This window comes from Trichosurus vulpecula, chromosome 2 (genome assembly GCF_011100635.1).
Source record: "Trichosurus vulpecula isolate mTriVul1 chromosome 2, mTriVul1.pri, whole genome shotgun sequence".
Lineage (NCBI taxonomy): Eukaryota > Metazoa > Chordata > Mammalia > Diprotodontia > Phalangeridae > Trichosurus > Trichosurus vulpecula.
Genome location: NC_050574.1, coordinates 346,362,062 through 346,475,604, shown reverse-complemented (window position 1 = coordinate 346,475,604; position 113,543 = coordinate 346,362,062). Strand labels below are relative to the sequence as shown.

The 113,543-nt window shown below is 38.2% G+C and overlaps 3 protein-coding genes across 6 annotated transcripts in view; 1 reads left to right on the top strand and 2 right to left on the bottom strand.

The window, feature by feature from the left end:
• USF3 (upstream transcription factor family member 3) overlaps nt 1–7,486 on the bottom strand; it is a 24,163-nt gene extending 16,677 nt beyond the window's left edge. Inside the window, exons 1-3 of the mRNA XM_036743018.1 lie at nt 7,370–7,486; nt 6,091–6,155; nt 3,695–3,723 (exon numbers count right to left, since the gene is read on the bottom strand). Of these exons, the coding sequence (XP_036598913.1) occupies nt 3,695–3,723; nt 6,091–6,155; nt 7,370–7,378 (103 nt within the window). The 5' untranslated portion in view covers nt 7,379–7,486. The remainder of the gene's footprint in view (nt 1–3,694; nt 3,724–6,090; nt 6,156–7,369) is intronic.
• Nucleotides 7,487–32,957: 25,471 nt separating this feature from the next.
• On the bottom strand, nt 32,958–59,859 carry NAA50 (N-alpha-acetyltransferase 50, NatE catalytic subunit). Of its 2 annotated transcripts, none has more exons than XM_036744948.1 (5): nt 59,450–59,859; nt 39,211–39,347; nt 38,721–38,840; nt 37,792–37,858; nt 32,958–36,117 (listed from the first exon to the last, which is right to left on the bottom strand). In XM_036744948.1, the coding sequence occupies exons 1-5, from the start codon at nt 59,455–59,457 to the stop codon at nt 35,937–35,939; spliced, it is 513 nt and encodes a 170-aa protein (XP_036600843.1). In that variant the 5' UTR covers nt 59,458–59,859; the 3' UTR covers nt 32,958–35,936. The 2 variants fall into 2 exon arrangements, with proteins under 2 accessions (XP_036600843.1, XP_036600844.1); XM_036744949.1 differs by having other exon boundaries at nt 39,211–39,344; nt 59,450–59,784.
• A 496-nt stretch (nt 59,860–60,355) lies between these two features.
• On the top strand, nt 60,356–107,844 carry ATP6V1A (ATPase H+ transporting V1 subunit A). Of its 3 annotated transcripts, none has more exons than XM_036744945.1 (15): nt 60,356–60,714; nt 83,336–83,430; nt 87,805–87,933; nt 89,651–89,865; nt 90,153–90,290; nt 90,821–90,972; nt 91,605–91,767; nt 93,300–93,408; nt 96,359–96,481; nt 96,576–96,690; nt 97,680–97,743; nt 98,366–98,569; nt 99,619–99,713; nt 101,160–101,331; nt 105,290–107,844. In XM_036744945.1, exons 2-15 carry the CDS (start codon nt 83,349–83,351, stop codon nt 105,380–105,382), a joined length of 1,854 nt encoding a protein of 617 aa, XP_036600840.1. In that variant the 5' UTR covers nt 60,356–60,714; nt 83,336–83,348; the 3' UTR covers nt 105,383–107,844. The 3 variants fall into 3 exon arrangements, with proteins under 3 accessions (XP_036600840.1, XP_036600841.1, XP_036600842.1); XM_036744946.1 differs by having other exon boundaries at nt 60,369–60,486; XM_036744947.1 differs by lacking the exon at nt 60,356–60,714 and adding an exon at nt 77,519–77,592.
• Nucleotides 107,845–113,543: the final 5,699 nt, after the last annotated feature.

The following is a 113,543-nucleotide window of genomic DNA, read 5'->3' as shown; positions in this document are numbered from 1 at the left end:
TCACATAAGAATATAGCAAAATCGTGCTTTTCAAGGTTGCAAGAAAGGAGAGGGAAATATACAAGAAGCTATAACACTTATTTCCTAAATAACAGAAATCCTGAATTTCTTTAATTGTATTAAAATTCCGAGAAGGAACTTCTCAAATATCTATCAGGTTTTTGTCAATACCTTTAATAAAATCCACCTCTTTAGCAATAATGTTTCTAAGAACTTGTTCTTTAAAACCAGAGCACGGGTGCTGTCGTCATGGCTCTAAAGCCTGCCCTCTCTTAGTTCGGGTTCAATGTAGGGATGAAATGAGGTGCTCACTGAAGAAAGGAAGTTGACTTTGTCACAGCAAGGATATTCAGCCAGGACACTGAGACATATAACTTCTCTGGATGTGGTCCCCCTTGTGTCCAGGTAAACACGTCTGGTCAGTATATCATCAGGGTATGGCAACTCATGTGGTCTTAGGCAACCAACAAGTCTGAGAGTCCCCTTTTATGCCCCCAGGCCAGAAAGCTGCACCAGGAAAGCAGGGACCAATCAGGCCACATGGGAGGAGGAAGTCAATGAACTCAGGAACACTGAGTCAAGAAAACACTGGTCCTATCACAACAGGTAACTATGCCTGTTTTATAGTGGCTACTTCTGTTGCCTCCTGATCTATAGCTGAAAACATCATTTATTAGCTGGCTTCTAATTACTTCCCCATAATAGGCTGCTGTTAGAGTCAGGCAGCTCCACCAGTAACCTCTCCAACTAGAACAAATTTACAAGGCTGGAAATCAAAGCAACACAGTATAAATGAAGCATTCCTTTGATTTTCTCCAAATTCCCTGGCAATGGATGCACAGAAGATTTTTAGGAAAATGTTTTTGATAAAGGGATAAGGATAAGGACTGGACCTATGATTTTAAGGATACAGGGAACTCCCAGTTGAGGAAAACTCCCTCTAATAATGTAGGTGACATCCAGCCCTGACCTCTCTCATCTTCCAATTTCGCATCTCCAATGCCTACTGGACATCCTGAACTAGACATCTAGTAGACTTCTTAGACCCAATTGTTGAAAACTGAACTCATTATCTTTCCCCCAAAACCCTCCCTTCTTCCAGACTTCCCTATTACTGTCAAGGGTACCACCATTCTCCCAGTCAGGTGGACTCAAAACCTGGCTTCTACCCTCAGCTCTTCACGCTCACCTCCTCATATCCCATCAGTGACCAATTTACAGTCCTGTAAATTCTCTCTTCATAGCACCCCCTCCTCTGATGCTGCCACCACACTGGCTCAGGACATCATCATCTCAGGCCTACAAGTACTGAAATAGTCTACTGACTGATCTCCTCACTTCAAGTCTATTTCCATTCCACTCCATCCTCCACTCAACTGTCAAGGTGATCTGCCAATGATGAAGCAGCTAGGTGGCACAGTGGACAGAGACCCAGACGGAGGAAGACCTGACTTCAACTCTGACCTCAGACACTTACTAGCTACGTGACCCTACACAAGTCACTTAACCTGTTTGTCTCAGCTCCCTCAGCTGTAGAATGAGGATAATAACAGGACCTCTCTCCCAGGGTTTTAGTGAGGATCAAATGAAATAATATTTGCAAACTGCTTAGCACAGCGCCTGGTACATAGCAGGTGCTATAGTTTCCAGGAAATGTCCACATAGATAATGAGGTTGATGCTCACATTTGCAGAGCCAGCTCAGTCTAAGAGGCTCCAAAAGAAAGCATGGGAGAAAAAAGGTATTAGCTGCCTATCAAACTGAAGGTCTACAGAGCCATGGTGCTCACCTCATTGTTGTTTGCCTGTGAAACCTGAGCAGTCTACCAGGACCACACCAGAAAATGACCTGTTTCCATTTGAACTGTCTTGGGAAGATTCTGAAGATCACCTGGCAGGATAAGGAATTGGATACTGGCATCCTCTCTTGAGCTGAACTGTCAAGCATTCAAACTCTATTGCAGAGAGCAAGACTGAGATGGGCTGGCCACTTAGCCCAAATGCCAAATGTACATTTACCTATTTAACAGAGAACTTGCGAAAGGCAAGCACTCACACAGAGGTCAGAAGAAGCCATACAAGGAGACTCTCAAGGTCTCTCTGAAGAACTCTGGTATCAATTGTGAGACACGGAGACACTAGCACAGGACCACTTAGCCTGCCACCACAACATCCAAGAAGGCCCTGTGCTCTATGAGCAAAGCAGAATCACAGTAGCACAAAGGACACATGAGATGTGCAAATTTAGAGACATCTCCATACCAAACGCTTATCTGTGCCCAACCTGTGGTAGGGCCTTCTGAGCTTGCACTGGACTGATCAACCACAGTGGACCACACTGTATACTGACTCCAACATCAGGATGTCACTGATGCTCTTTTAGAACAAAGGATGAACAAGTGCTATAGAAATGCGGATTCCTTTTCCCTCTTCCTAAAGTCCAGGTCTGACCCTATTTAATAGATCCCAGTGGTTCCTTAGGACCTCTAGGATCACATAGAAAATTCTCTATTTAGTGTTCATGTATCCTGTATATACATATATTGTTTGTATATAGTTATTTTAATATTACTTCCCCCACTAGAGGCAGGCGCTGTCTTTTACCTTTCTTTGTATCCCCAGTGGCACAGAGAAGGTATTCAATGAATCTTTGCTGGCTGACTGACAAGAGAGTTTCCTGAGACATAGATGTTTAGTGACTTTTCCTAAGTCACAGAACCAGGACAGCAGGATTCAGACCCAGGTTTCCTGGTTTCAAGGCTGGCTCTCTATCTACCACACATTGTCCTTCTTTTGATGAAATGAAGGAAAAAACGAGAAATGTTCATTTCTCCCCCCACCCCTTAATTTCAAACATAGCTTAAAAAAAACAATAACAGAACACATAAGTCCAAAAGCTTTAACACTAAAGATATTTTTCTGCCTGGACAGCAGTTACCTCCCACTGGGCCACTGACACATTTCCCTGCATCAATAGGGAAATGGATCAGGTTTTTCCTGGGCTTTCAATGGAATGATGAGAGGACCCTTAAGAAAAGGAAGCTTCTTCAGACTCTATACATTGATATAAATAAAAAGTTACTTAGCTTGAAGCATTAAAAGAATAAGCACAAATAATGCTGTGCTTCTTACACTGTTTTTCAGAATGGTCAAACTGAACAACTTGAAAAATACACTAAAATTACCTAATATAAATAAAATTTGAGATTTTTTTTTCCTTCTGTTAACTGATAAACTCAGAATTTTCCATTCAAGATCTGAAAGAACCTTTATGATATACATTTTGCAACACTTCTCTCCCTCCTCATATGTATGTGCCTTTCAATTACTTTGGGATTTTCTCAACTGTTTTATTAATCTAAGTCATTGGAAATGATGAATTCTGGGGCTTTGGATTTCAGCATTTAGAGAAATAGTGAGTCAGAAGCAGGTTAAGCAAAGTCTTTTTTCTTCCTTGACACTTTGGAGTCCTTTATAATAATTAAATGCTGCAAAGGGACTTCTTATGATAACTTAATATTATGAGGGGCTTATTATAGGTGCCTTGTAATAATAAAATGAAGCAAAATTGTACTTTTCCATGACTAAATGAATAATTCTTCCAGGTTTTATAAAAAAACTTGCCTTCCAAAGCCAATAACTTGATTCTGAGTGTGAGAATGCCAAACATAAAAGTTAAACTCTTATATTCTTACCTGCATTGTGTGTCTCCCGGTTTTTCTTTCTGTAACAAAATGTATAAAATAGGTTACATAAAAATAATAGGCAAAGATTTTTAGCAAATCATATAAATGAACATCTGATTGGCCAAGTAAAGGAGAAATCAAGATGAAGATCAATTTCCCTAGCAAGTCCTGTGGTCTGGAAACTCCCAATTGTAGATATTTCAATGTGAATTAGAAGCCACAATGTTGGGGGCAGGGGAAAAGAAGGGAAGAGTCACACCAAAAAAAAAATTGACATTCTTTATTCTCATGCCTCAAGAATTCACAAGAAAGGGAAAGTTTAATAGAGGGATTAGTCACAAATTCATAATGCTTGTTCTTCTGGTGAGCAATAGGCAAGAATGAGTGTATTCATGTGTGTATAAGCATTTAGCCTTGGGAGGCGGGGCTGAGGTAGGAGCGGGATGAGGAGGGAGAGGAACATGACAAGCACAGGTGATTGGAGCACAACAGCAATGCCTAGTTTATGTGTCACTCATCAAAGATCCTTGTGCCACCCCAACATGAATGTCACAAGTTGCCATTCTAGGTTTGAAGCCAAATAACTCAAGGACTAGATTCTTCCTTTTGCTACACAACACCTACTACATTAACACATATCTTGCTAGTTAATCAAAAAAGAGAAAAACGTTAGTAACATCATCTGCATTTTAATTCTAGACAGAAAAATGGCACAGGAAGCTCAAAACCAAGAAGGGTCTAAGAAAAATATTTTGTTCATATTCTAAGAAGCAAAAGCTGGCTGCAATATGATAAAATATCTATCTACATCATTCACATCAGCACATATTGCCTAAGACCTAAAAAGAAATCAGCCAGAGTCAAACAGTTCGTTGTACGCACAAGTAAAAATTTAAATAAAAATTAAACATAAGATATAGTACTGTTACACTGATGCTCACTATCATTTGATACAAAGACAAGGCTATGAATAAGAAGAAAGTGGGTAAAAATGTAGCCATCTATCCATTTCTGTTATTCCATTTGTGTTCATAAAAATTCCCCCCAAAATATGATAGTTTTCATGTCATCAAAACGAACAGGTTTCAGGTATAAAAATCAACGTCTACAAATGACAATTGTAAAATAGCAGCTAATTTACACTTCCCCTAAACTGGACCCTCTTGCTTTTCTTTCTCCCACGTGATCTCATCTGATTCTAAGGTTCAATTATAACTCATATATAGTTCAACTGCAATCTCCCTCTCAAATCCTAGTCCTGGATTACCAACTGCTTTCTAAACATCTTGACCTGAAAATTTCATTGGCATTTCAGACTCAACATGTTCAAAACCAAATCTATCATCCTCCTGAAAATTCCTTCCTTCCAATCGCCCAGGTTCATAGCCCCAGGGCCAACCCTGAGTCCTCTCTCTCCTTTATGCCCCATACCTAATACTGTTCAGTGCCGTTCGCTTTACCATCATCCCACTTGTCCTGACTGTCTGCTTTCCTTCACTCACACAGCCATCTCTAGAAGTCAGGCTCTTTGATTCCTTTGCTCGGTCTGCTCAAGTTGCTAGTGTGCTCAAAGCCCCATAGTGGCTCCCTATTTCTTTTAGGATCAAATACAAACTCTCCTGTTTGACTTCTCAGACTTTCTACAATCTAGTTCCAACCTATTTTTTTGCCCTTATTTTACATTACATCACTTCGCAAATCTAAATTCTAGTCAAATGGGACTACTCTATGTTCCCTGAACTAGACCTTCCTTCCATTTCCCACCCCCGTATATCTGCACAAGCTGTCTGTCTCCCATGATGGGAATGTGCTCCCTCCTAATCTCTATCTCTCTGAATCCTTATCTTTATTCAAGGTTTAGTTCGGGTGCAACTTGCTCTATAAAGCTTTCTCTACCACTTCTAAATGTCAGCATTCTCTATTTTAAATATTTAATGTTATTCTCCATTATTTAACATTTACTTATTCTTGCACACATTATAAACCTTCTAATAAAATGTAAGTTCCTTTAGTATGAAGACTGTCTTGTTTTTGTCTTTCTTGTCACCAGCACCTAGCACAGAGCTTTACAGAGCAAATTAAATTAATTAAATTAAAACTTAACAAATGTTTGTCAAACACCTCCCACCTCTTGGTAGGGCTGGTAGGGATGAGGGGAACTATGGAGACAGAATGTGGTCTGCACTGTCAGATACAATTACTTTGTCAGTTGGCTTTGCTTTCTTTGTTACAAGTAAAAGTTCAACAGCCCAGGGGAGGGAGAAACTAAGAAAAAATGACTAGTACATAAACAAATGACAAGAAGAAAGAAGAATTTGAAAATAAAAATAAAATAAATGCTTGCTGAAAAGAACAAAATTGTTGGCCTGACTAGTTGGTACACTGTCTCTGCACTAGTTCCTTACCGGTGCTGCTTCTTTGTAGGAGTTTCATTTTCTGTCATCTCTGGCATGGTTATAGAGAGGAGGACCTGGAAGGATATGAAAAGATACACTGACAATTAAAAACTTTCCAGAACTTCACAACACAGAAAACTGACTTGAATGGGAATAGCAGTGTTTACTGCATGCCTATTCCAGGGAAGGAACTATGCCAAGTGTTTCAAATACAGTCATAAGGCAATCTCTTTAAGGAGCTTATGGCTTAGTTGGAAAAATGGGATATAAACAGAAAAATACAAGGTAACATATGCTAAGTGGGAAATGAAAAGTAAAGGCAACAAGTACTAGAAGAGTTCAGAAGCAGAGATTTCTATGGGGTAGATCAGCTGAATAAATCTTCACAGAGAGGATGAAACTGAGCCTTGAAAGACAAGTAGGTTTAGATAAAAGAGAGACAGAGAGAGAGGACAAAGACAGAGAGAGAACCACAGAGAGAGAGAGGAGAAAGCATTATATTTCTTGTGACATTCTCCTGTGTACTATGAGAGTTAAAATGTGAGTCCCCTTCCCACTACAGCTTTACAGTTTAAATTTTCAAACATATGCTTAATAAGATAAAAATGAAAAAAAAAAACTTTGTTTTCTCTGTGAGACATTTCAAAAAGTTCTGGCTTGGATTTGTGGATAAAAGAAGAATAAAGCAAAGATGTGTTTAAAGAAGGAAAATAGTCCTAAGAGTAAAAAATGACTGAGGTCCTCTCTCCTACTTCCAGAATGAAGTATCATTATGTCCTAGAAGAATTCAGAGAAGGGAGAAATCTCTCTGAGCTTGGACACTCGAAGAAAACTTGAAGAAGCTTGAATTGAGCCCTGCCTGAAGGTTCGGGCAGCTAGCTGGGGTAGTGAATAGAGTGCTGGCCCTGGAGTCAGAAGGACCTGAGTTCAAATCCAACCTCAGACACTTACTAGCTGTGTAACTCTGGACAAGTCACTTAACCCTATTTGCCTCAGTTTCTTCATCTGTACAATGAGCTGGAGAAGGAAATGGCAAGTCATTCCAGTATCTTTGCCAAGAAAAACCCAAATGGGGCCATGAAGAGTTGTACACAACTGACAATGACTGAATGACAACAAGGTTAAATAGGTAAACCAGCCTCAGGGAGAAGGGTGTACTCAAGAACCATTTCCAGAAGCTTGTTACAACTCCAGCCAGAAACTTGTGAAGATATTAATCACCTAAAAACAATGCATTGGTAGAAAACCCAAGAATCATAATGCCTGGCATTTAAGGATACTTGATCACCTTTCTCATCCAAAGGCTCACAGAATTTCTTCACTTTGGATTCCTGGTTTCCAACTTCTTACTTCTGTTTCTGATCCATATGTATCATCTTCTGCCAGGAGATTGTCTATATATTACACTTTCTTCTTACTATCAAGAGGAAAAATAAAAGAATGTTTACAGTTCCTGGGTCTCTGACAGAAAAATATAGGATAAGGTTCTGTATACATGTGCCAAGATGGCATGCAGACTGCCATGGACTCTTTCTTACTGCCTGGGAGATGCTGATGCCCTTTGAGTAATACCATCCCAGGTCAAAGTTCTCCCCAGCTGCTTATCCTCGGGTATCCTCTCATAATATCCTTTCTATAATCCTTCCTTGAAAGGCATTCTCTCCTACCCCTTAGGTACCCAGTATCCTCAAGACTTCCTAATCCCACCCACAATTAAAACTATTTCCTCAGTGAAAATAAATTCAGGTGAAATGGTTGGAAGCAAAAAACCAGACAAACAAATCACATACTGTCCAGAGTGAAGTTTCTTGAGGGTAGGTCCACATCTTTTTTGTTTCTGCCTTGAAGACAGCTAACATACCTAGCACAGTACACACACTGTACAGAGAAGGCATTAAATAAATGGCAGTTAAAAAAAAGCTTTCCCCAGAAATATTTGCATTTCTAAAAGGCTTCTTTCAAACCCAAACAATTCTCAAATTGGTGGGATTTCAGGCAGTGTGACAAAGTGAAAAGGAGAATTACAGGCAGAGTAGTCTGGGAGACTTTCCAAAGACCACCTCCCCCCAAATCATACTACTCTGTCTAGGGCTAAAGCTGACAACAGTCAGCGCATATTCCCCTACACTTTCTGAGAACTGGTATCTGTTCACTGATAACCTGCCCAGCAAGCTGTAAGGAAAGGAGTCAGAATCTTAATATGTCATTTGTGAAAGACTGACGAACTTCAATTAAGGATGTTACAATTATGACAGGAGAAGTCCTAAGTTCTAGCTTCTGTAAAATTACAAAGTTAAACTATATGGCTGAAGGGGCCTACAGGGAAAGTGGGCACCAACACTCACTAAACACAAGAAATAGGCAAAGGGGTTGAGCTAAAGGATGAAATCACTTTGTAAACCTTAAAGTACTTAAATAAATGTGGCCACCTATTACATCATTAACCAAACATTCACCTTGAATACAGGTAAGACTGCATTTTAACCAGTACTATTTAACCTCTAGTTCAATGAGGTAAAGACAAAATGAGAAAGCACAGAGGTGTACCTCATTCTACAGAATACTTTTATATTTTAATTGATCTGTGATCATACTTGCATAGAAATTCCCTTCCCTTCAAAATACAGCTCTTAACCTCTATATTCATCACTGAGATCCCACCCAATGAACTGAGAGGCTTCCTCTAGGTCTCTTGACAATATATGCACAACAAACTATTATCTTGTTCTTGCTATATGACCAGCCAACCTTCTCTTCTGGTCATATATCTTCTTTATGCATCTTTTATGCCACTTCTTGTGAGCGATTCTCCATTGGTAATACACTGCTGCCTACTTGAGTTCACCATGTGTCTCCCAATTATCCTGTAGGTGACCCACATTATAGTATTCAATGGTTCAAAGCCATGTAAAAAAAAACACATGGTGATATACCATCATCAGGAATATTGGTGCAGCAAAGATAGCTCTTCATTTCAGAAAGAATCTCATGGTCATTAAAAGTACTATACATTAAAAGCAATTCAATCCATTCTCTAATTCCTATTAAATTCTCAGTCCAGTTCACTGTTCATCTGTAGCATCTGTTCAAGAGCTAAGTATTGATGGACCAGCCCTATGGGTCACAAGTCATTGTTTGGACAACAGGGACTCTTCATCTGATTGGTTTGTTCTTTCCTGTGAAGATAGTTAAGCCAAACTCTTTTGAGTGCTAATTTGCTTCTGAGTACCTTGGTCAAGTTTGTTTCTCTTAGGCAGATTTCTAGCACTTGGTTTTGGTGCCTTTTTGCATTTTCTCATTGTCCAATAAGAAGTGGTAAGAGCATTATTTGGAGAACTGCATTGTGAATAACTGTTAACTAAACACTGTGCTATTGTGCATTTTTTTTAAATTATGTATAAATCAATACTGGACAAATGGGGGTGAAGGAGGAAGATTTTTAATTACCAAAAGATTCTTTCCTTTACAAAAAGAGTTCATTTAGTCAATCTGTGAAGTATCTAAATACAGATCATTAACTACTACTTGATAATCAGGTGGAGATGTGGAAGACTGAGATTTAGAGTGTAGAAAATTTGAAGTTGAGAAGGACCTGAGAGTATATGAAATCCAAGAATTCTTTACCTGAGGTCCATAGACCCCTTGGAGGTCTATGGACAGATTTCAGGGAGGTTCATGAACTTGGATGGGGGGAAAAAAAGTACGTTTGTTTTCATTAACCTTTGGTTTCCTTTGTAATCCTATGTATTTCATTTCATGTACTTAAAAACATTATCTAGAAGAGTCCGTGAGCTTTACCAAACTGTTAAAAGGTTCCATGACACAAAAAAGGTTAAGAATCCTTGGTCTAGACCTCATTTTATAGATGAGCAAACTGAAATTCAAAGAGGGAAAGTATTTGCCTAAGGTCAAGAAGAGGATGAACTCCTCTACCCTTATGGTACTTTGGTTTGAGCATGTGAAAACTCTTTGCTTCCAAGACTTTCCCAAGGATCACTGCTTTGTTATCTATACTTAAGGAGTCATAGCTAGGCCCCGTTTTGTAAAGAACAAAAGTTGTACCACCTTTTGCCTGGAGATGTATATGTCAGAAGAACAATACAAATGAAAACATGGCAGACCTTTGAAATCATGGGTACAGTTCTAGATCCACTCTACCACTCACCAGCCGTGTGGCCTGGAGCAAAGCATTCCTCCTCTTGCAACTCTGTTTCCTCATTTATAAAATGAGGAAGTTGTGCCAGATGATCTTGAATGTTCCTTCCAACTTTAATACTTTGTAATTCTATGACTTTAAAAAATTAACCTGAATGTCCTTAACTGCAAGTATCTTATAGCCTCCTAATTTTACTTTACATGACTTTTTCATAGCTTAAGGAAGACTTTCTAACCTCATTATGTATAGTGATTTCTAATCTGGTGCTTATAATGACTATCTTTTGTAAAGTTTTAAATTTTCACAATTATTGGCAATAACTTTATAAAAAAGTTGATGTTACTTTAGGTTACACATATCTAACCAGTTTTCTATGTTTGCTATCTTCATTAATAAACTTTAATGTACTACCAATCCTCCCAAAATCAATGAAGCAATCAAGCATTTATTAAGGCCAACTACATTCTAGTTTTGTGGTAGGCACTAGGAATGCAGAGACAAAAGTTAAACAGTCTCTCACCTCAAGATGTTTATATTCTATTGAGGAAAACAATGTGTACACATAAGAGTATATATGAAATGGATACAAAGTCGATTACAATGTAAATTCAAGGTACTGCTCACTGAAGGATCAGGAAAGATCTGATCCAGAACCTTCAAGTATTGTTTTAAATCTCCTTAACCTGTCACACTTAGTCCATTATCAGGTGCTGACACATTTCTCTGTAACATTTTTCAGGTCAACTCTATTTCCAAAACCACAAATCCATAACTTTTCTTGATCAAGCGGGTACTGAAATTATATTATAACTAAACTCAAAATTGTGGTCTAAGTCCTATCCAATTGCAAATATGCCACTCCTTCATAGCTGACTTCCAGCCTTTCTCATCTCCAATTTGATTTTACACTTAGAAAATCATTTTTCTCAAAACATTATTTTGATCATACCATTGCTTCTCAAAAGCTCTCAAATCTAATTAAAACTCTAAATTCTTGGTTTCAAGAATTTCAATACCTGGCTGCCTTTTCCTTATGTCCTCCAGTTTCTACTACAGCCCGGTACATACCCTGTAATTTGCCTGATTTCCCCTTGTGAAATTATGGTCATTCGGTCGTTTCTCCCTCATTTAAAATACCCTCCCTGATTCATGCTGACAAATCAAATCCCTCTTCTTCTACAAAACACTGACCATTTCTATGAAACCATAACTCTGTTTGGCTTATCACAATCACTCGGGCAACCCCAACACTTCTGGATAGTTGTACTTGGTTACATGTACACTACCTCAGCAGTATTTCTCACTATAAAGCCATTCTTAAAGTCTTAGCCAGAATATTATCACAAGAGAGTCCATGAAGTTTAAAAAAAGAGCTCCCTTTCTTACACCATTTAGCACAGAGTTGAGCCACAATACAATTGGAGAAATAGAACTTAACTAAATCTGTAATTCTCTGATTCCAAATCTGCATTTAGAATCTCTCTCTTTCAAATTAGAAAACTATAATTCAAATAACATTGGATTTTACAAATTTTTGCCCCTAGCAAAGGTTTTTTGTTTGTGGAAATAACTGCAGAGAGGGTCATATATGTAAATATATACAGAACAAGAAATAAAAACTAGACCTGTGATTTTGATGGGTATAAGAACCTTTTTAAGATATTATGAATTTTAGGGGCAGCGAGGTGGGGCAGTAGATAGAGCACTGGCCCTGGAGTCAGGAGGACCTGTGTTCAAATTTGGCCTTAGACACTTGACATTTACTGGGTAAGTCACTTGACCCAGATTGCCTCTCCAAAAAAAAAAAAAAAAAAGATAACTATGAATTTTTATCAACCTTGTGAAATTTATCAACACTACAGGCTGAATGGGCAGGTAGGTGGCACAGGAGAGAGCACCAAGCCTTGAATCAGGAAGACCTGAGTTCAACTCCAGCCTCTGACATTTACTAGCTCTGTGACCCTGAGCAAGTCACTTAAACCTGTTTGCCTCCATTTCCTCATCTGTAAAATGAGGAAATGGCAAACCACTCCAGTCTCTTTGCCAAGAAACCCCCAAAAGGGGTCACAAAGAGTCAGATACGACTAAACAATAACAGGCTGAATATGATATAAATAGAAGTGAGTTGTGAACTGCACATTATAAGCACTCAATTGGGCAGCTAGGTGGCCAGTGGACTGAGTGCTGCACTTGGAGCAAGGAAAACCTAAATTCAGATCCTGCCGCATACTAGCTGTGTGACCCTGGGAAAATCATACCACCTAACTCCACTTCAGCACCCCCATCTGTAAAATGAGGGGGTTACACTCACGGTCCCCTAAGGTCCTTTGCAACTCTAAAGCTATGATCCTAGTAAATATGTCTTGATTATATTGGTTCAATATTAATCAACAAATACTTATTAAGCTCCTACTATGTTCCAGGGACTATGCTAAGCACTGGGGATACAAAGAAAGGCAAAAAACAGTCCCTACCTTCAAGGGAGATAAAACAGTCCCAGCCCTCAATGAAGATAACACATATTGGGGGGCGGAAGAAGAGGAAGGGAACACATTTTTTAAAAAGCTGAAAAGGGGGTGGGAAGAAAGTGCATCCAGCACAGGGCCATGATGAAGACCAGCAGAGGAGAGAAAAACGAAGAGGTGGCTGCACTGAGCTCCTTCCTTAAATGGAGGGTCTGCAGTGAGCTCTTCAAGGTCTACCCTCCACCCTCTCCAATCAGAAAGGGGGAGGATCCCAGGGCCAGGAGATAGTGAGGAGATGTGAGTTTTGGAGTTAATATGTTCCTACAGGAAGATGAGTTACTGTGGACAATGATGAAGACCAGGCCTTATTTTAGGTTCCATCAATCACTGTTACATTAAATATGGTCATGGTTAAAGACAAATAAGTACCAGAATTAATTTTTAAAAAGATGTGTACAGTTATCTTGCTTTTATATTCCCTTCATTTCCCAATACACCCCCTTTTCCCCCAAACAGAGTTATACCTTGTAACAAAGAATAAAAGAGAGAAAAAAGCAGTTCAGCAAAATCAACCAATGCAACAATGCAGTGTTCTACACACCTCTGCAAAGAAGGGAAGTACATTCTCATACCTCTTCTTCAGGGTCAAGCTCGGTCATTATAATTCCACAGCATTCAGTTTTAATTGTACTGCTGCTATTCTTTATTAATATTGCTGTAGTCACTGTGTCAATCATTTATTGGTTCTGCTTACTTCATTTTGTACCAAATCAAGTCTTTCTATGCCTGCCTGAATTCTTCATACTAATCATTTCTTATATCACAGAATATTTCATTACATTCATGTACCACAGTTTATTTGGCTATTCCCCAATCAATGAGCATCTTACTTTGTTTCTATTTTTTTGCTACTACACGAAATTCTGTTATGAAAATTTTTGTACATACTTGACTTTGTACATACATGACTTTCTTAGGATATATGCTTAATAGTGGGACCAACAGATCAAAAAGTCTAGATATCCTTAGTCACTTTCTTAACATAATTCCAGATTGCTTTCCAAAACAGATGGATGAATTCACAATTCTCCCCAAAGGACATCATCAGCATGCCTGTCTTTCTGTAATCCTTTCAACACTGACAATTCCCATCTTCTGTCATCTTTGCTATTTTGCTGCCCATGAAGTGAAACCTCAGAGTTGTTCTAATTTGCATTCTTCCTAATAGAGATTACAAGCAAACTTTTATATGGCTGTTAACAGCCCACTATTCTTTGTTCATATCCTCTGACCACATATACATTGTGCAACGGTTTGGGGTGTTTGAAATTTGTGTATAAATAATACAGATGGCTCCAGAGAAGAAAGTGAGGCTGATGACTTTGCACAGCCCTTCCTTACTTAAATACAATTCACTTGCAAGTCATAGCATCACCTTCCTGATGTCATGGTCCTCTTTGAAAACGAAGGACAGACAACAACAACTAACATGTATATTATTTAAATATGTATGTATAGGTATATACTGTGATAGCTACATGTATAAGCATCTTGGCATCAGCTCCTTATGAGAGATACTTGACAAAAAGATTTTGCCCCCAATTGAGCAACCAATTCTCTTCTTATCCTAGTTGTGCTAATTTTGTTAGTGCAAAACTTTTTAACTTCAATCATACATAATTTTAATTCACACACACATATCTATGTATATATTTTCCAGTTTCCTGCACACATGCAAGAACACAAGCACACACTGGTGCAAGGCAACGAGGGGGCTCAGTGGATACAGCACCAGGCCCCAAGTCAGGAAGACTCTCTTCCTAAATTCAAATCCGGCTTCAGACCCTTATTAGCTATGTGACCCTGGGCAAGTCACTTAACCCTGTCTGTCTCTGTTTCCTCACCTATAAAATGAGCTGGACAAGGAAATGGCAACCATTGCAGTATCTTTGCCAAGAAAACCCCAAATGGGGTCACAATGAGTTGTACACAACTGAAACCATTGGACAACAGACACATATGTGTGTATATATATATGTGTGTGTGTATACGTATATATGTACACATATAAATGCTGCTAAAAGTTACAAAATGAAGTAAATGTAATATTTCTCTAAAGTTTGTGAATTTGAATTAAGTACCAGTAACTTAATGCTAATTTATTTTGAAAGTCAGCAGAACCAAATTCTGTTGCAATTAATTGTAGTTTTGATTTCTTAGTTTCAACGAAAAGCCTAAAATCCCCAAAATGCATATAAAAAAATGGGCAATAAATGACAAATGTTAACAGGGCCTTAGAAGACTAGTCTCAATGTACCTCTGGAATATTTTCTTTGTAATATCTCAAGTGTACATCTTCTCCTAAATGGCATGGCTCCACAGGGGGCCTCATTACTAGAAGGCACTCCTAAGAGATATTTTCCTTGATACTCCCCTCTCTGACAATGTCATCTTTCCCAGACCCATTTAAGATGCTTTTTACCTCAACCTCTCCTATTATTTAATTTATGACATCAGTGTTTTTCTAGCTATCCTAACAGTATCACTTATAATTACATTCACCTTAACACATTTCTAATTCTACATTTATTCTCTCATCTTCTCCCTCAGTCTTAAAGGAAGAACATAACTTTTGTTCTTTAACACTAAGAGCTCTCCTCTGTAGTGACCTCCTTCCCTTACCACCACCCTCAACTGCTTAGCAGGTTGTCATGCTAGTCCCCATCCCTGGATCACCTTCACCACCCTTTTCTTCTCAGGTTCTCAACTGCTGCTAGAACTATACTGATTTAGCCAACTGTGTAATTAAGTTGTCCAACTATCAATTAGTAAGGCTGCCTGAGCATTAGCAAGGATTTGCTAATTTCATTACAGTATAGTGAAAAGAACTTTGGGCTTGGAGTCAGGAGGCTTGGGTTATAATCCTGGTTATGCAACTTATTATGTGTAGGACCATGGAGAAGTTGCAAAGTCTCTAGATCTCATATCTCTCATCTGTAAAATTAGAGCATTTGGCTAAATGATCTCTATGGTCCTTTTAAATCCCATGGCTCTCTAACTTGAGAAACTTCTTTGTAAAGCAACTGTTGTGCAGGCCTAGCAAGCTCCCTAATTTCCCTTCCTCCCCATTCTCAGCAGATGATCTTATATTTATGAGAGTCATATGCCTTCCTGTTCACTTTAACACATCTGATTCCATCTATTTTCTCATTCTTCCCTACAGTCTTAAGAGTAAGAGAATCCCTGCTACTAACACTGACCCCTCCACCTGTGCCTTTTGCCCCACATTTCTCTCTCCAATAGCTTTCTTTTGTTTTCAGAACACACAGGTTTCCCCAATGATGGACAAACCAGTACTTAACTCTATTACCTCACTGTACTGTCAGATTTCTCAAAGGCATACTTTACGTGTGTGTGTGTGTGTGTAAATATGTGTGTGTATGTGTGAGAGAGTACCTGCTCCCTCATCATTTCACTCATTGCAATTTACATACAGAATCTCTACTCAATGGAAGCAAATTCCTTAGAGATCAACAAAGACTTCCTTCTCATAAAATCTGAGGCATTTTTGTCTTATTTTCTTTTCTATAAAAACTTTCCTGATAACTCACTTTAAAAAAAAATCTCCTTTCATTTCTGTTATCTACTATACTGGTGCTTCTATATTTAACCACTCCATGATCTTGCTTTCTTCCTTCTACCTCCATACATATTCAACATTCCCCTTGGAAGCAGCACGGTGTAGGAAAAAGAGTACTAGATTTGGAGCCAAAGACCCAAGTTTGAACCCTAGTTCCTCTACTACGTGTGTGACCTTGAGTAAATATATGAAGAGGGTTGGACTCAGTGACCCACAGATCCCTTCCAGTTCTCAGTCTATAATCTAAGATCCTTCTATGAGAACATTAATTTATGACTTCAGTGATTACATGGATAGTATTTCCCTAATGCCGAGAAAGGTGCATAGCAGGGCCTTAATAAGTAAATGTTGAATATTGATGATATCTGATGGTCCCTCATTGCCTTTTTCTTTCACTGTCAAATTCTCTTTATCTACTGGTACCTTCCTCAGGGTCTCCAGGTCTCCCCAGTTTTGGAAGAAAAAAAAAACACCCAACCCTCACTTGGCACTGCCACGCCCTGGATGGGCGTGATGGCCTTGGAGTCACCAGACCTTGGTTCAAATACTGCCTCTGTCACTTGCTAGCAGTGTAACCCTGGGTAAGTTATTTAACCTTTCTGAGCCTTTGTTTCTTCATCTGCAAAATGAGGGGCCTGAACAACACCACAACCCTAACTGGAGCCCATTTGCTTGGTCAATCAAAACAACCAAACTGGTCTTCCCTGCTTCCAGCCTATCATTCCCTGTGCCATTTATCCTCTACACAACTGCTAAAATAAACTTCCTAGGACACACATCTTACCACATCATTCCTTTGCTCAAAAACCTTCCATGATTTTCCTTTGCCTCTAGGATAAAACACAAACTCCCTGGCTAGGCATCTCAGTCGTCCATAATCTGGCTCTTGGCATATCTTTCCAGTCTCTCTCCATATCAATCCCTTCTTATGCACTTTATGGTTCAAATACACTGTACTACTAACTGTTCTCTGAATTTGACTCTCCATGTCTTACTTCCATACATCTGCATGTGCTGTTCCCCATGCCTAGAATGATCTTCTTTAAATCACTTTTTGGAATCCTTGCCTTACCTCAAGGCTTAGTTGAAATGCCACCTCCTCTAAGAAAACCTTCCCTCTCTGCCAATCTATAGCTATTAGTGTTCCCTCTCTCCTCAATTTATCTTATATTACATTTGTGTACAAATTGGATCAACCCGGGAATGGTTTCATTTTTATCCTCTTCTCCCTAGAGCCTATCATGGTAGTTTTTAAATAGTATTTAAATAAATACTTGTTCAACTGAATGACATCCAAATCTATATCTCTAGTTCTGGCCTTACCCAACCTAATTCTTACACTAGTTTTGTCTTCAAAACATTTCCACTTGGACATTAAGCAACTGTTTCAAACTTAACATGTCCTAAACTGAGATTATTTTTCCTTCCTAAACCAATATCACTCTCAATTTTCCCATTTTGGTCAACAACATCACTTTCTGATTTTCCTAGGTCAGAGCTCATCTTCAATTTCTCTCTCACCAATTCCTGACAATTCTTCCTTTCCAATCTTCCTCAGGTTCATGTTTTCCATTCACTTCCATCACCTTAGTCCAAATTCTATTCATGTCATGTCTAGATTACTGAAATAGTTCATTGTCTCTGCTTCCAAAGTCTCCTCTCTTGGAAAAAAAAAAGTCCTTTACTCTAGTGCCACAGTTTTTCTAAAATACAATTTCCCATCATGTCACTACCCTTGCTAGAACAAAACAAAACAAAAAAAACAACAACAAAACCAAGCCAAAAAAAACTATTATTTTCCCCTCCTACTGCCTGTTGCATCAAACATAATGATACTCATCCTGGAAAACAAAATGCTGCATCAATTGGCCCCTTCTTCTCAATCTTACACCCACAATTTCCCACTAAGTATCCTCTTCCTCATTGAGAGCAGTATCCTTACAAACCTTTTCTATTCTTGTGTTTGTTTATGTTCCCTGATTAGAATGATCTCTCCACTGCACAGTTTATCCAGATCCTATTAAGAATCATCCCAAACTCCATCTCCTCCGCTAAGCTCTCCTTAACAACTCTAATTTATACTTCTCTATGATTTTTCTCAGCACCTCTGATACCTTACTACACAATCTGGTCACCATCCCTTACAGATACATATTGTTCTTTTACTGTTTCATGCATATCTTACCTCCACAATAAGCTTGTAAATGCCTTGAAAGACAGGCTCCCTCACGTACTTTTTTTTTCATGTCTACAGCAACTAGCAGTTCTAAGAATGTGCTCCATAAATATTTGCTGAATTGAATTTAAAACATACAATATATAGGCATTAATAGCAGCTACTTATCACAGCCTACCATTATAATTAGAAGATTAGGCCTTCTGAGGCAATGCAACTGCAACCATATGTAAAATTTAATGAGAAAAGGAATAATCATCCAACTGGACAGTTAATAGCCTTACTCTTAGGAGACATTCCACAAGCTCTTTATTGATTACAAGAGCAAACCTTTGGAACTCTGTTTGAAAGATTCAAGGTGCACATACGGGTAGAGTGGGAAAGGACAAGACAGAACTGAGGCGATCGGTCATTATCCCGCCGCTTAATCCCCTGTCATGGCACAACTGGAAGTAAGGGACATCATAAGACTATTTCATTGCAGATGGCAGCTAACACTAAGCTATCTTGCTATTCTTAACTCATGCCACAGGGCAGGAATGTGTTTTCTGAAGTACTCTTTGTACACTTAGGCCAGCAATTGCAAAATTAAATGCCGAATACTTTTTTTTTTAAAGGGAGGTCAACTAATTGTATTATCTCTGTTAGTTAAGCTATTTGAAAGCTATACATATAGAACTGACAAAAACAGCCTTAACACTGTGTCCCAAACAAAATTTATTTAGTTACCCCAAACCTGAGGGTGATTACAGAGTAGGGAGGATTCTAACTACCCACATCTCAATTCAAATATGTCTTACACTTCTATGACCTGCCAGAACCCTGGACTCCACAGATCCCTTTCCTTCAGAAGAACCAAACTGCCCTACCACTGGTATATTCCTCATCCTACAACCTACAAATCTCTCTCTCTCTCAAGGATTGATAATCAAATCAACAAGATCATCACCACCCTATTCAGTTGCACCTGGGGTACTAGGCTGCCTTGGGCAAAATTCCCTTCCTTGCCACTATTCCCCATTCCTTCGTACCCATCCATGTGGGTCTCATCCCTTCTATGTCCCAATCCCACTTTACCATTTCCTTCCACAGTGAGGTCTGACATGAACTTCCCTCTACCTCCTCACCTCCATTGTTAACAAACTATCCTCCATATTAGATATATACCCTCACCCTAGGAATTACTATGTATATATTTTGTATTCAATTTTCTCTGTACGTGTTGCTTCTGAATAGTGAGGCCTTGGGACTGCTTCATTTGGTTGTTTTGTTTTTGCTTTGCTTTTTATCTCCAGCATCTAGTACAGTGCCTAGCATTTAGAGGGCATGTGATACATCTTTTCTAAACTGAACTCCAAACTAAGTAATTACACAAAGAACTCCAAGGACACCTTAAACATACTAAGTCAAAAGTGTAATTTCAACCCAAAAAATCCCAGTAATGACAAACAGACTTAAAATGGAACAAAATCTATGTATTTGATAAAACTACTTAACCTGAACAAAATTAGAATGTCAAAAATATATTTTAACCAAATTGATTATTTCAAATAATAAAAAAACAAGGACTGTGTACCATGAGCAAAGCATGTGCTAAAAGCTGCGAAGCTAAAAAAAAAAATTATTAGATGTGTTCCTTGCTCTCTATCTACTTAGAGAATTAAGAAGTACGTACATGAAAAGTTAAATAATAATGTTCAAGAAAAGAATGGTATAGACAAGAGCTAGAGAAACATTTGTGGGCTAAAAGTCAAGAAAATTCAATTCTAGCTCCAATTCTTCCAATAACTAGCTGTGGGACACTAATAAAAAACCTTACTTCTCAGAGTTTCTGTAGCCCTATCTGCAAAATTAGGGGGTTGGTCTACATAATCTTTTAAACCCTTTTAGCTCTAAAATTCTACAATTCAGAGAGGAAATGACTGTGGACTCCAGTGATCTAGAAAGACTTCTCAACAGAGAAGGAAGGATTATAGGGATGAGCCTTTAAGAGAGGGAAAAGCATTCCAAAAAAGGGAAATGGTATAAACCAGGCTGGGAGAGCAGTTTAAACAGTAATTTATGAACAAAGTTTGAGCCTCTCTTGTTTATATTCAGTCACTACTGAAATGGTTACCCACTTATTATTATGCTAGCTTAAAACTTAGATATTTTTCTCTTGCACTAAAATAGCTTTTTCTCCTTATCCAAATTATACCGACTTTTAGTTCAGTGACAGTGTATTGGCCAAGCAACAACCTAGTTAAATTTGAAGAGGTCCATCCGTAGAGGACTGGCTACCTACCAGGTGATGAATTTTTTTTTTTTTGGTATCAACTCATATCATCTCCTAAAGGTGGGTGAAGGCTGTAATCTTTATCAGGGAAGAATCCACATAGATGAAATCACAGATCTTTGGAAATACTGAAATACAGAAAACAATGCTAAGCTCTGGGAACAGAAAAAAAAGTTGTCAATTCTTTTTACATGATTGGCTCCCTGATTGCATAGTGTAAGATTTCAGAATTGCTATTTTCAAGGCATGTTTTTGACAAGTAACAGAAAATTGCTATTTCAGAACTATGGTGAATACATTTGTCGGTGATTTTCCTATACTGTAAACAAGTATGAGTCAGACAGAACATAAAAGTCCAATTTTTAAAATGCTTCCTTTGAATACTGAGAAAATTTAGTATTCAAGAATGCATGTTCCTTGACTACAGTAAGATATGGGATCTATAAATCCATTCCAATAAACACTCAAAGTCATTCGATAGGCCTATTATTAAGAGGTGTACGGCGACTTTAAAATGCTTTTAAAGTATTTTGCAAAAATAAAGTGATACTAAAATCAATACCACAACTGGTCATCATACGTTTAGCATGACCTTTAGCTGAAAAAAATTCAACAGGATATGTCAGACAGCTGAATTTATTGTTTTAAAAATGGCCAGTTTTTCCTCTTAGAAGAAAGCTGTTGTCTGGCAGTAAGCTGTCTCATCTACGTATTTCAATACAAAATTTAAATTTATGAACTCTGTACCCTTCACCTACTATATAAAAGAACCAGCCCACTTTCTCATTCTGACTATATGTTAGCCAAGTTTGCCTTTCCTGTGTTCTATGTGGCACTTAGCGTAGATGCTTAAAGAACAAAATGGTAAATAGATAAGGATGGGCATAATGAGTTCCACAGGACAAGGAGGCACGAGGATGAGTCGAAAGGAAACATCCACATTTATGAGATCAGAGATTCATTTGAGTAATCGAGTGGAATGAATTGGAATTCAATTTTGGAATTTTTCTTGTTTTGCCTTTCTTTGTATCCCCAGAGCCTGGCGCAGTCCCTGACACATGCTAAGTGCTTCACGAATGCCTGTTGACTGACTTACACAGGAGTTCGGTTTCAGGAGCTAGATAACTCTCTGGAGGAAGGGACCCAGGGAGTAGAGGAACAAACCCTAAGCTCAAGTCTGAGCGGGAGTGGTGTGCAGGAAAGTAGGAAATCGAGGAAAGACTGCAAAGTAGGATGCCAAAGAGGCTAAGGCCGTTCGGAGCCGGTCTCAAAGCAGTCACGGCGGGGGCGGGGGGGCACCAGCCCATCCAAAACCTCTCGAAAAGAAAGGCGAGCTGGGTGCGGTAGGGCCGAGGGATGGAAGGTGGACGGGGTGGGGGTGGGGGACGTCAACAGGGTGGCTGAAATTTATGTTTCTCCCAGAAAGGAAAGCAGGGGATGGGGAGGGATGGGATGCAGAAAAAGAAGAGGGGCAGTAGGGGAAGAAAAAGGCGCCCCAATGCTCCACCCCTCCTTCTCCCCCCTCCTCCCGCAGCCCGGGGTCTCCTCCCCTGCCCCCGCCCCCGTGCCCCGGGAGGACCACACTTTGCTTCTCCCCTCCATACTCCGGCAGCGCCGGGAGGGTGACAGGGGAGGGGTGGACTGGGGACCAGAGCCACCCGGCGCTGTCCTGGGGGCGGCGGCAGCTGACAGCGGTGCTTCCCCTCGCACACTCACCGGCCGGCAGGGCGCTCCTGGCCGCAGCGGCAGCTGCCCCAGCCCCGGCCATGATCCCCAGTGGACGACGGGGTGAGGGGGTGTGTGTGTTGGGGGGGGGGGTGTCCGGCCGCTGGGATGGGTCCGTCCGTTTGTCCTTCCCTTCGTCTCGGCCTCCTCCGGGGCTGGGGGAGCGCGGGCCCCGGCCCCTCTCCCCCCGCCCCCAGCCGCCTCTTCCTGCGGCCGCTAAGAGGCCCCAAGGCCGGAGACCCCGGCGGCAGCGCGGCCTCAACTCTCCCAGCCCCCCCCTCCCCCTTTCCCCTCCCTCCTCCCCCCTCCCGCGGCAACCGCTCGGCAAGCGCGGAGCCTACCATGATGGTCGGACTTCCCGCCCCCGCCACACAGCCGGCCAACCCGCTGGCAGGGAGTCAGCTGTGCTAGCCAATAGGAGGCCGGGACACCCTGAGGAGGAGGTGGAGGGAAGGCTGAGAAGTCAACGGACCCAGACTGGCCCAATAAGTAAGGCGAAGAGGCGGAGATGTTCAAGTTGAGTTGCAGTACACAGGAAATATTCTAAAGACAGGGTGATTGGCAGGAAGCAGAGCCATCAGGCAGACGGGGAAGAGGTGGGACCAAATCCCTTAAAGGGGACACTCAAAGAATGTAGTGTAAGAAACTTCCCAGATTTCCTATCCTTTTTTTTTTAAAGCACCTTTATGCACTCCTATAGTAAGGTATTCAATAATGAAAATGGACAAGAGGACCAGGGTGCAGGTAAGGGGGAAGTTATCTTTAGGAACGAGGTGGTTGGGAATAGTGTTTTCGTGAAGTTGGTTAAGACTGAAGGCAGAGGCTGCTACCTTTCATCCCTGCCCCGAAAGGAAAAGACTGCTGGGAAAATCCCTCAGCTCTTGACACTGCTGGTGATAGCATCCAGCTGTCATCTCAGCCATTGTCCTATGTCGGCATCACTGCGGAAATTGGGTTTGAGCAATGAGACCCCCGCCGAGTTCTGATGGATCACGGGTAGCAGAGGTAGCTCATCCGCATCCCGAACCAAATAGATTGCCTCAGCAAGCGCTTGGACCAAGGCTATCCGTAGAACAGGCATGCGGAACTTTTTTTTTAATGGAAAATATATACGTACATAACGTTGTGTGTGTGTGCATCAGCAGCTACAACCAGCCATCTACCAACCCAGTAAGTATAATCAGCGTGAGCATAGGATGCAATTAATAAATGCCAGCCGGATCGAATTGGGGAGCGGGGCGTGCCTGTGTTTGGTGGCGCAGAGAGTAGAGAGCCTGGAAGACCTGGGTTCAAGTCCTGCCTCTGGCGCTTAATAGCTGGGTGACCCTTGTCAATTCACTTAATCTCTCTGTACCTTAGGCGACACTAAAGTTTTAAAATTGAAGAAAAGGTGCAGAGCTTCATAGGTTGAGTGAACTTCGCATTAAACTTTCAGGTGCTGGACAACCTTTTTGGCTCAGGTTTCAGAGGTGTCAATCGACGTTGGGAGAGGGAATTTCTTCGCCTGGAAGTTCTGTAAACCAATGAAATCACAGGCCATGGATAACACTGAGTGGATAAGGACAGACGGATGGTTTGTAGCTGGTAGGTAGAGGAAGACTGTCATAAGTTCATGGCATAGAGATTGCTTCTTTATATTTGTAACTCTACTGCCTAGATAGTAGGCGTTGAATAAATATACTAGTTGAATGGTTTAAGATTTGAAACTCCAATACTACTTGTTAGCCCAGGAGCCTGAGGCAGTTCACTAACCTCTCAGCCTTAGTTTACAAACTTCCCATCTGTAATTGGGGATCAGTACAGTACTTAATATCAAATAAAAATGCATGTACTACACATTACAAATCTCAAAAAGTACATTACAAACATATGTTCTTCTCCCTACCTCTTCTTGTAAAGCAAGGCTGTCTGGATTATAACTATCTTTGCATTCTGTACCCAAGACAGCGCATGGTATAAACTTGCACATCTCCTATTAGAGACACCCCCCACCCCGCCCCGAACCTATCAGCGTTAAACCTGAAGCCGGAGGGGTGCAGTAGGTTGGCTCACTCTCCAGCCCCAGAGCCTCTATGCCACAGATATACAGGTGCGCGAACTCCTTGAGAACAAGGAATATCCCTTTTTGCATCCAAATCTCCGTTGCCTTACATAGTTGTTGGCACACAGCATATGCTTAATGCATATTGCATGAATATATATATATATATGGATGGATGTGTGTGTGATCTCCATCCCATCTGCCCCTTAAGTCACTTTTTGCTCCATTTTGCTGTACTTCTCTTCCGACTAGTTTCTCTTGATTCTTGTGTTTGAAACTCAAATTTTCTATTCAGCTCTGGTCTTTTCACTGAGAAAGCTTGAAAGTCCTCTATTTTATTGAAAATCCTTATTTTGCCTTGGAGTATTATACTCAATTTTGCTGGGTAGGTGATTCTTGGTTTTAATCCTAGCTCTTTTGACCTCCTGAATATCATATTCCGAGCCCTTTGATCCCTTAATGTAGAAGCTGCTAGATCTTGTGTTATACTGATTGTGTTTCCACAATACTCAAATTGTTTCTTTCTGGCTGCTTACGGTATTTTCTCCTTGACCTGGAAACTCTGGAATTTGGTGAAAATATTCCTAGTTTTCTTTTGGGGATCTTTTTCAAGAGGCGATTGGTGGATTCTTTCAATATCCATTTTCCCCTCTGGTTCTAGAATATCAGGGCAGTTTTCCTTGATAATTTCTTGAAAGATGATGTCTAGGCTCTTTTTTTGATCATGGCTTTCAGATAGTTCAATAATTTTTAAATTATCTCTCCTGGATCTATTCTCCAGGTGAGTGGTTTTTCCTATCAGATATTTCACAGTCTTCCATTTTTTCATTCCTTTGGTTCTGTTTTATAATATCTTGATTTCTCATAAAGTAACTAGCTTCCACTTGCTCCAATCTAATTTTTAAAGTAGTATTTTCTTCATTGGTCTTTTGGACCTCCTTTTCCATTTGGCTAATTCTGCCTTTCAAGGCATTCTTCTCCTCATTGGCTTTTTGGAGCTCTTTTGCCATTTGGGTTAGTCTATTTTTTAAGGTGTTGTTTTCTTCAGTGTATTTTTCAGTATTTTTTTGGGTCTCCTTTAGCAAGTCATTGACTTGTTTTTCATGGTTTTCTCACATCTCTCTCATTTCTCTTCACAATTGTTCCTCTACTTCTCTAACTTGCTTTTCCAAATCCTTTTTGAGCTCTTCCATGGCCCAAGACCAATTCATATTTTTCCTGGAGGCTTTTCATGTAGGCTCTTTGACTTTTGTTTTCTTCTTTTGGCTGTATGTTTTGATCTTTGACACCAAAAAAAGAGTCTAGAGTCTGAGTCTGAGTCTGCATCCTTTTTTGCTGCCTGGCCATGTTCCCAGCCAACTACTTGACCTTTGAGTTTTTTGTCAGGGTATGACTGCTTGTAGAGTAGAGAGTACTTTGTCCCAAGCTGCTGTTTTTAGAGCTACTTCTACTCCAGAGTCTCCCCAAGCTCTGCCACAGCAGCGCTCCTCCTCCTCCAAGAACCGCCAACCAGGATTGCAACCCAGATATAAGCAGGGCAAAGCAGGCTCTGCACTTCCACTCTGGTCTGCCTTTTGATTCCTCCCACTGTGTGATCCAGGGACTCCAGAAGCAGTCAACACTGTAGGTCTAGAAGCAGCCAAAGCAGCTTCCTACTGCTGCTGTGGCCACCAATCGCACCACCTCTGCCACCCCTAGGCTTGGGCTGGACCACTTTCTAACCCAATCTAGCAGTTTTCCTACTAACCTGCTCCATGCTCTTTGGCATTTGTGGGTTGAGAAGGGTAACTGCCACAGCTCAGCGATTCATGGCCCTAAGGCCTGATCTGGGCCAACTCCCATTCTGGTCTGTCCTGGCTCAGCCCATGCTGGGCTGTGCTCCACTCCCAGCACCATGTGATAGACCCTTCCCAGTGACCATCCAGGCCATCCTGGGCTGGAGACCTGCTTCCCTCTGCTTTTTGGGGGGTTCTGCAGCTCTAGAATTTGTTCAGAGCCATTTTATGGGTGTCTGGAAGGATTTGGGGGAGAGCTTAAGCGAGTCTCTGCTTTCCAGCCTGGCTCCATCCCCGCCCCTCCCCCCAACTAGTTTCTCAAGTCGAGTCTCTCACTCCTCCAGTCTTCCATATTGCTAAGATATTACTAATCCATGGCTCCCCCTTGTTCATAGGAAAAAAGTCTTTTATACCCAGTATTCAAGGCCTGTTGCGCTTTGGATGAAACTTGCCTTTCCAGCTTTATTTCCCACTATTCCCATTGTTTCAGTCTAGTAGGTTTGGTCTTTTCCTACCCACTGCCACCTCCTATGCATTTGCATAAGCAGTAAGCCATTCCCTAGAAATTATTCCACAAATTTGAAGCTGAAAGGCACCTCAAAGGTCATTAAATCCAACTGACTTTTTTCTTTTAAAGAAATGAGGAACCAGGTCAGCGAAGTTACTTGCCACATAGATGGGGTTCACAACCAGAATTTGAATAGAATGTCATAGGAGATTCCCTCAACCAATAAAATTTCAAGTTAAATTTTTTGTAATTTTTAAAAAAGCTCTTAGAGCTATTATTCAGCACACTACTAAGTATTTAGTAGAGGATGGAAGCACTGTGGTTTACTAAAATGCTGACCTCAAGAGACAGGAAGGCAAGTGTGAATCTGGCCTCAGGTCCTCCCTGTGTAATTGTGAAAGTCACTTCATCTCAGCATCAGTATTCTGATGTATAAATGAGGATAGCTATAGTGCTAAATCTCAAGGGTTGTTAAAGTTCAAATGAGATAAGGGATACAAAGTACTTTATTCAGATATGGGGGAAGGAAGTTCAAATGAGATAAGGGATACAAAGTACTTTATTCAGATATGGGGGAAGGAACTGCAACAGTGCGCCTTTACATATGGTGTTGAGGTTTACAAAATATTTTCTGACAGTCCTGTGTATCAGTAGTACCTTTTGTATCCTCATTTTACAGCTACAATTCAATGCAGAAATAGGGACTGGCCCTATGATTTTATTGGGTGTAAGGTCAATGGGGAATAAGATCTTCCCTGCCCATCAATAGGCCTCATGTGGAGCCCATTAAGGGAAGCTTGCTTGCTTGTAGGAAGGCTTACACACCTTTTGTTAATTTCTAATTAGGCACTGAGCCTATTAGCTGAAGGAGTATATATTGTGAGAGGTGAGCTTTTGTTTTGGGGGCTCTCTTATGAGAAAGATGTTGTGATTCCCTGGTCGAGACTCTGAGTGGCCACATGTTCAGAGCTCCCCGACTCCTCAGAGGTAAAGGCTCTCTCCATGCAGTGGTGGATGTAAAGCTTTGATTCAGGCAGTAGAGCCCTGTCTGTCGGTCTTAATTTCTTCTATTTTTTCTGTTTAATTAAAGCTCATTGACCCCTTTTAAGTTGTGTTCCTCATAAAGCAGGTAAAAGAACCTGCACTAGCAGCCATCCTGGATGTGCCAGTGTGGTTGCCATCACATTGGGTTAAGGAAATTCTAGGTGAGGAAACTGCCTCTCCCAACGTAGGATAACATCAAGTGACTTGCCCAGTCACAGCCAGGATGCACCAGGGTGGAACATAAACCCAGGTCTTCCAGGATTCAAGACCAGCTCCATCCACCAATACCAATGCTGCCTTTCAGGTTCAGGTTGTTATACTATATAGATTGCCAATTTAAAAAAAAATCTTTAAAAAAAACTTTAATTTTTTTTAGCACACACTGGTAAACCTTACTGCATTTAACTGATGATGGGCAGGCCAGGTTTGTAAAGTGCCTCAGGATCATCCCTGCAGGCACCAATTATGGTTATACTGGTATGGTTCAAAGTACTAGACAATCCAGATTTCTTATTGAAATGAGAGCTATATTGATCCTGTTTTGTCCTTATTTCCTTACTTTAGTACAAACCATTATTAAGGGCAGTTGCTTCTATACAGGGCCCTTTTTGCTTTATTGCCCTGGAAGGGTTGACCAATATCTTTGCACTATTCTGAACTTCATATGAACATACATCTGATGACTGACATCTCTGCAAATTTTGTAAGACTATGAAAACATTCTCAAGAAATGTCTTTCTGAGCTTTGTCCAGAGATTACATTTTGCTGAAATCATACCCTGGCATGTAATTGGATTGAGGTGTAAAAATTATGCCCTGGTGTAAATAAGCCCCCAAGGAGACCTTGGATCCTAGTCCCAATTCTCAGCTAATGCTAGCCGTGAGGCTTCAGGAAGTCATTTCTCAGGGCCTGATTATCTTTAAAATGAAGTTGAGTCAAATTATGTATAAAGTTACTTTCACATCTAATGGGACTTTGATTCCCTTTTATTCTGAAAATTGTATCTCTTTCCTACCATCCTCCCCTCAGCTCCCCCCTTAGGGTTCCAGATAATCAGTTAACACAACTATTAGTCCTAGGTGTTTAAATCCCAGCCCCAGCCCACCCTTTTCCCCCTTGGAGCTCCCAGACAACCTACATTCTAACAAGGTTAATCATAATGCAGATATGGCAGGTCTTGCCTTTTCTATTAAGAGAATTTAATCAAATTAGGTAACCCAACAGCTCTGAATTATTTTTCATTACACAAAAGCCATCTAGGATTTGAGTAAGATTGAATCATACAATTCAACAGGAAAAAATCCAGCTATATTAATCTAAAGCAAAAAATGTTTTAAGAGATGGGTCACAAGACCCATCAACTTGGTGTCATCCAGTGTTTTAGTTGAGGTTCTCTGCCATTAGCTGTAGGATTGGTCATAAACAAGCCATAGCTTCTGATCCACTTTTTTTATCTATTGGTCTAAATCCATATTTTCTCACAATGCTAGGGATCTGTACTTAGCATATTAGACATAATAAACATTTAAACATTTATTAACTTTTCATAGTAATGTCAGGCAAAATCAGAATGTAATGGAAGTGCTACCAGTTCTTAGAAAGAAATCCATCACTTCATTGTGCAGTATTGATAATTACGGCAGCTGAGTGGCGCAGCGGATAGACCACCTGGCCTGGAATCAACAAAATCAGAGTTAAAATTTGACCTCAGATACCAGCTTTGTGACATAACCTGTTTGCCTAATCCATTGGAGAGGGAAATGGCAAACCATTTCAGTATCTTTGCCAAGAAAACCTCATATGGGGTCATAAAGAGTTGCACAAGGCTGAAAAAAACAGCAATGTTTTTGCATATTCAAATATATGTTTATGTAATATGCTCCTTCCTTGCAGCGTCATCACAGGATATCGTAACAAATTGCTAGCCAAGTTGAATTTAGCTTATGAATTAAATTCTACAAAAACGAGATCTAAGAGATCCTATGGATATCATTTTGTTCAGCTGTTGTTTAAAAATAAGCAGGCAATTAACTGGGGATTTGAGAGTGTTTTTGCTCAAGTTTTATACTCTTGGGATTTGATCTGCATTTAAGGTCTCCAAGAGAGGTTGATTGCAAGCCTTCATTTGTACATTTATCTACCAGCAAACCTAGAGGGTCAAAAATGAAGAACTGGGAATTACAGCCATGGTTTTCAACTGTGCTTTCTTTATAGTATCTTTAGTTTCCTTACACTTCAAATGTGTTTTGGGAATTAATAAAGAACAATCTCTACCACCTCCCATGTGATATATAATTAAAACATTCACATTACTTTCCCCAAAGTCAACCATAAATGTATTACTAAATCTAAGATTAAAAGGAAGCCTAGTCATAACTCAAGATTAAGGAATTCCAATCCTACGTGCTAGTGTCCCAAACCTAACAATTCAGTTTCCATCAGAAACTGATTTATGGCCATCACCTAATTCTTCGTTTTTCAGGTGCCAGCAACTTAAGTAATTCTGCATTCAAATCATTTCAGAGTGAGGTAAAATCACATCAATCACTCCAGAACTTCAAGTAAACTTTGACTTTTTATAAGGTACACGTTTCCAGGAAAAAATGCTTTCAACATATCAAGGTTTTCCTAGCCGATTTTGGTCTTTGATGTGGTTATTCTGGCCAGATGCTTTAGACTTTTAGAGCATGTCATTTTAAAAGACAGACACAAACACAGGATAAAACAGCATAGCACACATAAAGCAATCCTTTTTTTCTTTGCTAGAGGATTCAAGTACTAAGTGATAAGTTGATGAGTCAATTGTCTCATTCTTCAGTATTCTAACAGCTTCCTGTTTTACAACATCCATTATTTTCCACATGGCTACATTAATATCTCATGGAATCATAAACATGATATAATTCAAGCCTGAACTTGCATAGATAAAGCACTGGACTTCCTGACGTGATCCCAAGCAAGTCATTCAACTCCAGTGGACAACATAAAATATGGTGGTTGTGACTAGGTTGATCTCGTTGATCTCAGGTCCCTTATACCTCCATTCTGATTACCTCCAAGACCTCCACCACACCCCAATAATCTAAAATCTTTCCGACAAACTCAGTTACATGTAATAAGCACAGCTCTCATTTTACATGGACTTTCAAAAAGTCACTGGTCCAAACAAAGCATAAATTTACCCTTTTGAAAGACAAATGTAATATAGATTCCTTAGGAAACTTAAGAAATGGCAATTAGGAGAGCTAAACTTGAAGTTTTCTTTTGGGTGTAGGAAGACACTAATGGGTATCTTGCATTCTCTTCTTGTGATACAAAATGAAGTTCAGATCTTGCCTTGTAAACCTGAAAGTGAAAGTTAAATGTAGGCTATTATTCCAGCCTGATCTGTGAAATGAAGTTAGTCAACAATGTGGAATTTATCTAATCCAAATTCTGTGCTGGTGAATAAAAACTAACTTTCTACCTATTTGTTAATCAAAGCAAGGACCTAAATTGGTGAGAGCTTTTTAAGTCTTATCTCTGAGGGAAAAAAAAAATCTATTCTACAAGTCCTGGGCCAACTTCTTACATTAGCCACTATCTTACCTCTCAGCTCACACAGAAGTGCAAAAATTCTTCATAACAATGGCTCATACTTTAAAATTACCAATCCTCACTATAGTAAAATAAGGTGAATTTTTACCGATTTTGCAGTCCCCAAATCAGAATTCCTTCTTATTCCACAAAATTTCTGCAAAATACCTAAAATCACCTGGAGAATTTTGTCCATAAGAAGCGTTATGAAAGACCTAGATTATTTAAAATAAGTACTTCCCAAATTAAAAATTGGGATGGCAAGTTGATCTGCATCACTTTACTCTTGTTATCTCCTATGAGCATTTCTTAGTGAGCTCTACCTGACCAGTCTTTTGCTGTTCTTTGTATTACTAGCACTTAATACTGTGTCTAGGACACAGTAGGCACTTAATAAATTATACGAAGAGTTCCATTTTTATAAACATAGCAACAACTAACTTGTCAGAGACTATTAAATAAAAAATGAGGTAGTTCAACTAGACTGACTCCAGAACTACATTGGGTTGTGAGATTCTCCCCCAAGTTTGGTAGGGACTGTAAAATTAGGTATTTGATAAGTATTCTTTTAAAGCAGCAACAAAAATACCTTCACATTTACTAACTCAACCAGAGACCCAGCTTTATCAAGTGTGAAGTAAAATTGAAGCTGAGTTCTCTCGGGGGACTTTTTGACTTTTTTTTTAAAAGATGAATCAGATATTTTTGCTTGTCATCTTTAACTGTTTGCATTTCTATGTAAATAAAACATGACACTGATCATTAAGTACATTGAGTCCCTCTACTCTCTCCCAACCTAAACATTGTAAACATGTTCATTTTACATCCAAAGCACAACTAATTTGAATTCAATGGATCTGCAGTCCAAATGCAGCCTGAAAACCCGCTAGGTAAGGGGACACTTAAAATGCCAAGATGCTTACTAGAGTAGCTAAAACTCCACAGGCAGCATGCTAGAGCTTAAATCATGTTTCTTTCAATAGAACTACACATTAGGTATCTGCATTTCTAAAAGTGGCATATTTAAAAAGAGGGAAAATCCACACACATAGCAAAACATGCCTATCAGAGCACATTTATTCTGACCTAAGTTTTGTGGCTTGAACTCTGAAATGGCCGGGGGGGGGGGGGAGCCCAGGGTGAGCAGAGCCACCCAAAACGTGCTTGATGCAAAATTACGCAGCAGTACTTGCACATGGTAGGTGTTTAATATTTATCCAAACATTATGTTCTATGAGATGTTCCTATTTGTTATATGTACAGTCCCCACCCAACTTAAAAGTTTATATATGTATACACATATATAAATACTGTAATAAATCTGAATTAGAAATTCACAATCAAACCAGGTTCATTTAGACTAAGTAGTTTCTCTAGGTGAAATTTTAAAGGAACAAGAAAATCAGGAAACTGGTTACAAAAACACTGAATGGGCATACCTACAGAATTATAGTGTAAGATTTTCAATTTAGTTTATCAGACATCACAGGGCACTACCAGAACAAAACATCACTTAAGTTTATTTCAGATGTAACAGCAATGTCATGTTAAAATTGACAGGTTTAATCCTTAACTGCACCAAGTAAACTCAGCCACTTAAGTATTTTTAAAAAGTTATTCCCTCCCCAAAAATGAGGGAGCTTTTCTTTCCCACTGCCCCGCAGCACAGTTTCCTGGTATTTCTCTGTATGGACAACATATTCTTCATTGTTTCAACTGGTGACCAAACTGCTGGGAAAATTTGAGAACAATTTTCCCCACAGACAACCTCTATCTGGATGAATGTTATTATTTGCATAGATTTTCTTTGCATGCTCTTCCCCCTGGAAACTTTGTTGATTAAGATCCTATATAAATTTTTAACTGTTACAGCACTAATGGATATCTTCTCTTGTGGTCTTCCAATTAATGGGATTCCTCCTTTCCTAAAACACCAGAGGTAACAAAATTTTACTACATACCCAAGTAACTGTTCCATACTGGACACTTTATTTCAGTCTCCTGTTGACCTCACTGAGACATAAGAGCCATCTTCACTTTCTTTCCTCTCACATTCCCCTCTTCCTCAGTGGACAAATTTGGTATCAATACCAGTCCCATGACCATTACTGCCGTTTAAAAATTCCCTCAAAACTTGCTATTATGAGAGCTTTCACATTAAACCTCTGGGGGGAGGGGGGGGGGGAGGAAAGGGGGGAAGCAGACCTGAACTGGGTTTTTTCTTCCCCCCTATATAATATGTACTTGTGGTTCACAGTGAGATAGCTACTCTTTGATATAGTTTTTCAATAACCACTTTTAGGGGGACATTCATAGGAGTAATGATAGTTTACTGTAAATGGTTTTAGAAATGGGAAGTGATATTACAACCTATACTGAATTCTGAAAGCTTACAAAAAACCTGAAATTCTGCTATCTGAATATGTTCTTTAACTCAAAACAGTTTTCTTAATAACCATAATGTGAATTTCATCTAAATATGAAAATTAGGGCCTTTTATATATAGCTTTAAGTCGCTGTAGACAGTAGATCAGGGACTCATTTGTAGATATCCAGTGTGGTCAATGACTAGAATCATTGCACTCATTAAGGACCTCCCTTTTTGGTAGCACTTAATTATGGCACCCAAGATGATCCTAGATGAAGGAAGTTATGATTTCATACAGTATCTCTTGAAAAGTAAGATAGCTATGAAATGTGTGACAAAGGACCTGTGGAATCTGTCACCTCTTCAAAAGTGTAAAAACTTTACATAAAAGGACAAAAATATAATTCAACTGTATCCTTAAAAACAAAGGACAGACAGTTCAAACCCTATGTATTATATCTCCAAGAGTCTAAATAATAACATTTGCATTATTAGGCATCAACATTGGCAACTCAAAATTAAAATATATAGGGGGTAGGATCATAAGAGGGAAGCATGAAATCATGTGCATTTCTAACTTTCATAGACCTATTTCCTATAGCTCTTGGTTAGCACAAAACGTAATGTATTATAGTCAACCAGTCAATACCCTCTTTTTACATGCCATAAAATGGTATGGCATAAAACCAGTTCAGTGGGCAGAAGCAGTCACAGTGACATTTGCATTATTTAACACCTTCTGGAAAAACAATTTTCAAGAGTAGAAACATGTTTAACACCTCCATTCCCTAATGTCCTGTAACGAAAACAAGGCAGGCACATGGTGTAAGCAAATTTGGGATGTTTCCTGGTAGGTTATGGGTAAGCATAGGATCCCTGTGTTATAATTCTCAGAACAATAATTTGCACATATTCTTTGCCCTGCACCTCAAATCCCAGTGGTCACAGGTTTAGAAGTCTGCATCAGCTGATTTTAAGAAGGTGGGAAAAAAGCTGACAAATGTACAAATCATCATGCATAAGCCCATCTAAACCTCACTTCAGGTATTTTGAATAAAATGATGAGCAGTCCCTTAAACGCCCAAGTATCTGCAGCCAGGTCAATTTAGAAGGACTGACTTGTATAAGGGTATCCACTAAACTGCAAGACTGGGACTGACCACTAACAAGGATTCCAAAAGTAGACAAGGTGCTTGCAGAAAATAGGAGGAAAGTAAGTCACACCAAACCTTTCAGGTCAATTAAGGAACATAGTACTGGCTGGGATGTAAGGACTTCATTAACATCTTACCAGCCCACATACACCAAAAATAATGCCACTTGTAACAATCAGCAGCAGGTAGGATAAGCCTGCAAGACAACCAGTCCACTCATCAGCAAAAGCAGAGAAGCTTTAACTCAAAAATACTGAGACCAAAGGACATAACACTTTTCACCCCCTTTCAAGGATTAGGGGGAAATTTGCTTTAAAAAAAAAAAAAAGATCAAGCTTAGTATTTCTTACAGGGTTAACAATGCTCCAGACTCCTGAGAAATATCTCAGAAGGGTTGAAAGGTGGAGTGCAAGGCAATGTTTCAGGGGATTACGTATCCCACAGATTTTTTTTTTAAATCCCAAACACCACAAACACACAAAACTTGTCTGTGAATTAGAGGACAAGATATTGCTATTTTTGGGGGGTGGGGGAGGAGAAAAGAGAAATACACAAACAATTTGTTAATATCTGCCCTTCAATGTGAAAGCAGGACATAAAAATCACTCAAAAGTAAATCTGAAATTATGACATCCAATTTTTTAGGACCACCTATCCCCTCCAACTGTAAAACTAAAGAGATAAGACACCTCTTCCACCCTTTGCCCACCCCACCCTCACCAAAAAAAAAAAAAACAAACAAAAAACAAAAAAAAACCTCAAACAAAAAACCCAAACATGATTAATTTTACAGTCCTTGGAAGAAGTATTAAAATTTTGGAGGAAAAGGAGGAAGAGAAACAAGGTTAAAGAGGGGGAAAAAAGCTTCTAAAAGGGGGAGGGAAGAGAAATCAAAGGGCCTCTCTTTTATTTGGCGACAAGCAAGTGCAACAAAGTTCATTCGTAATTTGTTCAGTTGTCGGTCTTTTGCACATCTGCATTCTGGCCAAGAGAAGGAACTTTGAGGTTTTTCTGTAGCACATGAGCATCCGCCGGCTCTATCCTCTTGTAATAGTTTTTCTTCGTCTCAATGATCTCAAAGCCAAATTTCCTGTAGAAGTCAATTGCTGACTCATTGCTGATCTGGACATGCCTAAAGTAGAAAAAGATATCATGGGAAATATTTATAAGTACGGATTCCACGAACAGCCCACAGATGTCTATACAACTGTCTCAAAGTCAAACAGGTAAAAATGGAGTTGGCACTTCACCAGAATCTCACAAATTATTAACACCAACATTACACAATTACTAAGGCTTAAGTTTACTTTTTTTTTTATGACAGTGATGTTGAATCTGTACTTACCATCTTCATAGGCCTGTTGAGGTGGAGGGAGATGGGGGAGAGAGGGGAACTCAATAAAATCTCTCTATTCTGAAGTTACAAAGGTCAGGGGAATCCTTGAGGAAATTTTGGGTTAAGAAGGGGGCCTAGAATTCAAGCCTGACACCGAGTGTGCCACAAATACCAATCTATAACAGGGTAACAATGTTGCTATGAATTTGACCAACAATTGTGGAAAGGATTTTGGAGTTATAGTTTTTTAAAAAGTGCTAATGTCCCAGAGTTCCCACAGCTAGGCATATAATTGAAGGTGATCAAAAACTGAAGGGAAAAAAAGACACAATGTACGGCAAAATATCCATAGCAACACCTTTTAGTGCTGACTGGAAACAAATGAGATATCCACTGACATAGAATTGCTAAACAAACTGAGTACAGAACTGCATAGGAATATTACTGAACTGTAATTAAAGATGATGAATTCTGGGAAGATTTATGGGAACTAGTGCAGAACCAGGAAAACTGCACACTTGGTGACAATGTAACTCCAAAGAAAAAATAAAATGTATCTCTCCCTTCTTTGCAGAGGCCTTTTGAACACTGCATACACTATCAGACTTGGCCAATATTTTTTAGTTTTGCCTAGCTGCCTTTTATCCTTTAAAAAAGCTACCTTAAAAAAAATTTTTTAACAAGAGATGGCTGACATGGGATGGGAGAGGAATACATTCTGAAATAAAAGTGATATAAAAAGCTTAAAAGTAACATTTAAAAAAAACTTCATTACAAAAGAAAGGTATTGGGAAATGGTAGCATTGTTTTTCAATTTAAAAAGAAAAAAAAAGAGTACAGCCATAGAAAAGGGCAGAACGAGCTGGTTCACAAAGGCTACAACCCAACGATGAAATCTCATTAATGAGAACAACGCTAGGAGCTGGGGAAAGAAGTAAACTAAGTCCTCAAGCTCTTAAATCTTTATTATTCTTTTGGTAAACATCTATTTCTTGGGGAAAAAACCCAACTATTTCCTCTCCCTTTCCCCTACTGCATATACACTGAATATACAAAAAGCTGGAAGTGAGGAAAATTTTATGCCACAAATAGGCCATGACAGGTCTCTGGGCAAGTTCTATCTACTCTTGACTTTAATGTGTTTACAAGTAGTTCCATCCAGTCTTGACTTTCTAAAACATGATAACCATTAAAAACAAAATATGCCATAACAGCTGAATATCCTCAAATCTTTGATCATTAATACTTCAAGGTCAGTGACAACTGTCAATTAAACATAAAGTATGCCACTCTAGCAGAATATATAAAAAGCTTTTTCATTGGCTCTGTTCCCTCATCTATTGAACAGGAAGAATAAGAAATAGTATATGTAAAAGAAATTTTAAGATATGCAAATCATTACATAAAACGTAACCTATTACTTCCAACATGGCAGTTCTTTAAACAAGGATATGTAAATAATTTACTTACAGATAGATGTTGTCAAAAGTGCCATCTTTTTCACAGATGTTTAAGACATGATTCAACATTTTAGTTCCTGTAAATAAGTGAAATACATTTTAAAATCTATTTATTGAAACAAAATCACAGTTTCAACCTTTGTGTCCTACACCCTAATGCACATTAAACAGCTTCACTTTGGGCAATTAGAATTAAGACTATTATTTCTCCCAGATTTTGAGAGTTCATAGGTTTTGAGCTCCAGTCTTGACTTTCCTCCTAAATGAGTTAACTCCCTCAAAAACTAATGACATTTTAGCTAACAATCCCCAAATTCTGAACAATATTAACCTTAAGAGTTCAAGAGATCAGTAATGGTTCTCCAGTTTTTCCTACTATACAGGTAAAAAAAATGCCTTCTAATGAAATTGATAAGAGTGACACCTACATTTTTTAAGAAAAATGCCAAAGGTATTTATGTCCCAGGACCTTAGATTTGCCTCCATGGGGACCTAAGTACATTAAAGAGCTAGGATTACAGCTTTCTATAGGTCTCCCTCCTAACAGAGAACCATCAGAAAAAGAAATAAAGGAGAAAGAAGTAACATAAGCCCAACTGATGTTTGAGATATTATAGCCAATTCTCCAATAGCAAAATTTCCATTCAGAATTGAATGAAATGTGTAATCAGCTGACCAATTAAGCTACAATTTCAAATGAGATCCTGTGAATGTGAATTTTAAGAGCATAAGACAAACCATTAAGCCTTAATTAATGTTAGTACTAATTATATATTACTCTAACCTACAATACAGAGCAGTATTCTCTTTGAAAATTTGTCCAAAGGCACAGAAAAAATTTATTTATTAATTCCATCCTATCCCCATACCAAGATGTGTCAGCCAAAAGAAGGTAATATATTCAGGTTTCTTCCAGGAGAATGAAAAAAAATTTTTTACCTATTCCTAGCCTTCGGTAAGGTGCCAGACATCCTAGTGTCATGATGTAAAGTCTCTTCTGATTCTGTGAATGATCCACCCTACAGCATACTGCACCCACTGCAATATCATTGAAATAAGCTGCATGAAAGGATACAAACAAAGGTTTAAGGTTCAACAGACAATATTAAGCAAATATTATTTGGTCCCATTCCCCTATCCATAGCTCTTTGGTTTTCTTGGTTAGAACCTATGATTTCATGTCATGGAGGGAATTCCTGGGTGGGTTAAGTGACACACCCGTGATGACAGCTGGTATCATCAGAGAGGATTTAAAGCCAGGTCTTCCTAACTTTTAAGGTTCTCTTTACCTACTAAACCTTGCTGCCTCTTTGTTATCAAAGTTAAATTAACCTTTGTCATACTAAATTACAATGGATTTTATTTGTAGAAAAGTGCACAGTTCTAAGATTTCAATGTCAAAAATATCAATAAAACATAAGCCACATACCAAGTTTTGCTAGTTCGCCAACCTCCAGCACATCCTTGTAGAACTTGTCATTGTAGCTGACTGGAAAGATGACCTGGTTTAACCTCTTCAACTGCTTAATGTTGTGTGGTGTCACGTCTCCCAGCTCGATCCGGCTACTGGAACAAACCAAAATGTGCTCAATACCCCCACAAATGACAATTATTGGTACCACTTTTTTTTTTAAACATTCGTATTTTTCTCCATGAAAATTAAAAGATTCAACATAATCTTTTTGCAAGTAGTCATGGTAAATAATAAGGGCTCTACTGGAAAGCTATAATTATGTATTGCTATTATAATAAGACAAATATTGTTCAGGGCACAATTAGTTAAAATGACAGCCTAGTAATATTTTGTATTCAGTGAAACAAATTTTTCAGCCTAATTTTAAATCTAAGACAAAACAACAAAATATTCATTTACTTTACAAGGTTGCTTCTATAACAGGACAACCCATCTAAAAGAAGTGAACACAGTTGAATACAAAAGGCAGAAGTCAATGAATAAAGCTGCAACTTTCAGGTACCAAGTGAACATAAAAATCGGTAAGAGGTATTTTAATATTTTATGTATGTGTGACACATATTCTCCCAACAGTGTAGATCATAACCCCTTTACAATTCAGTAGATAGTCTTTGAGAGTTGCTGTGGCCAAAATAAATTTGTAACTTGGCAGCCAACCAGGTAATGGGCCCTAGGGAAAAGCATTGCTGAAATAGTGACTTCTGTTGCTTGTCAGTGGTTTCAGTCATGTCCAATTCTTCATGATCCTTTTTGGAGTTTTTTTAGAAGGTCCTATAGTGGTTTGCCATTTCCTTCTCTAGCTCATTTTACAATTGAGGAAACTGAAGCAAATGGTTGGTTAAGTGGCCTGCCCAGAATCACATAGCTAGTAAGTGTCTGAGAAGGGATTTGAACTCCAGTCATTCTGACTCCAGGCCCAGCACTCTAACCACTGACACCTACCTGCCCTAAAAATTGATTAAAAATACGGAAAAATACAGACACCAATAACTAATAAGCCTTTACCAAAAATGTGCTAACATAACAATTCCTTAAGAGCTTTTAGATCAGTGAGTGGACGTAAGTATCTAGAAGTACTAACGAATGGTAAATTCAGGGGTAAAAATATCAATACCATGAAAATCAGACTCACCCAACAAGGCATTGGACAAGAGATTGCTCAATTGTAATCACAAGATGTACGGACATAGGCTGTTGTAAAAAATTCTTGAATTTGGGAGTTGGGTAGGTCCTTTCCACTCACAAATTTTATAATTTTTTTGGTATCAAAAATTGCCTTTTCTACCTTCATCTAGTAGTGTCACCTTTGCTCCCAAATGCAAAAAATAACATTATAAAAAAGTGAACAGCAACATATTTCAAATATCACAACAAAATGACCTTTCAAAGGGAAACAAATTTTGGGCAACTTAAGTCTACAAAAAATTCTGAATGGATCCCAAGTGAACAGATTTTGCTTTAAAAAAATTTCCTTTCACAAAAAGCTCAATGGCCTAACACTTATGTATAACTAAGCATATCCCTCCTTCCCCCTTCTGACTTTAGTGGTACTACCAATTCACCTTATCTCCCTAAACCTTGATATCAGTATCTTCATCTTTTCCTTTTCCCTTCATAATTTAAACATTATAAAAATCTGTTTATTCTACCTTTTCAAATGTCTTATGTCCTTAAATTCTTGACAACACACTACTGTAGGCCTTCATTACAACTCTCCTGTATTATTGCAGTAACTTAAGAAGTCCTCACACTTTTATCCTCTCTTGCCTCCAATCTATCCTTTTCAGTGCCCTAACTAATCCACCTTATGCAAATTCCATCATGTCATTTCTGTGCTCATAATCCTTCAAAAGCTACCAACATTAGGTAATAATGAATAAATGGGTGGCAAAATGCAAAGTGCAGTAAAAGTGGAAGCTATCTATATGCTTAATAAACTTAGACAATTCTCTTCATGTCTGTGTCTGATTTTCCTATCAGTAAAAGACAGTTTGGATTAGATAACCTCTAAAGTCCTTTTCTAGTCTATGATCATATCTCATACAATAAATAAGACGAATTACAAAAAATACATTATAAAAAATCTAATTGTTATGTTTTCTCTTAAAATTGTTGTGTCAAACTTTAAATCTGTTTATTTTTCTCTACTCTTCACTCCCACTACCTCATCCCCAAACAAATTACCTTTTACTTGAATATAGTTATAGTTTTTGAATACTACGGATAAGGTGGAAGAGGAAAAAAAAACACACCTTTTTTGAAGTAGCAATTCCAAAAGATCAGCAAAAAGTTAGCATTTCAAAATAACAAATGATGATATGACATTAAATTCTCATTATAAGATCATTTCATGAGAGTTTATTAAGAACCTTTTAATAAGCCCCAGTATTCAAAGCTAGTTAGTTATATATTAATTTGTTGAACCCATTGTCATTGCAGAAACAGGTAACAGTTGCCCAGAATGACAGTCATTTTGTATTTTTTTTTGAGGGTACTATATGCAAAAAATAAATCATCAAATGATCAACCAACGGGTAGTCAGTCTCTCTACACCAGGATGGATTTCTAAAAACAGAAAAATTGTTGCTAGGACTATACTCAAAGTTTTTCCTGCACAGGAGATTCTTTAAGAGGATCACAAGCTCACATGCTTTCACAAACTGAGGGTCACCAAAGTAGAATGAATTTATTATGTACAGACATATCACAATAAAATGTTGTCTCATACCAATAACATGAACACACTGCCACAAAACCCTGTTGTGCTCATCTTTTTTCTACCTTCCCCCTCATAACTTTCCAGAAAAGGCAAATCTCGTCAGAAAATGGTTGCCAGGCAAGTAGTAAGGAACTCCCTTTTTCTTTCAGAAGAATAAAAGTCCCTACCCTTGTCTCTCCCCTACCTTATTTTAAGCATTTCTTCCAGTGAATTTCAAATAAAATTTGATTAATAGCACTGCTTTTATTAATCAAATACCATCTCTTGAAGTAAGCCATTCCACTTTTGAATAACTAATTTATTTATTTCTATTAAATTTCACCTTACGTCAAGATCTCACATCCTGATTTTATTACCTAATGTTAGTAATCTGGTCTCAGACACTTATTCGATATATCCCTAGGCAAGCTACTTGACCTTGTCTGCCTCAGTTTCCTAGTTATCATAAAATGAGCTATTTGTAAAACACTTTGAAAAAATTAAAAGTGATACATAAATGTGAGCTACTATTTCTAATTTTGTATCTTCTGACAATTTGATAAGTGTGTCATATCTGGCATGCACATTCTTTGAAAAACTGAGAGTCACCAAAGAAGAATGACTTTGTTACATATGGGCATGCCATACCATAATGTTGCCTCCACCAATGTTGTACTTGCTGATAAAAAGGTTAAACATGACAGAATCGGGAAGGGGAGGAAGGGGTACCCTAAAGGAAATACCTCTCTTCCAAGATGACACTGACCCATTAATGACTACTTTTTCCCCAGCTGATTTTTCACTATTTTATTAAAAAAAAATTTTTCAAAACTTACATTTACATACAGCCTTAAGACTCATAATCCTATGAGGTATCTATTTCAAGTATTTTACAGGAAGAAACAACTTCAAAGACGTTACATGACTTACTCATGATCGCAAGGCTAGGCTAGCATCTGAACCTAGGTCTCTTCTAACAAAAAATAACTGCTACATGGACTATAATTCCCATGACTTTGTTACCACTATTATGATTCAAAAGAAATAAGCAAAAGTCATAGTCCAGTTGTTAGGTTGAACACTGCACACCTAACCAGCCTTCAAGTAGATGAAATATTACAGAGAAAGCACAGACTAGCTAGTCTCCATTTTCACTGAGAGATATGGGGAATGGGAAACAGTTTATATGACAGCAAGAGTATTTTAGTTTTAGAACTTCTTGACATGCAGAGTGATTAAAAACATCAGTAACAGCTAGACAGGAAGTTGAGCAGAAAGGATAAAGTAACCCCTAAACATAGGACAATGTTTTAACTGCTGTAGAATAGATTGTTGTAGAAGGTAGACAGCATAAAGCTCTATTATCACTGGAATACAAGAGGCTGTTTAGACATGCTTATTACACAGAATCTCATCAGCAAAATTCAACCTCAAATATAGTTCCCTTAGAGTGAGGTCTGATTGAAATAGATACTTCTGTAACTGATCACTTGGCTCAAATTTAAGCTTGTGGGTATTTTAAATATAGCAGAGTAGTATCATCAACTTGTAAATATACCTTAGAAAATAGATCATGCTACATTAAAGTCACAAATCAGGAGGTAAAAGAGAAGTTTGAAAATAATTTTAGGAAAGCATTATCTGGCAATAAGCAGCCAAAAAATTTCATTGGCTATTCTTTCTAATTCAGAATTGCTAAGAATCCAGATTAATGCACAAAGCATTATAGATTATACCAGTAAATTTGTCTTTAAAATGACTCTACACAATCTTATCCTCTGAAGACATCCATGAAAAGAAAGAGAAGTAACTCTTTGGAACACTGACAATCTAGAAATAAAAATACCTAAACTTCTAGATTAGGATTACCAAATTGCATTTAAATTTACTGTAAGGGGTTAAAAGTCCAAGGAGCTGAACATGTCACTATCCCCAATGACAAGTGAATGAGAAAGATCAGAATGTGTGGGTTGCCTCCCACTGCCCCTTCTCCTCTTTCTGTTCTGCTGGAATTATGAACAGCAGATATAATCTAGTCAGAAATCTGACCCTCACACTGAAGAGTCTGTTGGATTCAGGCCCACCACTTCCCCAAAGCCATTTATTTAGCATAGGTGTAACTGTGATATCTGAATGCTTCACAAAGTCCTATTCTGATGGCTCACAGGACTGAGGTGACTAAGTTTTTCTAAGGCTATTGTAGGTCAAGTACAAGCTCTGTTGATTGAGTTCTACAATACCAGAAAGGTTTTAATACAGTCTGAGCAATTGATGATCTCCTTTTCAAGGACCAGCCTAGTTCAGAACAGAGAGGTTTATCAACACAAGGCAGGTCACTAAATAATGAATTCTTTGGCCATGACAACCCTAGCAACAAACATTAAAGAAATATAAAATGCCCTTTGGTCCTGGATTAACCCCTCATCCAATTTCTGCTGGGCTAAAGAAAAGTGGCAGGGGGTACTTAAGAATCAGTTTTTAGACCATTTATAAATATTACCTTAATTGCTGGTACTATAAACCTGCAATCTTAACCAGTGACCAAGTGAACATTTACTGAAGGAGCTGCATAATTGTGTTATTTGTGCTTTAAGAAAAAGTTAAAATTAAAAAATAAAATAAAATCCAATAAAAAGAAAAAAGGGGGCAGCTAGGTGGCACAGTGAGTAGAGAGCACTGGCTCTGGAGTCAGGAGAACCTGAGTTCAAATCTGAACTCAAACACTTGACACACTTACTAGCTGTGTGACCTTGGGCAAGTCACTTAACCTCAATTGCCCTGCCTCCCCCCACCAAAAAAAATTTTTTACATTTAAAAAAAGAAAAAGAAGTTGCAGCAAAATTGAAAGTCTGCTGATATTTCATTAAGAAACACATAAGAAGTCAGTTTGATTAGGTTTTAATCTGCTTTCAAAGGCAACGAGAAACATTTCATGAGATACTTTGCCACCTCCTACTGAAGTACTACTCAGGATGTTCACTGGTAAAAAAGACCACACCACCATGAAGATTATTCTAGTTTATGAGTAAACATTGTTACAGACATAGAACAGGTAAGAATATTGTAAAAATAATTCGTTAAGACACTCCAAGCAAAAATCCACAAATACTTTAATTCTCAGTAACTTAAATGCTATAAGTGAGCATAGGGAGAAAGAGCAAAAAATATATATAGCTTACTAAAAAAGAAAACAAAGCCCAAAGGCTTATAAATTACAAAGAAACCTCATACCTATGCTACATATGGAATATTTTCATTCTTCAAAAAGAGAGTCAGGAGAGATTCAACACAATTAGCAACAAATAACATTATAAAAAATAAAAACTGACACTATCTCAAGACAGAAGTGACTGGCTACTGATGTAAGAGGCACTTATTTAATTAACTGTGTGTATTTACACACATACACTGCTAATATGTTAAAATCAAGGTTAATGCCAAAGTAGAAGAAAAAAACCCAGATATTGCATATAATTGAACTATTTTAAATAAACTATTAGTGGAGAAAAATGGGTAAAAGAAGATACACTAACAAAGACTATTAGCATTTCCTAAAAAAGTTTAACTGATATAAATCAATAATCTGGTGAGGAGACCAAACAGAAACTTCCTGATATCAAAACACTCGATCCTTGCCAAGCATAAAGATCTGAAAGCCAGAGACAACACTGGCTTAGGATTTAAGCCTATTTGTAGAATCTCACAGAAGATAATAGTGGAAGATTGTGTTTAACATCACCTTAAAATAGTATCACTTGAAAGGATAAAATTTGTAGAAAGTTTGATTAGAGACACAATTAAGATGAGTGAGAGGACAGTAAAGAATGAGACTAGAAGGAAAAACAAACTGTCAATAACTTCCTTCCACTATCATATGTGGATTTTAACATCACAGTCCCTGAAATGCTATTGATAAATCAATAAATAGGTAAAGCACTAGGCTAAATTGCTGAGGATACAAACAGAAAAATAAGACAACTGGTCCCTACTCTCAAGGAACCCACATTCTAATGAGGGAGACAACACAAACAGAAGGTTTAAGCAGCACATTGGACAGAAAGATCCCATATATCTTAGGGTACAGTGGCAAAACAGATGGTAATGTCTCTTCTTTAATGTCATTTCCACTAATAAAATAACATCAGTGTCTGATGCCGAACCATTAAATACTGCCAAGGACTCTGGTGACAAAAACTTTCTTTTCTGAGTCCTTAGTAGCTGCGGATGGAGCACCTATAGAACAGCTGCCAGACTACATCTCCCCACGAGTTGTTTCCCAGGATGACCATTGAACTGGAAGCACTGGTATTCCCAAGTCTCAGCTTCAGGGTCTCTGTTGTCTCCATCAGGCTCCCAGAGGAGATGGTAGTTGTGGTGACCTAACTTGCTTAACACTTACTGCCTCCAGTGTCTCTCAAGGTGCCCTACGGCTTCATTGAGACTGGCTTGCCCTGTCTCAAGGGCGGCAGTTGGTGGGGATGGCTGCCCCCTTCTCCATAGGAGCTGACCCCCAGGAAGAATGACTGTGAAGGCTGGACTGGAAGCAGGACAAGTGGTTTGGGCATGCTATCACTCTTAGCTCCTGTGCCTATCTAGAAGGAAGGACAAATGGCACTCAAGAAAATCAGACAGGAAGAGCAGTAAGATTAAACCTCCTACACAGAGAGCTTTGTGCCGGAGAAGACACAACTGGGAGGCACTGAAGGATAAATTTTCAATATTTCTAAAAGAGCAAAGGATAACAGATATCTGAGGGGAATGATAATGAAACGTCATCAAAACAGAAACACAGTAACTATCAATCAATATAATGCTTCTTTTCCAATTTTTATAGAATACTGCAGACTCCTAAATGAGATCTACAATCACTTAAGAGAGGACTAAATGTACAAAGCTAGAAAGACATGGGGAGGTATTCTTGCCACACAGCAGGAAGGACCAAATTCGCTGTATAAATAACCTGTTCAGTAGCTAGAAAGATCAACACCTCTATACTCCATAAGGGGTGGGGGAAAGAATTATTTCTACCTGGAGATACCATACCATTTTACCCCATTTTCTGATAAGATAAAGTATTTTTAATTTATTTTATACTTTAGTCTCAAACTCTCTATTTCTTGGATTTATAAGATAAAACAAACATTTTCACAAAGAATCACATTGCTCCTTGAGTCTTTAAATTCCAGAACATGCTTTGGTATTTCGAAGTGTTCCAACACACTGACCACTGAGGAAAGAGAGATGGAGATTTTAAATAGGAAAAAGGAGTGGGCCTTTCAAGTACGCTGTTTATGGTTAAATGAAGAATTTAATTCATTGGCTAACAGTTATTTTTTAGTTAAGTCCTTTTCAATTTGCTCTATTCCTAACTAATAACATTCTTTCACTTAGTTTCTTTCCTGAGGAAAATTTCTGGATACAGTATTCTGTAACTACACTAAATCAGGAACCAAGAGACTTTAGTTCTAATTAAGCTCCATAATTAAACTACCCTGTGACCTTCCACAAGTCATAACACCTCTTTTTCTCAGTTTCCTTAGTATAATGGTAGATTGGAGGTGGAAAGCTATGTCAGAGCCCTCCTTTAACTCCAACATTCTATGGAGTAGGAAAAACTCGGTTACAGCAAGTGGCAGCAACAATGGTGATTTGGCTCTGACACTATAGGAATGTAGAAAGTAGCACACAAGCTAGAAATAAGCTGGATTCTGATTCGGGAATTAAGTAATACATTATACACAGGAGCAGATGCAGAAAAGGACACAAAGCTATGTAAAAAATGACTTCTTATGATTTGCAAGCTAGATTTTTCCTAAGCACTCAATTACTTAACTACTTTTTAGGTAATAAGAATCCTCAAATTTAAGAAGAGCTGAAACAGTAAAATATTACAGTTCAACCTCTGCTGGTGAATTAAACTACTACAGCCTAGCTCAATTAGCACTGGAAATTTTATGACTAGAAAAGGAATAAAATTCTGATAGTATTCCTAAGTACAGGAAAAATGAATCACAATAAAAATGTTTGAGATATTTCTAACCTAATGGGTCTCTTATTTCAAGAAATATTCAATAAAAAGAACCATAATATAGTATAAAAGTCAAGCCTTAATAAAAACTTAATTTACATATAATAATTTTATCCTTTGGCAGCCTATCAGAATTAATCCAAATGCAAGGAAGAAGTTTAAATTAGTAGTGGGTAAGAACTATATTTGGCAGAAATTTAAAGAGATCAACAGTTGTATCAGAAGATTAAATCCTTTAATTTGTCTCAAGTACTGAGAAAAAGACAATGGGATCTGTCTTATTAGAAAACTGAACTGCCTACATCTATGACCATTTCTGTCCTGAAAAACATTGTCAGCCTCAAGTGACTCTCAGAAAAACACTACACACAGAAGGTGCTGATTAACTCTTTCAATAGAGTAGAGAACCTTAAGTTTTCAACTTGTGGAGCAAGCAAGTACTAGTTTGTAATCTCAATTATTATTAGGATAATACATTTATTCAATGTCCTTAGCAGCAATAATTTAAAAGGCCACAAGATGTTGATAATATTCCATAAAAATTAAACTCTTTGACCCAGTAATACTACTACTAGGAACATATCTCAAAGAATGCAAAGAAAAAGGGACTCATATCTACAAAAGTATTTATAGAACCTCTTTTTTTGTAGTAGCAAAGAACTGCAAACTAAGAGGTGCCCATCAATTGGGGAATAGTCAAACAAATTATGGTATTATAAACATAATGGAATACTACAGTGCTGTAAGAAACGAAGACAATCCTTTCAGAGAAAATTGGAAGACTTGCATGAACTGATAGTGAAATTATCAGAACCAGGAGAACAATTTACAGTTACAAGACTGTAAGAACTAACAACTTGGGAAAGAATTCAGATGAATGCAATGACCAACCATAATTCCAGAAAACTAATGATGATACAAGCTCCCCAATTCATGACAGAAGGATGATGGACTCAATACACAGCATAAGTATATTCTTGAACACAGCCAAATGTCGGAATTTGTTTTGCTTGATTATGAATTTTTAAAATAAAGTTTCTTATTGTTTTTTCCCCAATATAAAGAGATGGGGGGGAAGCTTGTTGATGAAAAAAAAATTTCTAAAGTTTATAAAGAACTCTACGTACTTTTATTTGAGCTTCATATGAATGTTGTGAGATAAGGAATCTATCTCTAAGGTCCCTTGCAGCTCTAAATCTATGATTTGGAGAATAAAACTTAATAAAAGTAGATTTCGCCACAAAGGCAAAATTAAACTTTATCCTGGAAGTTAAAACCAGTAAGTCAAATACCAACTTACTTCTACCACCAATATATTTTCACTTAATAATCCAATCTCACCCTGCAAACATTTCCCCCTTTACTCATGTAGTTTCTCCCATCCTTGAACCCCTTTCTCCAAACTTTTTGCCTATGTGAATCCTTTCCAAATAATACCACTCTTAAGACCTTATACTACAATGTTTCAAACAGTCACATTATCCTAGATTTGCCCTCACATTGGCAGGTCTTCTTGCACACACCACTCCACGGGATTCAATAAGCACAATACTGGCTATATCCTCAGCATGCCAAACTTGATTTTCCAGCTGGAGGGAACCATTCTGACCAGAGTTGAAGGATGCACATTGAAAGTAAGGGGTGGATAAGTGCAAGAAGTCAAAATGACATGATGAAACTTGAGATTATTCACAGGCTAAGAGACACAGTTACTTTTGCCCATCTCCTTTATTTGGTGGGCACCTTTGTTATGATGGAAAGAGCACTGAATCATAAAAAAGACAAACTGGGCTCAAATTTTGACTTAGCTCTAGGACCTTGGGCAAGTCATTTAACCTTGGCCTAAGTTTCATCTGTAACATGAAGATAATATTTGCATTCTGTATCTTAGTGTTGTTACAAGGACCAAAATGCAAATGCATCTACATACACATATACATAAAGTAAATGTTATCAGTATTGTTTCTGTTATATAAGGAAACTAAGTCCCAGAGGTTAAGTAACTGGCCTAAGATCACACAAAAAATTAGAGGCACGGTGAGTAAGTAATAGAAGCGGACAGGCTGGACTGAAAAGAGCTGGGGAGAGAAGGGATGGGAATTGGGGAGGCTAACTGTAGGTTAAGTCTGAGGTGGAAAGGTCCAGTAGACAAGTGGTATCAAACTCAAATAGAAATGAGGGACACTAAACTGTACACAACGATCTGTGTGCTGCATATTGATTTAGAAAAGGAGTTACGCATTTACCTATTTCTTTTTCCTATTACTACACTAACATTAAAATCAGATGGGTTCAGGCTACACTTGGGAGTGTTCTGGCCAGAATGTTGTTCCCAGCCATATGTCTGCCACTTCTGCAAAAGGAAATTTGGAATCTAGGATCAGAACTCAAGGAGAGGTATAAAGTCTAGGGGATGCAAATTATCAGCAGAGATGAAAACCTGAAGGCCATCAGTTGTGAACCAAACCTTCGGATACACTATTTCAACTGCACCAGAGCTGATTTAAGGGGAAAAAAGCATACTAGATGGGAGGCTGGGGGAAGGCTCAAAACGAAAGAAGGCTCAAATGAAGAGTTTTAAATCAAATCTTTGATTTCTAAAGAGAAAAGGCAATTAATTAAGATAGAAGTGACTAAAGCTGGCCAAAATACAATAATCTTCAGACATGAGATTATGAGGCCCTAGAAAAGGCACAATAGGACTCCTAATAAATATTTGTTGACTTAACTTGGAATTATTAGGAAAACTGGGCAGGTTTAGAAGTTACAAAGGTGTCTGAGGCTGGATTTGGGCTCGGGTTCTCCTGACTCCAGGGCCAGTGCTCTGCCCACCATGCCACCCAGCTGCCCCAGCTACTCTTATCAAAAGAAGAATCCAAAACAATTTCAAAGGACCTATAATGTAAAATGCTATCTACCTTCAGAGAGAGAACTGATGATAACTGACTAGGGATTAAAGCACACCTTTTATCTTTTTTATTATCTTTTTGCATGTTTGTTTCCTTTTGTAAAATGTCTAATACAGAAATATGTTTTACCTGATTTCACATGTAAAATTGATACATCATATTACTTGCCTTGTCAAGAAGTATGTGGGGAAAAAAAGAGAATTTGAAATTCAGAATTATTAAAAAAAAAGGTAATGTTAGAAGTTACAAAGGAAAAGTTGCCAGATAAATTTAGGAACAATATCAAAGGTTCCCCTAAAGAGAATAAAGACAAAAACCGTCTTCCCCCATTTCCCAAAATGGTAGGGATTGTGACACATAGGCAACTTGGTCAAAGTTGAAAGACAAACATTCAGAGATTGTTTTTTATGTTTCACAGCGATAATTCCAAGATAAACTTGGGAGCCAAATCTGTAATCATTATAAATAAAAAAGGGAATGCTGCATCGTGGAGAGTCAGATTGGTATGGGTTTAAGTCTTGCTTTGGACACCTACTGGCGGCCTGACTCTGGGCAAGTTGCTTAACCTCTCTGTGTCCCAAGCGATCTCTCTAAGATTGTAAATTATCAGAACCGCCAATCTGAATTATAGCAGTTTCCTAAACCAATAAAATCACAGGTCTGGTTTAAAACAAAAAACAACTGAGCTAAACAGGGTTGTCAACCACCTCCCCCAAAAAAATCCACTGGGCAGTATAATTAAAAAACCACAAATTAACATCATCTATGCTCTATTTTATATTTATTTTGTTAAAACTTTACATTTTAATCTGGCTCCCGTAGCACTTAGTAGTTGTAGTGGCCGAAGGCCAAGAGTTGGACACCTCTGGGCCGCAAGACTACTGCATATGCCCAGTAAAATCTATTATATAATTCAGAACTTAGAGATTTTTGAAGGGCTATAGATTGCTTATTTAGGAAAGAGGATCCATAAGGATCTTAAGAGCTCTTAATACAGGGTCACAGAGGAGTGTTTTACTTTACAATAAAACACCTTTACTACTCTGTAAATGCTGAACCATGTTACTCTTCACTGCAAATACTGATGTATAAATACAGGGTCCAAACAAAGATTAAGCTCAAAGTACATTCTTTATAAAGAATGTCTATGTCTTGCACATCACATATAGTACTGCAGACACTTAGTTTAGTTTGTCATAGTCCACCTAGTGAACCTGAAAGAAAAACTAAACCACTATATGAAAACAACACAATTTTATTTTGTTTAAATTCAATTACAATTATGCAAACCTATTTAGATCCATTAAAAAGTATTAAGCAATTTTATCATTAGTTTTTTTACGCTGGTAATGTATCAAACAGAAGTAATTTTTCTAACAAATTTCAGTTCTAAACTGAACGCAATGGAAAAATTTTCCACCCCTGTAAGAGTTAAGAGTAATAACAGCAAAGGAATGGTTCTGAAGCTTTAAAATGTCTTATGCGTGAGGCTTTTCTTCAATGCAGGGAAGTTGACTACATTTCTATCTGAAAAAAAACACAATTCACACACCTTTCTTTTTTGTATTCAAAAGTATCTTTTCCTGCAAAAATAGAAATAAATTTTAAATTTTTATAGAAAAGGCTTGAGATCCTTTCCCTATTAACAAAATCAACATACTCACTATTTACCTAGATTAATTCTTTCCCAACCTCCTCCTCGCCTTTTTACTCACTGGCAGATGGAAAAATAAAGTATTTGTCCTGCCTGATCTGATTTCACATTCCCTGGCTGTTTCAACTAATCTGAGAAAGGATGATAATCTCCAAGTCACTCAAAGGTGTTAAGATTACATTTCCTCATTTAGAGCTTAAATATTGGAATGTTCAGGTTATTATAAAAGCATATTCTTTCATATTTATGGTATGGTAAATGCTTATCATAAGTAACAAGAACAATAAATGCCCTGACCCGAATTGAATTCATTTTATCTTTCCAAGTGCTCCTGATTTTGCATCTCTCTCCCCCATTTAACAATTTCTGTTCTGAGTTCAGTTCACCACACCAAATATGTAGAGAATAACATAGCTAGCTAGGTTTGAAACCTACCCATGCCCTACAAGATAAAAAGATCTTACTCCCTTACAGATCAAAGCCATATTTGAAGTTAAAGGGTTTTAAAGAGACATGCCATAGAAGCAAACATGCATTACCAATAATGACTCCAACCTATCATTAAAGGAACCTAGCATAGGAAAAACAAAAGAAAAGTAATTAACTGTAGTTGTATTTGACAGTTTCTATTAACATACCTCAATCACTAAAATAGTCTTTAAACAAGAGTTTACTATAGATTAGTGTAGGTACATGGAGTCCAAAAAAGGAAAAAAGTGATTTAGCGTAATTTACATTTTTGTCAAGAGCAACAATTAATACTATTTTGTGTTTCTTCCCCTTTTATTTTTGCTACCTGCCTTTATACCTTCAACTAAAAAAGACACTGAAGAGCAAATCAGCAGCAGTCTGCTGTTTTGGTTTTGGCCAATCCACATTTCTCATCATCATCAGGGAATCACAGACCCTTAACTATATTTATCCCTAGCATATTCCCTTGCTTAAGATTAATTTCGAGAAAAAAACAAAATGGGTAAAGAAGGCCATGTTAACACTAACAAAAAATGTAAGAGGTAGTGTGACAAAGTGAGAACAAACAGTGGTTTGGGAGTCAGAGGACCTGGACTCAAAATTCTGCCTCTGACTTACCTGTGCAGCCATGGGCAAGTCACTTCTGGGCTTCAGTTTCCTCATCTGTAATATGAGGCTGCACTAGATCTAGGTCTCTAAGGTCTTTTCCAACTCCAGATCTATGATCCCATGATAACATTCAAGGATGGTGTATGCTGTCCAGGAAATAAGCTGTTCCATAAAATGGAACATCATGTAGCAGTAAGACCATAACATTTGTAGGTACTAAAGTATGACCCAAGCTAATGATGCTTATGTATCCCTATGCCCCCTAATAATATTTACCTTTCTCTCCCCATCTCCCTAGAGTACCTTGAGTTTGATTCAATCACTTGAACTATTTGATCTGATTTCAGTAGCACCATACACTGTCTCCTAAGAGATTTTTATCCCATCTTCAGGCAGCAGAAATACCAAAATCATGGTGGCAACGGAATAAACCATGTAAGAGTATCTTGTTCAGTGCTTAGCACCTATAATTCCTCCCTCACGAGTAAAACCTTGGTGTATCATTTAGTAAATAAAGGTAATTTCCCCAATTGGGCCAATAAAAAATGAAATAAAAAGTCAAGTCACTTTCCCTACACTAGTTTCATCTATAAAATGAAAAACCTACATTATTCCATTTCTAAGGTCTTTTCCACCCCAAATTCCTACAATCCTTAAATTTAGTAGTGATGAAAACTATATACTTTCAGTATCTTTTCTCTCATGCATGCCTCTAAAATTAGGGTAAAAAAACCCAGATTTTTTTAGAAATATCCAAGAAATTATACTTCTTTATATTCACTTTGTAATAAACCAAAAGGACAGTGTGCCTTTGCTCCTCCCCACCAACTATGGGCATATCAAAAGTTAAAGTTGAGTGGGCCAAGAAAATCAGCTCTCTCTGAATAATAACAGTGATGAGCATTAACTTCTAATAAAACATTTTATTAGCTTTTGTTAACAATGTAATTTTCTTTATCTGTCCAGTTTTCATTAGGTTTCAATAAATTGTAATGGGGATAAAAGAAATGTTAGTACCCTGTCCTACCCTTTCCCACTACTCAATTATCTACATCACCTGTGTACCCCACTCTCAAAATCAAAATTTCCTGAGAAATGTTCCAGTAAGGGTCAACAACCCACTACAGTAAAATACATTTTGAGCCTATACACTGAGAAGACAAGGAAAAGAAACTATTATAGCTGTGTATACACTCTATTTATGAACACTAGAAATGGATAGAAAAGGAGTCTTAAGTGTGTGCAAGGGAAAATAAATACAGCTACCAGACTAATACATCTTAGTTAAATGAGTGCTAAATATTGAATTATTCTCTCCACTCAGTAAACAAAGGAGAAAATGCCATTAGGGATGAAAAAACACTGGGTATGTCATTCATCTCTTTCTCCAACATCTATTTCGGAGTATTTCCTAAGGGGGTGGGAGAAAAATACCTCTTTGGCAAAACACTTTCTTGAACTTCACTGCAGAAAGAGGGTTTTGACATATGGAGATTGCATTTATATCACTATATATTTAGGAATTATTGTCTGCACCGAATTAAACAGTATATTTCACAAATTTTTTCTAGGCTCTGCAGGTTGTTTTTAGTTCACTTGACAAGGGTTAAGAACAGCAATGCGGAGGTGAGGACAGTGTATGGTGAGAAATGAGTGTTTAGAAATGGCAACATGTTCCAAGAAGTTGACCATTAAATCTGAGATTTTTCATTACAGTTTACCGATATTATGTGAACTCTCGATCTAGCCTTTCTCCCCTTAGCAAATGCTTTATAAAACAGCCACTAAAGTATAAGAATATGATTTCTAAGTGATAGGGAGCACTTATTTCATTTTTCACGTGAGGAACCTGACAATACATAGTCTAAATTCACAGTAAAGTCCACTTCTCAAGTTTGTCTCCAAAGACGAAAGGAGGAAAGAGTGAGAAACAGTGAAGAGGACAGAAGAATGCTAATTGGTTCTCACTTTCCCACCAAGACCTACTTCTTTAATGTAACCCTTTTTGCTCTAGTAAAAACAAAATATGCTCTGCTTAGCAAAGTCTCTGATGGAATGAAGATTGTTTTGGGAGAAATTAAGTGTGTTGGGAGTAACAATAACATTTCTCCCTATTTTAGTCTCAGTATAGGCAGAAAGGTTGGGCACAAAACAAATATGCAAACACAATGTGTGTATACTACAAAAAGTAACTCATTTCTCTTATTGTACCCGGATCAAAAACAAAACATCTTTTTAGCAGCATTTTTAAAAAATAAATAACCCTGCTTCTCTAGTTATTAGGTTGAGTATAGCATATAAGCTTGGTTTGGGTGAGTTATACACCCCTTTCCAATAAATATTATTTCAGTTCCCTTTCCTAGCATTATGAGTGTTTCTCATAATAAACATTACTGAATCCCCATGAGCAATACCGGCCCAGACTGTGCCATGTAGATGTTATTTACTCTTGCTTTATAAATACAGTAACACTAATAGACAGCTATGATCAGTTTTGAGAGTCCCAGAAGTGAAACACTAGCCTAGGAAAAACCTGACCTAAAGTAAGAGTTTTACGTATGAACTATTATTCCATTGGATATAGCAGGTTTGGTGCAGCTAGCTAGTGCAGTGGTTTAGAGTGCTGGCCCTGAGTTCAAATCTGCCCTCAGACACTCCCTATTTGTGTGACCCTGGGCAAGTCACTTAACTATTTGCCTCAGTTACCTCATCTGTAAAATGATCTGGAGAAGGAAAAGGCAAACCAACAGCCAAGTGGCTCAGAGTGCTGGGCCTGGAATCAGGAAGACCTTATTCAAATCAGACTTCAGACACTCATTGTGTGACCCTGGCCAAGTCACTTAACCTGTTTGCCTATATCCCCTGGAGAAAAAAATGGCAAACCATACCATTATCTTTGCCAAGAAAACCCCCATATGGGGTCACAAAGAGTTGGAGTTGCAAGTGAACAACAACAAAACAGCAGGTTCGCAACACATACCGCAAGTGGTTTTCAGCATTTTTTCCTAAGCTGGGATTGGGTGATAGGTTGCTAAGAAAGGGCTTAGGTGAAGGGAAAGAGAAAGAAAGGTATTAGACAGTGTATCTAGTATATGTATTTATCAGGACGGGCACACATCTGACATAAGAAAATCTAAAGACTCTTGAAGCACTGCTCCCATGTACTTATTTAATGCGAACTTTCCAAACACTCTTTTATTAAAGCTCAGATAAATCAGATCTCTAGAATAAAGTCTTATTCTATGTAGAGTTGTAAGACATAATTCCTATGAGGCAGCATGGTACAATTGAAAGAGCACTTTCTGATACTGAATTTAGTGTCAAAGGACTTGGTTCACATCCCATCTGTGTCACTACTTGTGGGACCTTGAGCAAGTCATTTAACTTCCATGGGCCTTAGTCCAAGTTCTATCTCTTACATTAGGCTTTTCCTGTTAGTGCTCAATTACTTTGCACTTACCTGGGTAAGTGTACCTTCCTCCCCAATAGAATGTTAACTCCTTGAGAGCAGGCTGTTTCATTTCTGTCTCTGTATTCCCTAACCCCATCACCCTGCCTGGTATTGAAGGAGCTTAACAAACACTTGTTGAATTGAATTCCATCAATCAACAAGCATTTATTAAGTACGTACCATCCACCAGGTAGGTATTGTGCTGATCTTGGACATACAAAGATAAAACTGAAACTTAAGAGTTTATGTGTGAATGGGAAAGAGAATATACACATACACATTTATAAAAGAGGCACTAGCAATTGGGAGAATTGACCAAGAACCAACCAGAGTTGGAGCAGGTCAGGAGTTCTTAAGCTGGGGTCTACAAGTACATGGATCAATTTCAGAGGGTCTGTGAACTTTGATGGGTAAAAAATATATATCTTTATTTTTCTAACTTCCAACAGAAATGTAGAGTTTCCATCAATTATGTGTTAGGTAACAAACATTCAGAAGGGGACAAAATTGCCAAAGGGGTCCATGACACACAAAAAAGTTACAAACTCCCATTTAAGTTCCCTTTCCAGATATAAATCTATGATCCTAAATGGAGAGACAGTAAGGAAAAATGGAAATAGTTTAAGACTTGGAGTCAAAGAGAGTTCAAATCCTGATTCTGCAAGTCACAACCTCTCTATCTAGGCTTGTTAATTCATCTAAAAAATAAGAAAGTTGGATTAGAAGGCTTCAAGATCTGTTCCTGCTCTAAATATATGATGTTAGGATAATAATCAAAACAAGATTGATGACCATACATTGTGTCACTCAATGAACTACTTAAATGAAATTCAAGTGCCAAAGAATATACAAGTTCACTACCTTTCCCACATTTTTCATGCTAATTAATGGTTTCAGACTCTTTAAAAAAATAAAAAAGCTACACACCTTTTACGATAAAAGAAATTAAATGTCCCATCTCATCATCGTGTCCTTTTGTTAAATTTTCATAAGCACAATAAATGTGCTGCCAAGTCAACTCTATCAAGAATAGTTGCCAGATTAATCATAACGGCTAACAGTTCAAGGTCTGAAAAATGCTTTTCATCTCTTATCTTATTTGACCTTATGCTGATAATAAGGACAACAGCAGGAGGCAGAGGTAAGAGGTGTAGAACATCCTAGGGAAAATTTCTGCCCAAGGACAAAATGGTTTTTAACTTTGTTATAAAAGTTGATTAGGAATCAACAAATCACCATCATAACAAATTTCAGACTTAAAATTTTTAAAAAGAAAAAAGAAAGTGTAGCAAAATTGAAGCTAAATTAAATCACTGAACCTTCTGATAACCCTAGTAGGCCAATTTCAACAATGTTTAAAACGTTAGCGCCTCATCCTAACTATAAATTCTGACCAACCTGCTTGGTTAATTTAAATCAAAGTTATTACTTCGTCAAAACCATAGAATTTGACCAGCCTGCTTTTACTATTCAAAAAACGTAAGTCCACAACTTTTAAATGAAATATAAACACAAACTTTCATTTTACTATAGTCTACTTTGGGATTTTACTTCCAAGGAAGGACTTCAACATTTTTAAAAAATTAACCTCTTTTAGAATAGGCCTTAACATGTAAGTATGTTCTTGTTTTTTGCTTTTTTAACAACCACGGTAACATTTTAATCAGGACAAAAGACGGAGAGAAACATTTTGTCCAGCTGCAGCTACTGGAGCCCCGGCAGGCAGACGCAGGACAAGTACGTAACTTTGGGGGTGCCCAGACAAAGGGGGTGCCCCCGGCCCGCCTTAGGTAAATCGACAGGCAGCGAGAGGTAAGAGCTCCACCTACTGAAGCGCCCGCTCACTTCCTCAAGTACTTGGCACTCCTCCCCCGGCCTCCCGGGCTCGCCTCCCCCCGCCCGCCTCGGACACCCGAACCTCCGGGCAAACCACGAGCTCCCTTCCTGCCCAAGTTCTTTACCGGGTGGTCCACTGCCCACAACTGCCTCTCGGCTCCCTGGGTCGGGGCACATGAGGGGCGGCAGCGCCGGCCGGCCGGGGCCCGAACCAAGACCAGAAGGACGCGGCCACGACTCGCTCGCCGCCTTCGCCAGAAAACAGCCCTCCCAAGGGGCCCCAACATCGCTCCCCCGAGGCCCAGCCTCGGCCGGGCCCAGGCCCCGCTCCCCGCCTCGGCCTCTAGTCTCCCCTCGCCCCGCGCCCGGAGCTGTTCTGGCCGCCGGCACCAGGCCGCCTTCCCTCCTTCCCCGCCATCGAGGCTGCCTCCCTCGGCTCGGAGGCAGAGCGAGGCACGTCTCGCACTCGCCGCTCTCCTCCTCCTCGCCGCCGTTCCCACCCCACCCCCCCAGGGCTGCCTGGGCACCCCTGCCTCACCCTTTCATCTTCCCCGCCTGCCGTGGCCGTCTTTACCGCCGATCCCGCCGCCGTCGCCGCCGCCGCGCCCCGAGCCCGGGAGCGACCCTACTCCACACACCGGTCTCCGCCTCCTCAGCCGTTGCCGCCACCGCCTCCGGACTGGAGGCCGGGCACGATTCACTAGGGACCGCCGCGGCCTTCGAGGGCGTCTCAGGCCGCTGCCCTGGGGCTGGGGCTGCCGCCGCTCCTCCACATGTGCACACGGGGCCGCTCGCAGCACTCCAGCCCGCCTGCCCGCCAGCCAGCCAAGACCCGCCGCCGCGCCGCCGTGACCTTTCACCCCGCCCCTCCACGCGCGCCGGCGCGCACGCAGCTTCGCTGCCCCCGCCTCCTCTCGCTCCCTTGCCTTCCTCTCCCCGCCCCAGCCTAGATCTCTTAGGAAACCGTCCACCTCCTGGATTGTACCATCTGTAGTCATCTCTCCTTCCCTTTACCCCTTCTGACGACTTTCATTGGGCTGGCCCGCCGTGCTAGGAGCGGTAGAATCCGGATCTCTCTGGCCCTCCCTCGACCTTTCTTTCTTTCTGCTCTCTGACACCGACTAATTCTAGCCCACCCCTGCTTTTCCCGGGCTTTTGGATTATTCCGCCTCCTTCCAGGGTGACCTTCGAACTTTAATATCGCTCCGAATAACCTACTTGCCTCTGTTTTCCCATTATAGGGTTATAGTTAACGCGAAATAAAGAGGACCTTTTTAAAAAATTAATAAAAGCATTACATTCTGATACCTTGCCTGCCCCCAACCCAAGCTTTTTCGGTCACGTGGCCTGTGCACTCCTAAGGGCCGGGGTTATTAAAACCAGAACCAGTGGGATGGAATCCCCATTGCCATTTCCGTTCATCGAAGAAAAACGTCATTTCCTTGGCAATACCCTTTGACCTCGTTCCCATCGCTCTCACACCCTATAAATGGAGAGAGCTTGTTTTCCCTTCCTTACGACGTGTATCTTTCTGGACAGCTAAAAACAATAACAGGGGACCCAAATAGCAAGAAAGTGAGTTTCTAAAAACATCCCTAGTAAAAGAGAAATTCCCGAGATGCACTGCGCCTTGGGAAGGCGGGTTGGGAGAAGGGGTGGGGCTTAGGGGGAATCATTTGACTCTCGAGGCCCCGCCCCCTCTGCCACTGCTCCTGGAATCGCCGAAGTCCGCAGTGACAGAGCTGAAGGGCTTCCTCCCTACCCGGCCGCTCGCCCAGTCCTCGGCAGCTCGCGCCACAGTAGGTGAGCACCGGGCGGAGGAGGGCGGGAGGGAGGGCGGGCAGACGTGTCGAGTGCGGCCTTGTCCGGGTCGGCACCGGAGGGAGATGCCGTTTAGCGCCTGCTCGGGCCGGTCACGGTATCGGGCTCTTCCCCCAGGGCGGAGGCGAGCGCTGCCGGCCGTTATGAGCCTTCGTTGGGGGCCCGCAGAGCCTCAGGAGCGTAGTGGCCTCCCGGCGAGCTCCCGGGCTGCAGCTCTGCGGCTGGGGGGAGGGGGTCCCCCGTCTGGGGAGTCACCTGGCTCTGGGAGTGGCCGTGAGGGCTCCGTCCCTGATGCTGCCCGCGACTCGGAGGCTGTTCCTAAAGGCTTTAACCCCGCGACGGAAAGTCGAAGAGCATTTAGGTATTTTCAGGTCTTCTGGAGTCACGGGGAAGGGCAGAACGTGGAGACGTTTGAAATGCAAACCTTTTATTTCTCTGCCTTGAAAACCAAAGCCTAACTTATGTGCATTTCCCTATATATGTACGTGTATGTATGTCTACATATATGTATGTGTATAAAACATACGGTATACACAACATATATTAAACTGCATCCTTAAATAGGTAGTGATGCGTCAGTCCAGATGGGATGGGGAGGAGTTGAAGAACATGGTATTGCAGCATCTTGGTCTGTAGGAGGGCCATGTTAACCCATGGGGAAGTGGATTGCCATTGATTTATCACGGATCAGAAAAGGAAGGCAATACTGATTTGCTAGGGCGAGGATTAGAATATAAACCAAATATTTATTAAACAGTAGTCTACCTCAATTTTAGGTTATATGTCTATGTTGCTTCCTTCCTATCTTGGACCCTTCTGGTGTGTTGGCGTTTTTCCTTTTTTTTTAAATTTCGTAGACATTTTTACAGGTGCTTCCCTCCCCCGTCCCCCCCCCAGCCCTCTCCGATTTTATCCAGATCTTAGTAGCTGCTCCTAACCATTAGCAAATAATGATAAACGAATCGGACTTACGGTCGGTTTTAGGCGGGGGAGAGGGGCCGATTTTTTTTTGTTTGTTTTTTTGTAATTTGCTTATAACCTCAGTCACCTTTCTTTTGGATTTCCTAGCTGTAAAATTCCAGGTGACCTGGGTTGGTTGTCAGGGTTGTTATTTTGTAAAGCTGCAGATACTCAAGGCATTTTATTTACAAAACACAAGCAACCGTCTTTTCTGAATGACTAGGAATTTTGTGCTGCTGGAGGTACTGCTGCTTCTTTTGGAATATGTTATTCCCCAAACAGTGCTACCTTAGAAGTGGGTATGTTTTAGTTTCGGGATAAACTATGTCCATTATATGTAGCTAACTTAGACCGAACCTTGAATTTCCCCCTCCCTTCACAATATAAGCTGCGCTATGAAAATTACTGATTTGATTGTGAAATTTAGAACATGATTCACTTTTCATAATGTAACTGTAATGTTACAGATCAGTAGTTAAGTCTGTCATTTAAATGTAATCTAAGAACATGTTCAAGAAAATAGGAAAAATATATATATAATTTGGCTTGGATAGGGTTTTATTAAATCAAAAAGAAGAAAAAACTTGCCACATTGATTAATCAGATTCGGAAAGAAAGTTGAAAGTTCCCACCTGATCCTTTCTCTCCCCCTCCCTCCTCCCCAGGTTTTCAACGCTTTGTGTTTTCTGGTTGTGAGCCTGGCACATTGTTAGATTTTATATGTGTGGGGAACTCCTAGAAAGGAAACTACATAGGTGGGCGGCTCTCAGTCCCTGTGTGTTTATAAAGCTTTGTGCTAAGCACTGGGGATACAAAGAAAGGGGAAAGACAGCCCCTTCGCCCCAGGAGCTCACAGTCTTAATGGTAGAGACAACAAGCAAACACATACAAACAAGTTATATACACGATAAATGGGAAATAATTAACAGAGGGTAGATACTAAAATTAAGAGCGTCAGGGAAAGGCTTTTTATAGAAAATGGGATTTTAGCTGATACTTAAAAGAAGCCAGGAGACTGAGATGAGGGCTAGAATTCCAGGCATTTGGGAAAGCCAGAGAAAATGCATGGGAACTAAGAGATAGACTATTGTCATTGGATTAAAGAGTTTGTTCATGAGGAGTTGTAAAGTGTAAGAAGACTGGACTGCTAGGTTATGAAGGGCTTTGAATGCCAAGCACGAATTTTGTATTTTATCCTTGAGGGGATTTGGAGCCACTGGAGTTTATTGAGTATGACAGTGACATGGTCAGCCTGAACTTGACAACTGGAGGATAGATTGGTTTGGAGAAAAACTTGTGATAAATCCACCAGAAGGCTATTATTGCAGTTGTCCAGGTCTGAGATGTTAGGAGATGAAGTTCTACACTAGATTTAAATTGGTGGTAGAGTCAGAGGAGAGAAGGAGGGATATTAGAGAGATGTTGCAAGGGTGAAATCAGCAGGCCTTGGCAATGGCTTGGATGTGAGGAGTGTCGAGAGAGTCAAGGATAACACCTGGTTTGTGAGCCTCAGGGGGACTGGGAGAGTGGGCTTGCCTGATAGGAAATAGGGAAGTGGGGATGGAAGGGAGTATTTAGGGAGAAAATGATGAGTTCACTTTTAAACAGGTTGAATTTAAGATAGACATTCAGTTCAAGATATCTGAAAGGCAGTTGGAAATTCCAGACTCAAGGTCACTGGATAAATAGAGACGATAGTTAAATCCATGGGAGCTGAGATCACTAAGTGAAGCTAATATGGATGGAGTTTTAGAGTTACCTGGGACTCCAAAAGATTAAGTGACTTGACTGTGGCCACATCTCCAGTTAAGTGTCAGCAATGGATCTTGAACACAAGTGTTCTTCACTCTTAATATCAGTCTTCCATCCGTAATGGCAAACTCCCTTTCAGTTTGCTGACATGTGCTGACAAGTAAAATTAGTGCCCTAAGTTCTATAACCAAACTTCCCGCAGGTATGAAAAGGACTCTTCTGGTATGTGCAAGGCATAGAACCTACCAATTAGAGAGTCTCCCCTGACCTCTAAATAGAGGACAAAACAAATCACTTCATATCCAAGGAAGTGTTACTTCATTGCCCAGTTGAATCTCCACCAAAAAAGGATGGTTTCCTCCAGGTTTCTGAAAGGTCTGAGGCAGTCCAGACTGAGTGAGACAGAGGAAAATTACCAGGAAAGCCATTTCAATCTGGCTGATGTCATCAAGATTATATATAATATTTGTTGTGTTAAATTTAATTAGGATAGGGAAATAAAGGAAAGGATTTTAAATCAGCATGATTAACCCACTGCAGCTGAGAACTCCTGGGTTAAAGAGATCCACCAGCCTCAGCCTTCCAGGTAGCAGAGATTGCTGGTGAACACCACCACACCCAGTCATACAACTATTTTTATAGACCAGTATTTTTGTGACCTGAGGGTATCATCCCTGAACCCCTGAGGATATGGCTACATAGGATTTTGTATTGCAGACCAAAAGGTACATTTCAGCTGATAAGAGTTTTACTAGAAGTATTTAGATAGGTGCACACGTTCACATACAAAATCTCTTCCATTGAAATTCTTTGTGACCCAGTTGTAATCCATTTTGGCAGCTTTTTTTGTGAACCAGTTCTATAGTGTGTTATTCATTATTAGCAATAGGATCCCGGATTTAGAATTTGTGGTTGTTTAGTTGATAAGTCCTGTCTGACTTTTCCAAAATTTAGAGTTAGAAGGTATCTTATTTTCTCCCTCCTCAATTTATAGATGAAGTAATTGTGGCCTGGAGGAATTATGACTTGCCCAAGGTCACATACGAAGTGTCTCTGGGGAAAGAAGAACTCTATCTAATGCACATGAGGTGAACAACCAAGTATTACAATTAACATTAACTGGTACTAGAAATTTCATAGGTCAGGTGTAGCTGTGCTGACTGTGTCTTTGGGAGGGGTGGTTTGACTTGATTTTCCGGAAGTGTTACCTTGAGCCATCCACCTTCTCTCACCTTGTAATAAATAGCTTGCTTTGTAAAACAGTTGATTGGCATTAGGAGTGTGGAACATCTGGACCAGAACCCGAGTTTTTCTTTGTGATAAGCTAACTGGGGTGGAACCATGCATGCCCTGGACTAAACTAAGTGGATACTCCAGGTGCTTATAGTTAACATACTTTTCCTATTTTGAATTCAAAACACTTTCCATATAGAGTTTCATGAGTCTTCACAATGTTTCTGCAAAATTAATTGTACAAGAAAATCCAAGTTGGTTATTTCTAACAGGGGCAGGTAGGTGGTGCAACGAGTACAGCACCAGTTTTGGACTCAGGAGGACCTGAGTTCAAATGCGGCCTCAGGTACTTGACACGCTAAGCTGTGTGACCTTGGGCAAGTCACTTAACCCCAGTTGCCATGCCTTCCTCTCTCCCCCTCCTCAAAAAAGGAGGTTATTTCTAACAATAATAGTATTATAATAGGTGTAGAAAGTGTATAGTAGCTAATTAAAATAATTGTACATATAATTGGAGGATAAAACACCAAAGACTATATACCAGCTATTAGCCAACAAATATATCAGCTTGAACCTGAAAATACTTTAGAAAAGAATTCTAAAATATGCTAGGTCGGAGCTATTAGAACTCTTTTCTGGGTGTTTTGCTATTTGATACTAAGTCCTGTCAAATATTGATTTGGCTATTGAGTGAGCTTAGTAGAAACATTTGGAGAATCTACAATACAATCTATGATACTGTTTGAGACAGGGCAGGGAAACTAATCAAAAAATTTAAAAGATTTTATACATATTATTCAAACAATAATAACCTCAGTAAAAAAATTCAAATTATCAAGCCGTTTGTTTGGGAGAAATAGATCTGAGTTTGAATCCCAGCCATGCTTACTTGTGATCAATTCACTTTAACCTCTGTGAGCCTAATTTCCTCATCTGTAAAATGGAGAATACTATATTTGGGGATCAAATCAAATAATATGTGAAAAGCATTTTGCAAACTTTGAAGTGTTGTGTTAATATCGGTTATCATTACTTGAAAGTATGAGTCACCTGTACTCATGTATATTTGATGGTGGCATTTTAGTGTTCTCTGAAGCTGAAAAACGGGCATAGTCTCCAAGGGAAGTCATAACCTTCAACTTCCAGTGGTTTATCAACGGGCATAGTCTCCAAGGGAAGTCATAACCTTCAACTTCCAGTGGTTTATCTTTGCTTTGAACACTGAGTCATAGAAAAATTTGGAATTAAACCATTGGGGGACGAGGAGGTGGGAGAGTTACATACATATATATATATGTATATATATATATATATATATATATACACATAATGTATGAATTCCCTCCTTTGTTAATATCTTTGTTAATATCTATCAAGCAAAGGAGCTAACACAAAAACAAAACCCGGAGGAAGAGCAATGTAAAACAAGTTTTCTGGATAATTTTGATAAATCCTAGCTGGGCATTTTACAAAAGTGGGTCTTTAATTTTTGGAGTAAAAAAGGCACTGTGTATTCTGAGCATTCTGTTGGGCAGTAAGAAAGATACAAAGTTTTAAGGTAAAATTTACTGTCTGATAGGGCGTTTTTTAAAATCTCTTTTATCCTCACAACCACCATATGAGTTAGACACATAAGGAAAATTAAGTACTTGAACCCAAGTAGATTTTTCCATTTCCTGAAAAAGAATTAGTGTGTCTGGGTTTTGGGGTTTTGTGTTTGTTTGTTTTTTTTTTTTTTTGCTTGGAAAATTTTTGAATTTAGATTAAATGTTAGTTGAAACTGAACTGTCACATGTTTGTGTTTCACTGTACTCCTGAGAAAAGTATTAGTAATTTATTCTAATAAAAGAACGATTTTTGGTATTCTCTTTAGTATTGGTACCTTTTAAACAAATGTTTATTAAGCACCTACTATGGTGGGCAAAAATTAAAGGAACAACCTGCTCTCAAGGAGTTTGCACTTCTTTTGGGAGAAGCAGCATGTACACAGACAAGGAAACACACAATAGTATATAAAATAATATATTGGAGGGGAGATCCTGGCAACTGGGGAGCCTCAGAAAAGGCTTTCTGTAAGAATTGGCACCTGAGCTGAGCCTTTAAGGGAACTGAGAGGTTTAAGAAAGAAGGAGAGAAGAACACACCAGAGAGAAAGAGCTAGGTTTGGAGTCAGTGGATTTGGGCAAATGACCTTAGGCAAATCTCTATGTTATTTATTTTCTTAAACATTTCTCAATTACATTTTGCCCCAGCTGTATATTGGATCCTGTGATGTGCCCAAAAAGTGTGTGTGTGTGTCTGTGCACATATATACATATATATATTCAGGATTTCTGGGCACACAGAGTATGTAGTATGTATTTTAATATTTTAATAGACTACCATTCATTGGCACAGCTTTGAAAATTATGTTCAATGAAATATGATTAATAACCTCAATATTTTCTGTGAACATGTTTTGAAATGAATGATAAATAACTAGTACTATTTTTTTGTGTTAAATCATTTTCATCTAGAATATATTTCCTAGCTTGGACTCATCTTTCATTCCTAACTAATGGAAAGTTTAAAAATTACTCTTTAGACTTAGGAAGATTCTCCTTTTTCATTGTAAACTAACTTTGATGGGTAGCATTAAAATAAAATTAAGAGGCAGGTTCATCAGGACTACTTCATGTTTTTTTCCCAGATTTTTCTCAAGCTTTTTATTTGAATACCTATTTTTGCCTCTCTTGATCTCCCTACTTTATATTATACTTTTGTGTTGTAACTCTCCACCACCATCCTCAAGAGAGTGTAAGCTCCTTAAAGGCAGGAACTATCTTTTAAAAATCTTCACTCCCCCAATAATAACCCAGTGCATTTATGTAATAGAAATTTGAACTTTTGTTAACTTGAATTATTCACATTCTAAAATGTTTTGAAGTGACCACAGTCTTACTATTTTATAGTCATAGCTTTTATGAAACCATTATGCATACTGCTGTCAGACTAATCTTCCTAACACATCACTTTCATCATTTCACTCTTCGACAATCTCTAGAATAATAGCTGGCATTTGATTGGTGTTTTAAAGGTGGCAGAGTGCTTTTGTGCAATATCTCATTTGATCCTCAAAACAATATTGTCAGATTAGTACAAGTATTATACCCATTTTACAGATGACATATAAGAAAGGCAAAAGTAGTAAGAAGCGGAGAATCTAGCATTCTTTTAATTGCGCCAGGCATTTGGCTTTCTGGATTTCTAGGGTCTGTAATTTGCTCCCAGCAAACTGATCCAGTACTACTTCCTTATATTTTCCAATATGTAATTTCTTCCACAATGAGCTTGTCCCTTCTCTTGTCCCTTGCCCAGGCGGTAGCCCTGAGCTATGGCTTTCGCAGTTCTTTATGTCTCAGATATCTCTTCCTTCTTTCCTTCTGTCCTTCCAAATTCTCTTCATTCTTCTAACTCCAGTTTCTGCCTCATGTACCCAGGAAGCATTTTGGCTACAGCAGCCTTGTCTTAACTGCTGCTGTACTTCAAGAATCAGAAAATGTCCAAGTTAAAAGAGAACCTTGGAGATGATCTAATTTAACTTAATTTTTACACGGGAAGAAACTGAGGTAACCCAAGGCAGGTCAAAGTCACAGTGAACAGAGAGGCACTGTCTTTGCTTCAGAAGGCAAAGGAGAACAGACCCCTGTTTGACTCCTCTTTCAGACCCTCACCAGCTGTGTGATCTCAGAAGTCAACAAACTCTGTCAGCTTCATCTCCTTGTATCTGTGAATTCAAGGGCTTAGACTCAGTAGCCTCCAAAGCTGCTTCTAACACTAAACTATCTCGTCCAGCTTGGGTCCCTCAACTTCTTTTGTCTCCAGTTTTCCCATCTATAAAAGAGAAATAACTACTCCATTGATGAAAATACAGATTAATTGGGAATATTGGATAATGTTATGTTACATTTCAAACCTATTTGTTTTTCAACAAATAATGTAATTACATTAAAATTTTTTAAAGCAATAACTGCAAATTAAGAAGCAGCTTGGTGTAGGAAGGCTGCCTCTGACACATCAGAGCTCATAATTTACCCCAGACAAGTCATTTTGCTTCTCAATATACCCCAGACACCTCTCTCTCTGAGATTCCAAGTTGTAGAGAAGGTGTGGGCCTTTTTTGAGTGAGGAGTTTCCTTTTTGGATTGGGTTCCCTATACTAAGAAATTCCGGTTCTAGTCCTTCTCCCCATCGGTGCATCTCATTTATTTAAAGAGTTCCTTTTCAGAATATCAAATCAGTGACTTTTCTTAAGTTCCTACAACACTAAACAACCAAGTTAGGAGCTACAGAGTTGAGTAGAATAAAGAAGACTCTTTTCTTGGAGCTTACTGTCTAGTTGGAGAGAATAAGTCACATACTGAAAAGATAGCTAATTAAGCCAAGTAGTGGTCCCCATCAAACGTGACTTCCCATTTTTCACCGACTCGGCAGAGTGCACTGTAGACAAAAAGTGTTATTAGGCAGGAAGGTGGCAAAGGATAGAGCCCTAGGCCTAGTTCAGACCTGGCTTCATACAGTATTGGTGGTGTGACCTTGAGTGAGTCACTTAACTGCTGTTTGCCTCAGTTTCAAGAATAATAGCACCTCTCAGGGTCCTTGTGAGGACACTTTTGTACATACTACATAAGTGCTGTTATTACTGTTATGAGACACAGACTGAGTTACCGAGCTTACAGTCTGAATGGGGAAACAGATAAATAGCAATACAAGGTACCAGATACTACTTCCTACATGTGTGGTGGTGGGCAGGTGAGCCACAGGTGGGCCTCAGTTGCCTTTACTGGAAAGTGCTGGGCTTTGACCAGAGCAAAGACTTCTTAAGTTTTCTGGTGGCCCAGGCAGTCTGGTGGAGCCTACGAGAACCCTTTCTCAGAAAAAATGTCTTTAAATGCATGAAATACTTAGGATTTATGAAGGAAATTTTTATTGAAGTATAATTATTTGCAGTGTTTTAAGTTCATGGACCCCAAGTTAAGAACCCTTGGACTAGATTATCTCCAAGGCCCCTTCCAACTCTAATTATGAATCTTTGCAATAAGTATTAGTTCACTAGACACTAAGATATAATTCATTCAGCAAGCATTTGCTAAGTGACTGTTGTATGCTTTTCCCATCGAAAGTCCTAGGGGAGATTCCAAAGATTAATCATCATCTTTATAATAATAATAATAGGTAGTATTTATGTTACTGTAAGATTTACAAAGCTCTTTACTTAGACATAGGATCATTTGACCCTAGGAGGTAGGTACTATTTTTATTCCCTTTTACTGATGAGGAAACAGAAGCCCTGAGGAGTTTAAGTGACTTAGCCCAGGGTCACACTGCCAATAAATGTCTAAGACCTGATTTGAATCAGAGTTGGTCCACCTGATTCCAGATCCAGCATTCTATGCACTGCACCACTCAGCCAGGAGGAGGTAGCCAGCTGCCACCGTATAACAGCATTTAATTCTAATTGTGAAGTTTTCCCCTTTGCAACTTCCATCCATTACTTGTAGTTCTGCCCAATATAGACAGCATGAATCAAATCCTCACTTCGATGGGACAGCTCTTCAGATATTTAACATGTCCCTTCCCCCTTTGATTCTAGTCCAGTAAACACCCCCAGTTTCTCTACATGCTTTCCCTTCACCTATCATGGCTGCTCTCCTCTAGATGCACTCACTACAGCTCATTATTGTCCTCCTTAAACTGTGTTGCCCAGACCTGAATCCAGCGCTTCCTGTGTAGTCTGACCAGGGCGGGGTGCAAAGAGACCATCACCTCCTTATTCCTTGAAACTATTCCGACAGATACATAAATGGTTAGTATTTTTGTCTGACATCACACTGCCGACTTTATGGTCCATTAAAACCTCTCAGATCTTCTTCAGACAAACTACTGTCTAACCATTCCCCACTCATCATGTGCTTGTGAAATTGTTTTTTCGAGCCAAGTGGAAGACTTTACATTAGTCCTATCAAATTTTATTTTACCAGAATCAGAGTGTTCTAAGCTACCTAGATCTTTTGGACCCTAGGTTTGTCTTCCTGGGAGTTAGCTGCCCCCAGCATTGTGTCCATCTGCAAATTTGTTGAGCAGTCACCTTGTGTGTCTCTTTGGGTATGTTAATTAGTTTAGATACTTGAACATTCTGCTGGAACTTTTCAGTTGAGGTAACCTTGAAGTATTGAGAACAAAAGAGTCAGACCGATCAATTCTGAATCCCCCAATTGTATTATTATCTAGGCCTTATCTCTCTATCTTTTTCACCAGAGTAGTATAAAGTATTTTATCTTTTTTGCCAAAATCAAAATAAACCTTTAGCAATCCCCTGATAAAGCGCAGATTCTGAGGGAATTTAGTGCCAGTGTAGTAGAAAGAGCTTTGGACTGGATGCTAGGCGTTTTAAGTGCAAATTCTGCTACTGATTCACTCATATCACCTTATGCAGGTAATACTCCCTCTCTGGATTTCATTTTCCTCAGGTGGAAAATGAGGAGTTGGATTAGGTTCTCTAAAAACTTTTTTTCTTGTCCCATTGCTGGCTAATTTATTCCTTGCCAAGCCTGCCCCCCACCCGCACCCTGCCCCATGTCTGTCTGTCTCTCCCTCTCCCCCCCCATCTCTCTTTCTCTCTCCCCCCCTCCTCCCCCTGCCTCCCTCTCCCCCCCTTCCCTCCCTCTCTCTCCCCCTCACCTTCCCTCTCTCCCTGTCCCCCTCACCTTCCCTCTCTCCCATGCCTACCCCCTTCCCTCCCAATGATATTTACCATATTTCCAAAATATCCATAATTTCTATGAGTTTCAAGTCTTTCCTTTTTGGAGTTGACTCCTAAATCTATCTCCAGCCCTGATCTCTTTAACAGGCTCCATAGCTACATCTCCTACCACCCCAAATTTGACCTGAATATAACTTTAAGATGTGAGAACTACCATTCTGTATGAGCCAAGAGTTTCTACACAAGGAATTCCTGATAGGATGAAATCATAGGTTCAACAAATACCAATTACAATCACTGTCAAGAATAGTAAATTCATAAATTATGTGGGTTTTGTTTCTTTGGGTCTTGACCTATGATTTCAACAAGGTAGGAAATTCTTCTGTAACTTAACTTAGAAAATAATTTGCCTGGGAAATGAAGTGACATGCATCACCTGGGTCAATTTCACCTCTAGCTTATAAGCTTTTGGCAAGTAAGTATTGTTTCATTTGTTTATTTGTAACCAGTGTCTGGCACATAGTAGATTAGCAATAAATACTTGTTGATTGAATAATATATTAGAAGCAAGACAAACTCGGATCTTTCTTTAAGAAACTCCAGGATCAGCCTCTCCACTATACCTTGTAGAGAGTCTTAGGCTCTCTCAAACTGCTCTATTATATAAAATTAGATACTCGAATGATCTCATTTTAATTTTTTTATAGTTATTTGGTTATTTCAAGCATGCTGGGTTTAAAAAATATCATCCAGATAATTACATGGATTCTCTACTTTGTTTTGTGTATGTAAATACAATCTTAAAAGTTAGTAGGATATTAACATTTAAAATGCCAGAAGAAATTAAAACATAAATACCAGATAATTTTTAAGCTGGTAGAATCATAGAGTTAGAGTTGGAAGGGGCCTTGGAGATAATCTAGTTCCAAGGGTTCTTAACTTGGGGTCCGTGAACTTAAAACATTGTTAAGTTTAAAAGTCTGGTAAGGCATTGAGAAATGGTTTCTGCCCTTGAGATATAGAGACTATTGCACAAGCTTGACCTAGATCACCTGACTCCTAATCATATGACAGGATTCACATAAGGAAATGTGAAGGTTTGGGTGAGTAAAGTTTCTATAAACTTTTAAAATTGGATTATATGTTTGTTACCCTCAAGTATGGTTTCAAATAAGAATATATTTAGAAGAAAGGGAAATTAACAATTATTTAATATATTATTTCATCCTTTTTTTAAAAAGCATTGCTAAATTAAGAATTGTAGGAGTAATAGCTGTACTACTAAACTTCTTGTAGATTACTGTTTCATTCTAATACATGGTTTTGTTAAAAGATTGTGGTGACAATAGCTTCAGTCAATTCATTGAAATCTATATGGGTTTTTTGGGAGAGAATCCTTTTTTTGTGTTGACTTTAACTAGTTTCCTTGCTAAATATCCTTTTACAATAAAAACAAACATTTCTTAAACAATATTGACTATGCCTCTCTGAAGTGTATAGCAGTCTCAAAGGTAATATTTTAACCCTTGAGTTTCTTGACTCATTTTTCTTACTTGAGAACTGCATTTCTGTAAATAGGCCTGAATTTTTGGCATGTTTATCGGTATTGAAAAGGTCTTTTTCCTTTCTATAAACGTTTTATGTATGACCTATCGTGATATGTACTGATCTATTTGACATTACACTTTTTTTCTCTTTATTTTTTTTTTTAAATTAAAGCAGCCTACTCTTAAGAAACAAAATCTTTTGTTGCCCAGGAAACTCTTTTTTCTAGGGGGGCAAAGGGAAAGACACTGAGTCTTTATTACCAGGCTAGAAGTGCAGTAGAAATGGCCTAACCCCACTCCTGATTATTATGGGAGGTTTGACCTGCTCCACTTTGGCCTTGGGCCAGTTCACCCCTTCTTCAGAAGTCTTTTTCTCCTCTTCCTTATGTGACTGGCACACTTCTTTTTTCATGACCTGCTCCACAGGTCATCCCTGGAAATATGCTGTGGCCCACTTTGAGCCACCATTGACACAACCCTGATTCCTCAGACATTGTGGCATTCTAAGACTGATTAGCAATATAACATCACTTGGACAATATTTGCATTTAAAAGATAGGTCTTTTTTCTTGATAGGTTCATTAAAATCACTGCAGTTTCACAGATGGAATCCAGCCTGCTCTCTTTGATTATTAAGTAATCCCTAAAGAAAAAAGCTAAGTGTATGAAAAATGCCAATAGGCAGGCAAGAACTGACTGTAAAGATATAGTTAGATGATCAGTCCTATGAGTTCAAATTTCACTACATACATTTGGAACTGTGTGCCATAAAGAGACAGCCTAAAACCTTGGGGGGAACCCCTGAATTCAAGCCCCCCTTCTGACATATATTGCTTGTAGGGCCCTGGGCAGATCACTTAAGCTCTCATTGCTGCAGATGATAGATGCTGTGAACACTCTCAAGTTGCAGAATCTAGTATTGGTAAAGGAAGTTTCTTCATCTAGGAATTCACTTTGCCGGTGAAATCACAGGTCCAGCCCCCCCATCTCTAGTCTATATTTAGGACAGGCAATAAAAGTAGAGTTACGTAAATGTTAATATCTGTAGAAAGTTTAAAATATGATCTTTGCATAGCATTTAGTTAAGGGTAAATGTCAGCATTGCTATAAATCAGCTTTTGAGATAATTAATAATCCTCAAAAATAAACAATGTCAGCATATACTATTAGGATTTATTAAAATGTCAAACTCCTGTGAGTAGGGATTGTTTGTTACTTTTTTAAAAATGTGTATCTCTGGCCTCTAGTGTGGTTCCTGGCATGTAATGGGAACTTAATAAATGCTTGTTGAATTCAGTTACTTATAGAGAATAGCCTCTACATGAGCCAAGTAGCATAATCCCATAACTTAACACATTAGTTGTTCAATAAATGTTTGTCATAGTGATGAAAGACTTTACAAAACTTTTTTAAACCCAGTTTTACTAGGAGGGTGGGGGTAAGGGGATAGTGTGATAAAGAATCCAAATAGCCTACAAATTAGGGAGCACTCACTATAGTTTAGTGAGTGTGACCTGATCCAGATTAAAATGTATGTGGTAAATGTTTAAACAAAATAAATAAAAATTCAATATGATGTAGATAATGTTATTTTGTGGTTTTCTAAGTCAACATGCCTGGATTTTAACACCATTGTCTTAAACTATCTGGAAAATGCCTGGACTGCCTTTAGTTTTTTGTCTCAAGCTAGGGATCAAAGGCCTCAGAGGTGTTTATGGTTTCTCCTCTCTATTCCCACCTTGGTATTCTGTGTGTGAAATGATAATACAAATGAAATACTCAGGTTCCATAGGAGATGGTTAATAAATTTTTAATACACAAAAATTCTAAGGAGGGATTAAGGCCTTATCAATATATTTATGTATACATGTATGCATATATTCTACAGTAAACAATATTGAATCATTTCTACTCCTCTGGGTGAAGGATAGCACTTGTAGTTACAGAATTCTAAAAAGCAAAATTAGAACCTTAAATAAACACATAAGAAAAGAAGTCATAACGTTAAGTCAGACAGACACTACGAAATGAGATACATCAAGTAGTCTTAACAGCCCCCACAACCCACTGGACCGTGGGTCTTCTGACTGAAGAGTCCAATTTTAATTTCTCTATACCTAGTTTTTAATCATTAAGTGATCGTTGGCAGATGACCTTTCTAAACTAAACTTTCCGTAAAATCCTTCTGCTGCTTTACCTCTCAAGAATTTTAAATATCTAGAAAGCATTTTGAGCTATTTGTAATAAATCGCCATTATTCATTTATTTTCTATACTTTTATTCCCCTCAGGTAATTTTTCTGATATGCAATTTTAACTGAAATGTCTATGTTTATATTTTAAACCACTAAACACATATATACGGAGGGAGAAAGAGTATATCCTTAAAACACTCATATATTCCTCTAGACTCAGAATGCTTACAGTTATTAAAAAAGGAAGTTAAGAGTTTGGAAATTCACCATCTGAATGACTTGTAGTTTCTGTATCTAGTCATGAGGTATTCATGATACATCCTGTTTTTCTTCAACTGCTACCTTAACAGGATAATAGATTTATCAGGAGAATGGACTTTGGAGGTCTTCTGCTCTAGAGGCCTCAAACTCAAGGTCCACAAAACTCCCAAGTGCTGCCTTAAAAGGTAATTGAAAAATGTTTAACAACAAAATAAATAAGAATAAAATACAACCTAGATGATGTTTGCTTGTGGTTTTCTGAGTGCAGCCTTTAGGGATCATCCCGTTTCTGCTTGAGTTTGACATTGTCTTGGCGTCATTTTATTTGTAAGCAAACTGCCTCACATGTTCAGTGTCACCTCAGCAGTGGCGAGCAGAGCCAATATTTTAACACAAGTCCTTTCACTCCAAAACCAATGCTCCTTTCTACTGTACCAGTTATAGCAGAGTAGAGTCAAATGATAAGCTAGTTTTTAACATTTTTACCCGCATAAGTTTTACCAGGAAAATCTAGTTTTTGTCATTGATGCTTAGTGCCACAACCCTTCTTTTTTGTGGGAGTTCTGCCTCCTCTGCAAGAGTAAGGTGTAAATGACAAAATTGTAACTTAATCTGTAAAAACTTCTATAAATAATTGGGATCACTGCAAGCCTCTGCAAAAACCCTTTTGCAAAAAATTTCATGTTGAATTTGATGTATTTCTGCATCAGTCTCTCTATATATGTGCGTATGTGTGTGTGAAGGTGTTTCCTGAAGAGCTATTTCCAAAAAGGATTCAGAGGTTGTCCTGAGTCCCCACAGAGTTAATCTAGATTCTTCTGGTTTTGCACTATTAAAAAGTTAAAGTGTGATTAAAAATGTAAGGTGATGTAGGTTCATTCATTTTCTACTTCCATTTTTCCAGCTTTCTCGTTCCATTTAATATATCATTTTTGGGGTTGCCAAGTACCCGTGAAATTGGTACTACAGGCATTATGCCTGTTTTACAGAAGAGGAAACTGGCTGACTCATAGCCAAGTGACTTGCCCATAATATATACGACTTTTAAATATAGTGGGTTAGAATTTGAATCCAGGCCTTTCCTGACTCTTTTACATACAGCATAATTTCTGTTTCACTGTGCTGCTTACAGTATTTGAATGGTCAGAAACCACACACAAATTATAAAGGGAATCAAAGTTGGCGCCATCCGTTGAGGTGTTATAGATAATAGTTTTACTCAGTGGGAGGATTCCTGTTGCTTTAGTACAATTTGTTGAATAGTCTATTTGAGGCATTCTCCTTGTTAATGCTAATCTTTGGTATTATAAATGACCGTTACTTACTGTGCCCTTGCTAATCCCTAGCTCTGAATCATTTTTGGCATTTATAGCCCTTCGTAGTCTGGCTCCATCCTGTCTTTCTATGCTTAACTCACCCTCACAGACTCTAGTCATTACAGGAGATCCTGAATGACCTTGGAGCCTCTGGTTCCCTCAAGCACCGGCTCCCAAGAGGCCTTTCCTGATAGCTTCAAATTGTTAGTGCTTTCGAGAGCATGTTCTCTCTCTCTAGCTCTCTCGCACACGCATACACTTTACATTTATTTTGTCTGTATTTTGTATTTATATCTCTGTGTATGTTGAATTCTGCATCCCACCCCCACCTCCAATGAGACTGAACTGTTTTGTTTTGTTTTACATTTTATATCTCAAGTACCTAACTTAGTAAGTGTCTGGCACGTATTGTGTACTTAACAAATACTTAATGAATATATTTGAATTTAGAAAACCACAAAACTATTCTGATTAGTCATCACAGATTAGTGCTATTTAAATCCCATCTGGGCCCTCTACTTAAGCTAACTCCAGTGGTTTTTATTAAATTTTCTATTTGTTTGTTTGTTGTCCCCCCTTCCCCCAAAAAATGAAACCTAAATTTGATTCCATTCGACTTATGAAGCCAAAGGGGAAAAAAAAGTCAAATCCCTCTTCCACCTGACAGTTTACTAGGTAGTAAGTGACAGAGGTCAGATTTGAGCGCCATCCTCCAATGCCAAATCTAGTATTTTTTCCCCAGGATTGTACTTCTTCCCCTTTCGTTTCTCATAGGGCCTATCTCCTGACTTCAACATTGTTTCCAGTCAGTAACTCATCTTCCTGCAAGATTTCATCAATTCTGAAATATATCTGGTCAGTACCTACCCCACCCCTGACCCGGGGACCTCCCCCTCCCTCTGACTGGAGACTTCCAGAGAGCTCCTCCCAGATCCTACATTTAACTGGGGCACACAGGGCAACCATCTCAGCATTTTCCACCAGGCTGGTGGTCTTCATCATCCCTTCTTTCCCCCACTTTCAAGTTTCTTTTTATGTGTGGGAAGCTACTTGAGGGCAGAGATTCTCTTGCCTTTCTTTGAATCCCCAGCACAGTGCCTGGCACATAGTAGACACTTAATGTTTGTTGACTGACTTACAGTCTCTTCAAACTCTTAAGGAAAAGGTTCTTTTAAAGTTATGTTAATTTTAAATGTGCCAAATTATCTAAACTACTTTACTGAATTAAGGATTTTTGGGGTGAATGGATGATCTGTGTTAGGGACATTTATGTCAAACTTTTATTATTTTAATAAATGTAATTTATATGAGCATTGAAGTTTACAAAGCAGCTTGCATATTTATCACTTTTGCTCTTCACTGCAACCTTGTGAAATTGGTAGTGAAAGGAGTTATCTACATTTTAAATATGAGAGAAGCAGGAAATGTTTTAACAAAATAAATACAGTGTAACATAGGTAATGTTAATTTGTGGTTTTCTGAGTCATTTTGTGATTGCAGGGCCTGTCTATGTAAGCTTGACGCCACTGAGTTAGAGCATACATAGTGCTTCCAAATTCTGGAGCAGACATGGCAAAATGAAAATAAAGTGGGCCTCTGGCTCTATGATTTGTCATTTCAGAGTTTTATTGGGTGTTGTGAGGATGAGACTGATGACTCACTCTTTAGATCAGGTGATCCTTAGTGTTGTAATGCTGACATTTCCCTTCTGCAGCAGGCTTTTTAAATCTCTTTCCAAGTGGGAGAATAACAGTTATTTGTGATTAGGTGGAATCTAGGTTGATTTGTTGTTAGGTTGTTTTTTTAAGACTGAATTCATTTTTTTCTCCTAAACAAGATAGAAATCATTTCTTTTATAATTACAGGTTGGTTTTTCTGTCACTGCAGTTACGCGTCACTCTGACTGCATTTTGCTACTTGTTAGAGCAAAGCTTTTAAAGAGGCAACAATTTTGGTTTTTTAGATTGAAAGCCTCCAGTACCTGTACATCCAGTAGAAGTTATTAAATACCATACATATAAGTGCCTGCTCTGTGCCAAGCACTGTGCTTTACAAGTATTATCTCACTTGATCCTCACAGCCACCCTGGAAGGTTGATGCTGTTATTATCGCCACTTTACAATTGAGGAAACTGAGGCAGACAGAGGTTAAGTGATATAGCTAGTAAGTGTCTGGAGGCCACTATAGCTGCTAGTACCTTTCTCTGTTCCCCCTCCCCAACAAAAGTACCTGGTATTTATTTTGTTTATACTGGTTATATAAATTTTATCTTCCTTTCTCTCCTCACCTCATCCCCCCCCCCCAAATTCTTTCTTGAGGACAAGGAATGTTGCTTCCCTCCTTCCCCTTTGGCACATAATAAGCACTTACTAAATGCTTGATAATATTGAAAAAATTGATTCAGAGTAGATTGAGTGAGGTTTTTCAAAATCGTTCATGTGTATAATTTCTTAAGGAACTTAGCACACAACAGTGTTTTGTCCCCTGTAGGTTTTCCAGTGTTGTTGACTACTTTGAAGCCCTGTTACTGGTACTTTGGCAACACATGAATCCGGAGCTTAATTTTGCTATTTTCTTTTGTCATGTCATCATCTGGCTTAGCCGGAACAGCACCAATGTTTTGGGCGTGGTTGTTTGTTTTTTAAGGTTCCGTGTTGTCAGGGAGTGGGTTGAACCCTGAAACTAACAAAACCTCTGTATAGATAAATTTCAGGATTGTTTTGTGAATTGTCCCATCTAAATAGGTTCATAGCGTTTTGTAGCAACCCAAACCATTCAGAAAAGAAGCAAAGGAGATTGCTTGAATGCAGTGGTTTCCTTTCCCTTCTCCATGATTGAGGGGTTTATGGGGAATTACCATGAGATTAGCAGTTTATTCCTTGAAGTAAGACTACAGCTATATAGCAACTAAAGTCTGGGAATAAGGGAAAGGAAATGACTTGTTTATCATGATTCCCATCTTTCTCTTCTCCATCCCAACTCCCCACCTAATTGGTGGGCCACATTATTGGATTTAGAGAAGGAAATAAGGCCTACAAATTGGATGGCTACTAAAAAGCATTCTAGCCAGTAAGCTAACTCACTACTCCCCAAGAGAAGAGGAGAGCAAATAAGTTAATTTGATTACTTGCTAATAGTTTTATTTAATAATTCAAAGACTTGAGCCCTAACACTGTGATCAGTTTTGTGAAGGTGCCATGTGATCCTGAAAAATGTGTATTTTCTAAGATTCTTACCAAATAGTTACTCATGTATGTTTGCTGTGATCACTTTAAACTCACTGTCTAAAACCAAACATCATCTTTACCTCCCTAAACGAGTTTTCTCTCAGAATTGGCCATGTGTCCTTTGGTCTCTTTCCCCACCCCACCCCCAACTACCAAATCCATCCATCCACTACCAATCAATCAGCAAACATTTATTGGAATCACACTATGTGCTAGAGACACTCTGCTAGATGTTTGGGAAGGCAAATACAGAAATAAGCCTGACTATATATGTTTGTAACAGAAATTGGGGTTTCCCCCCCCCCTTTTTTTTTTTGGAGGGAGAAGGAAGGAAAGTAAATAGATTTTTGCTGATCAGAGAAAAAAAAATAAATTTTCACTTAAAAAAAAAGTTCAGTGGCACCCCATACACAGCCTAGCATTCTGGGCCCAATGAAGTCTTATACCAGCTTACCTCTCCAGACTTCTCATCTCTCTATACTTCCCTTTAAATCTCCTATCCTGACTATTTACTATGCCCCAAATATTCCATGCCTTTCCTTGCTGCTGTGATTCTGTTCATTCCTTTCTCCTAATCCAGAATTCCTTTCTTCTAGTATCAACCTAGAGGTCATGCCACCAAACTCACTAAAAAATGAAGAAACATCCTTCAGGTCCAGCTCAGTTCATACCTCTTGCATGAGCTCTCCCCAACAGTGCTAAGCTGATCTCTCAACTCTGGTGAAGTTAAAATATTTATTGTCTGTACTGTTCACCTGGCATTTTGTCATATGTTTTTCTTGACCCAAAGAGCAATGTAGAAAGGCAGATTTAGTAAGACCAAAGTAAGGAAAATTCTCCAAATAATTAGACCTGTTTGGATGAATTTTTCTTCGAGATATTTTTTTAGAGGCTTGGCAGTGCACCAGTGAATGTTAGACTGTGACCTCTGAGATGCCTTTAAATTGTAAGATTTTGTGATTGGCCATCACATACACCTGTGTTTCACCCAAAGTAAACTGCTTAACATTTTCCAAGTCTCATCCTGCCTTATCTGGCCTCTCTGCATTTGCCAAACAAGTCACGTAAATTGTCATGCCTGGAATTTCTCTCTTTCAAAGCCTTACTACACTAATCACACTTCATCTATGAAGCTTTTCCTGAGCTCTAAAATCTCTGATTCTCTAAATCATGATTTTCTCACATGTAAAATGAGGTGGTTTCCCTAGGTCTCTAGCATCCTTTCTTGAGGGTAGGGACTGTGTGATGTACTTCAGAGACTCTGACATTGAGTATAATGCTGTAAAGAACAAGAGGTCAGTAGGCAGATGTTGGTAAAATTCCATGAAATGTTTGTATTTTAGAGGCAGCCTTGCTGCAGTGAATAGAGTCAGGAAGACCTAGTTCAAGTCCCACTTCTGACATGGCTCTGACTCTGTGACCCTGGACTTGTCACTTAATTTCTCAGTGCTGGATGCAACTGGTTGCAGAGAAAGTACTGACTTGCTTTGGTAGAGGTGTTGAGGGAGAAAAGAAACCCAGGGATGTAGGAATCCCAAACCAAAGTTCCCAGGTCACCTGGAATGAATTCGAAGACCCAAGCATTCTTTAAGTCAAGGAGGCAAAGATTTATTACGCTTTACAGCAGGCAAGAGTTCGTAGGGAACCTGCAACCTTACAGGGCTACAGGGAAAGTTTAAGTGCAATATTTAGGGGTGAAGCCTGTCAATTAGGTGTTTTGGGGTGAGATTAGGAAATGGTTAAGTGGTCAGTTCTTAAAGGAACATGCACTTTTTGTATCTAGGGGGGTTAGGTGGAGGTGTGGTTTTGACTGTGAAAAGTCACTAAGTTACCAAAAGTTCACAGCTGACTGGGAATATCCAGCTGGATTCCATCACATGTCTTGTTAGTCAAGATTAATGTAAGGGAGTATACATTTGACTATGTCTAGGATATATGTTAGACTCAGGGTATAGTTGATCATCAGTATCTGGAATCAATCTATAATTGAGCATAGCTGCTTACTGAGGAAAAAGCAGAGATAAGTTAGTTGGGGCATGCTGCCCTTTAGCCAGAGAGAGAGACTGCTAGGGCCAATGCTTTGAAGCTGGGGAGAGATGTGATTTTAAAACTGGAGTTCAGGCACAGGCACCCAAGCAGAGGCTAAGGGGAAATGTGATGTTAGAATTAAGTTACAAGCGTCCCATCAGAGGGAGTTTCCTCACCCAGAATTTCCTTATATCAGTGACATCTTAAGTCCAGCCTCTATCCCTATAGAATGTATTTTAGACGAATTTTCAGATAAGGAGTTTTCATTTAGTGCTTTCCCTGGTGATAATGAACTTGTTAACAGAATGCTACGATATCTATTACTAAAGTTACTGTTAACATTAGATATGGTGTTATTTAAGTACATTTGATGACAAAAAAAAGAATCTCATGTAAAACAAAATATTCATAACAATACTTTGAAATAGCAAAAAAAAGGGGGGGGGCAACAGAGTTAGGTGCTTGTTAATTGAGGGTTTCCTGAATAAATTTGTCATGTGCAATGAAATATTTTTCATCATGAAAAATGGCTGTGAAGAAATCAGAGAAACAAGGAGAGAATTCTATACAAAGAAAGCAGAACTAAGACAACTGTGGCTGTAATAATGTTAATGAAAACAACACTGAAAGGCAGTGGAACCAGATTAATTGTAATAAGTAACGATGACCCTAGAGAAGGGAGAATGAAATACACCTTCGTGGTAGAGAAGTATGGAACTATGAGTGTGGGGAGTTAGAATTGGTGTCTGTTTTGCTTAATTAGTCTTATTTTTCTTTTTACAAGCAAGTATCCTAGGTGGGGCAGTAACATCAGAGATCTAGCTTTTATTTATGTACACACATACATATATGTATTTTATATTTTTTGTCATTTGATCCTCACAACAGCCCTGTGAGGTAGACGCCCTTGTTATCCCTATTATATGTTTGAAGAAACTGAGGCTGAAAGAGGTTCAGGTAGGATATCACTAAGAAATTGCTGTGATTTAAACAAAAACACAAAACCCACACAAGTGTTGGTAATTAAAAACATTTGTGTCAGGAAATAATAAGTTTTAATTGTTTTAAGAGCCATACTTTGTCTTTAAATTTTAAAGAAAGTAATAACAGTGAAGAGGAGTCAGAAGATAATTATTGATTATAGGAGACATTAGTGTTCTGGTGAAAAAATGTGGGCCTAGGGGACCTGGGTTTAAATCTTCTCTCCATTGCTTACTTCTGGTGGGCTTGGGCAAGTGACTTCACTGCTATGAGCCTTGGTTTCCCCACCTGTGAAATGAAGGCTTTAACTGGCTGGTGTCTCAGAGCTCTACTCTAAATCCTATATGTTTTGTTCTGTATAGGTAAATTAACAAGATGGATTTCTCCCAACTACCCAAAATCCAAGATGAAGAGAAAGAAAGTGTGTTTGGCTATGTTTACGGAGTCTCAGGACCTGGTAAGTGCTGCTTCTTCATTTCATTGGTGAGTTTGTTCTTATATAAATGCATGGACCCCTCACAGGTAGATATATCTGGCATCCTCTCTACCTATCCAAGTCCTGTCAGTCTTTCAAGAACCAGCCCATAGCTTTACTTTGTCGGTCTTTCTCTGACCACCTTAGCCTTCAGTGATCTCTCCTTTCTCTGAACTTTTATAGCAGTAATTACGTACACTCATGTGACTTTTTTCTGTTCTCTTGAACTGTTCTTTAAATCTGTTAGCTGTTTAACTATTTGCTTATTTAAGTCTTCACAACAAAGTTGAAATTTCTTTGAGGATCGAAATCAAGGTTTCGGGTTTTTTCTCTCCCAAAATTTTACATGTAATAGATACTTAATAAAAAGTAGAACCTTCCAAATTATTCAGCTTTTAAAATGAGGGTCACTTATCACAGCAATTGGAATTAAGTCCCTATGAGTTTGAGAAGTTTTGAAATAAAGAAATTTAATAGGTTTTCTTCTACCTACTTCATTTCTTCCAAGTGGTGACAAATGCCTCTCACATTAATTGATTACATGGTTAACTCATGTCCAATAGAGGAAAAGGAAGAAGCCTATTTACAATACTTACATGGCCAGTCAAACAGCAAACTTTATTAGGCAGTTCTGTACATCAGGTGCAGTACTAAGTGCTAGGAATACAGATAATAAAGAATAAAGCAGCCCTTAGAAGATTTACCTTACAACTAGATGGAAACAGTAAGAGGGTTCTTTTTGTCCTCTAATTTCTTTGCATCCACACTGGAATGATTACTTGGCGGCTCCTTCCAAAGTTGACTTCTAGCTTTCCATTTTGTATGAGAAAAGTACCCTCTCTGACATATGGTAGAGATGCTCTCTTCTTTTCAGAGGTTCCAGGATGGAGATTGATGGGGAGCAGGGTGTTAACTACAGTATTATCTTCCCTTCCAGATCTAAGTTAAATGCTTTAAATATCTGATTTGATCCTCACAACAGGGAGGAGAGTGCTATTGTTATCCCCATTTTACAGTTGAAGAAATTGAGACAAACTAAAGAGACTTTCTTTCTCAAGGTCTAAAGATGTCTGAAGCTGGATTTGAACTCAGGTCTTCCTAACTCCAAGAAAGTCTGTCCACTGTGCTATCTAGCTTCCCTCAATGTTTTAATTAGGTTTAAAGGAGGTGAATCATATTGTTGATTTATACTTAGCCAAAATCCCCCTTCCCTATAGTCTCTTTTCCATTAACCACTGTGAAGTCAGTGTACTGAACTGTAGGACTTTGTTTTCCTCAGTATATTTAACATAAGTTGACCTTACTGTAGTAACCCACTTCTCTCAGTCTTTTCCACAAGATTACCATGAGAAACTGTCAAATGCTTTGTTGTTGAAATGTCTTTATTATGTATTTTACCAGTATATTGTATTTCTTCACCTAGAATAAAAAACCCTCTCTAACAGCTTGTCTTCAACCTTTGGGCTTACTTTTTTGTCATCAGAGTATCCCTGGACTGTGGTGTCTCTATCTCAGCCACAGGCAATATATTTGCCAGGCCTGGTCTATTTTAGCTAATTAAAAGGCAGGTTTTTAGTTTCCATTTCTAGATTTCCAGATCAGACCACAAAGGAACATAGGTTAATTATGCTACGGTTCCTCCCAGCTCCCATGCTCAAAAGATCCTCTATGTTAGTATCTCATTCTGTTTAATTCAACAAACCTAATTTTTTAGTCCCTGATACAATTAACCATTCTTTGTATTAAAGAGAAAAAACTTCTGCTGTCAGAGACCTTTCAGAATAGCTTTAATTAAATTAACTGTCCCTTATAGGAAATAAAAAATTTTAACAGAAATTTAAGCAAGGTTTCAAATTGATTTCATTATACTTCTAACATGAATTCTTGCTTCAGTGACGCCAGGTTCCTCATAGTCTTCCTTATGCATGCACAGTACTTGTCCTTGCCCCTCTTTCTTGGCTATTGTTTCCACTGCCAGACATTCTTTCCCTTGTACTCTGTGCTTAGGTAAATCCTATGTACCTTGCTCCTCTAAACTTTCTCACCTCACCCTAAAAAAGCTATAAAGAAATATCACCAAAGAAACAAAATTTCTAAAAACAACTCATTAGAAAGACATAGGCAACTTGAAAAGAGCTCTTATAAACATTTTAAATGACATAAATCACAAACAGAAACAAAAGATGCCATCATGAACATGATGAAGCAGCACCAGAAACTTAATATCCCCTTGTCCTTATAGATGCTTTACAGAAAGTGAAAGAAACCTTAGTTTAGCCCATAGATCTCCGGAGATGATGAAATAACTTGAGGGAGATGGAAAACAATAACATATTCCATAACCAGAATCAGCAACCCTTTCTCCCTGTGGATTGATGGCAGTAGCATCTGGGGTGGGGATTAGGAACAGATAGAGTATTGTGTTTGAGAGGCAACCAGAGGAGGCCAGTGTGGCTGGATTGTGGTGTGTGTAAAAGGATGTATAAGAATACTGGAAAGGAGGAGGTGGATAGCACAGCGCTAGCAGACAATTGGAAGAAAACAGCCTTTCATTTCATATTTTGCTTCCGTTTTCTTTGTCCACAAGAAATACCTTTGGACTCTAAAAGACAGCACGAAAATAACTAGTTTAGGTAGTGGAGTGGGACGCAGTGGAAAGAAGAGCTAGCTTCAAACATCACCACCCCCATCCCCTATCTAACACTTAGGCACCACCATCATGATCTTGGGCCAGTCATTTACCTTTCCTGAGCCGTTTCCTCTTTTATATCACAAAGGGATTGAACCAAATGACATCAAAGGTACCTTCCAGCTCTAAGTTGTCATTTCTAGCTAGATCTGAAAATAGATGCTATTAGGTACAGTACCATGTATATAATAGATAGTGTTGGAGTTAAACTGGAAAAGTTAGCATCTCTATTTACTAACCTTGCCTCTATTTACTAACCAGGTGAAGCATTGGCTTTAAATTTAGTCATGTTCTTTTATAAGGTTAAAGTTGTTGTGTTTGTTGTGTGGATTTAAAATTTTTTTGTATAATCATATACATCCCTGGAAACTGTTTCCCATGAATAGCTTTGCTTTTTTAAAATCCTTCTTTTGTTTCACACATTTCAGATATGATCGGTATGTTGATTTGTTTTGTTTGACAATACTTAATTATTGGGAGTGGGGCAGATCGTACTAGTGGGATGAGTTAATGGATAATAGAGATGCCATAAAGGACAAATCACATGAAAACAAAGTTTGGGGAGGGATACAAACAAATGGCAGTTTTATTACTATCTCATTAAATTTAATGTACACTTAAAACACAAACTACCTAGCAAGTTCATGTGTTCACATATAGACCTCTATTTTCTTATCTTTATATCAAAATTTTTGGTCTTTGGTTCATAGTTTTAAAAAAAAAGGTGCTTCTTGTTCATTGTGATGAGAGTATTAGTGTCCAGACTAGCAGAGGCTGATGTTTAATTTTTGATTTCACACTTGCTGTTTAGACTGATTACCAGCATCTGTCATTATTTTCATTACTGATAATGTTCTACCCTAACAGTTAATTGAAATACTCATATTAAACCTAGCTTTTACTATAATTCCTCCTTGAACATTATGTAGTTAATGAGCTATTATGTAATTTTAACCAAATGTACCAGTAGGCCTAACACTAAGGAGGCTTACTTCAGTTTAGATCTGAAAAAATAGGTTTCTTCCTCCTTCCCTTCCCCCGCACCCCCCCCCCAAATCAAAACAACCAGCCTATCAATTTGGTGTATTTGGCCGTGTTGTCTTGCCTCTGTGTATCTGACATAGTGAATTCAAACTTTGTCCAGGTATCTGTAAGGGCATTAAGATGAGGTGCTGCTTTAATCAAAAGGTCCTGTTTCACATCAAATGTTGGTAATAGGAGTGTCTACCATCCTACCACCTGGAATTCTGTAGAATTTTTGATTGTCTGAAAATTGGCAATCCTTGCATGTAATTCATCTCCATTAAGTAGAATACCCTTTTCCCCGACCATTGCCAGATGTTTACTATAATAATAGTAATTATACTTGTATAATTTATATCATTCACTTTTTACTTTTCAAAGTACCTTTATATACATTATCTAAAGGATCTTTTAAACAAATGTATTTGTCCCTTTCCTCATGCCCCTGAAAGTAACTTTTTATGTCCAGTTTTTATAAATGTTCCTTGATCCACAGTGGGTGCTTTACTTCTTTAAATACAAGGAATAAAATTATGTTGTTTTTAGCTTTGGTTTTAACTATAACTATCAAATATTCTTCCAATATTTTTTTCCAATATTTTAATTTTAAATAAAAGTACATGACAGTTGTTCTTTTATTACAGTGGTCACTGCCTGTAACATGGCCGGTGCAGCTATGTATGAACTGGTAAGAGTGGGCCATAGTGAACTGGTTGGAGAGATTATTCGGTTGGAAGGTGAGATGGCCACTGTCCAGGTTTATGAAGAAACCTGTATCCTTCTTGTTAAAAACAGTGCTCTTTTCACAATATCAAGAATTTTTTACCAAAGGCAGATTTTAGAAGCATGATTATTTAAAAATAGACACATACATACATCACTCCTCTGACGTGTAGCAAAATAGATTAGAGGAACAGGGAGAAAGGAAAAAGCTACCGAAGTAGTGAGTTACTGCCTTCTCCAGAAAGATTTGTAAGAAGTTGCCTGTTTCTTAAAATGAAAAAATTTAAAGTTGTATACTAAACCTAGATATAGCATGCTGACATTAAGGAAAACAATCAAACCAATGACCATGTAAATAAATATTAAGAATATATGATAATATTTGTTTCTCTTGGAGAATACTTACTTCATTGTCATTAATTCAGTGAGTCAAACATTGTATGACAACTGTAGCTTAGGGCAATTTTACTATAATCTTTGAGAACCTAACAAAAATTTCACCTGGAACTTACTCCGTTGCAGAGACAGTAGCATGGTAGTATGGAAGCCAGTGGAATAAGGAATAGTTCGGAGGGTAGCAATGCAGAGGCTGGTGGGAGGCAGCGACAGCACAAAAAGTCTATTGGGAGGGGAGTACAGTCTTGTGGAAATAGGGGTCATCACAGAGGACAGTACCCCTGTTCTCCAGAGAGCCCTTCAAGATAGTTGTTACACACCTCCCAATAACCATGTAGCAAATTGTAGGAACAGCATTCACAGCCCTCCTGGAGAGGAAGCTTGCCCTCCTCCCTTCCATTTTAGCACCTGTGGAAAAGCCTCATTCATCCTATACTACTTCCTGCTATACCTTGGTCACATGAAAATTTTACTCTCAACTTCTTTGCATCTTCTAACTCTATATTGAGATTAGAAAGTCTCCGTTTTCTTACTATCCACTTATTCCACAGCCCCTTGCAGTCTGGCTTCCAGCTATACCACTTTGCAGAAACCATTCTCTCAAAGTTTACCAGTGGTCCAGTTAATAGCTAAATATGGTGGGCTTGTAAGAAATTTATTGAAAGCCACAGCATTTCTTGTCTTTAAAAAATGATTCCTTCAAGATCCAGCTTGTGTGCTGCCTCCCATAGGAAGCTTTGTGAACCTCTTCACAGTTGTTGCTTTCTTCAGATGATCATGTACATATTTGTCTGTTTACATATTGTGTCCCTGTAGATAGAATGGAAGTTCCTTGCAGACAAGACTTGCTTTTTTTGTTTGTTTGTTTTGTTTTTGCAACTCTAGTACATAGCACTAGGCTTGTAAGAAACTTATTAAAAGCCTTGCAAATAGTAGGCATTTAATACATTTTTAGGAATTTTAGCTCAAAGTATGGCGATTTGGAAAATGTACCATAGGAAATAGCTATGAAACTAGAGATTGCAAAATCTGTGAATTTTATCATTAATGGTTTTCAGTCAGTTTCTGAATTTTTTACCTCCTTAATTCCATTTTTCTGTGGTTTTCATTTCTTTCCTCACTTCCCAGTTCTTAAGATTCTTAAGTATAACTTTAGTTTGTGAGTTTTGAACTTATTGCTAAGAACTGGATTTGACTTTAGGCACTCATAGTAAACTTTAAAGTATGCGTCCATCAGTCATAGTTTTGTTTCTGCTGTAATATGGCACTCCAGCATTTCATAATATGTATATACACAGTGTATTGCAGCTGTAGTGCTTTATTTCTGTAAAAACTTTTATATCAAGTTTTTCCTTAGCTTATCGTTTCCAGCTGGTGTATCTGTCGGTGATCCAGTACTCCGGACTGGCAAACCCCTCTCTGTGGAGCTAGGTCCTGGCATAATGGGAGCCATTTTTGATGGTATTCAGAGGCCTTTGTCAGACATCAGCCATCAGACTCAAAGCATTTACATTCCCAGAGGAGTCAATGTTTCTGCTCTTAGCAGAGATATCAAATGGGATTTTGCACCTTCTAAAAGTATTCGGGTATGTTGTAGCTCAGTGACCACGATCTAATGTTTCTGCAAAGAAGATGATAGATGTAGAGCGAGAAGGGGAAAGAGGTTGGAATGAAGGAAATAACGCTAGGAGATAATCCCATATAAACCACAAAGTATATTTCAAATTTTCCTGTGTTTTTAATAGCAACCATATTCTGTGAAATGGTAGCAGTAATGTACTTAGAAATCATACAAGACGCCAGGATTATGCCAAGGGAGGTGAACTGATGGGCATTTGTTTTAAAATTAATAAAACAACTATGTGTTCTCTAGGTTGGCAGTCATATTACTGGTGGTGATATTTATGCATTAGTAAATGAGAATTCCCTCATCAAACATAAATTGATGCTGCCACCCCGCAACCGAGGTACAGTGACATACATTGCTCCACCTGGCAACTATGATGCCTCAGTAAGTATCTTTCAAATATTGTGGACAATATAATTCTTATCCCTATGTCATGTTTGTCTTTTCAGTTCCCTAAATAACACTTAACTTCAACTAACACTCACTTTAAGTAAAACTTAACTTCAGGAAGAATTCTTGTAATTTTTATTTTAATTGGGACATTTTAGCAGGGTTTGTCTTGGAATAAGGGTTACGAAGTATATTCTTATTTGGCTTAAGACAAAAGAGAAATTTCTTGAGTTCATTTTTCCCTCTTAAATTCTGCCTGCTTGAAGCTCTGCTTCTATAGGAATCCAGCAGACCTTGCTTTCCTCTCATCTGTTTATATTTACATACCTAATTATATAATGGTATGAGTTTATAACAGGGATGAAACTTTTTGAAAAAATTATAGTTCAGTGTTGTTCAAATTGATTATGGTTCTCTTGTTGAGGTATATCAGATCCTTAGATTAAATATTATAATTTATTATTTTGTTACAGTTAGAATAAGAAACATTCAATTTGATAGTAAATTTTGTTGCCCTCTTATAGGATGTTGTCTTGGAGCTTGAATTTGAGGGAGTAAAAGAGAAGTTCAGTATGGTCCAAGTGTGGCCTGTCCGTCAAGTCCGTCCTGTCACTGAGAAGTTGCCTGCCAATCACCCTCTGTTAACTGGCCAGAGAGTCCTTGATGCTCTTTTCCCGTAAGCACGTTCTGTGTTGGCTAGTGCTGAGCTGCCCTGGGGCTGTTTGTACTAATCTTGCCATGTTTATCCACGTGCCATTACTAACAAGAGCAGACCCTTGGACAGTTTTAAGTTTTCAAATGCTGTGCATGTATTTTCACATGATCCTCACATGAACCTGGGGAGGTAGATGATGATGCCGTTCATTTTACAGACTAGGAAACTGAGACTGAGAAAGGTAAAAATGTTTTGTCCATGGTATTACAGCCAGTAATATCATAAATGGGATTCAAACCCAAGTCCCATCTGCAAGTAGTAGAACTTTTAATACCATGCCCTGTATTCAAATAAATTATTCTTTCCTAGATTCAAAAGAAGAGTGTTTTGTAAAGTTTCCTGAAAAAAAAATCATGTCTAAAAAGCATTTCAGTCCTATTTTTAAAAGTTCCTCTAAGCTATCTAACATAAATGATTTCTTCTATAAATAACCTTTTAAAAAAAAACAATAAAAAAGGGAAAAGCTTTCTTCATTATCTAGGTATTTTTTTTACTTTCTTAGAAATAGGAGTGCTATATTGCAATAATACAGTTTTACAGTTTTCTTGCTTCACTAGAAAGTGAATAATCTAGAAACCATTTTCTTTGTCCAGATGTGTACAAGGAGGAACTACTGCTATCCCTGGTGCTTTTGGCTGTGGAAAAACTGTGATATCGCAGTCTTTATCAAAGTATTCCAACAGTGATGTGATCATCTATGTGGGTTGTGGAGAAAGAGGAAATGAAATGTCTGAAGTACTCAGAGACTTCCCAGAGGTTGGTGTCTGCAAGGCAGAGCATCATAAAAACACTTGGGAGAAACCCCACAGATGAATGGTCATTGCATTTAATGGAGCATGACCCAAAGACTAGAAAAGACCTCCTAGCTTTCAGCAAAGTGAAGAATTTCCACTTAGGAAATAAAATTCAAGGGAAAGATTGGTTTTTTCTAATTATTACATCAAAGAAAACACTGAAGTTTGTGATGATTTTCAGTTCTTGGGAAAAAGATGAAGGAAGACAACTACAAATTTATTACTCATTACCTTGATATGAAGTGTTCTTTAAAAAGTGAAACTTAGTAGATTTATTTTCAAGTAAATAATCAATTTTTTTAATTGAGGGAAGGTAGTTGCATTTTTTCACAGCAGTAGTGTGAGGAGGCTGTTAATATGACCATACTGTGATTGGTTGGGTACAGGATGAATATCGGTGTAATCACCAGTTCAGTAAACTCTTACTAAGTGCATACTATGTGCCAGGCACTGTGCTAAGTGCTGGAGATAAAAAATAAGAAAAAGAAACACAGCCCTTGCCCTTAAGAGTTTATAGTAGAATGGAGAGACAAAACACAAAAGGAAACTGGAAACTGAGAAGGGGGGAGTTACATATATACATAGATGCATATGTACACACACACACACACACACACACACACACACCCCCCATACATACACCGTACATATATGGTTTGTAACCTGTGAAATGCTTGGTCTGTTCTTGATTTCTTTGGATAGTAACATTATACGGAAGCAAAAATACCCCCAAAAAGTTATCTCTGTTTAAACAGAAGAGTGTTTAGAAGCTAACAGATATTCCTTACTTTATTAATAAGAAGTTATTGTCAGTGTCCACTTTGTCAGACCATATTAAAAAAGTCTGCTGTGGCTTTGGTCCTTCTAGCTTTCCAAGGGGTAAAGTAGCTTGTGCTAGGTCCGTGGCAGTCCTGGCCTTATACCCAACACCATTCTTGCTTTCCAGTGTGCTACTCAGTCATATCCTACAAGGTCAATAAATTACTGGTTGCCCTTTTTGCTGGACAACTTGAAAAACACATTAGCTTCCTGGTAACAGGAATACAGCTGTTAGTACAGCATGTATACCCTAGCATAGTATTTAATAGAGGATACTTTGTTGTAAAAATCAGAGGATCTAGTTTAGAGCAGAAAAGAAACTTAGAAATCATACAGTCCAGCCTCCTGCTTTTATAGATGAGGTAGCTGGGGCGGGGAGTAGAGTGGAGAACAAGATCCCGAGCTATAAACGGTCATCAGCATTAGTGATTACAGGTTCTGGTCCAGCCCTCTCATTTTACAAAGAGGGAAATTAGGGCCCTGAAAGTTGCAAGTGACTTTGCTCCAAGTTTACCCTCTCTGGAGAGCTGAGATTCAAACCCAGGTCCTCAGAACAAATGATCGATGAATGAATAATATTTATGTATTACATTTTCTAAGGTAAAACTTGTTTCAGTGAGTGACTCAATCTGACTTAGAAATTAGGAGAATTTTAAATAGATTCTTTCTTTGTAGCTAACAATGGAAGTTGATGGGAAAGTGGAGTCTATAATGAAGAGAACAGCATTGGTGGCTAATACCTCCAACATGCCTGTGGCTGCTAGAGAAGCTTCTATTTACACTGGTGAGTCCAATAACACATTCTTCATCTGTTCTTAAAAAATTTAGTGCTAGGTCTTAACCTTACTTCTCTTTTTGATTTTTCTTTCGTCCCTCTATATCTAAACTCTGTCAGCATGATTTTTTTTTAAAACAAAATTATGAAATTGAGCCATTCATATTTTCCTCTGTGCCTTGTTCTGCTTACTAACATTTTTGGCTTATGTGCATACACATATATAACACACAACATTGGTGACATATCAAAACACAAATGTAATAGTTCTCGGCAATTTGATAATCACCTTTTTTTTTTTAAGTGTTAATCATTTAAAACAGGATTTTTTAAGTTAACATACTTAAACTAAGTTTTTTGACAATACACTTGGTAGCCAAAAGGTGTATTTGCTATTCTAAAAAGCTATCACAGTATCAAAATGAATATTAGTGTGGTGAACATTTAGAGGAAATATAAATAACAAAGTAACTAGCACTTTTTATCTTTTTGAGTTTTACATTGAAACCTCCCCCAAGATATTTGTGGTTGTTGTTTTTTTCAAAAGCATCTAATTTGGTAGACATACTGTTAGGAATAACGTCAATATATTTTAAACGTTTGAAGCGGAAATCTTTTTTGGTACATGTTTAGATAGCCTTTTTGAAAATGGCTGCATTGCATTTTTACTTTTATGGTAATCATTTGGCATTCAGCCGCTGATTGACTTCAGGTTTTTCTAGACTAATGGTTAATATTTTGGAAAAAATTTGTATTAACACTTGTCAGTTGTGGTAGGTGTTTTCTTTCCTATCCAGTTTTAGATATTGAAATAATTCCTAGAAACAAGTAATTTATATTTTATTGTGTTCCCTTCTTATTTAATTTGGAAGCGAAACAAAAATAAAATTTGTTTGATAAGCTTTGGTTACCTTGTATTAAAAAAATCTTAGGAATTTAACTACCTTATGTTCAAAAATTCTAGGAAGTTAACTGCTTTATATATACAACTTAACTACCTATTTATATATAAAAATTCTAAGAAATTAATTTTCTTAAGATTTTATACTATTATAATAGGAAATACGAACACATGGCCTACTAACTAGTTTTTATAGAAATCTTGCTACTTAGTGCTTAGTGCATAATGTTGAACATCTTGAGTGGTCTTGCCCTAAATTCCTCAGAGGGCCTTTGATCATTTAGCATGCTGCCTGGCCGTGTCATTACGAAATTATTTTTCCAAAATATATTTGTTCTTGTTACTAGGAACCTGTACTTTACCATGTCAATTTTTTAAGTAAGCCATTTGAGAGCATGCAAAAAGGATGTTTCATTTTTTTTTGAGCTGAATCAGCTATAGGGTATAATGGAGAGATTGGCTAAGTTTGAAGTCAGATGAGTTTGGTTTGATTTCTGACTCTGACACTAGCTTTGTGATATTGAGAAGTTCACTGTAACTCAGTTTCCTCATCTGTAAAATGGGAATGATAATATTTAACCATTTTGCAGATTTTTTTAAGAGAAAATCACTTTACCAGCTCCAAAGTATGCTATAAATGGGAGGTATTAATGTTCAGAATTATGGCTCATTTTCAGCCTTCTGTTTCAACATAGGAATTCTTGAAGGCTTTAATTTTTAATGGTTATAAGTAAATACAAAATGCAAGAATTAAAAGTAAATGCTACTGAGCAAGATTTCAGTTGTTATATAGTACAGCCTATATAAATATATAAACTAGGACCAAGCACGGTCTGGGTATTCAAAAATGTGGTTACCAAATTCAACCTCCCACACAGTGCAAAATTTTGGTATGTAAACTGACACTCTGAAATCTTTCCCATGGAAAGGTGGTCTCTTGGATGATCTCTGAAGAAGTAGCAGATTTAAATTATACTGTAATTGGTATCATTTCATATAAACTATCCTCCATGAGAGACTGCTGGCAGGAAAGAAGAAAGGATTTCTGTAGCATCTGCTATGTGCTGGGCACTAAGTGGTCTACAAATATTATCTCATTTGATCCTCACAACAACCCTGGGAGGTATGTTATTATCCCCATTTTACAGTTGAGGAAACTGAGGCAGACTCCCAAGGTCACACTGCTGGCAAGTGTCTGAGGTTAGATTTGAACTCAGGTCTGCCTGACTCCAGGCCCAGTCCTCTATCTGTTGCACCACCTACCTGCCTCAGGAAATACTGCATTTATCAGCGTACTCACTGTGGTAATAGAAGGATCACTGGATTCTTTTTCAAGGACTTGACTCTGAAAATCACTAAGCTTGTGACCCCAGGTGAGTCACTTAACTGGAGGGGTCCCACACGTATGAAGTGGGATTCCTCTCAAAGTCCAGTGAGATAATATCTGTTAAAGGGCTCCACCAGTCATTAGTTTGTAATCTCGTCTAAGCATTTGAGTGTATGTAAATATCCAGAAGAGCAACTATTACAGAGTAGAATTACCTTGATGAATGAGCCCATGTGATATTTAACACTTAATACGTTTTTGGTCAAGAGGAAAAAAACGTTGATCAGTAGACAAAATCTGTTGAGCTATGTGGTACAGGGAATAGAGCATTTGGCCTGGAGTCAGGAAGACCTGCATGCAAATCTGGCCTCAGACACTTACTAGCTGCATGACCTTGGGCAAGTCACTTAACCTCAGTTTCCTTAACTGGAAATGAGGATAATAATAGCACCTCTCTCACAAGACTGTCATGATGATCAAAAGAGATATTATGTGTTAGCGGCAGCAGTGCCTGACACATCATAGATGCTTAATAAATGCTTGTTTCCTTCCTTCCTAAATAAAAATCATTTCAGACTCTCATTGAGTTACTATAAAGAATGTGGAGAGGTTTGATCATGTTCTTAATCTGTATTTGTTGCTTTAAAATTTTTGTACTCTTCTGAATAAAAGGACTTGGGCGACATTTCATTACTCTTATAACTTTTTCCCCCTTCACCCTCCAAACCCAGGAATTACTCTGTCTGAATATTTCCGTGACATGGGCTATAATGTCAGTATGATGGCAGACTCTACCTCTCGATGGGCTGAAGCCCTTAGAGAAATCTCAGGTCGCTTAGCTGAAATGCCTGCTGGTGAGTCATCAGATTACTTTTTAACCTAATCCAAGCACTTTGGTGTATGTGTTTCATTTTTAAACAGACTGACCCACTTTCCTGATTTTTGCAGACAGTGGTTATCCTGCATATCTTGGTGCCCGTTTGGCCTCTTTTTATGAGCGAGCTGGCCGAGTAAAATGTCTTGGAAACCCAGAAAGAGAAGGAAGTGTCAGCATTGTAGGAGCGTAAGTGTACAAAATCTGTTTTTCAAATGAAAGGGCTTTGTTTTTTTAAATAGTCATTACATTTAAACTCTGATATCTTATTACTGCTTTGTGATTTTTGGAACTGTTATATGAACTTGTACATATCATGCCACTAATTGCTGAAATAAAAATGTACTGAATTTGTCAGCTCTTGATTTTGTTTAAAATACTCAGTCTTGACCATTTGGGTGTACGTAGTGTCCCATTCAATTTTTGTTTCTTTCTCTTTTGACCTGTATCTTAGTTTATAGTCCATCACATTCTTAAAACATAGTAGGTGACCTACAATAGTTTCCTGGATGCCCTTAGGGATAAAATCACAGAATGTGATTATTATCATCTTTTCAAATGACATTTTGGATTCACCAGCCTTTGTCCTGTATCTTTGTCTTACTTAGGTAGTTTTTTTTTCTCTTAAAAAAATACATGTATACATATATGTACATATTATATCTCAGTAAAAATGTGTCAAATAAGGCATAGGTAAAGCCAATTTATCAGTTGCCAAAGGGAAATATACAATATTCATATGTATAGCCTTATCAAAATAATTAGCATGAAATCTTAATTTCTCTATACCTTGTAATCTTTTATCAGACTTTCTAACATTTACTTTTATACGGTTGTAGTCTATGTTGTTTTCATTCTGTTATTCAACCTGTCTTTCTGTATGTTTTTATTAGCCTTCATAGTTGTCATTTTTATGGTGCAATAATATTCCTCTGCAGTGACACAGGACAAGTTATCCATTCCCCAATCATTGAACCTATAGGCTGTTTCTAGTTTTTCCTGAAAATAAAGCTATTATGAATATTTTGATATATCTTTTTTTCCTTTTAATACCATTATGACAGAATCCTAGATGTCACTTCTCACGGTGTTTCTATATTGCTTTCTCTAAGTGTATGTGAATCCTTCCTCCTGGGTGTTTGTAATAACTTGTTTTTCCCTTTGGTTTTTCTGCTTAGTGTTTCTCCCCCTGGTGGTGACTTCTCCGATCCTGTCACATCTGCCACCCTTGGTATTGTTCAGGTATGTTCTTCTTTGATGGAATCAACATCGGAACTTTTTCTTTGAGGGTTATTCAACTTCAGCTATAAAGCATGAAGTTTAGTGAATAACCAGATTTACTCTAAATACTTTTCAGAACCATTCCTTATATTCAACATCTCTACTATTCGGGATTAAATCTGGACACATGAGAGGAGATGTGTGATGTAGTAGATAACGAGCCTTTCTGTATTCGGACCAATGGAAGGCCTGTTTTTTCCCTTATTCCATGAGTCTGTTGTGAAGGATAGGCAAAAGTTAGGAAAAATTATTGTTCTCACATAAAATATTTGTTGTAAAATTTGTATCTACTACCCAAAGGCCTTCATAGTTGTATTTATGAATATATGTAAAATGTTTACAAATGTTCATCCTTGGAGAACTGACTAGTCTTATCAGATGGGCCTTTATTATTGCCTAAACATGACTGGACTGCATTGAATGTTTTCAGACAGGCAAGTGATGATGTTTTACAAATGTGAACATATTGTGCTATTTGCATTCCATGATGAAACCATTAATGTATGCTGGGATTTAACATATATGAATAAGTTGATTTTGGCATCTTTTTGAAAAATGGTTTAAACATTGTTCTTTTGAACAGGTGTTCTGGGGCTTAGATAAGAAACTAGCTCAGCGTAAGCACTTCCCTTCGGTAAACTGGCTGATCAGCTACAGCAAGTACACGCGTGCCTTGGATGAGTACTATGACAAGCATTTTACAGAGTTTGTACCTCTGAGGACCAAGGCTAAGGAGATCCTGCAAGAAGAAGAGGATCTGGCAGAGATTGTACAGCTCGTGGGGAAGGTGTGTTATTAACACCTACATTTAGAAAGTGGTGAGATTTTGGTAGTGATGTTAGGATAGGTGGGACTTCACATGCGTGATCTCATTCATCATTCACCTGCTACAGATTTCTACATACCAGTTCACTTACTAATTCAGCACATAATTATTGAATGCTTACCACTCTTCAAGGCAAGATGACTAGGTGTGAAACATATAAATAGTACATGTTCTTTACAATCTAATAATATCATACTGACATGAGAGTCATGCTTTTTTCTGCTTGTGGGGAAGGAGCGGTGAAAGGGAGGGGGGACTAACAATACGATTGCCAAAAAGAAAAGGTAATTGATTCCTTTTTTTTTAAGTACACAAAAGAAAACAGAGGAAAGGCCAGAGGGAACTCAGAGAGCAGTTTTGAAAATTACATGTTGGATTTATTATGTATTTGAATGGAAAAGCCAGCTGTACATAGTAGAAATTAATCACTTCATTTAGAATCTTCTATTTTGTTTATGGAAATGCCCATTTTATTTGGTTTTTGTTAAGCTCAAAATAAAAATGAACCAAAACTGTTCTTGGAAAATTAGGCACCTGCTATATTAGTAAATTTTTATTGAAACAATGAAGAACAGGGTTGAAAGGAAAACTCAAGTGGGTAGACTGTCATAACTATATAGAAGCAGCAACAGACAGCAGCTTTCTTTGAATAGGCAATTAAGAGAAGTAATTCGTTTACATTATAACCTTCAGTAGCTTCTAAGGATAACAAAATACAGTATATGAAATATTTCAAAAAAGGAAACATACTGAATTCCCTTCCACTAGGACTTTGTTTTCTGTGTGTAAGATAGATCAAAAATTTCAGATTCAAACAGTGTTTACTTAATAAATATGCCAAGATGAGAGAACCATATAGCAGTACTAAAGGGTCTTTTGAATCCAATCTTGAAGCATTTATTGAATGCCTAACTACACATTGTCATATTAACAACTGTGAAAATTCAGCTAAAATTATTTACAATTACCTGTTCTACAATTTTAAATATTGTGGGCCTTGTATTTTATAGGCTTCATTAGCAGAAACAGATAAAATTACCCTGGAGGTAGCTAAACTTATCAAAGATGACTTCCTACAGCAAAATGGATATACTCCTTATGACAGGTAAGCCATGATGATTTCTATTCTTTTGTTGTTGTTTTAGTACAGTAAGAGCCTTTCTGTTCATCAGTTAATGAGTGCCCAGAGGTAGTATATGCCATCACGGGAAGAGTAGGAAAAATACCTTCCTACTGTTTTAGCTAACATTTTTCTATTGCCCCATTTATCCAGGCATGGCCCTCAGGACCCTAACTGCTCAGGGAATACTCTAAGGAAACATTTTACTGACTCAAAGATAATTTTGGAATCATTTATTGTCCTCCAAAGACTTTTCCTCACCATAAATTTACCACCTCTCTACCTTATTACAATTAAAGGTCTTTATTTTCATCTCCAGTTGTAGCTATCCTTTTTTGTGGTTCCTCACTTCCCCAAAAAGTCCCTATGTTTCTCATTCTTCTTTACCAAATCTATGTTGGAAGCTTCAAAACCCTTCCTCTCTGTACACAAACGCATGAACACACACACATACAGGAATATACTCACACGCACGCGCACACACACACTTTTCTAGTTTTCATTTGTCATTATCTCTGTTGCAGCTTTGGCTTACCATGACCTTTTTTCCTTTCTAAGAGCTAAAGTTCTTAAATTTGTCTTCCCAGTTCCCTAATTACAGCCAAGCATAAAACTAAAGATAATAGCTTAACCATAGAAAAGTTGCTGGGCAAGGAAGTTGTTTTATATATAAAAGTTTCAGCAGCAAAAATATTGGAAAATCCAACATATCACAGTGTGCATAAATATGTGACCCATAGATATCAGAATAGGTTGATGATATGAATACTTTATGCTAATCAGTTTGATAGCCCCTCCACCAGTATAGATCACAGCCCATAGATGCGGCCTTCTTATCCCGTGTATTTTTTGTTAACATCATTCCATAAAGTTTCTCTCAGCCATATGTTTATATCACATATACAGTGATATAGTTTCCTTTTTGAAGCAGCTAACCCATACTAGCCTATAGGAAGCTTATATTTTTTAAAGCCTAGACTGGTTGTTTGTTACATTAAGCCTTGTCCAGCTGTCTCAGGGAAGTCCTTACCACTCATTTATTATCATTTGAGTTACTTCTTAAACTACAGAGCACCAGAACAAGTCCCCAGAGAGTAATTAATTTTTAGCAGTAATATTCCATCTCTTCTTCTGTTTGGTAGAAACATATTTGCAGATATCATACTATGTAGACGACAAAGGAAATTGATTCTTCTGATTTTTTTTTTGCCATGAAAAACCATTGCTCAAAATTCCCTCTTTTTTTTTTCTAATTCACCTCATCTTCTAACATCTTGATATTTAAGAATGTGCAATTTTTACTATTCCATAGATTTAAATGATGAAACTAACTTTCTGATAGCTTTTCAACTAAGTTTCATACTGAACTAACTTTAAGCCCAACATCTTGGGATTTAAATTTCTTAATCATGGTATTCCATTTGCCCCTAGGTTCTGCCCATTTTACAAGACTGTAGGCATGCTCTCCAATATGATTGCTTTTTATGATATGGCACGCAGAGCTGTTGAAACGACTGCCCAGAGTGATAATAAAATCACATGGGCCATTATCCGAGAACAGATGGGGGATATTCTCTATAAACTCACCTCCATGAAATTCAAGGTATGTTATATGGTATTCTTGATATTTTCTCAGTATTCTTTACTAAGGAATTTCTTTTTTTGTCTTGAGTACTAAGTACTGTGTCTAAGTCATGCAAATTGTTCCATATCCATCTACCCAGATTTTGAAAACTTGACCAGGCCTAAAAATTATGTAGGAGTTGAAATTCCAGTTACCAAAATTAAAATACATTTGTACAGATTTAATAACGTGCTTCCCTTTTTGCCTTAGTTACTAGGAAACTAAGAATAGATTTGAGAGGCAAGAAAAAGAGAGTGAGTTGAAGACCTGAGATTACCTGTGTGACCACAGGTGGATCATTTGTCCTCTCTGTGCCACAGGCAACTCTCTTAAGATGAAGTACATCTAAATTACTGATCTGCCTCTGTAGAGAAGAGTTCCACACCCCAGCTCTCCCTGCACTGGTGAAATCACAGGTCCAAATTTAAAAAAAAAAAAACACACAGTAGAATTAGCATAAGTTTCATCCCAAATTAACTTTAGGCCCAGCATCTTGGGATTTAAATTTCTTAATCATGTTATTCCATTTGCCCTTGGTTCTGCCCATTCTACAAGACTGTAGGCATGCTTTCCAATATGGTATGACCATATTACATAGTCTCTACTCCATTTTCTACTTACAATTGCTAAATTAAGGGCATTACCTTTTCTTATGTAAGATTCCTCTAAGTTTTGGTTGAATAAATGAAGGAAATACATGTAAATTACTAGTAAGATTTTATATATAAGATCCTTTTAAAATTATTTGGTCAATTCATTGATCTTATGCACTTCATCTCCATCATTGTTTCTAATAAGAATAACTCATTTATATATAGCACTTTAAAGTTTATCAGTTGTTTTCCTTACAACAACTTAATGATGTAGGTTGGTATAAGTATTAGCTCCATTATGTAGATAAGATGACTGAGACTCTGCAAGGTGACCTATCCATGGTCACATAGCTAATAACTGTCTAGTCTTCTCCCCTTGCACCAAATTTCCTCCCAATTTATGTGTGTCATATTAGCCAACAGGCATTTGTTCTAGTGCTATGCGTGAACTATACTAAGCGTTTGGGATACAAAGACAAAAATGAACAGTCCCTGGACTCAAAGACCTTACATTTTGACAGCAGAGATGATATGTGCATACATAAATTTATCTAAGACAGGAAGAATAGGTAGCCTTGGATGCAGAGGCACTGGCAGTGAGGAGACCCAAAAGCCTGCCTGTAGAAGATTGCATTTGAGTTGAATCTCAAGGGGAAGCCAAACATCTCAAGAGATGGGTGAAGAGGAATAGTGTTCCAGGCATAGCAAAGAGCTGGTGCAAGGGTGTGGAGACTGGATATGGGGCCTTATGGCTAAATGGTGAAATGCTTTAGCTGCCAAGCAGGGGGCATGGATTTGGTCTCAGAGGTGATATAGAACCACTAGAGTCTATTGATTAGGGAGATATGATATGGTCAGAACTAGGATTTAGGAAAATCAAGTTGGTGGCTGTTTAAAGGATGATTCGGAGTAGAGAGAGGCAAGGAAATCAATTAGGAATCTGCTTCAGTAAGGATCCCAATATAGCTTTTTTAAGAAATGATAGACAAGTACTGAAATAAAGATGAATTAATATTTGGTCCTGGAGTTTTTGAGTCATAATCAGACCTGCACTTTTAGGTCAATTAGTTGCTAACTATGTGGAGGAAAGATTTGGAGTGAAGAGAGACATGGGTCAAGGAAACCAATGAGAAGACTTTTGTAAGTGATACAATTAGGGCCTGAATGAGGGTTTTGACTTTGAAGGGGGTGAGCAAGAGCTGCTTTGGAGAAAGAATCTACAAGACCTAGCACTTTCCTGGATGTGTGCAGTGAGGAGCTGAGGATGACACAAAGGTGGTGGATCTGGGTGACTGGAAGGATCATGGCACTCTTAATAGATACAGGGAAGTTTAGAAGAGGAGTGAGTTTCAGGGAGAAGATTGTCATTAGATCTGTGATAAAGATCACAGTCTATCCATACTTGTTCATCCTGAGTAACTCACCTCGATTCCACCCAAAACATGGAGCTCTTGGAGTACAGAGAGGTCCCTGTCACAACCAAGGGGGTGAGATGGAGTATAGGTACACTGGAAACAGAAGGATTTTGCCTGCTAGCTGCTGGTGTAGGTGCCTTGGTCATGGATAGATCATAATTTCCCTGAGGACCAGAGCTAAAAGGTGAAGGCTGGGAAATTGTGCAGCCACAGGGGGCCAGTAGCTGAAGGGGATGACATATTGGGTATATTGGGTGATAATGGTAAAAAGAGATGTGGTTTTTTTCAGAATTGTTTCATTGAACAGAGAGACATGGGAAGCTTTAGATGTTTTATTTGTTTTAACAAAGGGTAGAAAGGGGAGAAATTGATGAGTAATGGTAGTAATAATGATGAAAAAAACATCCGTTAAATATTCTTTAAAAACAAGAAGGGTAGAAGGATATTCAGCAGGGATACAGACAAACTGGACAGTTTTGTGTTAAATTGAATGCGTGTGTGTGCATATTTTAACGTCTAAGTTAACAGTTACCTTTATAATCCTCTTTTCTGTTCTTTGTATATTGAAATGTTCATGTTGATTAATGTTCATAATGAAATAATTATAATTCATAATAAAAATAATTATGAAATGTATAACATATGGATTATACTAAATATGTAAGTAAAATAGTAATAAAATATAATTCATGTTAATTTCTACTGTAAATCATCTTAAGAAACGAGTGGCATAATAGTTGACTCTTGCAATTTTGAATGATAGTTGTTGACTAGCATCAGCTGCTAAGTGCTAGCTTTGTACAGAATTGTACAAAAATAATAATAATGTAAACTTATGTATGATATAAGCATAAGAGATGAAAAATGAGTATCTTGTCTCCTAAACTGTGGACTCCTAGAGGACAAGTACTGTCCCTCATTCATCTTTGTGGCCCACTTAGTGACTTACTCGTAGTAGATGCCCAGGAAATCTTGATTTAATGGAGAGAGAGTGATTCATGAGGCCCGAGGGGTGACCCCATCAACTGGATGGGTGGGGTGGGGGGAGCAGGGAATGCTGATTAAGTACTTTTCTTAGAAGGGATATGTAGTCTAGTCATTCGATGGGGCAATGGTAAAGAAACAAGAAATTACAAGATCTCCATGGGGATATTATGCTTAGTCCAGTTTGGACAGAGTATAATTATATAAAGTGAAGTAATATGAAATAAATCTGGAAAAGAAGAGTGGTATCAGAGTGTGGGAGCCTTGAATGCCAAACTAAGAAATTTAAATTTTAGTATGTGACACTAAGCCATTTTTTTTATTTTAAATAATCCTCTTTTAACTCCTATTGTATAGTTCTAGATTGCAGTTTTTTTTGGAGAGAGTCTGTTTTACAGCCCCTGTGATGAATTATACCACCTTTAAATTCATTATTGCTTTTTTGTTGGATAGACATTGACACCCAGTGTTCCCTGCGCCTGTAGTTAGCGATACTTTGCAGTAATATTGAGAATAAGACATCATAATTGCATGTATATAGTCAGAAGCCAAGACTGAAATAAGGTGTTTTTCTCTCTCTTTGGTCAGAACACATTTCCTTTTATGTATCTCACAGTTAGTCAAAGAGGGCACTGCAGATGATAATTATGTGCTTCTTGCTGACTTGATTCAAAGTTTTGTTAAATAGGGGGCAGCTAGGTGGCACAGTGAGTACAGCACCGGCCCTAGAGTCAGGAGGACCTGAGTTCAAATGTGACTTCAGACACTTGACACACTTACTAGCTGTGTGTCCTTGGGCAAGTCACTTAACCCCAATTGCCTTGCCTTCTCCCCTCCAAAAAAAAACAAAACAGAAACAAAGTTTTATTAGATACTTGTAACTTACAAAAAATACTAAGAAAGCAGTCTTCCAAGGTTGTTTAAATTTATGCATCTTGTTTTCAGGATCCATTAAAAGATGGTGAAGCCAAGATCAAGGCTGACTATGCTCAACTTCATGAAGACATGCAGAATGCATTCCGAAGCCTGGAAGACTAGAACTGTATTTCTTCTCTCCTCGTCTCCCGACCAGCTCATGTGTTCTTATCTCTTTAAATTCCACATCTCTCCTGCTTTTCTTCCTGATTGTGCATCATTGAGACCAGTACATTTGTGTGTGTGTGTGTGTGTATGTGTGTAATCATTTGTCTTCCTGTTCATATTTGGTAGGTCTTACATAAAACAAACATTCCTTGGTTTCAGTGTTTGATGGCCCTCCCTGATTCTTTGTCTGAAGTGTCGAATTGATCACCAGGACTATCTCTGGTACAAAGTGGGGAACGGCTACACTAATATTAACTTGGATAGAGGATGATTTGATGACTTTCCCCCTTTCTCCTAATTTTCCCTTTTCCCCAAGTTACAGACAGGAGTAATACAGGTACTTTTTTTTTAAAAAGCAGATGTTTTGGCATGAAAGGCCTTGCCTCTCTGTATCCTTTGATAGGAAGTCAGTACGTAGAATGACACATTGTTCTCTGTGGTGAGGGCGTTTGCAGCTTAGCATTTTGCTAGTTGCCTACTATGCAGAAAATTAGTGGTTTCTTTTTTTTTAGTAATGAGATTGATTAATATTGTTCCAATTATGGGTTGCTTCTACTAATAAAAATCAGGAATATTTGTAGAAAATTGTGGAGAATTACACTGTTTCTCCGATTGTGCCTGAAGTATGGTGAGTGCATTGAAAGGCAGTTATGGGGCTCAGCAAAATATTTGAATCAGTACCAAAAAAGGGAGGGGGAGCCAGGTTGCCAGCTTAACATTAACATCATATTTTGAAAGCATGCTGTGTTTCTATAAGTAAATGTATTGCATCAAGAGCTGTTGTGCTTCACTGAGGTTGAATTTATTTTTAAAGTATGCTTCAAATGATCATCAGACACATGTGCCACCCTTGCTCTCTTTCTTTCCTTGACAACCATTTTAGAGACCTAAGCTCTTCCAAGTTTTGTAGAGTACGTGTGAGTGGTTAGAGGCAGGGAGAGTGGTGGCTCAGTGGAAAAGTTTGACTGTAAAAATGCTACCCTGAGAATCACGTGTAGGGAATGATTACTTGTCCACCACATTGTGTGCATGTTTAAAAAAAAAAAAGTATCCGTTTGCCAGTTTGTGAAAAATAGCCTGTTGAAGAGCATTTTCCTTCTCATGATCGGTGATGCTGGCTCTGGTTTTTCCTATTACTGGCACAAGAGATTCCCCAGATTGTCTGTTTGTAGCCATAGGAACATAACTTCAAAGGTTCCCCTCCATTCTGTACAGCTGGTGGGAATAGCAAATTCTTGTGTTTGTTACTAATCCCTAATGGTGTTGGTGATAATGGCCTTTACATTCCACTCTACAGAGAAACCAAGAATCATCTGAAAAAGGAGGTGATTTCATCCTGTCTCTTATTGCACATTTTAAAATGTGCTCATTGTGGGGTACATAAGGAAGGAAAACTACAGCGCAACCCTGAGAGCAGCAGTGTCCTCTTAATTATCACTTGCCAAAAGTTCTGGCATCAATGCTTCAGAATTAGTAGATTTTTAGAAGGAAGGGGGGAGAGTTCTTTGAAGGGAGCACTTGTAGCTATCTCAAATAGTTGTAAGTAACTTATTTATTTTATGCCATGGTAGATTGTTTGATTTTCACACAGTATCTTTTTGTTGGCCTATTAAGGGTAGGTGCAATCATTTGAAGTTAGACTTGTAGTTTTGTTTATCCATTACAGATTGCATATTCTTGTGATGGCCTGCTGCTCAAGAAAGGTGTTCTTCCCATAAAACTTTTTTGAAACCTTTTCAACATACTGCCAGATAAGAGAAATTATGCATTGGATTGTTACTGACCTATAAACTTCTCATGGTCCTGCTTAATCAGTTTGCTTATAATGTGGCCTCCTAACCACTGGCCCTAAGACCAACAGAAATTTTAAAAAGATTTTCCACACATCAAAAATTCTTCCTTATTCTACCATAAACCAACAGGCAAACTGAGATTGTGCCAGTAATCAATGGTCTGATGAAGAAATGACCAAGATTTTACTGTTACCTGAACTTCCAGTGTATGCATCTCCTTTTAAGAATGTTGATGTATGAGTCTGAGAAGTTGTCATGGAAACCATGATCCTTCATCTATGGTGCCGTTTTACCATTGCACCATGTCACAAAATTTCAGATTAGGGGGATTGATCTTATTTCTTTAATAGGGGTGTGGTAAACTTAAAACAATCTTTTAAGAAAAAGATGACGCAGTTCTATATTTATTGTGCTGTACCTGGCCCAAATGAAGCCAGTTCAACCAGTTTAATTTGTATTTTTTTCCAGTGTTAAATCTCACATTGTGCCCATTAAAAAATTTCCTCCCCACCTCAGGAATGAGGCAAAAATATTGCCTGTTTTCTCCTTGAGATTTCACTACCTTTATGTTACAAGTTGTGTATAATTGTTCATCTATGAGAATAAAAAGTGGATTTAAAATAATCTTGGATTTTCCTCTTTTCATGGCCAAATCTACTAAAATAATACTGTACAAAATGTTTAAATTTGTAATCAATTTCTAACGATTTACTTTTGGAATTAGCTTACAGTTGAACTCTTCCTTTTTTGTTGTATGAAAATGAGAACACGATTTGCTACTAATGGCCAAATATTTGAACAGTGATCCATAGGGTACCAAAATCACCCCTCTCCCACCACAAAAAAATTGTTATTCCTTTTAGTTGTAAAGAATAGCACCTAGCCAGGGGTGGGGAGCCTGCAGCTTCAAGGACACATGTGGCCTTCTAGGTCTTTGGGTGCAGCCTTTTCACTGAGTCCAAGTTTTACAGAACAAATCCTTTTATTAAGGAGACTTGGATTCAGTCGAAGGGCCACACGTGAGGACCCTAGAGGGCCACATGTGGCCTTGAGGCTGCAGGTTCCCCACCCCTGATTCTTAGACTCTTCCAAGTCTTAGCATTTGTTCATCTCAGTGTTGTGTCTTAATGGGGAAATCTAAACAGTCTCTAAAACCACACCTAAATTCAAGAGGAGGTCTATGAGACAAGTAAAACCTTATAAATTAGTTTACTTATAAATAATTTAGCTTACTTATAAGTAATAAGGAAGCATAGGAAATTACATGGATGTTTATTTAAACAGTATTTTGTTAATATTCTTCCAATTACCAAGCACTTCTTGGAAGAAGAGCCCAAATTTCTCTAGAGAATAAACATTAAATAAAAATAATTCCCAGGAAGGAATAGTATATAGCTATAAAAGGCCCTGAACTTGGTCTCTTGGTGCTTTAAAAATGACTTTCAGGATATTAGGTAATGTATTGCCATAGAAGAGCATCTCAAAAGCATCCAGTTCCCCAAAATAAAGTGATGAAATAGGTTAGACCATGAAGTGCTTCTGTGACTTAGCACAGAACATTATTTCTTCAGCAATTCTTGAGGAACTTGTAAAGTTGCTAAATAAATGAAAAGCCATTTTTAACAAATGAAATGTCGAATCAGAAGAGTCCATAGTGATTCTCAGGAAAGGAGATTTTTTTTTTTTTTTTTACAAAGCAGGAGGTACAAAACAAGCCAGCTATTGTTGGATTTAATTTACTTAGAAGTGACACCTGTAGAATCCTTAGAGCTAGGAGAGATCTTACAGATCATGTACCCCAGCACCCCCATTTTACAAACTCTACACATACAGAGGCCCTAAAATGTTTAGTTACTTGTCCAAGCTTCAGAGTTAGAACTACCAAGTAGATCTACGTAAACTTAGGCAGCCAGATGGCATTGTGGACAGAGTGCTGGACCTGGAGTCAGATCAGTTCAAATATGACCCCCGATGCTTTCTAGCTTTGCGACTGGGTAAGTCACTTAACCTCCATCTGCCTCATTTTCTTTTCCTGTTAAATGAGGATAATACTATCACCCACCTCCCAGAGTTAGGAGGAGAAAATGAAATCTTCATAAATCACTTTGCAAGCCTTACAGTGCTTTAATATTTTTGTAGCCATTTAGTATTTAATTTTTCCCCAGTTATGTGTAAAACCAATTTTTGACATTTGTTTTTAAGACTTTGATCTCCAAATTCCCTTCCTTCCTCCCTCCCCACCCCTCTCATTGAGAAAGTAAGCAATTCCATATAGATAATATATGTATAGTCATGCAAAGCATATCCATAATAGTCATGTTGTAAAAGAAAACATGGGCAAAAAAAAATTCAAGAAAAAGTGAAAAAAAAAACACAAAAGTTGCTTCAATCTGTATTCAGACACCATCAGTTCTTTCTCTGGGGATGGATAGTAATCCTAAGTCCTTCAGAGTTGTCATGGATCATTGTATTGCTGAGAATAGCTAAGTTATTCACAGCTGATCGTCTTAACAATATGGCTGTTACTGTGTACCCAGTACATTTCACTTTGCATAAACCCATTTAAGTCCAGGTTTTTCTGAGAGCATCCTGCTTGTCATTTCTTATAGTGCAATAGTATTCCATCATAATTACATACTACCACTTATTCAGCCGTCCCCCAATTGATGTGCACCCCCTTAATTATAATTCTTTACCCCCAGAAAAGAGCTGCTATAAATATTTTTGTACACGTAAGTCCTTTTCTCCTTTTTGTTTTGTGTCTCTTTCGGGATACAGACCTAGGTAGTAGTATTGCTAGGTCAAAGGGTATGCATGGTTTTAAAACTCTTTGGGCATAGTTCCAAATTGCTCTATAAAATAGTTTATCAATTCACAACTCCAACAACAATACATTAATGTCCCGTTTTTCCCACATCCCCTCCAACATTCGTCATTTACCTTTTCTGACCTGTTAGCTAATCAATAGGTATGGATAGTATCTCAGAATTGTTTTAACTTGTATTTCTCCAGTCAATGGTGAATTAGAATATTTTTTCATATGGCTATAGATAGCTTTAATTACTTCATCTGAAAACTGATTAGATCTTTTGATCGTTTATCAATTGGGGAATGGCTCTTATTTTTATAAATTTGACACAGTTCTCTGTTAGAAAAATGAGGCCTTTATCAGAGAAACACCTCAATTTTTTTTCAGTTACTATTGCTATTTCCCTCCATCCTATTCCTCCTACCCCTGTTTATTCTATTCTCTCTCTCCTTTCACCCTGTCCTTCCTCAAAAGTGTTTCGCTTCTGATTACCCCTTCTCCACATCTGCCCTCCTTTCTATCCAGCTCTCCCCCATCCCACCTCTTATCCCCTTCCTCTTCTATTTTCCTGTAAGGTAAGATAGATTTCTATACCCCGTTGCCTGTGTATCTTACTTCCTAGTTACATGTAAAAACATTTTTTAACATTCGTTTTTAAAACTTGGAGTTCCCAGTGCTTTAATTTTTAAACCTCTTAAAGCCCAATAGTTCTTCCATTGTTTTTCTCTTTCCTCAGCTTTTTTTAAAAATTAGAAATCAAGAGAATTATTTGTCTGATAAATGAAGGATATAAATAGGCAATTTCCAAAGGAAATCCATCCTATGAATATCTGTGGGGGAAAAAAAATACTCTGAAGTCACTAATTGTTAGAGAAACAAACTAAAGCAATTCTAAGGTTCTACCTTACATCCATCAGACTGAAAAGAAAATGATGGTTTTGGGAGGAGCTGTGGGAAAAAGGGCACACACCATAAGGTTGATGGAACTATGAATTGGTCTAGCAATTCTGGACAACAGTTTGGAACTACATCCAAAAACAATCACTAAACTGTGTACCCTTTGACCCTGGCATGCCACTTGCTAGGTCTATATCCCAAAGAGATGTAAGAAGAGGAAGAGGTTCCATGTGTACAAAATAATTTATAGCAGCTCTTTTTGTAGTAGTAAAGAACTAGAAATTAAGGGGGTGCCCATCAATTGGAAAATGGCTCAATAAATTATGGCATGTGAATGTAATGACGTACTTTTGTAATTACTGTAAGAATTGACAAAAGGTTTCAGAGAAGCCTGAAGTATGCTGCCCACCTCCTAAAATAGAGGTGAGTACTCTCAAGGTGTTTGAAACAGGTATTTTTGGACTTGGCTAATGCAGGAATTTCTTTAAATTGATCATGCATTTTGGTGTTTTTTTTTTCATTTGGGGAAGGGGAGATGGGATAGAAATCAATGTTCGTTAAAAAGAATTTCAATTAAAAAGATGAACTAAAGAAATTTTGAAAAGAACTAAAGCTGATTTTCTTGTACTGGCTGGGTAAGAAAGCCCAGAGTGTCACAAATCATTCCCTCTGAAAAAAGTGAGAATTAAGTGAGAAACTGCCAAGAATTTGAGAACAAGTGAAGGGCAGGGTGATTTGTAGGTTGCTTTTCTCTACAGACATGCCCTGGTCTTATAAATTTAAAAGATATGTAATTTAAGCACTGTGGATACTCTGTCCAGTGATAGACTGCATTCTCACTGTGACTTAGAGGATTTTCTTTAAGAGCTGCTATGGCTAAAAAATTAAGCACTTTAAGCCAGCCTATTAATGAGCCTCTCCAAACTTGTCCATGAAATGACATACAGTCCTTCACTGGATCCATACTCAAAGCCTTTCTAACTTAGTAGTGCCTGCCAGTGAGAAGCCAGGGTCCCCTTGATGCCATGAAGCACTGCAGTAGGTCATTAGTGGAGGTCCAAACAAAAAATGGTGGTGGAGAGAAGGAACACCTCACTGGAAGTCAAGTCAACCTATGCTTAAGTCCTCCCTCAAACAAGGCCACTGATCATGTGGTTTCACCTCTGTGGGACTCAGTTTCCTCTGTGAGAGTTAAACTCAATGATCATTGAGGTACCTTCCAGCTCTAACACTGGATGACATAAAACCTGTTGGGAAAGATACCAATATGTAAGCACAGGATTTCCATAATTTTAAAGGTGATCTTACCTACTTTGTGGTTTTTTTATGGGTGTTTTTTTTTTTTCTGATGCACCAAAAAATGTGATAATTCCTATAGTTTGGGACCTGCCCTGCCATCAAATTACTAGAAAGAAACAAATAGCAGCAACAACAAAAACCCCAAAGATGGACTCAAATTGAAAGCCCAATTGTACCTGTCAGTCTGTGCAACAAACCCAGAAAAGCCATTTTAGACAGCCCCAGCCAGACTGACCTACACGGATTTCTCAATCCAGAATCTAGCTCTTAAAGGGTTCACAGGTGGCTGTCAGTTTTAAGTTACATATGCAATAAAATCACTCTGTAGACAGTATGATGATATACTTAATCCTAGAGAATCAACTAAAAAACTAGCCCCTCAGTCTTTTAATATAGAAGGTGATAGATCTTGTGTTGTCCTAATTGTGGCTCCACAGTATTCAAATTTTTTTTTCTTGTTGCTTTTAGTATTTTCTCCTTAACCTGGGAGATTCAAAATTGGCTATGACACTCCTGTGAGTTTTCATCTTGGGATGTCTTTCAGGTGGTGATTGATAGATTTTTTTCTATTTCTATTTTATCCTCTCATTCCAGAACTTCAGAGCACTTATCCTTAGTGATTTCTTGTAATATTGTATCTAGACTCTTTTTTTTATCATAACTTTAAGGTAATCCAACAATTTTTGTATTGTCTCTCCTGGATCTGTTCTTTTTCTAATTAGATGTTTCACATTTTCTTCTATTTTTTCATTCTTTTGATTTTGTTTTATCACTGGGGTGTAGGGTATGTTCAGGGAAGACTAGTACCTCTGGTGTGAAGGCTGCTGAGACTTTTCCAGGACTGCTTTCCGCCTTTGGTGTCCACCTGATCCACCCAACTTTCACCAGTGGCTCCAAGAAGCTGTAGCATGCACAGTGGTCACACTCCATTAAACCTTTCTGGCAGACGGGCTAAACCAGGTTGAGGATAACAAAAGGGTCTCAAATCCTTCGGTAAGCTAGGGGAGTGTCTACCCCAAGGATGTGAAGACATCCTTGGTGGACTGGGCGGATGAGAACAATTTGTTCCAATGGCCAAATGTACTGGGAACAAAGTAACAGCAATGTTTTAAGATGATCAGCTGTGAATGACTTAGCTATTCTCAGCAATACAATGATCCAAGACAATTCTGAAGGACTTGGGATGAAAAACACTATCTATCCCCAGAGAAAGAACTGATGGTGTCTGAATCTGTATTGAAGCAACTTTTGTGGTTTTTTTCACTTTATTTTTCTTGAGGGTTTTTTTTTTTTTGGAAATCACAAATATGTATTCCCC

Bases quoted from the DNA above. Each gene is read 5' to 3' on its own strand.
- ATP6V1A (XM_036744945.1), top strand. From the start codon at position 83,349: ATGGATTTCTCCCAACTACCCAAAATCCAAGATGAAGAGAAAGAAAGT. The intron at 96,691-97,679 runs GTAAGTGTACAA...TTTTCTGCTTAG, and splicing joins AGTGTCAGCATTGTAGGAGC to TGTTTCTCCCCCTGGTGGTG. The intron at 98,570-99,618 runs GTGTGTTATTAA...TGTATTTTATAG, and splicing joins TTGTACAGCTCGTGGGGAAG to GCTTCATTAGCAGAAACAGA.
- NAA50 (XM_036744948.1), bottom strand. The intron at 37,859-38,720 runs GTAAAAAATTTT...ACTTATTTACAG, and splicing joins TTACCGAAGGCTAGGAATAG to GAACTAAAATGTTGAATCAT. The intron at 36,118-37,791 runs GTAAGTAAATTA...TTTCTACTTTAG, and splicing joins ACTTTTGACAACATCTATCT to GCATGTCCAGATCAGCAATG.